General features: G+C 41.1%; 3 long non-coding RNA genes across 10 annotated transcripts in view; 1 reads left to right on the top strand and 2 right to left on the bottom strand.

Annotated features, from left to right (window-relative positions):
• Window positions 1-2,855, bottom strand: part of LOC307210907 — a 125,018-nt gene extending 122,163 nt beyond the window's left edge. For 3 of the 8 annotated variants that reach the window (XR_013836215.1, XR_013836216.1, XR_013836217.1), the window contains exon 1: window positions 2,506-2,794. This is a non-coding gene — a long non-coding RNA (uncharacterized lncRNA). Of the gene's footprint in view, window positions 1-2,505 lie in introns of all 8 variants that reach the window. The other 5 variants (XR_013836211.1, XR_013836212.1, XR_013836213.1 and 2 more) reach the window with 4 other exon arrangements.
• A 37,651-nt stretch (window positions 2,856-40,506) lies between these two features.
• LOC307211058 lies at window positions 40,507-57,524 on the bottom strand. The gene is made up of 3 exons (XR_013836268.1): window positions 57,367-57,524; window positions 47,094-47,207; window positions 40,507-40,774 (listed from the first exon to the last, which is right to left on the bottom strand). It is a non-coding gene; the product is annotated as an uncharacterized lncRNA (long non-coding RNA).
• On the top strand, window positions 57,363-125,630 carry LOC307211045. Its single transcript, XR_013836264.1, has 3 exons — window positions 57,363-57,423; window positions 74,014-74,105; window positions 125,184-125,630. It is a non-coding gene; the product is annotated as an uncharacterized lncRNA (long non-coding RNA).
• The last annotated feature ends 18,549 nt before the right edge of the window (window positions 125,631-144,179 follow it).

Here is a 144,179-nt window from a genome sequence, read left to right as displayed (position 1 = left end):
GGATAACTATTTGGTAACAGCTGTAGTGACAGTGGGAGAAACTGACCGTGCTTTATTCTTGCCAGCAAATTTCAAATAATGGTTGTGGTTCTTATATCAAAAAGTGCAACTTTGAAAAAGTGGCCCTTAAATGGGAGCTGAATCAAATTTATCCACTATCCTTAGTCTCTACACGTACAAACTATTTAAATGCCTTTAAATATCAGAACAGGCACTATTTCAAGAAGTCTTTTAAGTTGCGCTCTTCCCCAGTCTGCATCTGCAATAGAATTGTTTTTAATGTTTTAATAAAGTTTTATCAGAAATTGCTTACCGTCCCTGGCTCTTTTGGGCTGAAGGGCAGGATATAAATTAAATAAAATTGCAGAGGTTCTTAATCTTTTTACTTTCAAGGCCTGCTTGAGAGGTGGCCTAAACAATACTTAGGCCCACCAGTCACAAAATGGTGGAGCAAAGACAGCTGGTCACAAAATGGTGGCAGTCATCAGCATTTTAATGGGTATCAGAAGAAAGTGGTGTCAGTTAATCTTTGGAAATGGCTAAATTCTTTACTACAGCCTATTTCTTGTAGCAAGGAGTTCTGCATCTCAGCTCTCCTCACACTAAGTACAGTGGTAGTGAAGGGACAGGATACCCAAATCCTGTCTGAAATCACCCCAGGCCTCAAAACTGTCCAAAACTCCTTTTGTCTTCTAAAAATCCAAAACAGCTTTTCTCTGCTCTATCACAAGATGCTGTGCATAGGCAAAATGTTACTTTTTATCAGTACAAGAATGCTTCAAAAAGCTAATGAATAGACTCTGTCAGAGCAGGCCTGAGACTGACTTTTATCTCACTCTAGTTGCAACATCTTTGGACATGCTGAACTACTCTCATTCCCCCTTTCCTGGGAAGGGTGCCAAGAGTCCACAATAGTCCCAAGACAGCTTTCTGTACATGCTCAGGAACCTCAACATGGGGCAGGACTCTGGAAAAGGAGGAGGGATCTGGAAGGGGAATATATGCTTGTGCACATGATTGTGAACTCGTGCATGCTTTTTGTGACTTATCACACTTGCTCCTTCTACCAGTTCATGGATGGTAGAAATAAAACCTTTTTCTCCGAAACTATTCCTTGAGTGTCTGTTGACTCCCACTTCCCTTTCCCAGGCGCAATATTTTTTCCCACCCGAGGGCAAAGCCTCATAAGGCTACAGTAGTACTTAATTCGTTCCGGAGGTCCGTTCTTAACCTGAAACTGTTCTTAACCTGAAGCACCACTTTAGCTAATGGGGCCTCCTGCTGCCACCACACCGCCACCACACGATTTCTGTTCTCACCCTGAAGCAAAGTTCTTAACCTGAAGCACTGTTTCTGGGTTAGCGGAGTCTGTAACCTGAAGCGTATGTAACCTGAGGTACCACTGTACAGGCATTTGCTCTGGAGGTATTGTGATTCAGCCTCCCCATTTTAGGCAGAATTTGCTGATCTAGAGGCTCTAATAGGAAAATACTTTTTCTTTTAATATTTTTCACTTCCCACCCCCACATGCCCTTCAAAGTATTTTTACCCATGTCCTGTAATTTCTGATCCCATTCTCCTGTCACACTCATATTGTAATTTATTCCCCACTGACCAGCCCGCCCCCCCCCAAAAAAAATTTCAGGTTCTCTTTTCATTCCTCCTTTCCGGTCCTTTTACAACCACTTCTTCCTATTTTAAGAACTTTTCTCTCTTACCCCCTTCCTTACCATTACCAGTTTATTAAGCAAGTTAGTAAATACTGACCTTTTCTTGCTTGTTCCAATTTCCTTCAGTGCATCCTCTGGTCCTTTCTCTTCAGAGGAAGGAGACATTCTCTTCCCCCGCCCCTTTTACTCAGCTCACAAACCCTTGCAGGTGCTTCTGTTGATCCAGCCAAAAGCCTATGTCATAGCTAGGAGGTGGGGCACTGAGGAGGCAATGGTCAGGGTATGGCCCCCAGATCCCCCTAAAAGTGCCCCATGATCCAAGGGCCACCGATTGAGAAGCATTGCACCCAGTGCCGGATTTACGTATAAGCTAAACAAGCTATAGTTTAGGGCCCCACTATCTTGCCCCCCCCCCAATAAAGAAAAAACCCCTGGGTGTACATTTCCAAAATATAAGATAAAAAAAACCACCTACATACAGCAACCGTGTTTTGTGTGGTGTAGGCTCCTATGGTGTAAGTAATGGGCCCCGCCTGCTAGCCTGCTCCCTAAAATATCACTGGTTAGATACCTATTAGGTCCATAAATTACCATATAGCATATATTCAACACAAAAAACAGCAACAATTTGTTGCTGACAAAGGACAGCTGGACATATAAAGGGCCCCATTACCTTCAGTAGCTTAGGGCCTCATCAAACCTAAATACGGCCCTGACTGCTCTGTTGCATACACAAATCCTTGCTAGAAATATTGAATACCCTCCTGTTAACACACACTCTTTCTGCACAATAAACTCTGCAGATTCAATTCCCAACCCCTTTGTAAAATCATACCTCAACAGGATAGCACTGTTGTTCCCTTGGGGGGCTCCAAAAGACTGCTTGCTCAAAAAAGTGGGGAAGGATCAGTGCAGAACAGGCCTTCCAGTAACAGGCATCTGATTGGCTCCGATGAAAATGCATGCACCTGATGGTCAGACAGGCAGATAATTCAGAAGGGCAGCCAAAATCCTAAATTACTTAATTGGCTCATAAGGAGGACTCCTATTGGCTAGTGGTACTGATCAGAGTCAGATAACCGAAGGACAAAAGAATCCCCCAGCCTTGCTTAACCCTTTCCTATCAATATGTGAGAGTTGTTACTTTCACCTAGGTGAGAGGGAAGGAAACGGCTATCTGTAGTGAGATTTTGTGATTAGCTGTGATGTGAAGACAGCAGAGTGGCCACCACAGGAGACGGGCAGAAACAACTCCAGGAAGTTAGACATCTTAGTAAGTGGAAATTTAAGGATATGAGTTTAGGGTGACAGGATAGAGGCTGAGCTATGGTTTGGGATGCTGGTTTTTATTGGGGTGGGGGCAGATTACGAATCTGCTGATCAGACAAAGTATCTGCATGAAGTCTGAGCTCAAAGGGCTGGAGCAGGCAAGCAAATTTGTAAGTAGTGCATGAGTGTTACTATATCTGAAAAAACTGCTAGTGAGAAAAATAGGGTAAAATGATAAAGGCGAGAGCCATTGTTTGTAACCACCTGGTTCTGTTCTGTGTTATGAATAGAGTGCTTGGAAAATAATATGAACTGCACATGCAGGTGTAGGTGTTATTCAGCAGACGAGACTGCCATAGCCAGTTGCTACTTACTTGCATAAGGGACTAAGTAAGAGGGTTAGGACAGCAGTCAGGAAGAGAAACTTAACGACACAGAGGGAAGTCACACGTTAAGGGAACAGCTACCAGGAAGTGATTCCACACAGAAAGTACAGAGGAAGAGTACGAGGGAGTTAGAAGTTATAGAAAGCTTGTTTAAATAAAGTATTTTGTTTTATAGTACTCCTACCTGATCCTTAGTGATAATTGACACCACTTGAAACATGCACAGGGTTATTTAATATGAACTCCAAGCTGTTGTGAACTACAAGACCAAAACATGTAACCTTCTCGATTTGGTAAATTTTCTCTCTTGTTTCTTGCAAATGTTTAATGTAGTTATCTCCTTTCCAGATCTAATATACTTTGTTACTGGGTGTGCATGCTTTGGGCTGAGTACACACATTTTATTTTAGCACCAACAGTCTGAGTATTTCTACTTTCTATGTACTCCAGATGCACTTCAAATCTGCACCTAGTAAGAACTGGTTTCATTCTGCAGAATTTGTTCGAGTGCAAGCTAGAATCTCTTCTTCGGCAAGTCCATATATGTCCTAGATCAGGCATGGCCAAAGTTCATTTTGGGGGCCTAATCAGGCCTGCCTGTCGTTTTAATCCGGCCCCTGTGGCAGTTTATTACCTAGGGTAAAATCCTAAAAAAACCTCAACAATTCCAACCCTTAAAAAAGCTCATTAACTTCAATCCTTAAAAAAAGCTGGCCCTCTTTGAAAAAAGTTTGGACACCACTGTCCTAGATGAATGTTTTGGACATATAGGAAATAGTTGATTTCTTTTCTATACTATTTCAGCCAGTCCAGGATATGCAGCTGTCCATTCCTGAACAAGGAGGGGGGCATTATTCCCAGCTGCTGTACTTAAGACAGTTGAGTTACCAAGGCCACCAAGTTAGGTTTCAGTTTGCCTTTTTATTTAGAGTGATTTTAATTCTATTCTGGGGTTGCTGTGGGTTTTGTATGTCTTGGCACTGCAATATGTTCTAGGGGAAATCCTACAAGCCTCGTTAAGAAGCCTGACCACATCATACCCTCTCTTTGGCACAATATACACTACTAGTTTTCTTGGCTCTAGTATGTAAATCTCTTTTGATAGAAGGATTTCCATTTCCACATGTCAGCGAAATGAGCCCATGGACACCCAGATCTTTCGGTATGTTTCTTGTAGCTTATTCAGAACTTGAATGCTGGAAGCTAAACTTATCAGTTGTGCTCTCTCAATACAAATGGAATGACACTCAAAATAAATGTTAAGAAGTTCTCAGAACTGATGGGCTGGTGTTTCCTCATAGTTCCTCATAGTATATTGCTCTTGATAATATCTCTACCTTTCTTCCAGGTACCATCAGCCAAAGCCAGCTTGGCCAGTGGTCAGGGATGATGGCAGCCTAACATCTAGAAGACAGCATGTTGGTTACCTCATTTCTATGACTTAGAAATATGGTGGGCACAATCCAGAAAAAAAGTTAGTAGGGAGTAAGTCCCTTTAAAAAAAAAAGGTATTGACTATTCTCAATTAATGTTGCTGGGTTGTGCCCAGTGCCTCTGATATCCTAGAACTAAGTTGAACTGAAGGGTCTGAGTGTCACAAACATCTTCCCCCACCTTCTTTTGGGTGGTTGAAAAGAGGGGTCACTTTTTTAGAAAAAGGTTTACAGCTGAGGTATCTTGAATGTTTTAAAAAACTCGAGACAGTTATGTGCATTAGTGCACAGCAACAGATCTTTAAGTATTCTAATATGAACTAGCATACGCATTAGTGTACAGCAACAGGCTTAAAGAAAAGAGGCCATTAATGAGCATTAGCGCACAGGGCAGGATTTTAAAAGAGCCTTTTACGTTCTGCAATTGTTTTTAAAGCCAGGCATTAATCAGTACATCAGTGCACAGCAAGGGTGTTTAAAAATTTTCTGCTAATGTGCAGCAGCATGTGCAACAGCACACAACAACAAGGCTGCAATAAAAATGTGGGCCATGTTCTCTTATAGATACTGCTACTACCAAACATAGGCAACAGACGCAAATGCAGTGGCTGCAAACAGGAACAAGTTATGAAAAACCAGAGGATTTTCACAAACCTTTTCAAGTCCTGGAAAAGACTGTTTTCACACTAAGCCATTGTCAAATCTGCCCCCTGTTAATTGACCCATCCACAGTTCTCACAACCTCAGCCTCTGGTTCAATTTTTATTTTTACTAACTTAAGATGGGTACATAACAATGTTAATTGTGGGAAAACATTATTTTTGTTACCCTTTGAACTCAGTGCTTCTTTTTAACCTATTCTCAATTAATACATTTTCTCTCTCATTGCATTCCATAGCACACACTGAATTCAATCTCCACTCTACCACACACCTGTCTGTTACGCTTCTCTCTGCTCCCTATTTGTTTTGTCTTCTGCCAAAAAGCAGATTATAGACTGCTTTTCTGTTTTAATTACGGCGCACTCTAAAACAGTTTGTACTGGATTGGAGCTAAAATTTCTCAGAAGACATTACTCTAAGAAATGTCCATAGGAAAAGAAAGGTTATGTTGCAGAATTTTCTCTTAATAGTCTCTCCCCACCCACCCCAGTTATGGCTGCAATTCCCGCCCCCTGAAATGATGCTGAGTTGAGGGCATTGTGAAGGCTGTAAATTGGCAGCCAGTTGCTGTTCTTGCCATTTTCGGATACAGCAGCTAAGAGGGAATAAGAAAGATCCTTCGCTCCTGCAAATGGTGGTGGCTACTCCCCTCCCCTCTTGAGAAACTGGAGAAATTCTCCTCCCCAGGCTAGGAAAATTAGGTGAAATTCTCTCTTCCCTTCCACTATCCCCAATACCTCTTCCCATAAATAAGGCATAGGATTTTGAGCAGCCATTTGTGCACAGCTCCAGCACGTGTTCCAGGTGATGTTAAGAACCAATCAGGAGCAATATAAAACAAATAACTTTATTCAACTCCAAACTCGCTCTGTCTCTCATGCTCTCTCTCTGTACTCTCACTTCCTGGTAGATGTATGCTTAATCTGTGCCTTTCCCCCCTTTGGGTCACTAGCTTTCTCTCCTAGGTCTGCTCTGGTCAGACCTCACCTGGAGTACTGTGTCCAGTTCTGGGCACCACAGTTCAAGAAGGACACTGACAAACTGGAACGTGTCCAGAGGAGGGCAACCAAAATGGTCAAAGGCCTGGAAACGATGCCTTATGAGGAACGGCTAAGGGAGCTGGGCATGTTTAGCCTGGAGAAGAGGAGGTTAAGGGGTGATATGATAGTCATGTTCAAATATATAAAAGGATGTCACATAGAGGAGGGAGAAAGGTTGTTTTCTGCTGCTCCAGAGAAGCGGACACGGAGCAATGGTTCCAAACTACAAGAAAGAAGATTCCACCTAAACATTAGGAAGAACTTCCTGACAGTAAGAGCCGTTCGACAGTGGAATTTGCTGCCAAGGCGTGTGGTGGAGTCTCCTTCTTTGGAGGTCTTTAAGCAGAGGCTTGACAACCATATGTCAGGAGTGCTCTGATGGTGTTTCCTGCTTGGCAGGGGGTTGGACTCCATGGCCCTTGTGGTCTCTTCCAACTCTATGATTCTATGAGGAGGAACCTGCAACTGGAGCTGCACCGGCCCCAACCATGAGGATGTCTCGTTTGTAGGTAGGTCTCAGGGTGCCCCCTCAGCTCAGCACCCTGTGCGGGGAAACCACCTGTAACTGCCCTAAATCTGGTGCTGAATTAGTTCCACATACAATGGTGCAATATATTCAGGAATGGTTCCATATCAATAAATAATAATGATAACTTACTGCACTTTGTGTTATCTTTGACATATAATGTAAGACCTCTCAGAATATAACTTATTCAATCCTTTCTATATATTTTATAGACGACAACAACAGTATTCCATTCATCATTTTGTCACTAACTTTCGGATATGCGTGTTGTCCATATTTTACAATTGGGTGTTTGAACCCCTGTAGATATAAAAAGAGGAGGGCCAAAGATGTCACATTCTGCCATCCTCTTTCTGCATACACTTATTATTATTACAGCAGATAGTACAGAGGAGGCACCCCCAAATTCGACCCTCCAGATGTTTTGGGACTACAACTCCCATCATCCTTAGCTAACAGGATAGTGGTCAGGGATGATGGGCGTTCTAGTCCCAAAACATATGGAGTTTGGGGATGCCTGGTATAGAGCTATTTAAATTAAGCTATTTTGGATTGAACCAACCATAGAACCCTGATAATTCCCCTCCTTTTCAGAATCTGAAACCATTTTAAGGGTTGTAGTCATAAAACTTCCTGGCGTACAGATCCTGCTGCTCATGAACGTATGGAAAAGATACTGAAAAAACAAGACATCTCTATTCTCTAGTGTTGTGAAGACTTACATGAATACGCGAAGACTTACAATGAATACCAGAACAGGTTTAACTGCCAGGATAAAAGTTCATTATTAAAAGACCCTGCATCCTTTTCACTAGGAACGCGGGTGGCACTGTGGTCTAAACCACAGAGCCTAGGGCTTGCCGATCAGAAGGTCGGTGGTTCGAATCCCTGTGATGGGGTGAGCTCCTGTTGCTCTGTCCCTGCTCCTGCCAACCTAGCAGTTCAAAAGCACATCAAAGTGCAAGTAGATAAATAGGTATCACTCCGGCGGGAAGGTAAACGGCGTTTCCGTGCGCTGCTCTGATTCACCAGAAGCTGCATAGTCATGCTGGCCACATGACCCGGAAGCTGTACACTGGCACCCTCGGCCAGTAAAGCGAGATGAGCGCCGCAACCCCAGAGTCGTTCGCGAATGGTCCTAATGGTCAGGGGTCCCTTTACCTTTTTATCCTTTTCACTATAACGGAATCATTTCATGGAACTATTTGTGATCGACCTGTAAGACTCATTGCAGAATTACTGCCTTGCCTTTTGAAGTCAGATTGCTGTTCGTAGTTAAGGGCAGCTCTACTTGTAAAAATCCATGCTTCCTAGTCTAGGCCCAGTAAGTTACTTAGTGCTATCAATTATTATCACATCCTATATGTATAATTTCTGTGTCTATCAGAATTAATCTCACTTTTCCTCTTAATAGGGAGAGATTTTTTTTCTTTTCCAAATCTCTCTGCGTGTTTTGAATTGTAGGATAAGCGAAGCACTGTGATATAGAAAATAAGTTACCTAACTTGAGACAGCATAGGTTAAAAATTAATACAGCAAACACTCAGCATTACAAGCACCAGATTGCCATAACATATCTCATTTGTGTAGTTCTGGTCTTGGTTCCAGTTATTTTTCAGAATTTTGCAAAATTAATATATAATTCACACCACCATTGATTCCGCAGTCCTAGGCGCATTTAACATAGGGGTAAATTACCTCAAAATCGGAGGGATTTACTCTTGAGTAAACATGCACAGGACTCAGCTATGTTTGACTGTCTTTTGGTTTCAAGCAGTTAAAGAGAAAGAAAAAAGAAACTTACTGCTTCAGGTAAAATATTACTTCCTAAATCAAACCATAGCCAAGTGCACTGTTAAGACATTTAGAAAGTTCCTAAACGATTTCCATGTTCAGAAATATTTTATGTAGTCTATTCAGTTACATTCTTGGAATAGTACATAATTGCTTTCCTGGGCTGATGTTGATGCAAATACTCCACCCCACACAACCCGCTTTTCTACCGGCGAGGTAATTCTGATATTAAGAACAGATACTGCTTTTGAATAGGACATTGTTTTGTGGCCAGATCAGTAGCAGCTACCTCCTGTTTCCTCCTTGCAGTTTCCATTCAAGATTTGAACAACATAACAGGACAAAAGGGAGACAGAATTTTGAGTGCTAGCAGACCTGTGTGGATTGTGTTTTGCTTTACTCTCAGCAATGTTCATTAATTCTTCTACTACCATCAGATGTGTGTGTGTATTTCACAGTAACTAGCAAAGAATTACCATTTGTTGATGTCAGCCTCTGTCCTTTATTTTAATGAGAATGCCAGCTCTAAATCCCCTCTGATCACTTTTATTTCTTACTGGGACTAAATAAGGATATTCCCAGTGGTGTATTAATCTCGGTTGGCACGGTTTTAATCAACTGATCTCAAAGAGGCTATGGACTCACAAGCAGCTTGCCACCCACTTGGGCTCTTTCTACACTAATAGGGTTGACTATGTTACATAGAATGTCTGCTGCTCACACTGTAATTTAAGCCAAGCTGTGTTTTAAAAAAACAAAAATCACGCTCTCTCTGCAGGCACAGAGAAAGTTGTCTTTTTGTTTTGTTTCATAGCATCGAGGCTGAAGAACAGAACCAGCAGTAGCACACCAAGGGCTTTAAAAACACATTTCGTACCAGTTGAAAAATTGCATAGCAATTAAGTCTATCCCCCCACCCCACTTCAATCCTTTCGGAGAGAAAGTCTTTATGTTTTGCCATAGGTTTTCAAATCTTCGTTGAAATTGCCAGGGTGAAGGAGGAAACAATTACAGGATGCTGGCTTTCAAAGTGTCTGGGATTGCCAAATAAGTTTATCTTTTTTTTCTCATCGTGGATAAAAACATGCTAAACCTTAAACCAAATTGTTAAACTGAAACGCATGGGAGTTGCCAACCTCTCCCTCTGCTTTTTTGTTTTATGCTGGGTTTGTTTGGATGGGTTTTCCATAGCCCTCTTTTTGCCAGTGATGACTTTTGAAGATAGTATGTTTTGAATTTGCTGAGAGATCTACTGCTCTGTGCTCAGTTTTCGGGGCTTTTAGAAAGCATTCAGTAATGCCCATTTGGTTATAAGAAAAAATTATGAGCTGACAGGTTAAATATAATTATAGTGGGTATTCCGTACAAGAAGAAAGAGGTGCCTTTTAAAGCCATCTCGGCAATCTGTTTGCACTCGTTTCATTCATAGAAATAGGTTTTCTGAGGGGGTGGGTAGTGGTAGCAAGGGGGCATGTGTTCTAAAAAAAAAAGTTTCTTAAGGCTTAATGCAAATTTGAAAAAGTTGCAGAGATTTTATATGATGAAGGCAATGACATTTGCATTAGTATTTGGTTGTTACAACTTTCACGGTGTATGTGTAACAGCCTGAAATCCAGAAAAGCTGGAAATCCGGAAAAGCCAGATTTTGAGAAGGGATCAGAGGAAGTCATACATAGCCATAGTGGCCTCTGTTCAAACTCTTCCAAGCCCAGGTCTGGTTAAATTTACTTGTGGCTAGATCCCAGTGAAAGGAATGGAGCAAGTTAGCCATGACTGGCTTAGGTGACATTGCTTTCAATGGGATTCACTGCACTATCTTATAATGTGTTTACTTGGGGCTTCCTTGCAGGTAATGTACAGACAAATTTCTCATGTTGCAATGATATTGAGTAAAATGCAGTCCAATTCTATGAATGTTTACTCAGAAGTATGTCCCACGTTGCTCAATGGGATAAATGTGCATATAATTTCCACCAAGAGTCATAGGCTTGTAACAAGTGGTGGTTTTGCACAATTTGTGGAAGGCATTTAAGATTTCTGAGGTGGTGGTTTAGAACTTTGGTTCAGATGCACATTAAGTGGTATAAGGGAGGGAATATGAATCTCTTCTGATTATTTTTAACTGTTCATAGTAATAAAGGGACCCCAGACCATTAAGTCCAATTGTGACCGACTCTGGGGCTGCGGCGCTCATCTCGCTTTATTGGCTGAGGGAGCTGGTGTACAGCTTCTGGGTCATGTGGTCAGCATGACTAAGCCACTTCTGGCGAACCAGATCAGTGCACGGAAACACTGTTTACCTTCCCACCGGAGCAGTACCTATTTATCTACTTGCACTTTGACATGCTATCGAACTGCTAGGTGGGCAGGAGCAGGGACCGAGCAACGGGAGCTCACCCCGTCGCAGGGATTTGAACCTTCTGATTGGCAAGCCCTAGGCTCTGTGGTTTAACCCACAGCGCCACCCGCGTCTCTTGTTCATAGTAATATGTACACACAAAACATATGGAATAGACAGTAATTGGTGTTTTTTTTTTGGGGGGGGGGGAATCCAGTACTTCTGGCATTCCAGAAATGAAATGGAAGGGTTCCACAAGGAAGGCTTACTTTGGCACTGGCCACAGCACCAACCTCACCAGCCATTTACAAGGGGTTGAACTAGTTGACCCTTAGGAATCCCTTCCAATTTTTCGATTTCTCAAAGCCAGGTGGCCTCCCTCTCCCTCTCCTTGTATTACCTGGGGCACTTGCCGCACTGGCTCCAGGGACTTCAGTGCTTCCTGCACCTGCCCTGCCACAACCATCATGAATGCCACAAGTGAGGTGACCAGGGCGCACATAGCCAGCAGCAGAGCGCAGCACTTGGCAGGGAAAGCATGTCACATGCTGTGGCAGCCAGGCTCTGGTGGGGCTTTGCTCATGTCATGGCTCCCCATGAGGTTGAGTGTCTCCGGGGGGGGGGGGGGGAGGTGCTGGTACTGCGTATTGCTGAATACCACCAGAAAAAAAGCACTGGGGATAATCATTGTTGCACACATCAAGGGAATTCCCTTTTTCTTTTAAAATGCTATTTCATGCTTCTTGCCATTGATGAAAATAACTACTACACACAGTCCATTTGTAGGGAACAGACTAATGACCTTATTAATTCCTGGGTGGTAGATAATTTATATATTATGTGTGAAATATATTTTTCATTAAATCGGGCCTAAAGATGCTTATATGGATTTGACTGGAGATTAGTAAGCAGCACATGTTTGGAATGATATAAATGTTTTAACTATTGCTTTAAAAAAACCAACAAAAAACCAATGAAGCAATGTGGAAGACTCTGAAAGTTATACCAGACATCTGAGTTTGTGTTTAATTTTTCTTTTAAAAACAGCTGGAAAAAATCAAAATGTCTCCTGACTTGTACCCCAGGCATATGCCATTATCAAAACTGATATCAGTTCTGCATATGAAAGCTATATGTTAGAGACTACATGAAAACTTTCAGATATCTCTTTTGCCATATGTTGAAGTAGTGCATACAAACTTGGAGCTTAGCTAGTCATTACTCATGAGTATACCTATGTGATCTGCAAGTGGAATATCTGCACGCTGTGTCTTTTAAAAAAATGACTTCCTAGTCAATGAGTCTCGTGAATGGTTGACAAAGAGTTGCTATTTTAATGAAGTCATTAGTCTCTTAAGTAATAGAATTGCATGGAACAGTTCTGGTCTGTTTGCCAAGGTGACAGCTTTCAACTGTATATATAGTTGCAAACTACAAAGCTCATCTTGCAGTACAACATGGAATGAAACTTGTATGCAAAAACATCCATTGCCTCACTGATAATTTCATTTCCAAGAAGGTGGAAGAAGCAAAAGGGGATCATCGATCTTGAACCTGGTCCTCACCAATAGGGAGGAACTGATCGACTAAGTGGAAGTACTTGGAAACTTGGGAGAAAGTGATCATGTTCTCCTGGGTTTCAGGATAACAGAGGCAAGGAAAAACTGAGCGTAGTTGAACTTTTAAGAAGGCCAGTTTCAAAAAGCTGAAGTAGCTACTGGGTGTCATCCCATGGTCAGAAATACTCAAAAAAGATGGGAGTCCAAGAAGGATGGGAGTTTCTAAAAGAAGAAATATTGAAGGCCCAAATGCAGGCAATTCCAACAAGAAAGAAAAGTGGGAGGCATATAAGGAAACCGGTATGGCTGCATAAGGAGCTTACAGATGAGCTGAGAGTTAAGAAGGGCATGTATTAGAAATGGAAGAAAGGGGAAATCGCAAAGGAGGAGTATACACGAGTAGCCAACAGTTGCAGGGGGAAAGTCAGGCTGGCTAAAGCTCAGAATGAGCTCGGGCTTGCAAGAGAGGTGAGAAATAATAAAAAAGGCTTCTTTGGCTATGTCCGAAGTAAGAGGAAGAACAAGGAAGTGGTGGGTCCTCTGTGTGGAGAAGGCGGGGAAATACTATTGGGTGACAGAGAGAAGGCAGAACTATTCAACACCTACTTTGCCTCTGTCTTCACCCAAAAGGAAAGTGATGCCCAACCTGGTGATAACAGAATAATGGATGTAAGGAGGGAGCTGCGGCCCAAGATAGGAAAAGTGGTAGTAAGAGAACACCTAGCTACTTTAAATGAATTCAAATCTCCAGGATCTGATGAGCTGCAGCCAAGGGTATTAAAGGAGCTTCCTGGTGTAATTTGAGAAATCTTGGAGAACAGGTGAGGTCTCTACAGACTGGAGGCAGGCAAATGTCCCCATCTTCAAAAAGGAGACAATGGAAGACCCAAGTTATTATCGACTGGTGAGCTTGACATTGATACCAGGGAAGGTCCTAGAATAGATAATTCAACAGGCTGTCTGTGAGCATTTAGAAAAGGATGCTGTGATTACCTAAGACCCAGCATGGGTCTCAAAAAGAAGTCATGTCAGACTGATCTGATTTTTTTTTTTAATGGATTTACAAACTTGGTGGATCAGGGAAATTCTGTGTCCTGGGCCTGTTGTTTGTTCAACATCTTTATAAATGACTTGGATGAAGGAATTAAGGGGATGCTCATCAAATTTGCAGATGACACACCAAACTGGGAGGGGTAGCTGAGGCTGCAGAAGACAGAATCAAAATTCAAAATTACCTTAATAGATTGGAGAAATAGGCGCAAGCTAACAAAATGAATTTCAATAGGGACGCATGTAAGGTTCTGCACTTAGGTAGGAAGAACCAGATCCACAAATATAGGATGGAGGACACCTGACTTACTAGCAGTACATGTGAAAAGGATCTAGGGGTCTTGGTGGACCGCAAGCTTAACATGAGTCAACAGTGTGATGCAGCAGCATAAAAGGTGAATGCCATTCTAGGCTGCATCAGGAGAAGTATAGTGTTCAGATCAAGGGGAGTAATAGTTCCACTCTATTCTGCCTTGGTCAGACCACACCTGAAATACCTTTTCCAGTTTTGGGTGCCACAATTTAAGAAGGATGTTGACAAGCTGGAACGTGTGCAGAGGAGGGCAACCAAGATGATCAAGGATCTTGAAACCAATCCTTATGAGGAACAGTTGAAGGCGCTGGGTATGTTTAACCTGAAAAAGAGGAGACTGAGAGGAGAGATGTTAGCCATCTTCAAATATCAAAAGGGCTGTTGCATGGAAGATAGAGCAAGCTTGGTTTCTCTTGCTCTGGAGGGTAGAACTTGAACCAATGGCTTCAAATTACAAGAAAATAGATTCTGACTGAACATGCAGAAAAACTTTCTGTCAGTAAGAGCTGTTCAGCAGTGGAACAGACTCCCCCGAGAAGTAGTGGACTCTCCTTCCTTGGAGGTTTTTAAGCAGAGGTTGGCTGGCCATCTGTCATGGATGATTTATCTGAGATTCCTGCCTTGCAGGGGGTTGGACTAGATGGCCTTTAGGTACCTTCCAATTCTGTGATTCTAAGTAAAGTGCAATATTAGATACAGGATGTATGGCAGCACAAAGGCAACCCACCAGAATCCAGGAGGGGTTTAACCTGGAAATTAACAGACTGACACAGTGCTAAGTTGATTACACAGCTGCAAACCTCTTTAGGGTTTTGCACCCCTTAAAATGCTATGCAACTAGGTTGTTGTTTACAGAGATCCAGTTTTGGCTATTCAGACCATTGAAATCAATGGGTCATTAGTTAATAATGATGACTAATTTCCATTGATTTACGTATACACAGTGATGTGTTCATTCTTGTTTCAAGACCCATATTTGTAACTCTTTTAAGAAAAATTAATAATAATAGCTTCATTAGAAATACATACTGGCATGCAAAATTCTTTCAAAGAGAGAGAGATTCTCACTGTGTGCGTCTGTCAGTTACACATGCACACCCCTTCCCATGTTTTCTGTGGTCCTGAAATGTGTTCTGGGACTACATTTAAAACATACCTCTTTCCTTAGGTAGTGCTTGCCTACATGAATGCTTAACTATGACTCCCCCACCCCCACCCCACAACTTTAAACAATTTCTGAATAATGTTTCTATGCTAACCCTAATGATAAGACAAAGAAGCATACATTGAATTTAAATGAAAATTGAAAACAGATGTCAGGAAGTATTTTTTCATCTTGAATGTGCAGAATGATCGGCCAGGTACGGCAAGTGCTTTTTCTCATTTAGGAAATAATTAGATGGCCCATCATAGACAAAAATGACTTTCCCAATTTCCCTTTTCTCTAATTTTGGTACATTTTTCTTACATCTCAGTAGCAACTCACTTTTCCCCAACTGGAAGGTTCATCATCTGCACGTGGACTTAAAAGAACAAATGAACTACTAACTGCTAAGTGAATTTCTAGCTTTAGCATGTATTATGTGTCACATCAGCAGCCATTATTTTTAAAGGAGAGAATAAGGTTCCCATTGTTACCTTGATATCCTAGGCTGTGTAACCAAAATCAGACTAAGAAAATGTACACTGGCTAATTTTACTTTGCATTTTGAAAAAGAAACATAACCACTTTTTACTTTCTAAATATATATATTTAAAATCCAGATATGGTTACGTCAAGAAACGAGTTGACAACTGAAAAGTGATTAGAACTTACTCGCGCAGTCTAATCTACAAGTTTGGTAAACCGGTTACTCAGAATTAAGTGGAATAGTGCCCCATTTCTGAACATCACCCTATTGAGATGCCAGTTTATGTCAGCATAAGGCTCATAAGCAGTTGTGCAAGGAAAAGAGTTAATAATATACTTACATTGAAATGTGGATCTAGCCTCCATCTAATGACTGGATGTAATTTCTGTACTGATACCTGTCTCCTCCCCTCTAGTTTCAGAGTCATATTCAGAGTCCATATTCAGAGGCAATACTGTATAGTATTACCCTGAATACTAGGTAATGAGGTGCAAAGTCAGAATTCCATGGGCGGTCAGTTGTGGAGGCTGCAATGTTCCACTGAAGAACTACAGGGGTGGGGAGGGTTTGCTTAAAACTACCCCTCAGGTGTTTGTTGTCTCACTTACCCCTGCTGGGAAAAGCTCTGGGCAAAACTGAATGTGACTTAGTATTGCATGTCACTTGGCCCCTTCACCCAGAGAAGCTGATAACCATCAATTAGGCAGGAATTCTAATTTGGCCTATATGACCAATTTCCCCAAGCCATGCCCACCTGCCCCTTTTCTGATATCACACATGGCAGCTGATCCCTGCTTAAGGAGACATTTGCCGTCACCACTTATCAGCTGACAGGCAGTGACTTCAAACCTCCAGGTACAGTGGTACCTCAGGTTACATATGCTTCAGGTTACATACGCTTCAGGTTACAGACTGCGCTGACCCAGAAATACTACCTTGGGTTAAGAACTTTGCTTCAGGATGAGAACAGAAATCATGCTCCGGCGGCACGGCAGCAGCGGGAGGCCCCATTAGCTAAAGTGGTGCTTCAGGTTAAGAACAGTTTTAGGTTAAGAACGGACCTCCGGAACGAATTAAGTACTGTACTTAACCCAAGGTACCACTGTACCTTTGCAGATGCAGTTTAAATTTGGCCCATGCCTGCAAAGGAACAATTTTCTTTTTCAGTTCAGCTTGGGTTCAAGCTGGACTGGAAATGAAAATTAGGTCACTTAATGTTGAAATGGCTTGCGGAGGATGGGGAAGCTCAGGATTTGACTTGCTGTCTGGATCCTGTTCCCTACATGTGCATTTTGTGTTTTTTGCTTTAAAAAAAAACCCCAAAACAGTTTCCTGGAGTCATTATTCCCTTCCAAGCATATTGTTATCAACAGACAGTAATGCAACTAAGTGCAGCTGGTGAAAAAAGAAAGCATAGTGATTATTGTTTTCTCCCACTATGTAAAGGAAAATTTCAGGTTCACTTATGGAGGTGAAGGAGAAACACAGCTCAGCACTACAAAACTTAGGTAGCCATAAGCATATTCTGTTATACGTATATAGTGAAACCTGAAATATTTTGATTTTAAGGTTTGGGCTTTTTATTTACTCATTCTTAATTGCAAGGAGCCCTAATTAAGTAGTGACCTTGGCATGCATGTTTCTCAAATCCCTAGGCTGCTAGAGGCTGCAAGTGTAATGGAATAATAACTATACAATTAAGCCCTATTAGTACTGTAATTAATGCAATATCCTGCATTAGGAGCACTACCAAAATCAAGAGCCTGTGAAATCAAGCACCATCAAACCCAAAGATGCCAAATGCATTGCCTTTATTTTTGATGAATCTAGTAAAATCTGTAAAGATCTAACAAAGTGCTTGGTACTATCAATACACAGGCTAGTGTGGCTAAAATATGCATCTTTTAAAGGGACACATTGAATTTGGGTTGGGATGGGATGGAATGACAGTCCCTGGTAACTGCTTGCAACCCTATGCATACTTCTCTGGGAGTAAGTTATTGAATTTGATTCTCTCTCTCTTTCCCTCCCTCCCTCCCTCCCTCCCTCCCTCCCTCTCTCCATATAAGACAACTTCCCAATGCCCCCCATGTCTTTACCCCTGCATGAGGATGATTTGCATGCTGAGCACTAAGTGGTTGGCTAAATTGATATTTGGTGTAGACTGCAGTTACCTTGCGGCATGCTGGGAACATGGGTGCTTTGCTGTAGGTTTCCATGCACAATTCACATTTGGTTGGGGTGGTAAACTCAGCTGTGACTAGCACCTAAAATGGAGCCTTCTTTCATCCTGCTTATCAGTAGTAAACTGCAAAAAGAGGGAAAGTTAAGGGGAAAGATACCAACTGAGATGAACAAGACCTCCTACTTTCCCAGTCACCACCTACTTTAGAGCAGCCTTTGCCAACCTGGTGCTCTCCAGATGTTTTGGACTCCCACCAGCCCTGGTCATTATTACTCATCACATAAATGAATAATTTCCATCTGTTTATTTTTGCAACAATAACCCTGTGGATTCCAGTATCTGGTATTCAGAAGCATTGCTGCCTCCAACTGTGGAGGGAGAGGACTCTCCTCCATGAAGTTGTCTAACTTTCTTTTACAGGCATCTAGCCATCACTGCTACCTGTAGGAGCAAGTTCCATAGTTTAACTATGCACTGTGTGCAGAAGTAATTTCTTTTATCTGTTCTGAATCTTCCAACATTCAGCTTCATTCAAGGTCTACGAATTCTAGCATTATGAGAGAGGGGAAATAGCTTTTTTCTAGCCACTTTCTCCATGCCATGCATAATTTTACACACTTCTCTCATGTCACTCCTTATTTGCCTTTTCTCTAAACTAAGATGTCCCAAGCACTGCAACCTTCTTCATAGGAGAGTTGCTCATTTTGTTTGCCCTTTTCTGAACCTCTTCCAACTCAACAATACTCTTTATGAGGTGAGGTTTGGTGAGCAGTTCAGAATATTCCAAATGTGGTCACACTGCAGTACAATGGCATTAAGCTATTGCCACTTTTATATTCAATTCCATTCCTAATGATCCTTAGCAATGAATTTGCTTTTTCCCACAACCACTGCACACTGGATTGACATCTTCATCGAGCTAGCCATAGGACCCCAAGATACCGTTCCTGGTCTGTCACCACCAGTTCAGACCCCATGAGAGTATACGTGAATTAAGATTTTTAATCTCTAAGGTTTCTTTGAAGTTAGCCTTGTGATGAAGGAACAGCTAGGAAATCAGGAAGAGAAATTGGATTAGAATAATCATGTCCCTTCAGCAAATGTTTGCATAGCAGTTGGACAGGAATTTACAATGTGATCAAAATAGAAGCTTTCACATCTGGGATTAATCCAGGTGGGGTTTGAAATACCTGGTGATTAATTCTAATTCAAAGGTGGGTCAGATTTGGAGATGTAGCCTGTTAATGTGGCCATACTACTGCTATCACCTGAAGCAGGTTCTCTCTATAAATTTCATGTTCTCTCTATAAACAAACAGCACAATGCGCTGTTCTTACATATTGTATTTGCCTGTGATCAACAGGTCTGGGAGCACTGCTTAGAGAGAGATGGTAAATATGATAAACTGCTTAGCACGTGCTAGCATTTTCTATCACATGGTTACATGAGCACTGGTATTACTACGCATGGGGAGTTTTGTTTCCTTTCTGCCATGAGAGTCCAAGCATAATGGCTCATTGCCATGTGAAGGATTTTCCCATTTATTTCCATTTGATTGGATGGCTATATTTATTAGCAACCCAGAGCTGGGGACACTGAGAAAATATCATCCCAAACCTCAGAGTAGGCTTTTCAGAAATGGCTGCATTTATGGCATGGCAACAACAGCAATAATAGTGGGATTTGTGTGACTAAGGGGACTTATCAATATATTTGTCCTCCCATGAAAGTAATCCTCAAAGTATATTCACTACTTGACCTTTCCCAAGACAAAATGTTCAAGTACGTTATTGCAGATGGATTTCTCATTAGCACATTTTCTCCTTATCCACACACCAGAATGTTCAGTGGAAATGGCTGACCCACTTGAATCATAAAACATGATCTCTACTTCTGTTTTATGATATTTCCAGCAAATACATATTCACTGGATGCAGGTCCATGGTGGTGAAAAATTATTCTATGTGGATCAGTCTTGCTTTCATTTTTGCAGCTTATGGGTATAGCAATAAAGGCTTTCGGAAACATTCTCCGATGTTGTGAAGTGGGGTAGGGAAAGTGGTGAGGAAAAGCTTCATTCAGTTTGAGATGGCTGAAGAATAACAGACTGAAAATGCTCCTGTTTAATCAATGGCCATATAAAGATTTTAAACATTCTGGCTAAATATGTCTGTGTGAAATGGACTTAAATGGTTAATTGTTACAAGAGAGCCTTTTGCATTAATGCAAACAGGTCAACTTTTAAAAATGACACTGTCATTTAAATGCAGTGTGAAGGTTTCTGCGCAAATCACTTGAAGGTACATTTCTCTTTCTTTTTTTCTTTTTTTAAGAGCAGGCTAATGCAGTATTATGTTTTATGGTGCAATAAAATTATGTGCTAAAATTATGCTCATAAATGTAGGCAAATGTAAACCAAGCTATTAGTTATGTTTTCTCAGATAAAAGTGATTAGCATAGCTATCAAACTCTTCTCCCATTTGAATAACAGAATTATGTCTGAAATCTAACGCTTGTTTGCCAAGGCTGATTCTTTAAAAGAACAAATGTAAATCGGGCCATCAATTCTGAATTTGAAAAAATAAATGCAATGGCCTATCCCCCTTTCTGATAGTATTCCAGTTATTGCTGCTGAAGGAGAAGGGGGATGTGACCAAAATAGTGTCAATAAGAAACATACTTTGAACAATATTTCAGGCATTATTCCTTACACAGCTCATTGCATAAAATCCTTCCTTATCAGACACTTTCTAAAGCGCCTGGAGATGAAAGGTGTGATATGGCACCTTTTGCGAGGAAGAGCTTTTCATGTAACTCCCATTCATTTGGGTGGGGCCTAGGGCGGGAGGCTGCTCTGGTGGATTGGGCCCACGCTTGCTTACTGTGGCATGAGCTTCCATGGGCAGCAGGCTGTCTTGTCAGATCCCTCAATGCTTTTTTTTAAATATAGGGATCGTTGAGCTGCGGTCACATGCAAGGACACCCTATGAATAATTTATGAAGGAGACGGTCATCCTGCTGGCAAATTAATTTGCATTTGACAGCAATTGCTATGGCGGTGTCCTGTCAGGAAGGACCAAGGTATATAATTTAAACCTGAACAGAACAAATTAATGCTGATTACTTTATAAACAATTCCAAAGCTGGACTCGTGTTGCCTGTCTTAGAAGATCAAAACAGATATTTCTGGGATATATATATCTCTTTTCCCCATCCAGTCTAATAGCTATCATAATAAGCAGAGTTCATAGTTACAGCTTCTTCTTTACTGACGTGATACGGTGAAGCACAATAACATCTGTAGGTAGCGTAAGCCCCACTCTCCCTGTTTACGCGTGGTTTTCTTAATTTAATAAGTTTTTCTCAAGAAATTTGCCAGACAGGACATAATTACAATCAGAGAGACAAACCACACCTGAACATGAACCCAGCAACTTGTTCAGAGGGTGGTAAATTCACACACACACCCCAACACACAAGTGAACTGGAACAGAAGCTGAAGCTAAAATCTCTCAGGTACATTAAATCCAAACCAGAATTGGACAAGTAAATTGGTAACTAGTAATGTACAGGGTTTTTCTCTTAAAAACAAACAAATACTGCAAACAAATTCTCCAAATTCCCTCTGTTTTTGTGAGTGCTCCTGTCCTGGTCCCCAAGCCCCACGTAATGCTTTCTTCCTTCCTACTTCAGTGTGAACTGCAGAAATTCTTGGAGGAAAATGATGTAAAGACAGAAGAGAGTATGCCCTTCCTTTTCCTCACATTACCTATCACACTTCCTGGAAACTGAAGGAGAAGGAAGGTTGACGTCCTTCACTTCCTGTTGTGCTTTTGCAAAAGTTGGTGGCAGCAGTGAGAGGCTGAGGGTATTTTCTGCAAAAAGCCTAGGGTACATAGTTAAGAAAACACACTTCATGTGGAGAACTTGGGGGAGAAAGGAAGGGCAGTCTATCTCACGCTGCAGGACTTCTCCAGGAACAGCAACAATGAAGCCCAGCTTGTCCCTTCTGCATAACCCCTGCAGAAGGGCAGTACAGTGGTACCTCAGGTTAAGTACTTAATTCGTTCTGGCGGTCCGTACTTAACCTGAAACTGTTCTTAACCTGAAGCACCACTTTAGCTAATGGGGCCTCCTGCTGCTGCCACGCCGTCGGAGCATGATTTCTGTTCTCACCCTGAAGCAAAGTTCTTAACCTGAAGCACTATTTCTGGGTTAGCGGAGTCTGTAACCTGAAGCGTATGTAACCTGAGGTACCACTGTAGAAACAGTGGAGGCTGGTCCATTAGGGTGAAAGAGCTCCGCACCGTTAACCTCAGTCTGCCTGCCCTTCTTACCAGATTTCTCCTCATTCTTGGTCTTCTTTTTGTACAACTCCTCAGGGTGGAGGGTGGAAGTAAAACTAGAATCAGTTGGCTTTGCATGTTATTTGCTCTGGCTCCACCTACAGTTGGTCTTCCTGCCTTCTGTCCTACCAGTCTCAATGGGCACCAATCACTACTAGGAAACATCACACTTTCCCATCAAGTTCTCTCTATTATCAAAGTCAATATAAAGTCTGTAGATTCCCATAGAGTCCAGCACAGTCACCTCTGACTTTTTAAAAATGCAATTTTAAAAAATGAATGAGGTAAGTTTTTTTTAAAATAAAATAATTTTAAAGAGACAGAGCATTGCCACCATAACTGCACTAGGGCCCCCTGACAGAAGACAGCACCCCCCCCCCAGATGACACTTTGCTCAGGACCCTGCTCAGGACCCCCTCAAACTTGCAGCCAGTGTGTTGTTTTTTGTTTTATGGAACTTAAGAAGAGCCTGCTGGACCAGGCCAATGGACAGCATCCTGTTCTCACAGTGGCCAACCAGGTGCCTGTGGGAAACCTGTAAGCAGGATCTGACCACCAGAACGCTTTCCCATCTTGAGGTCTCCAATCACTGGTATTCAGAAGCATACTTCCTCAATCCTCAAGGCAGATGGTCAAGAGCATGGTAGCCATGGCTAGCAGCCATTGATAGACTTTTCGCCATGAATTTTTCATGGCCATTCAGGTTGGTGGGAGTGAGCTCTGTGTGAGAAGCTAAAAAATGTTGTGAACAACAAATGTATTACTGAGTTTTCATACGACAGGCCTCCGTCATGATTAACCTTCTAGCTCAAGCTGTACCACTTTCTCCCTCTGCTTCTGGCCCACACCCCCTGTTCCTTCCAGCTCAGCTCTTAAAGGAGCTTGGCTGTCACAGTTGGCTTTGCTGACCAGAACACAAGCAAAGTCAGGAGATGAGATTACGGTGTGTGAGGGAAGTTGGGCACCTTCCATTTAATTGATGGAGATTTGGAAGACCCAATTAGTATACAACTGCAAATAATGGCATAGCGGGATGAACGTTTCCCAATTCTCTGGCAATAATGTTGGTGGAAGTTCTTTCGTTTCTTCCTTTTTCCCCACCAATGACCCTAAGGTCTAATCCAGGGTGCTTGTCTTTTTGTATGCACAAGACCCTGGCATTTGTGTTTTCGATAGCAAGCTAATGAATGGCATGAGTAATGGTGTTTGCTTTTCCAACTATATACAGTACTTAGATGTGAAATGTCTCTTCTAAACTGCACTCTGCTGTCAGAGACATCTGAAAAACTTCTGAAGCCCTGAATTCCTCTGATGATTAACAATCATACAACAGTCTAAATGTCTGGAAAGAGAACCGACTTGTTCTCCCCGCACTTTTCTCTCTAATAAAATGGCAGCTAATAGATGGAAAGTCTGAGAACATGCGACTCTTGCCAATATGAGGTTGGGCTCCTGCTGATGGTTAACTTGCTAAACACCATCACAGCAAGTGCTAGGACTATTTCCTCCCTTTTACTACATAATAAAACAGCATCAATTTTTTCTTCCACGAAACACCTTTAAAATACTTAGAATGTTTGTGATCAGTAGCTTGCCTTAGAAGCACATGAGGGCTTTTCAAGCTTGGAGACCATACTGCCAAAACCTGGTTAAAAATAGATCTCTATGGTAATACTACCCTCCATATATGATTTTTAAGTACTTTGGAGAACACTATACTAAGTGTAGGGTCAATACTTTTGGCACTTGCTAAACTAGACTGGTAATTTATTGACTCAGCTTCAGCATGTTACCGTACTTTTGAGTAGCCTCACTTGCAGTTCAAAATGGATTCCACACGATGCCCTCCCTTGCAAAAGGCAGGCTGCTGTCCTAACATCTCTCTTTTTCTAAAAAAGTAAAAATCAGTTGAATTCCCAGTTAAAGGATTCTGAGCAATGAAGCCCCACAATAAACACTTGCATATATGGGAGTTACTTAATGGACTTGCCAGTTAAGGAGCCAGCTCAATAATGGATTGTTGTAAAGATAACTGTTCCCTTGCCCAGTCCCAAATGAAGCCCTTGAGTTCTAAAATTGCTGCAGAAGAAACGCAGTTGCCTACTGGCACAGGTTTGTCAGACTAATGCTACAGTTAGATCCTTAGCAAATTGAAATCATCTGGATGCATTGGCAGAAGTCAAAAAGCTGACTTTATAACTTTTTTTCAACAGAGCAACCAGGCCACAACAGTGGGCTATGTGGGTGGCCTCGCCCAGCACCACATATGACACTGCTGGAAATGGAGGGCTCATGAAATCACCTAATGATGACCTTGACTGTGCTCATTCCAACTATGGCTTCATTGTGAAAAAAAGACAGGCAGCGGCCTGTAAGAGATGTGGGTGGAGAGACGACTGACAGACTGGTTTCTTCTTCTTCTTCTTCTTCTTCTTCTTCTTCTTCTTCTTCTTCTTCTTCAACCATCTTTTTGCAAGCAGAGTTGACAATCCAGTGAGATCATTTTTATTTTTAAATGGGATGGCCAGTTCTTGCATGAACTTGCATGCATTTCGAAACCTGTCCTTCAAGCAACCATATCAAAAGAAGGAAGGCTGCACCCCACATATCTGGGAGTAAGCCCCAGTGAATTCAGTAGGTCTTCATTCTGAGTAAGCATAGTTAGCATTGTGCTGCAAATTCTTAAGCTATATTTAGAAATATCTATTTCTACAATGAGTAAAAGCCTATCTTGACCAGGCACACCATTTTTTTACATTTTGTAAAAAAGCCTTTCACCTGAGATAAGGAACTGGAAAGAAGATGCCAAGCTATGACCTTCTGAAATACTTGACCTAATAAATCCACTGCTACCCTTCAGTTCTAGCCACAGCACCATGTGCCAAGGATGCTACACAAAAAAGGCAATTTGCTCCTTTGCATGTTAGACCACAAGTCTCCCCCAAAGAGCACTTGTATCTCTGAAGGTTATAAGAAAAGAGTTTTTAAAAAACCAATAAACAAAAAACACAGCCATTGCTTTTTAAAAATACAGGGATTTTAATCTAATTTAATTTAATTTTAAATTTATCCAAGAGCAAGCTTTTGAACAATGCTGTGAATTTTGCCACTACTCACAATCTGAAATGATGCCATCAATAGAAATATTTTGTGGGGAGCCATTGCACACAATTATGTGCTTCAGCTACATGGCAAACTTGCGTTGCAATGTAGTATATGCCATTTATTAGACATTAAAGCAAAGTCATGAGATGAGAGGTACTAGCTGGGCAAAGTCTTGATGACTCATCATGCATTCAGTGCCACAGATTGCTGTGCATGGGTGTTACACCGCATAAAACATGAGGGCTGTACTGTGAAGTTCTGTACCCAGTTTCATAACCCTGATAGACATAAAAATCATGAAGGGATTAGAAAAGAAAAGGAAAGAAATTGCACTTCTCTTTAAATTTTGTGCACCTCCACAGGGAGGCCACATTGAGACTCCTGGATATAAGTGAAAAATATGTGTTGCATTTACACTGTATTGTCTGCTGTATTAAGAACAGCGGCAAAAAGGAAATCAATCCTAAATCAGTCATAATGGCTTCTTATAGCTATTAGCATTCATGCAGTTTGGAGCCAGCTTTTTCAATCAGCTGCATTGTTTTACCTTGGCTAACCGCAATCTTGCCATTTGCCTGCCCCGTATCTCATGGCAATATAGTGACACTCATCTCACACATTTTTTTTTATTTGTACTGCCGCTAGCAACATGAAATCATGAAAAAAAGAAAAAGAAAAGAATTCTGAGTGCCAGCAAAAAACACAGCAGTTTACACATGGCCCCAAGTGTACATTGGCTGAGAGGGAAAGCTGGCTAAAAATGAAGTTGTCAGCCCTAGTAGGAGAATGAAATCTAATTTGCCTCGGGAGAGGAATGATTCCTCCTTCTTCAGTAGCAGCCTAAATTCCTGATCAGAGTGCAGCCAAGACATACCCCCAGAAATCTAAAGCGTTTGAGCCTTCCTAATTTTATTTGGATGTTTCAACGGGACTTCATTTCTTTTCTCTGAAAAAAGCTTACACAAACAAGAAGTGCATATGTTCAGCTGAACAATGTTCTTTGGCTCCCTTGCCATATTTGTTTACCCTTTTTAGGCCTTTCTGTGATGCTTTAACTCTCACAAGGCCCACAAAAATGAAACTTCCCTCAAGGTTTCCTGCCATATTTTAGCGTGTTTTTAGTTTTAGGTACTGTCCTCCTTCCAGTGTTTTTACAGAGCCATTATTTCTAGCAAGTCAGCTGCAACACACAGTGGGGTCTACAACATCTTCCCTTGTAGGACATAACCTATAATACCTTCCATCAGCTGGGAATTTAGCAATAATTCCATACAGTCTGTCTACAAATTGCTCTTGTGGCTGTAGCAGGGAACCTGGCTACCTATGGCTGATCTGAGCACAAGCACACATGGGTAGACCCGAATTAATACAACCTGGCCTTTCTGAAGGCCCCTTAAGCAAGGAAATCTGTATTTCTCAGTTCCCCACATATCAAAGAATGCAAACATGCCCAGGAAGCTGATGACTCCCGTGGACTCTTTGAGGAAGGTGAAATCCCCCCATCCCCCCGCTTGACCCACACCTTGAATTCTTTAATCAGCAATAGCAAGTGCTTAATTTCTCAAATGAAAGGTGACAGGGCTCAGATTTGCCTGGCAGCCATGGATTTTGACCCGGAAGACATTTTGCCTCATACCAGATGTGGGGCGACTAAGTGGTTATCCAGTGAGGGAAAGCTCTATGCCATTTTGCATCTACAAATAAGTTCCAAGGCTTTACTTTTTTGATCCCTGGCCAAAGCACTTCAGAGTCTGCCCATTTTGGCTCAAGGTCTGAAGCTGAATCTAGAGCTAAATCCTTTCAAAATGATAGCACACAACAGGCCAAGGAGACCTTGAGAGAAATACCTCTATACAGTGAATAATCAACACCTGGGCAAAGCTTCCAGAGACAGCAAAGGAGGCATAACCATTGGCACTTTAACAAACATTACATAAGCTTGTGAAGGAAAAGGCTTTAGGCAATGCAACTGCAAGAAGTATTCATGCCTAGAACACAATATACATTTGAATGTGACTACGGCTGTGTTACTATATTAAGGAACATTATATGTTCTCTCTCTCTCTCTCTCTCTCTCTCTCTCTGTGTGTGTGTGTGTGTGTGAGAGAGAGAGAGAGAGAGAGAGAGAGAGAGAGAGAGAGAATGTATGCAATTTGTTGATGGCAGACTGAGATATACATTTATTTGTAGGTAGTTTTTTTAAAAAAAACAAAACCCCACATATTCTTAAAGACCAGAGTAGTTATTTTTGTCCTCTTTGTAAATGCATATTTTGGCACCTATACTATACTCTTTATAAAACGAAATACTTGACAATATGTACATTAATATATTCCTTGCTGGATGTTTTCCCCACTAAAGGCATTGCTGAATTTAAAGGAGGTTTTGCGTAATTCAGCACAATTTTCTCTTCTGAGTATGTGTGCATTCAGCACCCTGACCACAATAATTTCTTCATGTCCACATTTCTTTGCACTGATTGCTTCACTTTGTAAAAATATATTGTGTGCATTTTTTCAGCATATACATATTTGTGATGGTGCCCAAACTCTTCTGTTGTTGTATCCTTATGTGGGCAAGTAGGGCACTTGTTTAGTAATGGCATTCGGAACTTGCTTCAGGCAGCATGTAGATGTTGGAAGTCTCTATTGCAATCAAAATACCTATAGAAAAACATGCACAAAACCAAATACATTTTCCTCTGTCCTACTTGGAGTGGGAAAAGGCTTACCTTGGAGAATAGGAGAACCAAAACCAAGGATATCTGGATTTTGCTGATTCTAGTTAATTCCATCAGCTACACAAATGTGCCAGTAAGGAGGACATTTAGGCTATTCATATACTGTAAAACTAATTAGCAGAATGATGATCATTCAGAAACCTCACTATTCAGCCTATGAAACTGCCTCTTAGTATTATTTGGGACCACTGTACATCTTTATCCATATATATTCAATAATCCAAAAGCTTTATTCCCCTTCCTCCTACCTCGCATTTAGGAAAACATAGATTGTATTAAAGTAGTTGTCTTTTCATTATCCTCTTATGATAAAATCAATAGCACCCCTCATTCAACATGTGAAGGCACTGATCCCACAAAGTTGGGCCTGCCAGTCTCCTCAGTGCAGTGCCACTTTCTGGCTCAGTTCTCCAGAAGCATCAATATGGTGGAAGGAGTGGTGGACCACAAACATACTGACACAATCACCTACTTTGGACTTGAGTTTTGGCACAGGGGAGTGTCTTGCTGGTTCAGCTGTATCAACTAGTTTCTGCTGCACTGGGGTTTATGTCGTTTGCTCCCCTGCAATAGCAGGGTACAGCACCAACATACACTGATTTCTATATGTAACTGCAGTGGCCCAGTAGCTCATAGTACCTGCTTAAGGATTTAGATGAAAATATAATAGAAGGCACTCCTGCTGTTTTCACGTGTTGCTTTAAGCTTCAGCGTGGAATAAAAACCTGTCTGTTGAATTGCATGACCTCATGGGCTATATTTCATGGTTCTAATTGAAATGTGGTTAAAATAATTTTGTATTTAAGCAATCCCAAACCTTCAAAAAAAAAAGGGCAAAAATTAACATCGGCTTGAAATAGGGCTTATGTGTATATATATGTGTGTGTGTGTGTGTGTGTGTGTGTGTGTGTGTTTCTTTGGCTGTTTTCCTCAAATACATACACAAAACATTCATCATTAATTAATACTAACACTGTAACTTATATAAAACAATTAGAGCATTTAGAATTCTTAAAGGAGCTATTATTGCTGCCTTGGCCCTTTTAAAAAATATACTCCCCAAAGGACAAAAAGTGATCCATTAATATGTATGTATTATTTCTTTTCTTTTTTTTTTTGTAAGTGTAAGAGTGCTGATGCCTGTGAATATGGAAGCATTTATGGGTTATAGACGATCTGTTAGTTGACTTGCAGTTCTAAGTGCAGTATTTTCTAAAGCCTAAGAAGCAATATTAATTGCCTCTCTGTATACAGTATAGCGAGTGCAATATATATATGTATGTACATTTTCCTTGTCTGGAGATTTCGCATTTCTTGCAATCCTTCACCGGTAACATTTTCAGTTGTTAGGGAATTTAATATAATTGGCAAACTTGGGGCGGGGGAGGGACACCCTGCTTTGCTGTTTATTGCACAAATTAATAAAACAAGTTGCTTCCCATCCATTGAGCCTTTAAGGAGATTTCCCAACCCCCTACCCTTGCTTAAACAACAACACAGCAATTCTGGATGGGGTGATAAATTCCACGCAAAGCAGTAGAGCTCTTGGCTGCATTAAGTAAATGGAACAAACGGTATTAACTACCCAGCACTGCTGTTTCCATACTGTCTATTCATTGCAATAGATCTTGTGAAGGTCTAAATCATACTCAGAGTAGACTCCCTGAAACCACTGGACACTATTAATTGGAAGTCCATCCGTTTTAATAAGTCTACTCCCTGAGTATGACGGAATCGGATACAATCTGTCGCTTATGGAACATTGCTCGTAGGAACAACTGAGCTCACTTCACAATGCGTCTAAAGGAAATGTCTTGCTTTTTGTGTGTGTTTCAGCTTATACTGCTTATTCCGAAAGATCTTCCATCCATCCTTCTGATTTAATGAGGCTGATATAAAAAGACTTGGTGCGCAGGTCTGGAACCACAAGGAAATGACTGGCTCCTTTAGAAATGTATTAAGTGTAGTCAGTTTGCTTTCTATAAATGAAATAAAAGAAGTACTTAAAAAATTTCCATTCTTCTCCATGATCAGTCTATTGTCACATGCATTTGGCATTCATTATATGTTAGCCCCAGGCGCCTCGAGTCTTGTACTCAGGCCAGCAGTAATTTGGTTTATAGAGATCATATGGCAAGGAAACAGACCTTGAAAGACAGAACTCTAAGAAGCATATTTGATGAATTTCCTATGATTTGAGCCTGAGTTTATTCTTTCCTGTTGTGGAGCAGACACTCCGCAGCACACGCGCTGAGGCCCGATGCGCCTGAGTGAGGGCCAATTAAATGACAATGTGTGCACTGTTTTTTCGCACATCTCGGGTTGCATATCCTATCAGGGAAAAGCAGGACGGTGGGGTTGGGGAGAAAAGAAGCCTTGTAAAGGATCCAAATACAGGCAGGAAACCACACAGAGTGAAGGTTGCCTTTGTCATTAACAATTAATGTAACCACGAAAGCTGGAAAAATACACTGCTTGTATGAATGGCAAGCAGTACAGCTGCAGCAGTTTGTCTCCTCTCTTCCTTTGCCTGTGCAGCACTACAGCTCTGGCAGAGGTGGTTCTCTGGCCCCTGCTAATAAGTATTCCAGAAGCCCCTGATCATTTTAACACAGATTTAAGAGTGATGAGTCAAAGCCCAGTCCTGTTATAAACTTTGTTTCTAGTTTTCGGAAAACATAAAGCCTTTTATTACATGTGGCGTTTTGTGAGTCACTTGTAAGTTTCTAGCTCTCATGAGCCACAATCCAAAGAATTGTAGAAGTAATAATACTGCATGCCCTGTGAGGCTTTTGACTTCTGAAAATGCTAGTTTTCCTCCCACACTTCCTGGCGACTCCTTTCTGAAACATGCGGCATTTGAATCTAGCTAAGTTCTCCTCAGAGAAACCTGCTTAAATCAGTAAGCTCAAGTTGTTGTTGTTGCTGTTATTATTCAAGTATGACTAAACTGCACTTTCATAATGAATAAAACAAGGCAATGTACAACATAAAAGTTAATAATGTTCATTAATTTCCGCGTGCCTACTCAGAGTATGACTCAACACCCAATATGGACTGTTGGTGTTTTGTAAGCATTTTGAGTCAGATACAGAATATGGAAGGCTGGCAGCGGGAGGCTGCTATTCAGAGGAAAATGTGGATGTTCTCCTAGGTATGGACAATCCCTTAAGGACTTTTATTTGTTTCAGTTTATGTCATCTAATGTAAAAGAATCTCTAGGCCAAAGACATAGTAAAGCTGACAAAATTAAACCCTGCAACTCAGCTAACCCATAAATTTATAAAAACAACCTAGCAATAGATAATTCCAGCCCTAAAATCCAACATAGACAGACACAATAGAAAACCTAAGCAAACAATTCAACCAAAATCAATCTGGCCACAGAAGCTAAAACCTGGCCAAATTGCCGGCGATCAGCACAGATTAGAATTAAGTAATACCAATAATATTAAAGGATATTTAAAAATGATAAATGACCTGGGAGAAAAAAAATATTTGCTGCAGCTGAGAATACATTAAAGGAGGTGCTAGGCAAGCCTGTCTAGGGAGAGCATTTTACAGACAAGGAGGGCACATGTTTCAAATAACTACCTGGACAATAAAAGGTAAAAGTAAAGGGACCCCTGACTATTAGGTCCAGTCGTGACCGACTCTGGGGTTGCAGCGCTCATCTCGCTTTATTGGCCAAGGGAGCCGGTGTACAGCTTCCGGGTCATGTGGCCAGCATGACTAAGCCGCTTCTGGCGAACCAGAGCAGCGCATGGAAACGCTGTTTACCTTCCCACCGGAGCGGTACCTATTTATCTACTTGCACTTTTGACGTGCTTTCGAACTGCTAAGTTGGCAGGAGCTGGGACTGAGCAAAGGGAGCTCTCCCTGTCATGGGGATTCGAACCACCGGCCTTCTGATCGGCAAGTCCTAGGCTCTGTGGTTTAACCCAGGATGCCAACACTCAGACCTGTCTGTAAAACACCCTCATTACCAGGTGTGTGGCAGCAGGTTGTGTCTACTCAGAGGTGAAGAGAGCACTCTGTGCATGATCAGAAGCACTCACCATTATTCTTTCTTCAAATATTTCAATGTCTTGGCATAAAAAAGTTCCATAATTAAACCTTGGCTCAAATCCAATCTTAATGATAACCCAGATTACATCTGTGACATCCTTTGAAAATGTTTTCAAAACAATGTTTACAAGGTATATATCTATCTACAGTGGTACCTCAGGTTACATATGCTTCATGGTTACAGACGCTTCAGGTAACAGACTCCGCTAACCCAGAAATATTACCTCGGGTTAAGAACTTTGCTTCAGGATGAGAACAGAAATTGTGCTCCGGCGGTGTGGTGGCAGCGGGAAACCCCATTAGCTAAAGTGGTGCTTCAAGTTAAGAACAGTTTCCGGTTAAGAATGGACCTCCAGAAAGAATTAAGTACTTAACCTGAGGTACCACTGTATATGCTCATTGTGCTGTCCCACTCTTGCCTTATTCATTCTTAAAACAAGCTGGTGATGGCTGAGAGATGGTGACTTGCCAAAAGCCCTCCAATGAGTCTTTTAGCTTAGCTGCATTTGAGGTTAGTTTCCCCTATCCGAATCCAATTTTCTATTTGCTGGACCACAGTGGATCTCTTAAACCAACTGAAGAATCAAAGGCATTGTGTGAAATTCTGTATGCTTGGACATCTGAGGGCCGATTGTATTTATACTGGGCTGGCTCCAGAGTTGCCATTCTGCACACCGCAGGTCTTATTCTATTCATAAATGGGACTTGGAGCCAGCAGTGGCATGCTGTTTTTGCCAATTCCACCTTCAGCTGCTAGCATCACCTCCCATGGTATTCCGGACAGACCCCCAACCTTCTGCAGCAGCTTTTTTTGGGATACATTGAGAAGGAAGAATCTGTGAAAATCACCCTTCATTGGTATAGCATGTGGACAGAACTCTGCTGTGTGCAAATTGGGCCAAGTAGTTATTATCTACTGATAATGCCGAGACCATATAACACCAGTCCGTTTCCGAGCACAATTCAAAGTGTTGGTGCTGACCTTTAAAGCCCTAAATAGTCTCGGTCCAGTATACATGAAGAAACATCTCCATACCCATCATTCAGCCCGGACACTGAGGTCCAACGCTGAGGGCCTTCTGGCGGTTCCCTCCCTGCAAGAAGTGAGGTTACAGGGAACTAGGTAGAGGGCCTTCTTGGCAGTGGTGCCCGCCCCGTGGAACGCCCTCCCATCAGATGTCAAGGAAATAATATGACTTTTAGAAGACATCTTAAGGCAGCCCTGTTTATGGAAGTTTTTAATGTTTGATGTTTTATCACATTTTTAATATTCTGTTGGGAGCTGCCCAGAGTGGCTGGGGAAACCCAGCCATATGGGCGGGGTATAAATATATTATTATTATTATTATTATTATTATTATTATTATTATTATTATTATTATGTTTCCAAGACTGCTTACACTTTCTTGAACCAGACAGTCATTCTAAATAAACGACATCTTGAAATAGAGATCTGTCCTTTGTAATGTATGGTTACCCAACAGCTTTTTAAAGGGCTGGACCTAAGAGGGGAGGGGGCACCATTTGGGCTCCACTTTCAGCAGCACAATAAGTAGTAGACGACTAAGTTAACTCAGAGTAGACCCATTGAAATTAATGAACCTACATTAAAGGACCTTATTTAATGTGTCAGTTCTGCTTAGGGCTTACACTGGATGCCAGCAGCCATCAGGGTCAGCACTGATTTAACTTTGACAAGACTGTAGCATCCCACCCACTTCTGCATACATCCCAATCACCCAGGGGGGAAAACACACAATTGTAACATTGTTCTCCACTGCCTGTGTGTGAGAACCAATGACCCCTAGCACCTCTATTTCGGAAACAGAACTCCTGAGCCAGTAATGACTCAGTAAATGCTATCTGATTAATCAGTGTACATTTTACAAGACATCAAAAATGTTGCACGTTATTAAAATGTAAGAAAATGGAGCAAAACTACAGTTTAACTATGTTGACAAAATATAATGCATAATTAAATAGTGATTGACAGTTATCACAGATGGAAGATACTATTATTTACAGACTTTTGATAAATTTGTTAGTCTACAAATTGAAAAAGGTGTCAGGGGGGTTTTCTGCTGAAGAAAAGCAGATTTCTGCACAGTCAGATACAATATTTCCTCTAAAATGTGTTAGATGTTCCTTGGTTGTTTCATTCAGTTGTTATAAGTGAAGAACATATGTAATACAAATACATACAATTCCAAAAAGAGATTGTTTGGATCTCTGTTAATTTTTGACAGTTGTAGGGCAGATATATGATTAGACTGAAGGCAAAGAAGCCACAAAATTGAGAAAAAGTATTTTAATACAATTCTATGATTCTATAAGTTTCTCACATTATATTTAAATATTGTACAAGGGAAGATAAACATGTATCAGGGGCATCTTCCCAGCGTCAAGTAGGCTTGCTCTAGGTATGTTCCAGATCAAATTGCAAGAAAACTGCAACAGTGTACTTTAAAAACTACATTTACTCTGGTTACTGTTCATGCTTCAAAAAACTAGAGATACAGTTTCGAACTGCAAACTGTTACTCACATAGCTACACCCTTAAGTGCAGCCCCCCCCCCCCCCAAATAGTTAATGCTCAAACCCATATCTGGATTGGAACTTAAAAATTGTAACTCGTTGCCACCTTCAGCTGCAATTCAACTTGAATTACTTAAAAAGGCAAATGGGATTGTTTAAGAGCATTGCAAAATGCAGACACACTCACCTCTTGCCCCAAGCCAGGCCAACAGCAGGGAGAAAATGGCTTAAAAAAAATAAAATCCTCTAGCAGGACACACTCATCAGGGTTCCCATCTGGATTCCCTGGTCCTGCCTCACTGCTGGCAATTTGTATTTATTATTATTATTATTGCTCAAAAAATGCACCCTGCACTTAAGGATACAGCTCTGTGACCAGCATCATAGTCACAGAAGATAAAGGATAACATATTGCATGAAATTACCCTCCTACTCCCTGTTGCCCTTCCTAAAATCTACCATGACCTAACTCTTATCTTAATAATAATAATAATAATAATAATAATAATAATAATAATAATAATATTTTTTTATTTGTACCCCACCCATCTGGCTGGGTTTCCCCAGCCACTCTGGGCGGCTTCCATAGAAACCAAAAAACACTAAAATATCACACATTAAAAACTTCCCTGAACAGGGCTGCCTTAAGATGTCTTCTGAATGTCAGGTAGTTGTTTATCACTTTGACATCTGATGGGAGGGCGTTCCACAGGGCGGGTGCCACTACCGAGAAGGCCCTCTGCCTGGTTCCCTGTAGCTTTGCTTCTCGCAATGAGGGAACCGCCAGAAGGCCCTCAGTGCTGGACCTCAGCGTCCGGGCAGAACGATGGGGGTGGAGATGCTCCTTCAGGTATACTGGGCCGAGGCCGTTTAGGGCTTTAAAGGTCAACACCAGCACTTTGAATTGTGCTCGGAAACGTACTGAGAGCCAATGTAGGTCTTTCAAGACCAGTGTTATGTGGTCTCGGTGGCCGCCCCCAGTCACCAGTCTAGCTGCCGCATTCTGGATTAGTTGTAGTTTCCGAGTCACCTTCAAAGGAAGCCCCACGTAGAGCGCATTGCAGTAGTCCAAGCGGGAGATAACTAGAGCATGCACCACTCTGGCGAGACAATCTGTGGGCAGGTAGGGTCTCAGCCTGCGTACCAGGTGGAGTTGGTAGACAGCTGCCCTGGATACAGAATTGACCTGTGCCTCCATGGACAGCTGTGAGTCCAAAATGACTCTCAGACTGTGCATCTGGTCCTTCAGGGGCACAGTTACCCTATTCAGGACCAGGGAGTCCCCCACACCTGCCTGCCCCCTGTCCCCTCAAAACAGTACTTCTGTCTTGTCAGGATTCAACTTCAATCCATTAGCCGCCATCCCCATAATGGGGTATATATCTCGGGAACAAATGTCTAAAGTCTCACAGCTCTTTGAGCCATACTATCGAGAAAGTTGTGTTACTCGACATGGGAGAAGGGGCCTGTGATGGAAAAGTTTGTTTTGCTGGACAGGTTGGGTCAACAAGTGTTTTCTTTTTCTTTTTTCCTCCCAGCAAACAGTTAATGAATGGCAGCCTCTGAATGGCCAGGGTTCCAGAAGGGGGAGTTGAAAAGGAGAGGATTTGGAGGGACAGTGGAGGAGTAGGCTGGATTGAGGTTGAGAGAATAGGTTGGAAGATAGGGAATGGGAGGAGAGAGAGTTGGTTCTGGGTAGAAACATCCACTCTGAGGAATATATCACAAGGTAGAGAAAGGAGTGATTGAGCTTAGTGTGAAGGGCAGTGTGTGGTGTCCTGTGAGAGTAATAGGCCAGGAATTAACTGGGAGGCTGAGCCTGAGCCAGGAGAAGTAGAAGCAGTGAGAATACAGTCTACTTAGGACTCATTCCAGTCAGGAGAGGAGATATTCTTCTACAAAAAGAGAAGACTCCCAAACCAGTGATCCCTTGGGCCTGTTACTTGGAGTATCTCAGGAGTAGGGTTGTCTAAGGGCTGTGCAACTGACAGGAAGTACCACCTTGTTTAAGAACCAAAATATTAAGCGGCAACAGCTGTGCAACAACTGAGAAAGAACTGAAGTGAAATAACATTATAATCTGAAGTATCCTATGTTTTATCCACTTGTATCATAAACTTCCTTTGTTAAATAAAATCTTTATTGTTTATTTGATCAAATCCTGCCTGAGACTCCAAATTATTAAATTTGCCCCCACACAAGTCCCCCACAAGATAATCTGGGGTAGTTTGTGGGAATTCGTGGAAGTGGTGTTCTGTGAGGTGGGTGCATTATATTTAAGTGAGGGCGGGCCCAAGGGTGCTAGGGGGAAAAGTGCCGCCACGCTGTCACAGGGCCTGCCATGAAGCCTTGTCTCTTAACCTTTGCACAAACAGTATCTATTTGGAAGTAGCCATGAAGGCTTCCACGTGGCCTGGAGCAAGGCGTGATCCACATGTTGGGCCATGTAGAGACCTTCGTGTGTTCAGCTTAACATGTCAAAGTTGCCTCAGTGGAAACAGTTGTGCTCTTTGTGTGAAAGCTAGCAGACAGGGCTGCTCAGCCTGTCCCCATACCCACGCTGGAGTATTAATGCCAGAAGGACACTGGTGTTGACTGAGGGAAGCAAGCTCAGGCAACACAAAGGAAAGCACATTTCCCCTCACTTCTAGTCACCTCAGCAGCAAAAGGGATCCAAGTCTTCCCCTTCCCTCTAAACAACCACAGGGGTGGGGTATACCCAGTGGCGCCACACTGCAACAATAATGTGTGACTCAGGCTTAGTAATAATAAAAATAATAAAAATAATTAATAAAAATAATTAATAAAAAAAATAAAAAAAATTATTTATATCCCGTCCTCCCCAGCCGAAGCCGGGCTCAGGGCGGCTAACAACACTAAAACAGTGCAACATAGTTATGTGGCGAAGGGAGTTCATTTACAATTGTGGCAAAAGTCTTCCTTTCATACAAAGCTCTTTAAGTCACGTGTGTATGGGTTGGAGACATGCTATGAAGACAATCAGAATTATCCCAATGTTATGCAAAACAGAAAAAAATCAAGTCCTTGGGGTATGGCGTGTCTGCTTGTAGCCTAAATATGCTGCTTAGAATGTCCTTTTCAGTTGGCTTCTATGCTACAAATTAAAAGTGCCTCCTGGAGAGTAAAAAAAAATCAAATCATAAAAATGTGATTACTAATGAATGAGTCAGATGGCCTGGTGGCGAATCTGCATAGCCATGTGATGAAAAAAATGTGATTGTAAAGGTAACTTGGCATCATGCAAGAGAAAGAGCTTGCTTTTTTCCCGTTTCTCCAACTGACTCATTTCTCTTTTTTAAATTTTATTTCTGCTTCACACTTTTCCTGGGGCCTGTGGGCTCCTGTCCAGGCCAAGATATTCTGTGATTGACTTTGATTTTCTAAGGTAAGTGATCTGTCGCTCTTAGACCAGTGAAAGGAGCAAGGAAGGAAGCAGCTCACTGCAGCCCAGCTTTGACTCCTGCCTGCCTGACATTGTACACGCTAATGCAATGTGAAGTAGCACGTCTAAATAGCCTGTCAAACTTTTTTGATGTCAGGGAACCCACAGATGGGATTCATTTCCACACTGTTCAAAAAACGTAAACGATACAAGGACATTAAAGAGCATTAAACTACTTGATGACATTCTGGTCACATTAATGAAAAGTGGCATTTATAAACTACTAGAGAGAGGAACAAAATAAGGAGCGATTAAAGGAGGGAACACAAGTGTGTGATAATATGCATAAGACATACACACACATGCATAAGACATACATACATACACATACACACACACACACACACAGAGAGAGAGAGAGAGAGAGAGAGAGAGAGAGAGAATTCAAATAAGTGAAATAATAAAGATGAGTCCAGCAGTCCTGGGACATTGTCTGTAGAAATTAATGCCTTAGGAATTGCACATTAAAACACACACGGAATAAGAAAATGTGGAAAAGGACGTACTTGTTTGTTGGTGTCCAACCCCCTGATTTAAGGCTTGATATGACTCCCAGTGAAGTCAAAGGAGGGGGCTGTAGCTCATGGTAGAATTCATGCTTTGTATGTACAGCATCCCAAGATTCAATCCCCTGCATTGCTAGTTAAAATGATCTCAGGGTAGCAGAACTAGAAGAGATCAAGACCTGACCGGGGTGCCAATCTGAATAAAATATTGGGTAGCCCCAGGTAGGCCCTGCATAATCGATCACAAGACAAGCGCACACACACCATTTGAATGGCAATGCTCATGAAGTGTGTGTGTGTGGGGGGGGGAGGGCTCATATATTTTAAGAGTTGATTCCTATGCCTGAGACTATGGAAAACCATTGCCAATCAGAGCAGACAAACCAGTGATCAGACCAATGATAACTCAGCATCAATTGGACAAATCCCCAACTACCAAAAGCAAGAGTTTCCTGACCTGAAGGCAAAGAGCTGCCTTCCCACCCACCCCCTCTCATCCTCTATCCAAAGCATTGCTTAAAAAAAAAAAAAGCTCTGTATGCCTAGTATAATTGGGTTTACCCATTTAGTGCTGACACATTACTGGATCTTTTCTGTGATGGTTCCCTGGTTATGGAATACTCTTCCATGTGAGGTGTATCAGTCTCCATCACTATTAGCTTTCAGGACAACTTGGAAAGCATTCCTGTTCACCCAGGCGTTTGGTGGTAGAAGAATACTGTTCCTGGCAATCCCATGATCATTAGAGGGAAGTATGTTTTTAATTCTAATTGCTTTTAGAATGTTTTTAATTGTAACTGCTTTTAGATGTTTTTCATTATAATCGTTTTCAGAATGTTTTATCTGTTTCTGCTTTGCTTTTGTTTTTTTAAATTGTGTGTCTGTTTACCTCCCTGGGCTCCTAGGGAATAGAAAGAGCAATAAAAATTAGATAAACAATATAAAGCCTTCAGGAGTGTGCAGTCGGTCTTAGGAGGTAGCTACAGAGGCAGCTTCCTATAAATGGGGCATACCTCCCATCCTTTCAGTTCAGAGCAGTGTTATACAGCTAGAAGAAATACAGGGTATCTCTTAGGAAACAGCATGTACCACAGGACAACAGTGTCCCCACTGTTGGAAGCCAGCCATGCAAATTGCATAGCTCACACCAGCCTGTCGTCTACAATGCAGAATGAAGTTAGGTGGTATGCTGGAAACCTGCACATCTGAACTGTAGAGGTTTGAAGTGCTGAATATAGTGCATAGTTAAACTGGATACTTAATGCTTCAAACGAGAGCAGCCAGGACGTGCTGGTATGAAATCAAGTACATGGTTTCACTCCTGTTTTTCAAAACCAGTTGCCCAGGGCAACTCTGTGGTTAGTGGGAAGGTGGACACATAACAAACATAAAGATGGCTGGAGTTAACCCACTCACTGAAAGAGATACTTTGAAAAATCTGGTGTCTGAAGGTGTCTTAAGGGGAATTTATGTTGACATTGAAAGATAGCTTTAAAATCTTTTTAAACACAGGAGCCTTTTTGAATTATATATGCTAATAAAGCTGTCAACATTTTGGCTACTTGGCTCAGCTAGATTTTAAGAATCCCCGGGAACCAATTAGGAGTTAATATTGGGCTGAAACTTCTCTCTTCCAGTTCCTGCAGGGCTGCTACAAAATGAATCACAACAGTGGAATCTCCCATTCCTATTTGGACTTGTCATGGTTTTTTAAATTTTTATTTTTTTTACCTGGATAGGTTATAATCCTTTCCTGTAAAATAGTGCATAAACTGACTTGATTTACTCAGGTTTTTTCACCAAGTTCCATGGTTGGTTTTAAATTTCCTTTCTAAATACTGAGTGCGGTTGTAAAAGCTTCTATCGTATAAATCAATTCCTGTAAACAGAAACATTTGGGACAGTGGAGAAGTGAAAAACATCCAAAAATACATCGTGGAATTAAATTGCATTTATAATTGAAGCTAGGTTGTATAACTGTATCATTATTGTCACTTTCGTGACTAAGAGTGGGGTCCATCTTCTTTTGTTGTCAATGGCAAAGTGTTTCAATATCCATACTGATGACTGGCAAAAATTACCTCTCCTGTGGCATCAGCTGGATCAAAAACACTTCTGTGAGTGCGGGGGCATCAACTGAATTCTCTCCCTTCACCTGCAAAAAAATATTCAAGTATCTTAGTAAAATTAATGGCATATTCACCGCTCCTTAGCCACGACAAAACCAGTATCTATTGGAACAAGTCCAAAGTAGTCTGATGCCAATGAGAAGTACTGTATTTGCCCAAATCTAATGCTCACCTTTTTTGGCCAAATTACATTGTCAAAATTAAGATCCGCATTAGATTTGCTGGCACATTAGATTCAAGTAAATACGGTAATTCCAAATAGGTAATTGTATTAGCGTCTTGCAGCAAGTACAGCAATAAATAGTCCTGCAAATATGCCAATTTCGGTTTTGCTCGGTGTTGCATTTTTCCAGTTTTAAGTTCAATTCACATTTCCACATCAGTTTGTGATTACTACTGTTAATTTGAAAAAGGTATCATAAAAACTAATAATAATTTTAGCAGTCATTTCTCTAATTATACACATACAGTGGTACCTCTGGTTAAGAACTTAATTCATTCCGGAGGTCTGTACTTAACCTGAAACTGTTCTTAACCTGAAGCACCACTTTAGCTGATGGGGCCTCCTGCTGCTGCTGCGCCACTGCTGTGCAATTTCTGTTCTCATCTTGAAGCAAAGTTCTTAACCCGAGGTACTATTTCTGGGTTAGCGGAGTCTGTAACCTGAAGCGTCTGTAACTCGAGGTACCACTGTATATGTATGCGATTTTGCCTAATATACATGTTTGTAAGGCAATTTTACCTAATGCATTTTGTATGTTATTATGACCGATGCATGCACTTTACCCTAATGTACACATTTTTCTACATATTACTTAGCTGATGAAATGCATTACAAAATTCAGATTTTGAAGGATGGTTGTGTTTCAATTTGCACATTGTTTTGGGAAGTTTGAATTAGGTAGGCTCACCTTTAAATGTGAACTTAATCAAAATGCTACTTGTTGCTTCTTAAAATACTTTATTATCATTATCATTATCATTATTATTATTTCACCAGATGCACAGGAAAGTAGTGATGACTGGAGAAAGCAAGGGAGGTTACTGGTCAACCAACTCAGTGAAGGAAGGACAGAGCTGCAATGGAGGTAAGAAAATGAAATGACAAATAAGGTCCAGATAGGTCACATGACTTGGCTCTAAGCTATTGCCTTTTTTTCAGATACAGGAGTTGTTACTGCATCTGCCTAGTGCATGAGTTGACAACCTATGGGTAAATTTTACCAATAAATGCATTAATTTCTACACCCACTGGATGAATTTCATGAGAATGAATCAGACAATATGCAGGCAATTCAGTCACTGATTCTTCCTATATGCAGTTAAGCGAACATCAACTGAATAGTTAGGAAGTTATTACCAAGTACTAATATTTGAGGTAGATGACCCTTACAGCCCCTTCCAAGACTACAATTCTGCGATGATTATATGATTTTATGATGTTGAGGAAAAATTACTCAATCATCTGATCATTTGTTTTTAGATCCACTCTTGTAGAATGTGATTTGCTTGCAGCAATAGGTTTGGATTAACTTACCTTCAGGAATTCCACTCACAGAAGGTGTCCTGGCCCAATTTTGTGTGATCCCACTTTCCCCTAATTCTCCTAAACCACAGCCCACCCTATTCAGGAGGGTCCTTCATTCCTATGTGTCTCATTTCAGTCTAGTAGGCTCTGTTGTTCCTGAAAAGCTGAAGTTTTCAGCTCTCACAGTCATTTACCAATAATTTTGTTTAAAAATAATGGCAGTTGCCTAATCTATTCCACAAGACACAATTTCTAGCTCACAAAACAGCAGTGTTAATGCCATTTTTTTTAATGTACCCAAACTATGTTTGCATCTCAATTAACTGCTCAGAAAATGTTGGAATACATTTGGCATGGTGTTTTTTCCCCTTAAAAGATCATAATGTGAGCACTATTACAGTACCCGTTTATTTAAAGACAAACCCTGTACTGTAGGCCTTTGGTACTTGAAAGGTAAATTACATTCATGCAAAGCCAAACTGATGAACTACTGAAAGCCATAGCTGCTGAAAGAAATACCTGTGTTCTAAAGTTATAAGAACTATTGCCCATGAACACCACAGTACATTTACTCAAAGATTTAATTTCCAAATAACTTTCCTTCACTCAAGCAATGGCAACATTGGGCAGGTTTTCTATCCGTGATGTGAGGAAAAAAATGCATAATTTTGTTGGTGTTGGAAAATACTGACACTCTGCAAAGCTGCACATTAAGCGTTGTGAAGGAATTAGGCATTCTGACTTTTCTACTTATTTCTCTTACAAATCATTCGAGTGCACTTTTGATTACAGGAACTGTGGAGTGTTTGGGTCACACAACTTAACACTGAGTTTGATGGGACATGCAATGTCTCTTAAAATCAGCTCCTACAGACTCACCTGAAGAAGCATGAATTACAATATTAATGTCATAGGTCCCAATCTAGCAGTTTCTTCGTGTGGAAGGGGCTATGTCATGAGGTTCAGCTCCCTTGCACACCCAAGCTACAAACATGTTCCAGAGACCCACTATCCATGCATATTATAGGCTTGCAACTGTGCCCAGCTGAGCTGACCTGTACATGCAGATGTTGATCAGCTTGTATGGAATGTAAAGTGGCTGATATTTTCTCCAACACCTGGCATACTGCAGATGGAAGGTACACATTCTCATTCAGAAAGATTATCTGTTTTTAATAATGACACATATATAGGCTGGGTTACGATCCTAAGGTGACAAGTGAGGACCTGCAACAAAATGTTGCAGTAGGTAGTGCTGTCGTTCAGGATTCCAATCTCTCCTTTCCATTCCCTTCCTTCCTGTTTGCTACTCCTCCCTAGCCAGTCAGCATTCTACATCTGACCTCATTTTTCTTAATATTATTTTGGTTCACCTACAATCTTTGGGGTTTTCTCAAGACTGCTAATACTTTTATGATTAGGGAGGTGTGGGGAATAGTGAAATTTTGTTCCCAAAGTACTCACAATATGATTGACCGCCTGCACAAAGGAATGGAGCACAGGCTTAAGAGTCCTGGGGAAAGGCCTAACCTCTCATCCGTCACTCTTAATCTTCCACTCACATGACCTAATTCCACTCACAGACTAGATTGGCCTTTGGTCTGATCCAGCACAGCAATCCTTATATTTTTATGACTCCATCTATTCTGTATCATCGTAACTCACAATGACAATTCTCAGTGGCCGAGAGATTATTTTCCAGGTAGATTTCACGGTGTAGACAGGAGAGGTTATTTTCCCAACCTAATCTAGAGAATTGATAAGAAATATAGTAAAGGAAAGATCTATTGAAAATTCAGTAGGAAATCCTATTTAAAAGGTACTTGATTCACTTCTCAGATCACGATAGATTGATTCACCCTCATATAATAATACCCAGTGACAAGGATTAGGTGGATATTTGAAGAAGGGGAGACTTTCCAGTTCACTAACTAGTAATGTCTTCAAATATTGTTGTTATCAAAATGTAAGAATGGGAGAGTCCACAACAACCAGGCTGCTCAACATTGCCCCAGACTAAATGCAGCTTATACCGGTAAGTACTGCCAGGACGACAAGTAACACAGATATATTGTTGCTTCTGTTTGTGTTTGGATCCCCATAAACCATAAAATGGTTTTGGAAAGGTTTTGATTTTGACACCCACAAAAACAAATGTCTACTGAGCCCTGAAGGAGCATACACTGTTGGTAAGTGAGCACAGTCATGTGCCAAACCTACAAAAACATGGAGGGTGGGTTGGTTTTTTTTAAAGATTACTTTTAAACTTTAATGGCAAATCGTTGCTTTCTTCACATAAAAAATAAGAGCTGTGCTGAGTCCCATTAGAGAACTGCTTTAGAATCTGATTCTCTGAGCAACTTAAAATAGTTTAAATTTTAATTTGTAGCTTCTTTTTAAAAAATCTAAACACATTTCTTCTAAATAATGAAATTCTTTACCTTCTTTAGTTTCTCTGTTTTTGTATTCAATTTTTAAATATTTTTTAACTTTTATCTATTCTTGCTTACTTTTGCCTAATCTCTCTCTAACTGCTTTGCCTTCTTACTGCATGGAACAGGGGAATGGGCCACACAGTTTATAGGACTCTCTCCAACTCTGATTCTATGGTCCCAAGCCATGCCTATTAATATAACTAATATTTCCTGTAGCAACCCCAGTTTGTTTGTTGCAACCCCATCCTTTCCTCTATGGAGCCCCAGGTAGCAAACATGGATGTATCCCATTTCTCTCTCACAATGACTCTTAGACTGAAATTGATGCAAAGTACCCTGTGATTTTTTTAACCCATTTCCCAGTCCAAGTCTGATATACACTGACTTTTGCTAATGAGCAGTGGTCTCCAATATGGCATCCACATGTTGTTGGACTACAATTCTCATAACCCCCAAACAATAGGCAGTAGTCAGGAACAATGGAAGCTGTAGTCCAGCAACAACTGGAGGGAACCGCATTGGCTCAAGTATTACATTTTGGCTGATGAAATATATAAAAAAAATAAAAAATTGCCCAGTATCAGCTTAGAGACCAACTAAGTTTGTTCTTGGTATAAGCTTTCGTGTGCATGCACACTTCTTCAGATACTGCGTCAGACCAACACGACTACCTACCTGAACCTAGACGTTTGGCTGATGTTAGATATATTTGACCACTAAATGCAATATGAACATACTCATGAGAGTTATCATGAACACTATGCCACTTTATATTTCTTAAATTGCTATAGCTTGACTAAAGGTAAAGGGACCCTTGACCATTAGGTCCAGTCGTGACCGACTCTGGGGTTGCGGTGCTCATCTCACTTTATTGGCCGAGGGAGCCAGCGTACAGCTTCTGGGTCATGTGGCCAGCATGACTAAGCCGCTTCTGGTGAACCAGAGCAGCACACGGAAACGCCATTTACCTTCCCACCGGAGCGGTACCTATTTATCTACTTGCACTTTGACGTGCTTTCGAACTGCTAGGCTAGGTTGGCAGGAGCAGGGACCGAGCAACGGGAGCTCACCCCATTGCGGGGATTCGAACTGCCGACCTTCTGATCGGCAAGTCCTAGGCTCTGTGGTTTAACCCACAGCTCCACCTGCATCCCTGATAGCCTGACTATCCTTAGGCAATATATGGGACATACTTTCCATCTCCTGGTTATGTCAGTTGAAATTTTGCCTGGAAAAGAATGGTAGGATCACTAAAGGAAAACTAGGTCTTATGGTTTTTGAATGTGATTATCACATTGGTGACATGCTGCGATTTTCACATCCATCATCACATTGTGCTACTGAATACAACTCACACTCTGTGACATCTTATCACTTCACATGCATAATGGGGCATAGTGAAATTAACAAAGTGTATTATTTTGAGATTACTTTCTCTAAATCTTCTTGTCTCTGATGTAAAGAAGAAAGCTGCCATTTTAATACCAGGAAACATGGGACATGTATTTTTAAGGCAAAATTAGCACAGGACTTGTCAACATGCCATTATGTACTAATGCACAGAATACCATCATAGTGAATAATATTAGCCTATGAAGATGGTGGTACTTTAGATACAGATTCTTCCATTAGTTTGGGAGATTTAATCCAGCGTCTGGAAAGCACCACACTGGCTAAATGATATCAATAGATAAAACTCTACCTTATTCTTTCAATACAAGATAAGGTGGTGAACTGTTTCCCCAGAAATCCTATCACAATCACACCCTTATGTGAAAACAGCAAATAGTTTTGTGGCACCTTAAAGACTATGCAGTTTATTACAGCATATTAATTCTTTGTGCGTTAGTGTCCATTTCATCAGAAAGTCCTTTAGATATTTTCAAAAGGCACGTATGCTTTATGTAGGTAGGAGTGGGTGGGATCCTGCCCACTCTCTACACATCTGACCTGCTTGTGTTGATCCAGAATTAGAACAGAGTCTATGGAATATATCATGTAAATGCTTAGGCTCTCTTCACATGACTGAAGACCCTGCATTTGGCAGGGTGGAGCCCTGCTTTCTAGGAGAGACTCCATGTCCATTTCAAACAATAAGCTGGAAGCCTTCCCACCTGCTGATTTTCTCCAGAAGTGGGCAATCGCCTTTGATACAATTGGATCATCTCAGTTGGTTTAATCGTCAAGTGAAACACTGCAGAAAAGTTTCCTACAATAACATTTGAACTTGGAGCACCAGCCACCAGGATCTGACATGAACTACACCAGGTATTTCCAAATCTCAGGGAATGTTTTGGCAGCAGTAATAATAATAGCAATAGTAACCACAACAAGAAGCAGTACTTAGGCAATGATTTAGAGTATACAGACTGCTTCACATACTGTCAAGTCCTGGCAAGGATGAGCCCACAGTAGTCTGAATGAAGTGGGCAAGGCAGTAGTCCAGAACAGGAAGTCAGGGAAGGGACTGACAGCTAGGGATAGTTACTCAAAAGTCTGAAAATTAGAAAGCAAGGGTAATCAGAACATTAATCCTTCAGAACCCTGGACAGGTCCCAGGGAAGGAATGACCTTTCCCAACAAGTGCTGGGTGCTAACTAAACCCTAATGTCTCTCAGACTAAGTACCTCTCCTAGGCACTGGCTCCTTGCTAGAGAATGGAATTGTTAAAGAGGCACGCCTTTGCCTGGAACGGGTCCTCACTCACCTCTCCAGCATCTCTTCCTAGGCACACTCCTGGCAGCAGTGGCAGTTGGTGACCTTTGGGACTGGTAGGGTGGAAGACAGACATAGGTACCGGTAATTAATTCTAGTTTTGTCTTCCTTCTCTTGCTCATCTCTACAAGGGCAAACCTGAGGTTAAGCACTCATCCACACTGCTGCTTATTCCATGCTTTCTAAGCACAGGTCTGAGAGGTTTTTCATTTGCCCCACTGCTTTCCCTGGGAAAACTGCTGAATCGGAGCAAATGTCAATCTGCAGAAAGACTCAACTGTATGGACCAGACTTAAGAAGGAAGAAGCCAACAACATGGGACATCCTCAGAGCTCGTTCTAAGTAAGGAAGCAGAGAGGTGACTGATGACAGACATGAAGTGGGAGGCAGTTTCCCATTCACTCTAATGGTGCAAACGGGAGCATTTTTCTAAGTCAAATTGCCACACCAGTGGATTTTATTTTTCAAGTTCACAGCAGGGGATGGTAGGGTTAAACTCCTGCTCCCCAGGACAGACAAAATATACTCCACACAGAAAGTTACAAGATATAAACCACTCTGGCAAATTAACAGATATGGAACAGTTAAATACGAACGAAAGTCATTACATCAGTGGCTGTTAAGATAAAGGATTAACATCGGAACTGTATTATTTGGATTAAGTAAGAATGGAAGCAGGAAAAGGAATAACAACAGCACTCCCAAAATCAGAACATGGGAAGTCACCCAAAAATGTTTAATTTGGAATGGAATAATTGGCTTTTTATATTGTATTATGATTTGGTATTGTATCAATGTGGCTCATATTGGTTTATTATTGTGCTGGTCCCGGGGGAAAGGTACCATGAACGTAGTCAGAGTTCACGAGATGAGAGGCGAGGTCCGAAACAGGGAGCCGGGCGGGGAACAGGAACACTGGAAGATCAGAAGCAGGAGGCCGGGCAGGGAACAGGAACGCTGGAAGGTCAGGAACAGGAGGCCGAGCAGGGAACAGGAACACTGGAAGGTCTGAAGCCAACAACGACGTTGCTCCCACAACCTGGGACCGGGCTGACTGACCTTTATCTTCTTCTAAGGCCAGGGGCGGTCCCGGCCCCCAGGAGCCCCGCCTCCTCTGGCCTTAAGGCGAGCACTCCTCCTGGGAGCAACCAGTTCCCTTCGCCTCTCTGCCCTAAGCCTCTGTAGTTCAGGAGAGGCCGAAGGGTTACTGGGCCCCGGAGGAGGCTCACCTGTAGCCACTGAGTCCTCAAGCACCTCTGGGGCCAGAAGGGTTTCACCTGGTGCCTGCTCTTGAGGATCTGACACAGGTGCAGGCTCCTCAGAATCTAGGCCTTGCCCCAGTTCAGCCGGCCCTGGAGGCGGGGACTCCTGTGCAGGCTGGGATTCCTCTGGTTCAGCCTCTGAATCGGAATCCCAGGCCATCACAATTATTAATGAAAAATTAATAAAAAATATTATTAGAAGAGACCATGGAAACAAAACTCCCACTCCCCATGCATTGTGGTCCTGATGAAAATTGCCCCCATATCTGGAATGAAATTTTAAATCCTCTGGTTGCTAACCATGTGATTAATAAAATGTCTAGGCTAGCTCTAAGGTTGCTTGGTGAGTTTGTGGCTGAGGTGAGATTTGAATGAGAGACTTCCTGATCTGTTGTTCACAAAAAAACCCCCAGGATGTATTATAGCAATTTCCCCCCCTCAGAAAATGATGGTCCCACAGTTGGAACAGCAGCCCCACCAAAACTTGTAACGAAAGATAAATTCTGATTAAATTATTGTGCCAAGATGCAGTATCCACTTTTATTTTGTGTGACAAATATCTTTAAAGAAGGGACTAGATTCCTGCCTGCTTCTGTCCACCTTATGCACCTTTACACATATTTTTCATGGGGGAGAAGAAACGGAACCAGACCATAGCAGATCCAGCCAACATCCTATGAACCCTTCATCACTATGATCACTGGATTTACACCAAATGTACATCTGGCCTAAAGTGTGTGGGGGTTTCTTTTTCTTTCTTTCTTTGTTACATTCTAGATGTGCTTTGCATGAAGTGTTTTCAGACTGTCATTAACTTTGCTGCTCATTTCCTAAGTCTAAACCACAGTGCTGAAATAAAGCACAGCAGCTCATGTAAATATGGAGTGTTCGAAGAGGGAGGGGAGATGGGGGGGGGGGATCAAAATCTGAATAAAGTAAATGCCAGAACAAAGGAAGACAGTAAGGCTGCAGAACTGCTTGGCTCATCCTGTAAGTAGCATGACGTATATGTTGATTCAGAATAATAGCCTCGTGGCTACCTGGAAGTCCAGCAGCCTAAGCAGTAGGTTACTGTTATAAAATAATACAACTGCCAAGAAATTAGATAGCCACATCTCCCTCAGACAAAAAGGTTTGAATAAAAAGGGAAAGGGTATGCTTCATTTTGGTTAACAATTAGCATGGAGTATATTTTTTCAGCCGTGTTCGGTAGACAAAGCCCTGTTGTCATAATATCTTTACTCCATTACACTTAAGAGATTGTCAGGTTTTCCATTATAAACCTCAGTGTTTTGAGCTTAGCAGCTTGGCTGAAAAACCAGACTTCTGCCTTAAACTTGCCAGGAAAAAGTTTGATCTTTGTGCAGACTATGTATATATCTTTATTTTCATCCCAAATTACATTGTTACATGCTCCCCACTTGGGCAAGTGGTGAGGATTTTCTAGGGCAGCGTTGCCAACCACTGGCTTCTTTTGTGAAGGGACTTACAAAACTTAGATATTTTTTTAAAAAATCCAATACAAGAAGTACACAAATGGAGGCAAACAGCACTCATTCCTTGTGGTAGGCAGTATGCTTCTCCATACCAGTTTCTGGAAGCCACAGGAGAGCAGAGTGCTCTTGTCTTGCACTCAGGTTCTGCTTACAGACTTCTCATTGGGATATCTGGTTGGCGACTGTGAGGCAGGGCTGTTCTTATGTTCTTAATAACAGAATGCGGCAGCAATTGGTACCCATTTACCAGGGAGTAGGCTTCATGGAGCTATGTGGAGCTGACTTCTGAACAGACATATATAGAGACGCATTAAGTTCAAGACAATTTAATGGCTTCAGCAAGTACCAGAATGGGGGGGGGGGGGAGGGCGGCGGCTTCTAATACTCTCTCTCTCTCTATATATATAGTAGATGGTCCAGCATATGTAATGGAAAAAGAAAAGTACAAAGTTGTCCTATGTAGAGAGATTATAAAGAAAGTTAAGCCTTGCTTTTTCCCCACTGTGAAATTAACTTCATGAGCAATATTTTTCCTGGTGTTAAACCAATAGTTTCAATTAATGAAGACACCTCCGGGCTTGAGCACATTCTTGAAATCACAGTATAAAAAATTTAATATATGTATATAATATATGCATGATTTTCACAGAAATTTGAAAAATAAACCTATGGAATAGAAGTGAATATATTATATGTGATTATTAAAAAAAAAAAGAAAAATTGTGGCTAGCCAGTTCAAAAAGGCAAGCACGCTTGCACTTGCTTGGAAAAGGAAATTCTTGAAAATTGATTCAAGGCTTTCATTTGTAGCTGCTTCTCTCTTCTGTTCAACTATGACCAGAATCAGACTTGCCAATGAAACATTTGTTTAAAGTTCTTCCCTTCAGTAGCCAATAAAACAGATAAAATAGATACATTCCCAGTTTGCTGTTTGCTAACATCTAACTTTCTGTTGTTTTGTGCTAGGTGCAATTCTATTGCATTTCATCAAGGGCTTTTGTGTCTCCCTAGTCTCAACTGATAACAGTTTATCAGATTCTGGAATCTCTCCTTAGATTTGCATCTAGGATGCATGGTAGATTTCTACTGTGGTTTGACAACAGTAATTCCTAAAGATTATATATCCTTGCTATGGATATTCAGAATCAGTTCCAGAACCCCTCTGTATTCTGTTCCAAGTGGACATCTCTAAATAATACTGGAGAAATAGGTATTTGCAACTGGATTTTGCTTTCTTAAGATTCTGTTTGGTGAATGATAAGATAAACTAGGTAACACTTCGGAAGTTCACGCTTGTGCCAAAAATATCTTGGATTTTATTTTCAGATAATGTGACAGGTGTTTTAGGCAAAAAGTAGAACTCAATTACATACACCTTCTTCTCTCCTGCCTGTGTGTGCACTCACATAGTTAATGTTTTCTGATGCTGTTGCATATAATTCAGTATTGGTATTTGTAGTCTAAAGATTCTTTAATGGAAATTATTATTTTAAGAGAGATGTCATAACAAGTAACTAGTGCACGTGTTTCAAGACCTGAAGATGTGAGGTTATAATCAACCATATTTCTTTATACAGTGAGTAAAAAAAAGTAATATTTTAGCATATAATATAGTAGATATTAGTTGAACTGTTGCTAGGAAATACTAGACAGATACGCTCAAAAAAACTTGGGCTGAGATTGTTTAATGCCTGGAAACCAGTGAAAGACTTTTCATTTGAATCTGAACCTTAACAATTCTCAGACTACACAACAGGAATATTTTACAGTGGCAAAGGGCATTTCAGCTGGGTTGGCCTTAGCCTTTCACTACTTGAGAAATCATCAAAAATAAACAAGAAGTTATGGTATGCAGGTCTTCAGTATAGACTTTAAAAGTGTTGGGCACAATGGGGAGAAGTCTGGGAACAGTGGAAACAAAGCAGTACATAAAATAATCAGACCAAGGTAACAGTAGAAAAGGAAAATGGAGCACAATGAGCAAAGATGAATGGGATGTTAACTAAAAAGTAGCATAGGCAAGAAGAAGAATGTATTTCTTTGTACCAAAATCTATGCAAGTTATTTTGAAGCAGCAATGATGAGTATGCATGGCTAAGATCCCATCTGCACTGTGCATTTAAAGCAGTAGCATACCATTTTAAACAGTCCTGTCTCCCCCCAAAGAATCTTGGGAACTGTAGTTTGTTAAGGATGTTGAGCATTATTAAGAGACTCCTATTCTCCATATGGGATGCAGGTGGCGATGTGGTCTAAACCACTGAGCCTAGGGCTTGCTGATCAGAAGGTTGGTGGTTCGAATCCCTGCAACGGGGTGAGCTCCCATTGCTCAGTCCCAGCTCCTGCCAACCTAGCAGTTCGAAAGCACGTCAAAGTGCAAGTAGATAAATAGGTACCGCTCCGGCGGGAAGGTAAACGGTGTTTCCGTGCGCTGCTCTGGTTCGCCGGAAGTGGCTTAGTCATGCTGGCCACATGACCCGGAAGCTGTATGCCGGCTCCCTTGGCCAGTAAAGCGAGATGAGCACCGCAACCCCAGAATCGGCCACGACTGGAACTAATGGTCAAGGGACCCTTTACCTTTACTTTATTCTCCATACAGAGCTACAGATCCCCAAGGCCTCCTGGAAAGGGGGACTGATTGTTAAACCGCCCTGGGAATTCCACCTCTCTGAGGCATCTGGCTTGGCCACCATGCTGGAGTAGATGGACCTTGGAATCATAGAATGGTAGAATTGGAAGGGTCATCTAGTTCAACTCCCTGCAAGGCAGGAATCTCAACTGAAGCATGCATGACAGATGGTTATCCAACTTCTGCTTAAAAACCTCCAGTGAATGAGAGGGGGACCGTTCCATTGTAAAACAGAACAGCTCTTACTGTCAGAAAAGTTTTGCTGATGTTTCATAGGAATCTCCTTTCTTTGGTTTGATCCCAAGGGTTCTGCTTGTATTCTTATGTGAGTTGGACTCGGGGGGCTACGGATTCCACATCTCTGTTCTACGTGCAGAGATGTATGCACATTACTGATGTGTGATAGAACTCACATAGCATGAGGGCAGGGCAGGGCAGTTACTTCTTTGTGGGTTTAGAGCGCCTTTAAATGTCTAAAAAAAAAGAGGTTTGGGGCACTGTACAGAACCAGAGAAGGTTTGGAAAGATTTCATAAGTCTGTTACCTGCTGAACATTTTGTGTGCACAGAAACAGAGGATAAATGGAACATTTGTCTTGCTGAGGATCATATATGGTGCTGGTAGCAGACCTGTTTTGTTTGTTTTTGACCCCACAACTTCCAAGCCCCAACTCCATTCCTCAGCTTACTAGACTTTCTCCCTGTCATTAAGCAAAGGAATTATGTGGCAGGGCTTCCGGAGCTTCACATGTCTCAAATTAGAATTATTCCAACAGGAAGATGCTTATTAGGTTCATAATGAGATTCTTGCATCACTATTTATGTTTCTCTCAGTACATGTTCTCTACTAATATAGCCTGCATATGTAGCTAACAATGGTGATAGTTGTGGCTGGGACTCAAGGGGGGGGGGCATGGAAATAACGCTGCAGATTCCAGTGGTAGGAATGATATCTATAGCCCTTTAATCTAATTTTTGCCTCACATTTCCAAATCTGTTCATAATTAGAGCCTACAATATGACTCTGATTTATATTCACCACGGTATCTTATGCCTTCATTTGCTCCATAGTTTCATTTTTACTGGTAATAAACAAAAGAGCCTGGTGTTAGATCAGCTAAAGCTTAGCAACTGCTACTATGTATTATAGAAGAAGAAAACTTTCCCCACAGTTTATATTATGTAAAGCTAGATTGTTTGAATAGAGAGTTACATTATAAAGAACGAAACCTGGGGTTGGTAGAGGATCCCCCCCTGTCTGCGGAACACTTTGCAGTAAATTCAGAACAGAAGGGCACTTTTCTGGAATAAAAAAAAATGTACGCTTTGTTGGCTACCAGAGTACATTTGCTGCTTCCCAATTTCAGAATGAGATGATGGATATTTAGTAGATATTGGACAGCCTGAAGTAAAACCTCATAATTTAAAACATTCCACTTTAGTGCATTCCAAGAAAAACATGGAACAGTGAACAAAAGGAGCCGTATTGTAATAAGAAAACAACTAGGTACATTTCCCTATTTTTTTTTTAAAAAAAACCTGGGAATCTAAATGTGAGCTACTAGCCAAAAATGCCATTGTATGTTTTAGGTTTTTTTTTTAAGAACAACCAAACCTAGGTTTGTTTAAATATAAAGTTTCCATTTGCAGACCAGGGCTTAAATGCAATTGTGTATCAATTTTCACTCGTAAGTACATCCTATTGAGCTCAATGGAGCTTACTCCCAGGTAAATGTGGTTATAGGATGGCAGCCTTTATCTCAGCTGCCTGGTGACACCCTGTTCCAGAGGAACTAATATTTATGCATACTTTCCACACATGAATTGATTCTACCTTTCTGCAAATGGTTGTAGTGATGGAAAGAACTCAACCTCAGCATCCTTGACTGTACAAGCAATGCTCTTGTACTATCACATAAATGCCACAGAACATTTCTGATTATCTGTAGGGCAGGAGAAATGTCTCCCAGACTCTGGCTCCTTGCAGCTAAGCTGAACAGATGAAGAACAGTGACAGTTTGGAGAGTATTGAACACATATTGGAACGGGGTCTCTAAATGCAGACATAGCAGCAGATTGGAGTGGTTGTGTTTATAAAAATCATGGTGGCTTTCAAAATGACATATAGTTGCCCCATGGTCAATAACAACTGCCTACAACTGCCACATACTGTGTGATGAATTGAATCTCTGTACTTAGTTTTACTTAATTTGTTTTTCATTGTCTTAAGATGTGGTTTACTTTTGTAGACTGCTTTGGATATTTGGAGCAAATATTTGGAACAAATAAATGAAATAAACAGCAACTTAAAATAGTTAAAATAACGTGTATTTTATTTTTAAGAGCTTAATGTTAAAGCTGTTGCCAATTGCTTAGGAGAAAAGGGTTACTTTTAAAAACCAACAGCACAAATTTGAAGAATAATACACCAGTCCACAGAGATTTGCACTAAAATTCAAACTTGTGTCAAAATTCCACAGGCAGAAAGGGGTTAAGAGCATCTTCCTATGTTTTGGGAGAGGCTCCTAGCAGACTTCAGCTCTCAACTTGCAGGAAACAGAGCAGGATAGAAACTAAATTTCCATTCCTCTTCCCATGTTTTGTGGAGCCATAAAAGAGATCAGGAGCTTGGATCTGTAGGTCTATGCCACTATTCTCCAATTTTGATGTTTGCCTTGAAGAAAGTAAATCTGATACAGCCAAGCAATTATGGAGCATAGTTATGTGATCAAATCCTCCTTGTGGGTTTCCTGCAGGCATCTGGTTGGCCACTGTGAGAACAGGATGCTGGACTAGATAGGTCTGATCCAACAGGCTGCTTCTTATGAAAATACACTCTTATTCTGAAAATACACTCACTGAATCAGTTTAGTACAGTCTGGTGCCCTTTTGCCCCTAATGGCGCTGCTTCTCAGCACTATCCTCCTCCACCTCTTGCTTATCTACACTGCTGTTTAATCCAATTAGCTGTGGTATCCCCACAGGACTTTGCTTATGGTTGTCTGTGACATTATTAACATCAGATTTGGTTTCATTACATTATTTACAAAATCACAGGGACTGCCACAGCCGGTAGGATTAGATGGGTATGAGGCCAAAAAGGCATGGAAAAATGGCACCACCTAAGCAATATTAAGAGATGTTCATAGAGGCTTTGATGCTGACAGCGGCTTCTTATTGGCCTTCCATTTCTGCAGTGGCATTGGGACAAACCACATGATAGTGGGGAGCCACTGCTGTTGGACAAACAGACTGCAGAGGGCATTTGGCAAAGAATTTTTAAGTGGCATTTTGTGCTGTGGCACAGTTTGTATTTGCCAAATGGATAGTTTTATTTAATATGTGTACTATTGAAATTTGATCAGAAAGGCACTGTGCAATTCTCTCTCTCTCTCTCTCTCTCTCTCTCTCTCTCACACACACACACACACACACACCAATCTTGGTGGACTTTGGGGGCTAGTTGCAGGGCAGCTTCACATCAGACTAGCAAATAGAACCAAAACATGGTGTGTCAAATGTGTCTCCCTGAGGAAATTCAGTGTGACAACTCCAGTATGTGCCCTGACCTTCATTGCCTGAAGGACATTTGCTTTGTTCCTGTTTTTCAAGCTTGGCATTCTGTTTCCAGGCTACTCAGGAGCTAAGTCCTTTTCTTTGTATTTTACTATTCTGAATTATTTGGAGTCATCTGCAGACTTGACCACTATTTACCACAGTATGCAGCACAAAGTTCAGGCTTCCAGGTGGATCACTGAATGTCATTGCTTTGTTTTGTTTCCCCCAGCTCTTGTGTGTTTAATTGGTCCTAACCTGAACTATGTTTGCTTTAACTGCTTAATTTGTGTTCATAGACACAGTATGTAATTAAAAGCTAAGAAACTCTGTCCCATGTAAGACTGTCCCCTCCTAGTGGCGTTGTGCTGCTTTGCCCTAGCTTTTCTCTTGTTGTGAGACTTTACTTCTCACAATGCCCTGGTATAGCAGTCCCCCTGTTTTGTATAGGTTTCATTGGTGACACAAGGTGAAACCAAGGTGAAACCAATGACACCAATGTTATTGGTGACATAGGAGAAACCAAGCAATTCTTTTGTATTCCCATTTGATTGCAGGGTGTTTAAGGCAGAATTAAACTCAGCCTCTAGAGTCAATCATGCATTATTTTGAGGTTGGTGGCTCTGCCCAATTTGGGGCATTTCCCTAGCACTTCCCTGTGCCCCCATCCCACACTGTTGCGGATCCCCCTTGCCATTCCAAAAAAATATCTTCAAGGGTTCATGGGGCTGGAGGGGGAGTTGGGGGTGGGAACGTTGTAAGTTTGTTGTAGCACTGGGGCCTAATTTGAATAGTAGAGTGCTTGGTATCTGGTGGGCGGAGCTTGTGTGTTTTCCTCCCGAATCAGCCTCTCCCTTCAGTATGTTCAGTTAAGAATGTCTGTTAAGAGGGACCGACTTCCTCTTCTTTTTTCTTGCCTCAGACTTGCCTCACGTTGCATTTAGCTTCTCTCATCATGTTATTTTGTTACAATTTTCTTTATTATTAAAGCTTAGTTACTTTTCTCAAAGAAAAAGAAACTCTGCCGAGGAAAGGTGTGGAATATCCTAAACTTGGGTGAGTTAGGGGATATTCCCAGTTTGCCAGGAGAATTGATTTTGTTAATCGTCCTCCCATCTCCACAACAAAAGGTTCCTTGCATGAGCTTCCTTCTGCTGGCAGTAAGGTAAAGGTAAAGGTACCCCTGCCCGTACGGGCCAGTCTTGACAGACTCTGGGGTTGTGCGCCCATCTCACTTAAGAGGCCAAGGGCCAGCGCTGTCCGGAGACACTTCCGGGTCACGTGGCCAGCGTGACATCTCTGCTCTGGCTAGCCAGAGCCGCACACGGAAACGCCGTTTACCTTCCCGCTGGTAAGCGGTCCCTATTTATCTACTTGCACCCGGAGGTGCTTTCGAACTGCTAGGTTGGCAGGCGCTGGGACCGAGCAGCGGGAGCGCACCCCGCCGCAGGGATTCGAACCGCCGACCTTTCGATCGGCAAGTCCTAGGCGCTGAGGCTTTAACCCACAGCGCCACCTGCGTCCCCTCTGCTGGCAGTACTTTGGATCTAAGTCATAACCCATTGAAAAATTGCTAGATGTTTTATTCTTTTTCTTTTAAAAAATCCACATTTGACTGCAGCAGGTTGCATGTGTTTAAACACTGCAGAAGCAGGCAGGGATGGTTCAAGATGTTTTGCTGCCTGAGGCAAAAGGCAAGATGGCAGCCCCATTCCACATACAGAAGCCAACAGAAGTGGCAGTTGGCTCTCTTCAACACTGGGGATTGGCAGCAACCATCACCACACCTATGGAAAGTGGGCTACCTTGGGGGCATGGGTACACCACATAGCATACACAGCCACCACTTTCTGCCTAATGTAGGGCCAGCCCAATCTACCACCTGAGGTGGCCATCTCTATCTAATGGTAGGGCTGGCTCTAGAAGCTGGAGAGGTATCTGGTTTTTACAACAAAGAGAGTCATATGGATGAGGCTTGCCTTCATGTATGTAGCCTCTGTTCTTAGCTGAGCTCCAATGAAATACTTTTTCTATTAAAACTGGACCAACTTTATGTGGTTTTGATAGATCCATGTTTAAACACACAACCGTTGCTGTCACATCTAGCTTGATGCCAAGTGCTTTAAATAGCTCTTTCCTCCATTTTTTATTTCATATTCATGTTTGATTGGACCTGCTGCAGAGAAAGTGAGTTGCTTATTTAGTTGCACTGAACAGTGTTCTTGTTTTAATTGCTTAGTTCTGCAACAACAGAATTGAAAGAAGCTGAATGAGAACATTGCCTTTATTCTTGAAGTTTATATTTAACTGGTGAATCTGTGGGTTGCATAGATACAAGCACAGACTAATTGTTCTGTACACCAGTCTTTTATCCTCTCTCCCCTCCCCACCCCGTGCCATTTTAAGTGCTTATATTATCATATCTAAAATGACAACTTGGTCCTATTAGGGTGTGAACATCCCAAACTGATTCATCCCAAAATTCAGAACTGATTTATATATAATTATTTTCTACCCTTCATAAAGACTGGGCTCTCTCTCTCTCTCTTTGTGTGTGTGTGTGTGTGTGTGTGTGTGTGTGTGTATCTGTGTATGAGAGAGAGAATATATTTTATGTAAACTGCTTATGGATTTTAGTGTTTAAGCTCCCAGGAAATTTGGGAACAAAGAATAAATGAGCAGAAATAATATGGAGAAGTCACAAGTGTCCCTGTCCCAGAATTAAACTGTTGTTCACATAGGAATTAAAGGTGATCTTGAATGTATAGAGTGGTATTCAGCTAAGTTTTACTCAAAGTAGACTCACTGAAATTAATGGACATAGCTGATCCATGTTCATTTATTTCAATGGGTCTGCCCTAAGTAAAACTTGGTTGAATACCACTCATAGATAGTGTCACTGAGGATGAACTACTGAGCATACAAACAAGTAGAATGGAACTTGTTAAACATTATCTTTCAAAACAAGACATTCATAAGATCTTCTTTCAGATGAAGTCATGAAAACCCAAGGAGATGGTCATTGATTCAAGAGACTAGCAAGTCCCCTTATCACAGATACACAAGCATTCACTTTAGGTACAAAGCATTCAAACCGTTCTGCTGAAATCAGTAGTTTCCAATTTGAGCACATACTTAAATTTCTAAATAATCACCATTTGAGTTCAGTTTCACTTCATTCCTCTGAAGCTGATGACAGTTTCATATGTTTAAACTGGCAATTAAAGGATTCAGAATTATTAATGAGAGGCTTAACAGTGGGATCTACTTTATATGTGATACCATACATTGGTCACATACAAACAAATTCAAACCCACACAACTGCATTATCAGATTGTTAAAAAGATTGATGTGTGTGTAACTGACCCAACTGAAAACCTGACTGAGCCACCTCCTTTTTATACATTGCTGGCTGTACTAATTTCTTTTCCTTAAATCCTAAAACAGGTTAAGGTTGATGGGTCCAAAAAAGGATATTTAAATATATAGCCAGATAATGTTAGAAGTCCCAATGAAATCAGTGGGTCTTAAATGCTTAACTTGTGATTAGGCCCTATTGATTTCAATGAAAACTAAACATGCTGCTTCGCTTCTACTTTATGTATCTGTCAAAATAATAAAGCTGGAGTTTGCATTTTGTAATCTGGGCTCCATGACCAACTTTGAATGCCTATGAAATAGTGCAAATGTTTTCCTCCTAGACATCACTGAAGACAAAACACTGCACTGTCTGCAAGGAATAACTCAAGCAGAGAAAACTGACATCTCTAACTTAGAAAGCACTTTTACAGCATGCCTTACAAAAGGCCCTTGGGCCCTGGTTAAACAACAGCTGCTCAGACCCTATATATTCAGCTCAGCACAACCACAACCCATTTCATTAGCTGACCATTACTCAACCATTAAATCATAACATATAGCTTTCCTCTTAAACTTGAAATGTTTTGTATGTGAGGTGGGCAAGATACTCTCAGGTTAAGATGTAAAGATTTAGGAGAGAAATGAGGTACTGCCTATGCACTCGTGTTCACAAAATGCCATTTCTTTTCATGGGACCACCTCATGGCATACAAGGTCACTGGCAGTCTGGCAATAGCAGCGGTTCTGTTGTTCCTCCTTGCTCTCACCACAATTCCAGGGTGAAAATTGATTCCAAAGGGAGAGCAAAAGGAAGAACAGCACCAGGCACTGCTTGGCCTGTCCACTTGGGTTCAATTCCCACTATGAGAAAAATTTGGACAGGCAAGTATGAAGAGGAAAACACCAGGAGCTCACATTAGCCACTGCTACCCCACTGCATCAGACGCAGAGGAAGAGGGAAGACTGGCCAACTTTCAGGAGTGCTGTTTGTCTTCCATACCAACACTACCTATCCCCAAACCAAAAGCTGCAAGCCTGATGTCAGAGGTCAATGGTGTTTCAACTGCTGGTGTGTGAACAATGTCAGATGCCCAGTGACGCCAACTGCTGATGTTGTGTTGCCTAATGTTGCGTTGCTTTGGGTAGCCCAGCGAGTTCATTGTCAGCTTCCTGCTATCGCTCTCCATTCAGACAATGCTCAGCTTGGGAAGCAGAAGCAGAAATCTGTCCTGGCCGGGTCATGTTCCACACACTGAAATAGCTCCATGTGTTAAGATCTGAAATGGCACAAATCCCTTTTCTTCAAACAAAAGTACATGTCTGTTCAGTGAGGATGACATTCGTGTTATGAAGTACACAAAACAAACTAAATACAAGTGCTCTTAAGATGTACTTTATTTTTATTTAAAAAAATTAAGCTCAAATATACTCAAGGTTGTGCCTTGCTGAATCTTGGCCCCTTCCCTCTGCTGAAACTGTAGAAACGTACAAAAAATCCCAAGATTGGTATGACCCTTACAGGTCTCTGTTCAGTTACTGAGCTGAAGAAATGTCATAACATTCTCCAGTTCACAATTAAACAAATTCCTTTATTTCTCATTCCAACACCCCTTGTATTTTGAATTTGCCTATATGCCTTTGTGGTCCTAATTCTTCTGCTCAGTGTCTTGGTTTAACCAAATCTCTGCCATTCCAAGTCTATCTCACTTTTCCTTCAACACATGTGTTTCTAATTTAACAATCTTGTTATATATTGTCATGAAACAACCCAGCTTCCCCCTCCTGGGTGCTTTGTGGGAATCCTAAGTAGCAGCCGTAGACAGGAACTCTCTTTTCTTTGGGGGGTTTTGTTTTAAAGAACAGTCAAGGCAAACAGATTTAAGTAAACAAATAATCCTAGAGAACCCACAAGAGGTCCCAAGGCCGAGGCTACTGTTTTATGTCTCTCAAGAGAGTTGGGCCTGTTGCCAGCATAAATCTATTCCATATTAAGAAACTTAAACCCCCTCAAATGTATTAGGCATAATACCAATATTCAGCCATTTGGTACTGGAATTTAACTTAATTCTGTTACAGTCGTCCTTATATACTTTCCCAATGAGGAATCAAAATCAAAACCAGAGACTTTTGCTTGACAAACAGTAATGGCTGACTGTTGTTTGCCTGACTACAATATAGTCCTTAATTAAGGCTGACAGAAGAGCAACTCAGAGAATCATTTGGGGTATTCACACATTGCATTCAATGAGCGAACAATCTCTGTACTTGTGTACACAAACAGCTGAACTATATGCTTGTGCAGTTGCTCATGTCTGTGTAACTGTATGCACAATAGTTGAGCTTCACAAATCAATGTGTATAATCATTCACACAACAGCTTGTTCATGGGTAGAAACAGCTTGTACCTGTGTTCAGTGAAACTTCTGAATAAGCCTATAGTGACTTTAATTCAGACACAGTCAAAGTACTGAGTGGGAGCCAGATACTTTTCTGCTACCTGTGATAGTGAAAAAGTCGAACAAGGGGCCCTTTTCTTTTCCAGCACATGTGAAACTTGAGATTTTAAGTCACTTCAGAAAGGCATCCTGGAGACAGGCGAATTTTAGGGAGTTCAACTGATTCAGTCTCTCAAGGCAAATCTAAAACAATGTAGTATAAACACCGACAACTGGGAAACACTGGCCTGTGAGCGCTTCAATTGGAAAATAGCCTTTACCAAAGGTGTCATGGGCTTTGAAGACGCTCAAACTCAGGACGAAAGGGAGAAACATGCTAAGAAGAAGGCATGCTTGGCAAACCCTCACCGTGATCAACTCCCACCTGGAAACCTATGTCCCCACCATGAAAGGACATGTGGATTCAGAATTGGCCTCTACAGTCACTTACAGACTCACTGCTAAAACCATGGGTATGGAAGACAATGTTACGAGTGATCACCAAAGAAGAAGAAGAAGACTAAGCATGTAGCCTTGGGTGTGCCACAGGGGGCGCTGCAACAATGGTGCAGGTGAGAATTTTGGCATCATGCAGGGTGCAACTGAAATTTAAGACCCCAACTTCCACCACTGCTGGAGATACGGAATACCACTAAACAACCAGGGATAAACATCACATTTCCCTCCTCACTTCCTCCACCCAAAACACTGCTTTAAAATAAGCTAAATATTGTTTAATTCCCTAAAAGATCAAGTAAATGCAAAGTAAAGTAAAGATCAAGACAAAGACAAAGAAGACATTTGAGAGAGTAAGTAAGACAGAAGAAGTAGAGACAAGGATTCTAAAGGATTACATTACTGTAATCTGTCTTTCTATGGTACAATGTATATCTCTTAGAATTACTGGGAAATATTCTTGGAGTAGGAATATTGGAGGGCTTAGTTCTGAAAACACTGAAGAAAACAATAGCCTGTTATGTTGTCAATGCTTTTCAAGAATTTTCAGAAAATTCTCCTTATAATTGCTAAGAAACTGGATAACCTCTCCACACTCTTTATATGCGTGAGAGTACTGTTGTTTTAAGAAAATCCATCTTCAAAGTTGTACAGAACTTTGGTTTTTTGGAATCAAAAGCTGCAATGTTTTTTAGATCATTGGAACTTAAAAGCTGTAATGTCAAGCTGCAATGAAATTTGCATAAAGCATATCTAGAAGTCTAAAATATATTCAGCCAAGGGTGAGATATTTCCCAAAACACTTGGAGGTCGTTTACAGCCATAGTAATAGAAGTTCAGGTAAAACGTATGCAACAGATCAAGAAAGGTACCAACAAGTCCAACAGATTCTGGTATGCTTAATTAGCACAATCCAAGACCAGAACCTTTCATTTTTTAAAAAGTAAGTTCTGCAGAAATGGAGAACAAAATGGAGCACAAAACCAGATCAAAACAAATATAAGTCGACATGCAAAAGCATAATTTTGGGAACACATTTCTAAAAACATTAAGGTTAATAGCAAGGCTTGTGTAAATACATTAGAAGCAAGAAACCACCAAGGGGGAGACTAGGCCATCAGACGACATAGTGAAAGACGTGCTAAAGGAAGACAGGGAGATTGGCAGAAGCTATGAATATGCTTTCTGCTTATCTTCGCTCTCTCGTTCTAATGCAACATTGTGCAGATCTATCCAGATATATTTAAAGAACGCAGAACAAAGGAGGTAAACATCAGCACAGATATCTTCCCTGCAGCAAAGCTCTGCAATCTGTTGTGTGCAGATGGATTTTTCACTATTGCCACTGATGAGTGACTTGTGGAGATTCCAGAGTAGCATGGAAAAAAAACTAGAATATGTTTGGGGCATGCTGTGGTGCAGAAATGTCCAATATATTAGATGTGATAATAAATAATTATTATTATTATTATTATTATTATTATTATTATTATTATTATTTACTACTACAATTACCACCTAATAATTTGGCTCCTAAGCACCTTGCTTCACTTATATATATTTAAATATATTGCTCTCTTTATTCCATTAATTAGTAGCTCTCTTGGCAATTTAATATGGTAGCATTGCTGTTGCCATTTCAGTACACACAGAAATGGAATTACTCTTCTGCTAATGCTAAGCTCATATTTAATATCTTCACTGGGTCAAAATCATGTGTTTAGCACCTTGTCATTTCAGACCCTTGATATGCGTCATTATAGGCAACTGCCAGTCATTTCACCTGCTAATGGTCTGATATAAAAGTAGAGATCAAAATTAATGACAGCATAAGAAAGCTCTAGGTTAATTTCTCTGAGCGACAATACTTGATATTTCCTCACATTCAGTATGCTATTAAAAGTTTATTTTTTTATAGAAATCAATTCAATATAAATGAGAGAAAAGGACATTCAGGTCAATATTATTTAAGAATTCATTGGTATGCATTGATTTTTATGACTGCGACTGCTAATTGAACAGAAAACGCTGAACAAAAAACATATTTTGAAGCCCATAAGGTGTTTGCATGAAATATGTCATTTCTTGCAATGTCTGAAAGTTTCTTCCAGGCAGAAACTATAGAAGCTCCAGTATAGCTGAACATCTGTCTTGTCATGTAGGCAGATATTAAGATTAAATTAACTAGAAATGAATAGAATGATACATGACAGGGTGCAGATGTCCCAGCCACAGTGTGATAATTTCATTGCAAAACTGTGTAATGAATTCCATACATTACAGAAATACAAATGTACCACTTTAGGTAATTGTGATGAAAAGGTATAATATGCAGTGCATAAACAGACTGCAGACCCAAGGGCGTTTCTCCCCCCTGTACACTATTTCTCTTCAGTCATTTCAAAATGATTTTATTTAGTTTAATGTAAGCCTATTATTGAATCCTTTCTGGGTATTTTCTCCCCTTCTTTCAACATTTCAGAATCTGGATTTCATAGTGGCATTAGAAAACTTCTTGCATGCCTGCTTTTTCCAATAGATTGGTTTGCTCCCTTTTCCCTCTGTCTATATTGTACCTTACTGTGGCACAATGAAATTCACCGGGACTGGAAATACTTAAAAAGCTTTTGGGCTTTGGGTAGTTTACAAATTGGTGTCTGTTGCCTATGCGCAACTTAGATTAGCAGCAATTGTTCACATACTGTTGCAGATTATTAGCTAATTTTCCTTTATTACTTGCAAATGGACGATTTGTGGACCGTCTAAGTTTAGGCGTGTTTTTTTAAACATAGGTTTGGAAGCATGCAACCGTTTGGTAATCCATAGTGGGCCTCGTTGTGCTTTGGCGTGTGAGAGGAAGGGAGATAACTGGGCTCCAGGGTTGGCACTGCAGGACCTTGGATTGGTTGCCTGGTGGCAGCCAATCAGGCCTCACACCAGGGATAAGGGGTATTGCCCAGGAGCGGACCAGAAAAACTCCTCTCCTCTGGTCTGCTCAGTGGGTATAATAACAGATGAACACATCAGGGCTCTCAAAGACTCCCTCCAATTGGCCGGGAAACCCTCTGCAGTGAGTGTTCCTTCTCAAGTGGTGCTGGGGGAGGTGGTGCCAGCCTGTAATGCCGCTGAACCATCAAGAGTAAGTGGACATGGCAGGTAGACGCCACAGATGGCAACTAAGCTTGGCTTACATTCAAAAGGTGCACTGCTGCCCACTACTGCTAAAATGGCTACCCAGGGCCCTACTAAGGAGGGCAGGCAGTGGCAACTCAGCTAGGTCATGCTGCTGAGAGGCCCTTTTGCGCCCCTGGGAACCAAACTGCCCAACAGCTGGTGCCATCCGGCGTTTGACAGGAGAGAAAAACTCCATGTAGTACACTGATACTGAACGAGCAAGCACATCACAAAGTCTGGATAGCTCTGCTGCCTCTCGTTTTATGTTGAATAAAATGTTCATTTCAAAAGTTGCATGATCTAATAAACAAGTCTAATAAACAAACAAATCTCACTATTTTGCTATCGGGATCTCATTCTCTAAATGCAATAATTTTGAAAACTGGGCATGCATACTTATTTTGTGATTCATTGGTTCCAAACAACAAGCAGAAGGTGGAAAGCAAACGTCCCAGGCAATGAGCAATAGCAATTTGAGTATGCAAGGAATTCAAAGTCACACTCTGTGTGCCCAGCATTGAAATCAACAGCACCTTGTTAAAGCATCGACTCTACTAAGCTAAGCTGATAGTTGTAGGGAGTAAGCAGAAATAGGTCATTTGTGAGACTAATAATCTGCCCTTATAAAAAGAAAGAAAGAAAGAAAGAAAGAAAGAAAGAAAGAAAGAAAGAAAGAAAGACATAGAGTGGCAATTTCTTCACATGGTGATTTTTATATGACTTATTTTTTAAATGGATACAAATTTAAGATTGTTTCTTATGCCAGCTCCACAAAACTCAGTATGCTAGACACTAACATTATTTATTTTGATCTGGTGTATCTTTTCCAAGGTGTGCAATTATGTCTTCTGTGTTTTGGGCCAGAATGGTTTAACAGTCAGCCCCTCTTTCTATGGAACTCTGGGAATTGTAGTTCTGTGAGGGGAGTAGGGTTCTCCTAACAATTATTAGCACCCATAACAAACTACATTTCCCAGGATTCTTTGGTGGAAGCCATTACTGTTTAAAGGGGTGTGATACTGCTTTAAATGTATAGTGCCGATCAGACCCCAGTGTTGATCCAGGACATTGATAGGGCCTGGGGTTGGAAAGGTTCAGAGATGGTGACCATCACAAAATGGTGAATAATAATGAAGAAACAATTGTGATATAGTCTTCTTTTTCTAGTGGCTAAGAAAAAGAAAGACTTCAGAAATTTTCTCAGAAAAAGATATCTGCTGGGAAATGTTGGCTCATTTAGCACAGCGCTGGGTGCTCAGGGTATTACATCTTTTAAGTCAGTTTTTTATTGCATACAAACTTCCCTGTTCATAGAGAAACACAAACATGCACTTTAAGTGGCATATGTTTTAAAATGTGGAGAGAGAACATTTCATTTCCTCCTGGTGAAGGGAGACTTTGGGTAATCAGGGTCCCCCCCCCCAACAGATGCCCAGTTTAACTCACTTAAATGAACTTATTTTCTGACTGGATCAGTTCTTGGATAAGTTAATTGAGCATGGCTAGAATGAAAATGTTATCTTTATGAAGAGGTAAGTAGTATGAAGCTTCTTGGGTTTCAGGGAAGGTGCCTCATTGTTTACTTCTATTCTCCTAACAGAAGGGGTGCACAAATTCAGCCCAGTGGAAATAATTCTAGCTAATCGCACTCCATTACTTTCAGTGAAATTGAGTCTGCTCATTCTACCTAGGTGAGCTGACATAGCACGGAAACAGAAAAATAATCACAGTCATGCTGTCCAAAATAAGCAATTGGCATCAGGCAGGCTGAAAACTGTACATTTTTGTTCCAATTTACACACTGTGCACACCATTACTTTATAAACTCTCAGTGGCTATGCATCATCCCAGGGAATCAATGCTGTTGGAAACATTGTTCATTAGTACCAGGCAAGTGCTCTGCCATCTTGTGCATATCACAGCTGCTTACTGATATTCAGTCCTCGGTTTGGGGGTTGTGCTGCTTTCTTTGACTCTCTTTCTATGGAATTCTTTGGGGGCTTCTGTGTGAATGTGAGCCAGGTACGAAACAGTGGTTCGGTAGGACATATGATGTACCCTACAAATTAAGAAATGGGGCACTTCTAAGAGCTCACTTAGCCCAGGAATTTGTTTTCCAGACCAGAACTATGCTAACTATCCTTTCATACAGAACTTTTCCTAGCTCCCTCCCCCAAGTTTCTTTGTTTCAACAATGTAATTTAAGGGAGGGGGAAGTGCCCATTTTGGTGTTGCTGCTGTTAAACAAGTGGAAGTCAGAATAAGGTCACCAGATTTTTTTCAATGAATCCGGGGACAATTATCAACTTCAATGGATTTTGTATGGGGACTGATTTGTAAATCCAGGGACTGTCCCTGGGAAACGGGGATGTCTGGTAACCTTAAGTCATAATCCCTTGACATGAAGGATGTGGGAGGAATTTGCTTTTCTTTTCTTTGCATTTAAAGGTGTACCTCCATAATTCTCACTTTCTGAAACAATATGCAAGCTGAAGCATACCCCTCCTTTGAAATTCATTATTCCCAGCCAAATAATGACTACAAAAATGCATATGCTGGAGCAGACTGTGGATAAAAATGCATATATTAATGAAAATAAGACACAAAATGCATTGTAGAAGGAAAAAATGTATCTATCAGGCAAAATTGCATACAAATGTGCACATTCAGAGAAAAGGGGCATAGTTCAGTTTCAAGGTATCTGTTTGCATTCAGATGGTCCACAATTCAATCCCTGGCACCTCCAGGTAGGGCTGGGGGAAGAAGACCCTGGCCTGAAATGCTGGGGAGCCAATGGATATAATTCTGAGCTAAATGAACCAATGGGCTGGCTTGGTATAAGGCAGCTGTTTCAGGTGGGCAGAGTATAAATAATAAAATTATTATTATTCAGTTATTTTCAAGAAATGGCCCAAATGACTTGCATATTGTTAATTTCCAATATGTTAGGTTGCATTACCGTGAAATCATTTGCTTCTGAAACTGTTCTATGATTTAATAACTTAGGGCACTTTCGGAGAGGAGCTTAATATCACAAATAGGTCATTCAGATATTGCAAGCAGGTTGTTGACAAGTTTTTTTTTTTAAAAAATAATAATTCCACTTTCCATGGAAATGGTAAATCTAGATTGAATAGGGAGAAAATATGGGCTGCCTATAATGACGTGGGGACACTGTGAAAAGTTGCATGCATAACAGCACAAGTCACACAATAATGTCTATTCTTAAGGTGTTTTATCTTTAAAGAAGTTTTAAAAGTTATCCATTGCAGAAGTAGAACAAAGAAAACCCACAAAATCCTGACTATTTGCATGTGGATAAAGACCAGAAAAAGATTATTAACTTGCATTTTTAAGACTAAAAATTTTACTGAAAGAGCATGAGCTTTCATAGGTGATTATGTAATTCAACAGATACTGCCCTGGAAGTGAAAGCTGAATATCGGGGTGTGGGGTGGGGTCCTTTTCAGTCTTTAAAGGGACAGTTACCCAAGCTGCAAAGTCTACTTTGCAAACATTCAGTTACAAAATCAGCAGTGCTCCTTCCAGCTATTATAATGCAAGAGGAAACCATAGTCCCTGGGTTAGGCTTTGATTGACACAGCCAATTTTTAAAATTAATTCCTATTCTGCCATCTCACGCTCCATATATCTACAGGCATTGATTTTCCCGTGGATAGCTACTCTGGGTTTCTGATGGAGTGTCCAGGGAGGTTAAAATGTTTATTCAAAGGATTCTATTTTGTCTTTGTGTTTTTTTTAATGTAGGATTTGTATCCATCCATTATTTCTCTCAAACATAGCCCTGTCTGCACAATGTAGATTGCCAATGGCTATTGAAAGGCATGAGTTAATATACACAACATGAGTAGGTTGAAGCTTCAGAGATGTGGGTGGTGTCGCCATACCCTCTAACTAAGTTGTAGTGTTAATTCATGGAGAAAGTTGGCCCTTAGGTTGATCGCATGGTCTTGTGGCACATAAGAAGAGTCCTGGTGGATCGGGATCATCTAGTCCAGCATCCTGTCCATACAGTGGCTAACCTGATGTGTATAAAAAAATTCCTTCCAGTAGCACCTTAGAGACCAACTACGTTTGTTATTGGTATGAGCTTTTGTGCACATGCACACTTCTTCAGATGTTTCGACTACGGCAGACCAACCAGTATAGGAAGCTTGCAAGCCACATACTTCCTTCAACATTGAAAGCTGCATGTTCAATGTGATTCTGCTATGGTGTACTTCTTGTGGAAGTGGTCGCACTGAAATTTTCTTTATTTTCCCTCCTATAGGATATGTAATTTGATGGATGTGGGTCATTTCTTGAAAATAACTTATTCTATTCTATTCTATTCTATTCTATTCTAATTACCCTGCCCATCTGAATCAGTCACCTTATACCAAGCCATTGGTTCATTTAGCTCAGTATTATCTTCAGTGCAAGGTTTACATATAAGCTAAACAAGCTATAGCTTAGGGCCCCACTCTCTTGGGGGCCCCCAAAAAATGTAAAGGGGAAAAAAACCCTGGATGTACATTTCCAAGATATAAGATAAAAAACAAATAAAATAAAACCTACATACAGCAACAGTGTTTTGTGTTCTGTAGGCTTCTATGATGTAAGTAATGGGCCTGGCCTGCTAGCCTGCTCCCTAAAATATCACTGGTTTGCTCATTTCAGTATATAGTGTGTATATTCTGCATGTGCAAACGGCTTTAGATACCTATTAGGCCCATAAATTACCATATAGCATACATTCAACACAAAAAACAGCGGCAATTTGTTGTTGACAAAGGACAGCTGGACATATAAGGGGTCCCATGACCTTCAGTAGCTTAGGGCCTCATCAAATCTAAAATTGGCCCTGATTATCTTCATTGGTTGGCAGTGGCTCCCCAGAATTTTAGGCCAGAGTGTCCCTCCCCCAGCCCTACCAGGAGGAGCCACAATCTCAGGCTGCATCAGAACGCCCCCACCAGTTCTACTCGTTTCATTTCTCTACATGTTCTAGGAGACCAGGGTGGAGGGGAGCTGGCTGCAGCAAGAGGGGGAGGCTCCCTGGTTTCAGCTTCTGCTTCTGCCTCAGAGTCTGAACTGTGCTCTGCCGTAGCCTCTTCCTGTTCACCAAACCCTGTCACCGCTTCTGCTTCTGACACCTCCTCCTCCACCTGGCCTGCTCCTTCTCCCTCTGACCATTTTCCTGGCTCTGAGCCTTCTTCCCCTGGGGGTTCCCTAGGGGGTTCCCCAGCTGGTGCCTCTCACCACTCCTCTGCATCCAGCCAGTCCGTAACATCCATTTTATGTGCAGACTGTAACTTCCAAAAGACTTTGCTAATGCTGAAGGTTTGGCAGTTCAACCCACAGGCATGTTTTCCACAAATCAGGTGACTGAGTGTGATTTCCAGTTTCAAAGATTAGATTAAATAGATTTTCCCTGTGACAGGATTGATAACAGGTCAGTTTCAAAACACATGGCCTAGAGTTGCTCATGAGCTGCTACATCTCCAACATTTGTTGTTCTGTAAATTGCCCACATCAAAAGGTTTTTTGGGGAGAGAATTTTATGCTACGTCACCTAGGTGAGCAGATGATGAGTCTTGATTAAGGGCAGTTCTGCAATATTTTGTATAATAGTTTACCCTGAATATAATTAATGCTCAAGGAATGTAAGTCAGGTTTGGGACCATCTGAGACACATTAACATGGCCAAATTTCAGAAATTTAACAAATCATATTGAAAACTGGTCATTTTTTGGTAATGCATGCTCCCTAATACAAATATGCCAAGAAAGAGAATGAAGCTTTTGGCCCACTATTTGAGATAAAGTTAAAATCCCAGACTAAAAAAGAGTGTTTGTAATTGGAGAGCTAATACATTATTAACAAGAGCTTGAGCTCTCCAGACTTCAAGTAGCTTGCATCACACAGGAAAGCTGGAGAGGAATTAAGGAAGCACACACAGACCTCCTATATTCTATAATAATGCTTTCACTGGAGGAGAAAGCAGGGCTCTTATGTGATCATTCTATTTGTGGGTACTGCAGCTATGCTTGGAATAGATTGTTCCATGTTCTTAATTAATTTACACAATTTGTTATTGGATCCAGGTGACTGATAATTTCTGTGCCACTATGTAAAATTATGCGGTTGTTCATTTATTGTCCCGATCAAACACTGAGTTTTCATAATGTTATTGTTTCTTCATCAAGCCTTTAATAAACAGGGATGAGAAACTTTCTTTCTTTTTTAATGTTGGTAGTATAAAAATATCTGTAAATAAATAAATAGTTTGTATGACCATAGTAATATGAACGCATAGCTGGTGAACATATGCAACAGCAGTTTCTGTATTTTTGGATTGCCAATTTAGAACAAAATTGGGACAACTCTTTAAAAATCTTTAAGATGGCCTAAAAGGACTAATGAAAACATAATTAATATTGTACATTATTGTACTTCTTAATTTACTATTTGATCCAGAAACATAGCACACACCTTCACCACTCCCCCCCACCAAGGTATCTCCATATGGGCTAGAAACTTGATTGAACACTAATATTTACATCTGATCTCCATGAAATTGACTTGAATGCTGCTTTATGTATGTGTAGCAAAAATCAGCTACATACATGTTATCAACTGGATTATGTTTTCTAATTATCCATAGTCTGTAGCTCCCAAGTTAAAGTATGCTATGTAATAGAGGTAGGGCGTGAACTAACTTGTATATACACCCTATGCTGTGTGTAATAGTGTTGACTCTCATAATTCATTCAGTATGGCAAATTTTCTTCTCAATTACTGAATTATGTAGCAAATTTGAAATTGTGCTATGCATCTTCTTTGGCATAATGTCAGCTGCTGTGTATGGGTGTTTAAACTTTACTTTTGCCTCTTTGATTTATTTATGCAAGCAAGATTTGTCATGAATTTTAATCCAAGCAAAACGCTGTGACACCCACAATAGCCTGTAAATCTGCTTTGCTGTAGCAGCAGCAGCCCTATGAAAAGAAGTAATGTGGAATAGTTGTAAGCTCTGCCAAGCCAGTTTCTCATCTCAGGCATTGTTGCATAAAATGCATTTTATGTATTGGAAGGAAACATACATCTGGAGTCTTTAGTTATTTTTTAATACAGAACAGTAGAACCTTTGGGAATATTGTGATTTCTAAGTTTTCTGATAGGCATGCTCCCACAGCAGAAGTGCTTTCTTCACAGAGATATACACTGCTACAAGTCTTTATTCATTTATTTATCATGCTGCAATTCCCTAAAAAGAAAAGACTTATTCTATGCAAAAAATAAAAAAAACAACCCCTCACATTGCTCCAATGGATAATCACAGATTCTGTTTAAATAATTGATACATAAAATTACTTTTGCCGACTAGCTCAGTTATAGTCATGTGACAGGGTATATCGTGTTTTAACCAGAGCAATTATTATTCCACAAAAAAAAAAAAAAGTACAGAAAGGAGCAGTGAAAGGAGTTGAGTTCAGTGTGTAGGTTTGCGGAAGGAAGCCAACACATTTGTCAAAGCAGTTACACCAACTGAAAACAGCTAAAACAGATTATAGTCACAGGAATAGGATGGGCCCTTAGGTGTCAAAGGCCAAGGTAAAGAAATGTGGCTGCAGCATCCACCCAAAACAGTATAGTGAAAGTGCCACACACACTTCTATGAGGAGGAAATGCCACAATTTAGGCCAGGCTTCCTCAACCTCGGCCCTCCAGATGTTTTGAGACTACAGTTCCCATCATCCCTGACCACTGGTCCTGCTAGCTAGGGATCATGGGAGTTGTAGGCCAAAAACATCTGGAGAGCTGAGGTTGAGGAAGCCTGATTTAGGCATTGCTACATAGCATGTCCTCTCCCAGGCCACCACTACCTGAACTTCTGAGGGAGGTGCAACTACCAAGACTGCTCCCTCCAGTACTCGTAACAGCCCGAAGGGTCTGTACAGAGGGCAATGATCTCTCTGGAGCATAAGTTGTAATATAAAGGAAAGCAAGAATTTGTCTATTTCTAGTCTTTGTCAGTTTAACATGTGTTCATACCCAAGTCCATCCCATGCCACTTCTGTATTAACCTATCCATTTTTTAAAATCTACATGGAAGTTCATATCTAAACATTTAAATATGCACCCCCCCCACAAATCACACTTATCTAAATATATTTTATCCTAAAATGTGCATTTCCCCCCTGTGTATATTTACAGCAGAGAACTGCATCACAAAATCTGAAGAAATGCGAAATCTGAAGGGTGACTGTGCTCCAGTTGTCACAAGTCCTCCAGGTGGCGCGGATCAGGTCAGTTCTTATTGGAATTTGCAAAGACAGAATTCCTCAAGCATGCCGGGTAATGTAATTCAGGTTACAAACAGATGGATTAGTTCACCTTTTGATTTCAAATCGTTAAGAGGTCCCTGTAAAGAAACTATTATGGAACTTAATGGAAGAGGCATAACGTAGACCTTAGGGGCATGGGCTTTATGGTACATTTTGATAGGAAACGAAGTGCAGCAAATATAATCCATACTGAATGTCAGAAGATGTAAATTTGATTGTGAAGACTTCTGTAACAGTTTTTAGGACCACAGCTCAATGTTTCAGGATGTGTACGCACATGATTCAAAGCCCTACCATTGCCACATCTTTGTTTTTGTTTATATACACAATGGGGTTATCTAGTTATCTTCTAATTGGAAATGCCTCTGTCTGAGATCTTTGAGAGCTGCTGAGTAGGCATAACTGACCTGGATGGAGAAATAGTCCAATGTAGTTTAAGGCAACTACCTATGTCCTTTCAGGTAGAGCCAGTGTGGTGTAGTGGTTAAGAGCGGTAGACTCCTAATCTGGGTAGAAGAAAGAACATGATTATTTATATTATTCACGCTGGCAACAGATTACTATATATTTTTTAAGGGAGGAGGAGAAAGTAGGCTATTTTAATAATAGAGAACACAATATAATATAAACTGATATTTGAACCTATTATTGCACAAGAGAAAGCACCTGCTTAGGTTATAAGTGCTGCAATGTGTGCAGCAGCAGCAGCAGCAGCAGCAGCTTTTGGCCTGCACCATGTCTTCATCTCCTCCTTTCCCCAGTGAGAGTTATGCAAAACCATGTAACTCGCTGGCATGTAAGTCACAGGCTGCCCTCAGGCTAACTTCTGCACTTCGCTTTTTGTACCATGTTCAAGTTTCGTTCTGCGGGATATGCATATCTTGCAAACAAGATCTCTAATGGGGGCTGCTATGCGTTTGGCTGACGGTGCAGTTTTGCTTCTCGAGCAGCAAACACACATGGTTCTGCTTTTGGAAAGGCAGAGCAGATGAACTGCTTGGGAGGGAAGTTCCCAATCAACTTCTTGATTCACACAACCATATGTTTAGTGGTGGGTATTACCATGAGAAGACTTCTGTTGTCATATAGCTCCTTTGTGGGAGGGGGGGGGCACGTGAGTCTTGTGTATGCTCAAATACATGTCAAGATCAAAGGCCTCAGCTCCTGACTCAACCATCATTTTGAAAGTTTTCCCATACAGTTATAAATAACATGTTTAAAAATATCTAAGCTGTGATTATATATTACTATATGGTTGAATGAACTGTCCACTACCATTGTGGTTTTTTTTTGGCTTGGTTCAGAGCTGCAAGGTTTCACGTGTGAAGGTAATTGTTTTCCTGTCTGCTGTACTCCTGCATTGCAGGGGTTTGGACTCGGTGGCCCTTGGGGTCCCTTCTGACTCTACAGATCTATAATTATATGATTCTTTTGTCAAGAGCTGCTGGAATTTCTGTATGGCTGGTGGGGATGAATCAGCGTACAGTGGGGAGGTTCAAAAAGGTATCTACATGGTGCCTAGAGAATAACTTGCACTTAAATATTAGCAAAGGGACGCAGGTGGCGCTGTGGGTTAAAGCCTCAGCGCCTAGGGCTTGCCGATCGAAAGGTCGGCGGTTCGAATCCCTGCGGCGGGGTGCGCTCCCGCTGCTCGGTCCCAGCGCCTGCCAACCTAGCAGTTCGAAAGCACCTCCGGGTGCAAGTAGATAAATAGGGACCGCTTACCAGCGGGAAGGTAAACGGCGTTTCCGTGTGCGGCTCTGGCTCTGGCTCTGGTTCTGGCTCTGGCCAGAGCAGCGATGTCACGCTGGCCACGTGACCCGGAAGTGTCTCCGGACAGCGCTGGCCCCTGGCCTCTTAAGTGAGATGGGCGCACAACCCCAGAGTCTGTCAAGACTGGCCCGTACGGGCAGGGGTACCTTTACCTTTACCTAAATATTAGCAAGACAAAGGAAATGGTGTTGGACTTTCGGAGGAAGAGAGGGGAACTAGCCCCGTTGTATATCGGGGGGTGGGTTGTGTGGAGAGAGTCTCTTCCTTTAAATTCCTGGAGTTTACCTTAGTGAAGACTTCATTTGGAAAAACAATATAATTTAGGTGGTTAGGAAGGCCCAACAGAGACTCCATTTCCTCAGGGTCTTGTGAAAGAACAATGTTAAACAACAACTGATGACCTCCTTCTACCAGTCCACAATAGAAAGTGTCCTCTTCTATTGTATCACAATGTGGTACATTGGCTTGACAGCCACAGACAGAAAGTCTCTACAGAGGGTGGTGAACACAGCACATGATATCATGGGCTGTCCCCTGAGCCCGCTAGATGACATCACAAGGGATCGTTGCCTTAGGAGAGCGAGAAAAATTCTCAGGGACAATTCACACCCCAGCCAGCACCTCTTTAATCTTCTACCCTTGGGCAGGAGATATAGAAGTATAATCAGTCGTACCAACAAGCTAAAAAACAGTTTCTATCCTTAGGCTGTTAGGCTGCTGAACGGAAAATAATATAGTGCAACTGACTTTTGGGGTTGGTGTGTTGTGCGACAAGCACACAGAGTGCAACGAGATTGAGTGTTTGTGGGTGGGGGAGGGAGTCTCAGTTAATTTCATTGTACACAGGTTGTACATTGACAATAAAGGTATAATTATAATTATAATTATTATGGCTGCCTTTTGTGGTGAACTGCTGAAGGTAGCATTCTCTCAATGAAGATCCTTCTGGATTGACTCCACCTACATGGCTTGCCATCAGATCATCTGGGCAGCAAGGAGTATTCACAGCTTTCTTTTCCTTCTGAACCATTTCCACCGAAAGTCTTCCTGAGTTCTGGTGTGTCGCTGTGTTCTTGGTTGGTCTCTGCTCCTGCCTTGATCTTTGGTTCTAATCACTGACCTGTATCATGTTCCCTGGCTCCTGGCTCATCTCTGATTGCTGCCCAGAACACAAGCCCTGGCAGTTGTTTGGCAATTTGCTGTGCTTTTCTATTCATTCATCACGGTCTAGTAACTGCAGGAGGAGAGGCAGCAGACTTGTTGGGAACAACACCTGGCACCTCCTCCTAAAAAGCAGCTGTTGCTGCCTGCACTATTTGAGAGAGAGATAGAACTGTGCTGAAGGGGTGAACACATGGTCCCAATAATTCTTAGCAAGCTGGATTCAGACAGATGGGGGGGGGAGCCTATTCAGACGCACCTCCCCAGCAGAGACTTGAGAAGCCATGCTCACTTGTCCTTTCATGCCAGATGAAGACAGGCTGCAGCTGGTGCAAAATGTGGCTGCTAGATCGGTAAATCAGGTCCTTTCTTAAAGAGGGCACGTATTGCAGTGAGACCTGGACAACCGACACCCTGTGTTGTGGGTGGGTACAATTGGTCAGCCACAAGACCCGATTGGTAGGTCCCTCGTAGCTGGGTGCAATCTGGCCAATGGGACGCAGTCTAAACAGTTCAAGGGACCTATTTATGCCCATGCACATGACCCAGAGCTTCCTCTTTCAGCGCATGCATTCGGAACACCCGCCCACCTCGCCCTACTTTTAGGGCTTTTTGCTTGACCTTGCTATGCCGTCGTGTGTCGTTGTGACAGGGGCATGCAGGGATTTTCCCCACTTGGCTGATTGGCTGTTGCCATTTGGGTTTTGCCTGCCACGTAGCAAATCGTCACAACTTGTAAGGTTGCGGATAGGCTCTATTTAAGATGATATGTATGGGAGAATGCTCTCGCCATCCCTATGTGAAGGGTATTCCGTTAAAGGAATCCAGGGACTCGATGGTTTGGTCAACCCCTGAGAGGGGGTTGTGGCCATGCCTGAGTCCAGGGGGACATTTGGGTGGCAGAGTTAGGCCATTCCCGGCTTTCCACTTATCCAGGTGTTCACCCTTGGCTGACCTATGCTGGAACCCTGGGTCAGCACTACCTGCATGGCAGGGAGCTTGTCAAACCAGACCCTATGCAACCAGTCACTTTCTGTATACATAAAGCCTAAATTCAACAAAAAACCAAACCAAAATTTGAGTCATGTGTGAATTTATTTAGGGGGGAGATTTCTGGGTCTGAAGAAGCAATGGGGCAGCCTGGTGGGACCCAGTGTCTCCAAAGCCATAATGGCTGCCAGTGAGATACCAGGTGCAGTTCAAGGTGTTAGTATTACCATATGGACTGGGATCCAAGTAGTGAAAGAACATCTTGACCAATAGCAACCATCTCGGCCCCTACAATTGGCAGGGGAGGCCCTGTAGGTGATGCCGCTGATGAGTTCTGCCCAGTTGCTTTCATTGGATCACCCTGAGTTCTAGTATTTCTCCATACCATCAGTAATATAATGCAGCTCTATCCTGCCCTTCACCTCTTTACCCTCATTTTTTTCTAAACTAAAAAGCCCCAAATATAACCTTTCCAAATAGGGGAGGTTCTTCACCCCTTTGGTTTTTTGGTTGTTCTTTTCTGATGCTTTTCCAGCTCCTTTTTGGGGACAGGCCATTCTTGTCACCTGTTGCCCTGTTCCAATTAATTATTTATATTTTCTCCCTGTTGGTGGATCATTTTATTAGCTTTCAGGGTCCTTCATTTTGGTGTTTTAGGGAAATCTGTATTTCTTTCATACTCCTTTTCTTCTTCCCTCTCTCCCCAATGTTGTCTTCATTTTACACTCATTTATGTTTGCTTTCTATACTTGGTATTTGTACAGTTCTTACTTTTCATGACCTCTTTGTTTCTGCAGCTGCTGGTGGGTTTATTTTAGGAGGTGAGGGAATGGGCTGCTGGCTTTTACTCTGGCTTATCAACCCAAAAGGCACAAAGGGAGAGTAAAGCAAATCTCTAAAAAGGCAGGAATCCATTCACAGAACCCTGTCCAATTTTTTGCTGTAAATAATTTATTTTTATTATTCTTTAATGAGAAAGAAAGAAAGAGAGAGAGAGAGAGAGAGAGAGAGAGAGAGAGAGCGCCATGCCAGTTTCATTATTCAGAAGTGGTAGTGCCTGAAATGTTAAGGTTGTGTCAGAAATATAATGGAAGATGAAATACATGACCAGTCTTAATAACTTTTTTGTGGGGTACATTTCTGGAGCTTTGCAATGTCCTGAGTGGTTTCAATTTTAAAGTGTATGTAGGGGAGTTTTTGGAAGATAAATAAACAGCAAACAAGAAAGATGTGCTGATATATTTTTTAAATGATTATTTTTAGAATAGTCACAGCTACCCCCAACCAACTTCTGGGATCAATTACAAGTTATATTAGCATTATCTGGGGCTTTTACAGCAGGAAAATGTCTCTGAACATATGCAGAACATATTTCCCACCTTTCTGAGTAACTGAGCAGTCCCCTCTTCAACACATTATAGGGTTCCAGTCTATAAAAGCAAAGGCCAATGTCTAGAACTGGGCTAAAGCATTCATGCTACACTTTTCCAGCAATTTCACGGACAGAGGGAAAAGGTCAAGTGAAGACTAGGATAGTTTCTGTAGGGGCAGGAGAGGTTGCTATTGTAAGATGAGATGACAGAGTTTTGAGCTTATTTCTCTTTCTTTTACTACCTGAAAAATTGCTGAAAATACCCCTCTTTAAGGGGGACTAATGGCTCTGTGTAAATTGACAGAGAGATTTGAGTTAGAAACATAGAAATGTAGAGTTGGAAGTCACCCCCTTACATCCTTGCATTGCAGCTTTGAGATGAATAATCCAGTTTTTTTAATTTTTAACTAGGACTATTTATTTTTTAACTAAACATCTAAATGGCTGTTTAAGTGGTAAATAATACAGCTTTTTTTTAAAATAAAATGGAACAGATAAGGTCAATAGCATTAGTAGAGTGCCTTTATTTCACTGCTTCAGGAATATCAACTGAGCATGCTCAGCCCCCCTCCCCTCTCTTTAGAAGTTAACACAACTTAAGGTACTAGAAAGTAGGAACTTGGGAAGTGTAGGGATGCCAAGAAAGAGGGAACTTAGCTCAGGGGTAAAGTACCTGCTTTGAATGCTGAAGATCCCAACTTCAACCTTCACCATCTCTCCTTCAGAAAGAATCTGGTAGCAAGTGATGGGAAACTTTGCCCGAGACTCTAGAGAGTCTCAGTCAGTCAAAGTAGACAAGACTGGGCTAGACAGATGGAAGATTATGGCCTGGAATAAGGCAGCTTCCCATAGGCTGTCCCAGAGACCTCTGAATCCCCAGGGCAACCTATCCTTTCCAACAGAGGAGCACCTGCTCTTGCACTGCATTAGTCATGTCAACCTTGGAATGCCCAGCTTTCAGTCCAACAGGCGTTGCTCTCTATGTGTAATGAGATGGCACGTAACCCCCAGAGATATACTGTAGAGGCCTCACAGGAAAGATCTCATCTTACCAGTGGACCAGCACCTACAAAACACACACACACACACACACACAAAAAAAAAAAAAACCTCCTGTAGCCTTTTTGAGCATTGGGTAGGGTGGTTGGGGCTGTGGACTGTCTCCAGCCCAGCTGTGTTGACAGAATAGCAGCTTAGTCAGGGAGAATCTGGGCTCTATAGTTTCAAGAATTTGGCTGCTCTTCTGCTAATTCATAGAATATTATTATTTCTTAAATTTGTGTGCCACGCTTCATCCAAAGATCACGGGGTGGTTCACAGAACAGTTTTTGGGATGGTGCATAAAAAAATTGGAAAATATAAACATAGTTAAGCAGTGAACATCTTGGCCAAATTGATCTATACACCTATACACAGCACCAGCACTCCCCATCAACAAAAGAGGATTTGCAGTCATGTGTTTAATCATCATCATCTATGATGCTGCCTTCTACTGAGTCAGGTCCTTGGTTCATCTAGCTCAGCAATGTCAATACTGACTGGTAGTGGCTCTACAGGAGACATTCCCAGGCCTGCCTGGAGATGCCCTGGACTGAAGCTAGGACCTCTTGCATGCAAAGTAGATGACCTAAGACTGAGCTACAGCTCTTGCCTAAACCAAGCTTGCGTGGGTATTTTTTAAATTTAAAGTCTTTACATCCCACTCTGCAAACTTCCTGGGACAGAGGGCTAATTTCCATAAAGCACCAAGCACAATGACGACAGCAAACAAATGCATGTCCTTCTTCCTCTCCCCCCCCCAATTTTTTTTCAATTGCTTTTCCAAAGGAATTTAAGACAAACAAACATACATAAATCCTAATTGTAATTAAACCAATCTTAGTAACATTGCTAAGTGACTTCCTCAAATCTTCCTGGTTGAATTTCATTGTATATCATTTTAACAGTTTTCCAAAATCAATTTCTCAAAGAATTAACTTGATCACTTAACATCTTTCATTCTTTCCAATTTAGCTTTAAACATCTTAAATCCTATCCTTACATATTTAAATCCTAAGCCTATCTAATATTTGCTAGCTTTTCCAATTAAGTTATCTTAACATATTTAGCTAAGTAGGCTTTAAATTTCATCCATTCTTCCTGGTACTCCTCCTCCTTCTGGTCGCGGACTCTTCCAGTCAGGTTGGAAAAGTCCATCATCTTCATCTGCCAATCTTCCACTGTTGGTACTTCTTGTGTTTTCCAATTCTTTGCTAACAAAATTCTTGTTGCAGTTGTGGCATACAAAAACAATTTAACATCTTTCGTGGGCAATTCCAAACCTATTATTCCAAGAAGAAAGGCCTCTGGTTTCTTAATAAATGTATATTTCAACATTTTTTTCAATTCATTGTAAATCTTCTCCCAGAAGTCTTTCACCTTGGGGCAGGTCGACCACATATGATAAAAGGTACCTTCTTTTTCTTTGCATTTCCAACATAAATTATCACTGTTATGATAAATCTTTGCTAACTTTACAGGGGTCAAGTACCATCTATACATCATTTTCATTATATTTTCCTTTAACATTGTACATGCAGTGAACTTAACCCCTTTCCTCCACAACCTTTCCCAATCTTCAAACATTATGTTATGTCCCACATCTTTTGCCCAATCTATCATTACAGATTTAACTTGTTCATCCTTTGTATGCCTCTTCTTAACTGATTGTATGGACATGTATTTTGTATCATTTCCTTGCCACAAAATTTGTTCATTTATGGGATTCCTTACCCGTCCTTCACCAAAAAGCGGGCTATTATAATGCAGGTTACAACAATATAATATTGTAAACAGTTAAGGCAATTTACATCAAAGTATTAAAATCAGTTAAGATTTATAATATGTCTTAAATAAAGTAATCCTAAGACACAGCATCATTCCTTTCAGTGAATCTGGAGTATTCTGCTATTTAAAGAAGCCAACAAATAGTTTCCAATGAATCATTGTGTATTCATGGCATCTGATGCTTCATTAGCACATCTGAATTGTTCTAACTCTCTCTTGATATCCTGGATATAAATGTTTAGGATTGTGTAGGGACTAGGGGAAATAATTAGCCAAGGCACAAATTACAGTTAGGGTACCTTACGACAATTGACATTCAAAGTACTGAGACAGCTATTTGCCATTTGTGATTTGTGGAATCTCAGCTTTGTGTCCATTATAGTTAAACAAAGCCTAATTTTATAGCTGTGTATCCTATAAAATTGGATCAAAATGGATCTGGGTTAATTCTACTCGGCGGAATTTGGTGTTCTCTCACTTAGGATAAATGGTTAGCATTGGAGATATGGATAGCAATATGCCATAAAATCCAGCTTGTGGATAGCCCAAAAAGTGTTCACAAAAAATAAAACCTGGATGAAAGCTCTCAATTAAATTGTTTATAATTACTTGTCTCATCCATATACACAAATATTGTATAGGCTCACATCCTTCCTTGCACTTACATAAGTTTAGCTCTGTTGGTTTAGCTAATCAGAGGCCTCTTGAGAAGCCCACAAGCAGGAGACACCATGACAATATCCTTCTCTCACTATTATTTCCAGCAACTGGCGTTCAGATCCATGCTGTGTCTGATTCTGAAGGGAATATATAGCCATAATGGCTAGCAGCCTGCATGAATTTGTCTTTTTGTCCCTTCAAAGCTATTTAAATAAAGTCACTAGTCCTGAAAGTGCTGCATTTTTATTTATTTATTTGAAAGTATTTAAATATTGTCTGATATTTAAAAAAATCTCTAAGCAGTGTCAGTGAGTTACTGGGTCTAATTCAAGGTGTTAGACTGGAAAGTAGCCAATGTAACACCAATTTTTAAAAAGAGGTCCAGGGGAAATCCTGGAAATCACTGGCTAATTAGCTGAAACTCTGTCCTGGGAAAACTAGTGGAAAGTATTGTTTAAGAGAAAATAACCAAGCATATAGAAGAACAAGTCTTGCTGAAGCAGAGCCAGCACGGCTTCTGGAAGGGCAGGGCCTGCCTCACCAGCCTGTTAGAGTTCTTTGCGAGTACTAACAACTATATAGACAGAAGTGACCTGGTGGACATAGTGTACTTTGACTTTCCAAAAGCTTTTGACTCAAGGCCTTTTTGCACCATTTATAGTTGCATAGTTGCAACTTTTAAAATATGTTTTGGACAGGTTATCACATGAAATCATTCAGCTAGTATGATAATGTTCTCAAAAACCTACTTTTCCCTACACCACTTTGAAAAAGACTTTTGGGAAAGATTCCGGCTGGATCCTCAGTAATTTCTATTGTGTGGAATACATACTGGCACCATCCTGCTTTCTGTGTTGGGGTTGTTGGGGGTGGTTTTGGAGACATCTGTTTCCCTCTCACTGGTGAGCTTAGTTCAGAGGACAAGTTGGGCAGATGGAAGTGTCAAAGTACTGCACATGACAGCAATCATTAGCTGCATATAAAATTTCATGACAAGAACAAGGTTGTTGGTGTTGCCTATTGCTCAGGGAGTCACAAAGTTCCTCGTCTAATCTCCTATACTTCCAACAAGATCAGTATTCTGGAATAAAAAGGTAAAGGTAAAGGTACCCCTGCCCGTACGGGCCAGTCGTGTCCGACTCTGGGGTTGTGCGCCCATCTCACTTAAGAGGCCAGGGGCCAGCGCTGTCCACAGACACTTCCAGGTCACGTGGCCAGCATGACAAGCTGCATCTGGCAAGCCAGCGCAACATACGGAACGCCGTTTACCTTCCCGCTGGTAAACCCTATTTATCTACTTGCACCCGGAGGTGCTTTCGAACTGCTAGGTTGGCAGGCGCTGGGACCGAGCAACGGGAGCGCACCCCGCCGCGGGGATTCGAACCGCCGACCTGAAGATCGGCAAGTCCTAGGCGCTGAGGTTTTACCCACAGCGCCACCCACGTCCCTGATTCTGGAATACTAGGCATTAAAAAGTTTTAAGCCAAAAAGGGGGCATTCCCTTGCACATGTTTATAACTCTGACATTTACTTGCTGGAGAAACATGAAGATACATTAGGAGTGTGACTACAATCGTGGAGCTTTTCTCAGTTCAGGGAAAAGCTACCCTCATTCAAAATAGCGACATGTGAGTAAAGAAAATAAAGAAGAGGAAAAGTTGGTGTCCATCACCACATTTCACACGGCAGTGGGTTCCACAGATGGACAATGTACCGTGTGAAGCTCTCACTTTTGACTGTCCTGAATCTCCCACCATTGTCCTGCCCTCCACTGGTCCCCTCACTACACATAGAAATGAATGGCTGAAACCAGGAAATCTCCTCTATTATTATCTAATATTATTGAAGAGAAGGTTAAAAATAACTGCAGTCTTGAACTCAGAGGCCAACGTGTATACGGGTGCAACCTCACAGGCTGAGCAAATGTATGATTGACAGAAGGTTCATCTGAGTTTGGTGGAGCTTACTCCCAAGTAAGTTTGCATAGGACTGTAGCTCTTTTCTTTTCTCATTCACACAGCGAGATAATTGACTCAGACAAGGATAGTGTGTAGCATAAATGAAAACTGTATGTATACCCAGCCGTCTCGACTGACGTAAGCATAGCTCTTGCCCGGTGAATGGCTAGCATTTTTGTCATAATGAGGTGCCAGCCACTGCACAAGTCACAACTCACAAAACTAAGCTGACTTATTTATTTTATTAAGTTACAATGAGTAGATGATATGAGCCAAGGAAACAGTCCTGGCTAACACATACCAAATAAATTCAAATTAGAAACAGGCTCCTGAAAGCTAACAGTATTTTCTTTGCTTCAGAAAGTTCAACACATGAAAATGATAGGAAAACTCAAGGCCTGCAGTTCAATAAGAAAGCACAAGCTTGGATAACAAGATGTCCTTAGCTGTGCTACAGTGGTAAAACAATGGTCATAAATGTGATGAATTGATCAGAGTTAGATAATAAGGATCTCGCCTTCCTCCATATGATAAACCTTCAGATTTAGAGAAAATGTCAGGAAAGCTTTGTTGGAGTTAGTGTCTTTTGTTCTGAAATTATGAACTTTTGGTCATATTATACTTACACAGTTTTCATTGTAGCTATCTTATTTTTAATTGTGTATATCAGTACAAAGAAGATGCAGTGAGATTTCAAAAGGCCTCATGATTTGATACCAGTAACCAAACTGGGACCTATTTCACACATAGTAGTTTTCCTACATGGAAGTAGGAAAACAAGTATAATCAGATGTCAGTATCAGTTTATCGGTGAGAGTCTGTGAGACTTCAGTCCCAGCTATAGAGTCTTCTACAAATGGAAATCAGCAATCAATATCAAATGTCAGAACAGCATTCAGATGAAGTACTTAGCTGCATAAATGATTTACAGTGGTGCCCCGCAAGACGAATGCCTCGCAAGACGAAAAACTCGCTAGACGAAATGGTTTTCCGTTTTTCGAGGCGCTTCGCAAGACGAATTTCCCTATGGGCTTGCTTCGCAAGACGAAAACGTCTTGCGAGTCTTGTGAGTTTTTTCCCCTTTCCCCCCCCCCTTTTTCTAAGCCGCTAAGCCACTAATAGCCGCTAAGCCGCCAATAGCGCTAAGCCGCTAATAGGGGTGCTTCACAAGACGAAAAAACCGCAAGACGAAGAGACTCGCAGAACGAATTAATTTCGTCTTGCGAGGTACCACTGTATGTCTGTTTCCCAGTGTATGTACAACATTCATTGTCCTTGGTTTTTTAAAAAGTAACAATATGTTTTAGCGAAGGCAAGCAAGATGGTTTGAGCATATACAGTAACGCCAATCCTAGCCTGATGGCACTGGCTGCCAACTAGTTTCAAGGCCCAATTAAACAATCTATTGCCTTTTAAATAGAGTGTGTTTGTGTTTGTTACTTACTATGTTATGTGTTTTGTGTTTTTATATTAGAAATTACCCTGCAATCCTCAGATGAAGGGAGGTATACAAATTCAATAAATAAAATACATTCCTAACTTATGGGGGGGGAACAACCACACTTTTCCAGCTAAGATATCATAACAACAGAATTCAAATAACAAAAAATGCTCCAGGACTAATGAAATAACTAGATTTAACATGCCCACAACCCAAGCAGACATCTAACGCATTGCTTTAACTGTGTGATTATTTAATGCATTATTATTTCTCAGATGGCCCCTACAGTCATGCTGTTTATACAAATGTTCGCTGGCAACTTTGCACTCAGTATATATAATTTTACTGTTTGAACTTAAAAGTCACAAGGCTGAAATAAAAAGGCATGGGTGGCGCCTTGCCATACTGCCCCTGGAGAACAAGAGGCCGACAGCTCATGATTCGGTGCCAACAGGTTGCTGGGAACTCGACTAAACGGAGCAGCAATAAGTCTACACTGTGGAGCTTTGCTGAAAGATGTGATCACACCTCCTAATGTGACTCCATGGCTCTGTTACTTACAGCTAAATTACATTATTATGACTTCATTGTTGAATCCCAATTCTCCTAATTATAGCCTAGAGATCTATTATTTGATTTTGTAACACCAAGTGCTTCTTTTCTAAATCATGTAATCTCTTGTAGCTTATTAATGTCAGGTTTGTGCACACACAGGGACTTGGTTGTTTGCCAGGCAGAATCAAATTTTCAAATTTTCACTGTGTTATGTTGTGAGGATTTGCTTGTTACAATCTAATTATATTGGCACTGAAAGCAAAATTATATTATAAAGCACTTTAACTCTTTCACGGGAACAGATTTGCATATGTTAAGTGTCCTCATTGCCATTGGTTTATTAGCCTTTTCATCAGAAAATATCTCTTGGAATTGTATGCCGAAGATAAGAATTTCTGCGGTGTTACCTCTTTATCTTCACTGGAATGTGGCTTTCAGTTCATTAAAATATTCTCTCAAAATATGGGGTGTGAAACTACCATATAGTAATATGAACAATTAGGAGTCCTGTGGCACCATTAATATTAGTTTTTTTATTGTGGCATAAGCTTTCATGGGCAGAAGCCCACTTTCTCAGAAAAAAGCAGTGTTGTTTGTATCAGTTACCTTGTTCATTCATACTTGTAGGATTCCTAGGCATGGATTTCATGTGAACGGCAGTAGCTGCAGTCCTTAAATCATATAGTCAGGAACACATTGCCATTCATATAAAAGAAACTAATATAGATAGTTGCTTACATCAGACAAAAGTTGGCAATCATTTATTCATGTTAGCTGACACAGCACATATTTCTCTATCCCTGCAGTGAACTTGTTCTAGAGCAAAGAAGCCTATGCAGACTTTGTAGTCCGGAGGATGCTTCTTGAGCTATGGTACCTGACTGATACATTAAGGTACATTAACATGAAAGACACAACCTGCTCTTACAGGTAAAAGAATCAAAAGATGCACTGTGCAGTGCAGTTCTCTGTGAGTCGTGGTGTTGGAGGCAAATAATACACCAACCCTGCAGAAGCTGAGTAGGTCTTGGTTTGGTGTGGGAGACTGCTAGGGAACCCTACAGAATATACATTGGCTGGATGTAGATGTAATGAGTAATGCTTAAGTCAGTACTCAAGACACAATGTCATATTTAACTAACTTGATCACTGATATTGAGAAATTGTTATGGGACTATCAATATTCTTTATTGTCTACATTCTGAAAGTGACTAGAACCACAAATGTCAAGAACCTCATATTTTGCGCTTTACACAAACATATAGTATTTACTTATACAATTTCTTGGTTTTATTATTATGGGACAAATGAAACCACCACCTAAGGCTGTGCCAAATGTTCTTGGACCAGTACTTTTGGTATATAGGGGAATTGGGGGGGGGCTTGCTCTCTCTGCTATAGATGTCCTCTGTGTGGGCATTCTTGTGTCCTCCATGGCAATCATCCCATATTAATTTACATTTAAAATCCTTCATCAGTTCAGACCCCGGAGTGGTTTACAACAGCATTCTGCCCACCTGCAATTCTCAGGAGAGAGAGGGAGAGGGAGAGAGAGAGAGAGAGAGAGAGAGAGAGAGAGAGAGAGAGATCGAAGGTCTCCTCCCATTGATCTTCATGGCTCACTGCAGATTTGAACCTGCCAACGTGTAACCAACCACTATGCCACAATGGCTTCCAAACCATATACTGCACAACTGTATGGGTTTCACTCACAGAGAAGTGTCCATTTTTCATAGGAATGAGCCAAGGTCTGGGGTGATTGCATTATTCAGCCAAGAGCTTGTGGCAGGCCCAAGCCCTTAGGTTTAACTGAAAAGCTGACCTTGTTACCTAATTATAATATATTTCACTTTCCTATTATTAGTCTGCAGTGTCTGAAAACGATGCTGTTTCAGCTGGATTTAATGTTATGCGTGTTCCAGTTATATATACTTTTTTCTGGGAAAATATTTAATACAAAATCAATTACTAATAAAAGGGAATTTGAACCCAAAGGAGACTCCCCCCAGAAAACCAATTTTCAGTGGCAATGTGACCCATTAATGAGCTCTGCTCTGTGCTGCCATTGTGCTGAGTGCCTCCTAATGAAATACAGCAGGTTAATGGTTGTGGTACAGTGGACTTAAATATGAACCACAGCAGGTGTGTATCTTAATGAGGTGTTAATAGTGCGGCAGGTGCATGTAAATAAGGAACACTGAGGGTAGTAATGGGTGAGTCAAGAGGGCCAAGTACCGAAAACATTGAAAGCTGGAACACACATAATGGCTCGTTTACGCTCTGATTGTTTGCAATGCAATGTTTGCTCCCCAGCAAGTGAATCTGGAAAACTATTTTAAATGATCACATTGTCCTCACAGAGTTCTGTTTAGAAGATATTTCAAGGCATTTGTGGCAATGTCTAGTGCATTGAGGCTGGGCAGAAAATTCCAGCTTTTACTCATTCCTTCCTACTGCCACTTTTTTTTTGTTTTGTTTCTTGGGATGGGCAAAAATGCCCATTTCAGTTACTCCGTGTTTTTCATTTTTAAAAATCTTCACTTCTCCACATCTGCTTCCTTGAGGGAAAAAATTCTCATGAAAATTCATCAGCATTTTAGTGTGAATTTTTCCTAATTTACACATTTTTGCATGTAGTTTTTCCTAAAATACACATTTCTGTATCTTCCCCTGATATAATGTATTTTTGCATGTTACTTTCACTAATATATGCATTTTATGCACACTTTAACCTAATAACTGTTGTGCACATTACCTGATTGGAGATTTGTGTTATAAAATTTGGAGAAGTGTAAATTTCAAAAGATATCTGTGTTTTGGGTAATGTTCAGAAAGTATGTAACTGGTAAGTTAGCCTTTGGATGCAACCTGAATTGAATTTCTGCTCCATCCCTGATCACCACTTCAAAAGCTTTCCAGTGATGTTATTCCTAACAAATTAAATGTCCTCTTCTTAGCTCTGTTTCTACTTTACTTGTCTGCGGCTTGTAGCACCAACCTCACTGCTCACAATATCTTTCTACCACCTTGGCAGAAAGGAAAGCATTCCTTACTTCTTCTGTCTTATCTTTCCAATATTTTCTCTTACAAAAATCACGCCACTAGCCCAGAAAAACTCATTCTGCTTGTCCCATTGGGATCAATGGGATACGATATCCTCAGGTAAGATAGGGAAAATTGCTCAGTGGCAGAGCAGCTACTTTCAGTGTGAAAGGTCCCTGGTTCAGTTCCTGGAACCTCAAGGCAAGGCAGAGAACGGCAGAGAGTGGCCGCAGCCTAAAACCCTGGCGAGTCACTGTCTATCATTGTAGATAATACTGGGCTAGACGGTCAGCTTTCTGAGTTTCTATGTTCTTCTTGCTCATATTTCCTGCTGGGAAGATCTCAAACATCTCAGGTTAAATATGATGAAAAGCAGAGCTCCTAATCTCTTCCCCAGCACCACACCCCAGCTCTCTTTCCTTACCGCTAGAAAGGCACCGTTTTAGTGTATTTTAAGAAGTTTACATTTTGTATTTTGTTGCATAGGAGTCAACTCCTAGGGGCTGTGGGGGCTTTGGCAATAATAATAATAATAATAATAATAATAATAATAATAATAATAATAATAATTTATTTATACCCCGCCCATCTGACTGGGTTTCCCCAGCCACTCTGGGCGGCTTCCAACAAAACACTAAAATACAATAACCTATTAAACATTAAAAGCTTCCCTAAACAGGGCTGCCTTCGGATGTCTTCTAAAAGTTTGGTAATTATTTTTCTCTTTGACATCTGGTGGGAGGGTGTTCCACAGGGCGGGTGCTACTACCAAGAAGGCCCTCTGCCTGGTTCCCTGTAACTTGGTTTCTCGCAGCGAGGGAACCGCCAGAAGTCCCTTTGTGCTGGTCCTCAGTGTCCGGGCAGAACGATGGAGGTGGAGACGCTCCTTCAGGTATACTGGACAGAGGCTGTTTAGGGCTTTAAAGGTCAGCACCAACACTTGGAATTGTGCTCGGAAATGTACTGGAAGCCAGTGTAGGTCTTTCAAGACTGGTGTTATATGGTCTCGGCGGCCGCTCCCAGCCACCAGTCTAGCTGCCACATTCTGGATTAGTTGTAGTTTCCGGGTCACCTTCAAAGGTAGCCCCACATAGAGCGCATTGCAGTAGTCCAAGCGAGAGGTAACCAGAGCATGTACCACTCTGGCGAGACAGCCTGCGGGTGCCCCCAAGATGACGGGCATTCCCATTCAAATGGTGTGCGCGCACTGTCATGTGATCAATTATGCAGGGGAAGGGCTTTCCTGGGCCCCCACAATATTTTATTCAAGTTGGCACCCCTGCTCTGTTGTAAAAGAGGATGGAGTACAAAAGAACAGGATTGTAGAAGTATAACAGCTTATTGAGAATGTCAAAAACAAAATATGGAAGCTGCCACCGCCACTGCTAAAGGAAACAATAAAGAAGGGTGGACCTAGCTCCTTCAATAATGATCAGTTGGCGTAGCCCCTATTTGAAGGCCTGAATTTGCTCCTTCTTTACTCTCTCACAACAGTCACCAAAATAATAATGTTATAAGTTTTCATCTCAGTCCTAAGTCTGCCCCTGGCTGGCAGTGGTATGGCTTGGTAGAGCCATGCAGCCACCACTGCAACCACAGACCCATTGCTTGCACAGGCCAGGGAGGAAGGCAGAAAGCAATAAGGATGAGGATGCCCCTTTACTGTGCCAGATCCCAGGCTGACATAGCAACAAGGGCAGTCCAGGCCTCTTTACTATCAGAACCACCCCTCACAATGCCCCATTGTGGGTGAGGGAGGTTTCCTCTGGCTATACCATTGGCAGGGATACTGCTGGCAGTAGCTTCCTACCTGCTGCTTGTGTGGGCACTTTGGGGTGCTCCTTGCTGGTGGGTCTTTCCCACCAATAAGAAAGCTCCTCCACCAGTGAGGGATGATGGAGGGACACATTAACTCCACCTAAATCCCTTCTGTTGAAGAGCATCTGTGGCTTGGATCGCTCTGGAAAACAGTTTCTATTCGAAAGCCTGGTCTGAATCCAGATTAATAGATCTAGATCAGGAGAGGGCAGACTTCAGACTTGTTAAATCTCCTTTGCTTTTGTGTTTTGTGTCTGTGTGCAAGGTTTATTTTTCACTAAAACTTCAGCCAGAGCCAGATGCAAAAGAGAAATAAGGAACATTCAGAGCCTAGGAATTTGTTTTCACTACCAGAGCAGGACACAAACCTTCCATACAGAAAGAAACTCTTGGTGGGTTTTCTTCATTTTAGCAACTGAAATTAGGTGGGGAAAGCAGTTTTGTTTGTTGCTATTGTTAAACAATTGGGTGTCAAAAACATTTACTGATTTACTGCAGATCAGCCCAAGGTCTACCAGTAGTTTCCGGTCTGTCTACCTTCTGCTCACCCCTCAACTAGAATGTTGTTGTTGCTTTAAAGAGTAATTACAGACATTTCACTTCATAAGACTTCAGTATTTATAACTTTTCCACCTATTGAACTGCTCCATTTATATGGAACAAGAGAAATTATAGATCCAAGCCTTGGGTGAAAAGTAGAAAAGAAACCTTGCATTGAGAAGCCAGGGCCGGGGAGAAAACATATGTTAGTCTTGTGAGGTGTTCATTTCTGTTCAATTTGTGAGTGAAGCTGACAGGCACTTTAGACAACTTACCATGACACCGGGTGCCATAAACGTGACGCAGAGATCCATAAATGTGACAGAGTGTTTCTAAAAGAACTACCGACATTTAAAGCATCGTTCTCATTCTCTAAAGATGGAATATTTACTGTAAGTGCAGATTGTTGAGATCTGGTGGCTAATCTGCTACCTGCACTGCTGTAATGTGTTTGTGAATACTCATAACAAGTATGCAAATTATCAGCCTCCATGACTTGACTGTGCTGCAAACCAGAGCTGACAGCACAATAGAATACAATAAAAGGAAGTGTCAGCATTGCACTCTGAATGCTGGAACATAGAGAAACAAACACCATGAGTGCAAACCAAAATAAATATATGTAATTGACAAGTGTACAGTATCACGTATAGCTCCTTGCAGTACCCTGTTTATTATAGGAGCCAGCCAAGTATAGAGGCATGCCCCCAGCACCCAAACAGTTTAAAAAGAAGATGGGAATTGGCAGGTGTGCATCCCCCCCCCATATATTTTAGCAAAACAGAATCGGCAAGCTAAGTTAAATTCTTGCAGAAACAAACAAACAAACAAACAAACAAAATAATGATTGTTATGAGATAATTGGGGCAAAAAAGTTGGATTTCTCAAGGCAGACATCACCCTTACAGGATTAGGACTGCCGTCCATAATCCAATATAATACTTCAAATGATGGAGAGAATAAGAGAAGAGGAGGGAAGAGGGATATTGATCTTCCTTTCCCCTCTTCCTTCAGCTTACAGGATTTTTCCTCTGTACCCCATTATGCCTCAACAATCATGAAAAAGACCCCCTTTTGCTTATTCTGCTGATAAAGCCCTAGAGGCAGAGAGGCAAAAGCAGGAGACCTGTTGCAAGGAGGCCTCTGTGACTGGACCCCTATCTTCACTATGCCCCCTTGGATGGCTTCTGGGATGTGGGCACGGGATTGCTGCCTAAATCATTTCACAGTTTTGAAATATGATTGAGGTTCATTTTGGGGGAAAGCAGAGAAACAGTATAGGAGATTGTGCAGGCCATGAGTGTATGGTGGTTTCATTCTGATTCTAAAATGTTAGGATGTTCACATAAGCATTTGACTATTCATACGTATTTCTTCATAAACTCTATGTGCAACATACAGTTCCTTTTTTCACCTCATTGTCAAGTGCAATATGTGAATGCTGGTAAGTGCTGATTAGTTTAAGATTAGAAATGAATGCATTAAAGGCCACACAAAGCTAGAATTCATGGAGACTGTACGCTGCAGCTTCATGAACTGGAATCAGGAACTGGTGTAAACTAGAGGATGCTACATTTTGTTCACTTCTAAGTCACAGCTTGTTTTTATTTTTCCTTATTTATCTTTTCTTGCCACATAGTTTAAGCTAGTGTGCTTAGTTGGAAAAACATGTTTAATTGCACTTTACAGATATTCTCATTTGAAAAGAAGAAAAATGTTTTTCAAATAAAGTTCTAAAATGTTTAGGGAAACATCTGGACATTTTTTTATAAAAAGAATATGAGAGACATGTAGAACCTCAGATTCTTTAGAAGGCTGCGTGTTACAAATGTATTTGATACCATGGAAGAAAGCCCGCACAATAATCTGTTCTCACTCTTTTAATGTAAAGCAGTCTCTGTTGCTAAACACAAATTTGATACAGGGGAATTCACTTCCGTTACATTCTAAATCTGAAATCAATACGCAAAATAGATTTTTCATTTGGTGTTTCGAATTTATTTTTATTCCTTTATTTTAAAAAAGAAAAGAGAAACTGTTTACAATTGGGCTCAATTTAATTTAATCTGAAGACTCTTTCTCACATGATAACGTGTAGCAGGAACAAATAGTTGTGCAAGTGATGCATAAGTCAACTTTTCAAGGCCTATAGCCTAAACTCAAAATGGGGACTCGCCAGGAGCAGGACATGTATACCATGTTTCACACAATAAGGGATTATTTCTCAGAAACCCCTATAACTAGAGGAACAACACAGTGTTGTGATTTGAGTGTCCCAATTCAGCCATGAAACTCATTGGATGACCTTGAGCCAATAACTGTCTTTCAACTGAACCTACCCCAAACAGTGGTTTTGAGAATAAAAATGGCGGCGGCAGCGTGGGGAGAAAACAATGTATGCCACTTTGAGTGCTGTGGATGAAAGGAAATTTATAAATGTCATAGCGAATCAATAAACAAAAGTATAGTTGTCATGAGATGAACATACAAAGGAACCACAACAAACACTCTTTAAAAAATGGCTTCTTGTCATTTAACATTGGATAGTTTTGAGAACATACTTTTGACTATTGCTGTGAATTTCTTTGTCCTCTGCCTGAAACACACACAGGGGAAGCTGAAATGTTGCTCTTAGGACTTCCAGTTTTCTCTGTGAGAAAAAAGATGCATGAGAGAAAAGGATAAGAGTCCCATGCAATAAGAGTCCCGTGAAAGAGAATATGAGTTCACTTCTTATACAAGACAATAAGCAACAAATGGAGTAAGTATCACTTCCACATGTTTGACTATAGTACATTTCTCAGTAAAACTCTAAAACAGGAAAACAATGCAGCCCACCATGTAGAAACACACACACACACACACACACACACACACAATATTGGCTGTTACAGTATGCAGATCTGATGGGTTGGAGCCAGACTTAGTCATGCTTAGAACTTATGTTCCCTTGATCTAAATGTTCCTACTCTAAGCATGACAGGAAGTCTGGATCCTATCTCCCATAAAGGAATCATGGAGTTAGGGAACCCAAGAGCAATCTGCAGCTTTGATTGGGTAGGAAACCCACTAAATACCATGAGTTACTAAATATCAGGAGAAGGAAAACTCAGATCCTAAACATCCGCTGCCTTATGACTAGACTCATTCGTGAGAAAGGCTTCAGGAGTAAATCCCAAGGAATAATCTGTACCCACTGCTTGTGGGACATCTTGGGGAGAATAAAAGGTTAAGGAGTAAACCCTACATGTATCTAGAATGGAGTCCCTAAGACAGTTGAATGGCATATTGTGTGCTGTCCCTGATAACTCCTGCAGCCTAGCTGGTGCCAAATATATTGCTCTGCTTTCCTTTAGATCACATTAGGGAAGCTGAGAGTGGAGTCCTGTCATCTGGGTAGCCCAGGACCTCCATACACACTGCCCAGGCTTGTACACCAGAGTGGAGGTACACTCCATTGTCTTGTGAGACAGAAAGATGCCAACAACTGGAAGTCCTTCTTCCACATAGGATTCAAATTTCTGTTCGTATGCAACAATGTTTTTAATAGAGAACACACACATTTTCAGATAAAGATGGCACCTTGTAGTCCTATGAATAACATCTACCCTGCTGAACAACTACTGCATTGGGACATTGTTCACAGAAAGTGAAATTCATGTAATTCCCATGTTAATCTGTGCACCTTGAAGTTACATTGTGGCTAATGTTGCTATAAGTATTGCAGTCTCTTCTGGACTGGGCTACCGATGACTTTATGGTCACTCTTTTCTTCTTCTATTAGGACACAGTCTATGCTTATCTGTGTTCTCCCATTCCGGACTGCATAGTTCTGGCTCTAAATTGGAAAACAAATAGCTACTGGCAGCTTGGATTACAGCTATAATTTTAGGAAATGGTGGACTATATCGAGAGAGGGCAGAAAGTAATGTAATACAAGAGTCAGTGGAATGACTTGCTTAAATACATATTAAAGAATAATACGGTAGATAAATTGTTTAGTTTTTAAAAGCATTCACAGTCTGCAACGCTATCCAGGAGAGCCAGAACACTCTTCTCCTCTAATCATTTCTGAAGACTCCAAAACAGCACACACATTTTAGCATACTTGAATTATCATTTGCTGCAATGCTGTTCCGTTTCGGCTGCATATATGAACAATCTAAACTATCTGATTTAATGTAGCTTCTAACAACCTGCTTTTGTGATATGCCACTTCATACCTCCACACACACCTCGTAAATACACAGAAATTTGTGCCCAGAACAATGCCATAATTCTAAAGTGGTTTTGAGAACATGACAAGGTGACTTACATATCCACTTATTTTGAGGGTGCCAGATTTGTATGCACATTAAGACACTGGGGAAGAAAACTTCCCCAATTTTATTTTTTCCTTGTGAGGGTGACTGAATGGCCTTAAACAGTGGTATTGTCCTTCGTGAAACACCTGCCAGGTTGATTTATTTGCTGAGGAATCCCTGCCTTCTGCCATGAGCCTCGTGAGGCATGTTCCATGCAGCCCAAACGCACGAGTCATTGCCCCAGTCTCTTGTAGCATAGCCCAACATTGCTCCAGAGTTAACCAAAGAACATGGGAAGTTTGGAAGCGTAGAAGTTTTTAAAGCCTTTAAATAAAGAAGCAGAGTCTGCACATTGTTAACTGAGCCATGTCCAGTTGTCCTCTGTGCTCACAGCACACACTATGATGGCACATCCCTCGATATTGCTGAGTTCCCAATATCCTTACACAGCCAAGGTAACCTGAAAACCATGCCTCTTAGTTATGGCAGTAGGTCATTAGAGGTTCCTGGGAGGAGGAAGATGGGGGTAAGGAGGGAGAAGATAGAGGGCAGGAGCAGAAGATGCTGAACTACAACTCCCAGCAGTCTTGGTGAACATGATCAATGACTAGGGTTGATGGGAGTTGCAACATCTGGAAGGCCACTGGTTTCCCATACTTGATCTAGAAGGATTCTGAAAAGGGGGATTCAAAGATGATGCAAAGGATGGAATTTGGTACCCTATCTCTCTATCTATCATCTATCTATCTATCTCTCTATCTATCTATCTATCTATCATCTATCTATCTATCTATCTATCATCTATCTATCTATCTATCTATCTATCTATCTATCTATCTATCTATCATCTATCTATCTATCTATCTATCATCTATCTATATCTGTCTATCTATCTATCTATCTATCTATCTATCTATCTATCTATCTATCATCTATCTATCTATCTATCTATCTATCTATCATCTATCTATCTATCATCTATATCTATCTATATCTATCTATCATCTATCTATCTATCATCTATCATCTATATCTATCTATCTATCATCTATCTATCTATCTATCTATCTATCTATCATCTATCTATCTATCTATCTATATCTATCTATCTATCATCTATCTATCATCTATCTATCTATATCTATCTATCTATCTATCTATCTATCTATCTATCTATCATCTATCTATCTATCTATATCTCTATCTATCATATCTATCTATCTATCATCTATCTATCTATCTATCTATCTATCATCTATCTATCTATCTATCATCTATCTATCTATCTATCTATCTCTATCATCTATCTATCTATCTATCTATCTATCTATCTATCTATCTATCATCTATCTATCTATCATCTATCTATCTATCTATCTATCTATCTATCTATCATCTATCTATCTATCTATCTATCTATCTATCTATCTATCATCTATCTATCTATATCTATCTATCATCTATCTATCATCTATCTATCTATCTATCTATTTATCTATCTATCTATCTATCTATCTATCATCTATCTATCACCTATCTATCTATCATCTATATCTATCTATCTATCTATATATCATCTATCTATCATCTATCTATCTATCATCTATCTATCTATCTATCTATCTATCTATCTATATCTATCTATCATCTATCTATCTATCTATCATCTATCATCTATCATCTATCTATCTATCTATCTATCTATCTATCATCTATCATCTATCATCTATCTATCTATCTATCTATCTATCTATCTATCTATCATCTATCTATCTATCTATCTATCAATCATCTATATCTATCTATCTATCTATCTATCTATCTATCTATCTATCTATCTATCTATCTATCTATCTATCTATCTGTCTCTATCTCTATCTCTATCTCTATCTCTATCTATCTCTATCTATCTATCTATCTATCTATCATCTATCTATCTATCTATCATCTATCTATCTATCTTACATTCTTCCATATGAAAAGAACATGAAAACGCTAAACTCTTATGATCAGCCACTGATGTCCTGTTGTGTATCCTCCTCCATCATCTGAAATCAGCCAGGCACAAGAAGTAGGGCCTTTTCTGTGATGCCACTGAGATTCTGGAACACGCTGCCCAAGGGCATTGGCCTGGCCCCACCACTGTTTGCCTTCTGACAGACTAAAATTAACCTTCTCCAGCAAGCATTTTGGGGTGCTGCCCAGCGAACTGGGCTGTGGTGGTGCTCTGCTGATTCTTTTTAAATTGTATTATACTTCTAGGGAGCTGTGTGTGTGCAATATTCCTTGCTTTGTTTTAATTGTAAGCCATCTTGAGTATATTTTTGTTCTACAGAAAGGCAGGTTGAATGTAAAATAAATAAATACTTTTAATCTACAATTTTTAGAACTACTCTGAAATATCAAACTAAGGGGACATTGTATAAATCCAGATCTCCCTTCATATAATTTACACAGCTGTCCAATTAAATGATCATCCCAATTATGAAAGGCTGTTAAAAATACATTTTTGCTCAAGGAGTTAGACACTTTAATTTCATTGGGGACTTTAAAATATTATACAGAAAAGCCAAACATTTCATAACTGTATTGAAAGTAAGATTAACACTCCTCTTACAAAAACTACCTTCTAAAAGTGGGATTGTGGTGATCTGGATTTATTTTCTCTTGACATGTTCCATACATATAGTTCTTACAGAGTTTGCAGTTCAAATGGTTTATTTGTCTAGCTACCTCTAATGCAAATTCAACTGGATACCCAAGCCAGGCCAGACACCTTTCTTCAATTGTTTTCTTTGTGTTCTTTCTTAACAATAAGTACATGCCAGTGAGTCAAGTCTATCTGGAGGCTCTGTCTTCAAATCACAGGTGGGAAGAATGGGTTGTACTAACTCAGAGTTTCTGAATCCTTTTGAGCTCAAATCCAATCTCAGCTCATGCTACTTTGTCTCTAGCACCATAGATGTTCAATATCCATGTACACTATTGCCTCATGCTATATGCAAGGATCTGTGGATTGCAGGCCTGTAGCAACCATGGGATTAAAAGAGGATTTGAACAAAGCCTCTTGGATGCTTCCAAAATTTACGTACAGTCATACATTATGAATATAATCAAAGCTGGACAGGAATTGGGGGAAATGATGCCCAGTTTGGAATACAGGTGCACAATACAAGTGTGCCAAATTCATATTCTGAACCTGTAATTGTGAATTTTGGCCACATCGCACACAGTTTTTCATTTTCCTAGGCTCTGTGCAGGATTTTGACTAGTTAACTCACTCTTCATTTCTCCCCCTAGGTGGCAATATTCTATTGCTGGCAGTTTCCCTCTAAAAAGTTAGATTGCTTGTGAGTATTCCATGTCATTATAGGGTTAGGCAGGTGGGACCTCAGAGCCAGGCAACACTTAATAACACACACACCCCTTATGTGCAAAGATGGATATGCCCATTAGTGTATACTACTGCTGCTGTGACTATCCCTGAACTGGTTCCTACAACACCCCAAGAGCCAAATTTTATAATCAAAGTGAAACAGTCTTATAAACAATGTTGCATCAGAACCATGAACTCAGTGCAAGATCATAGACCCTATTCCATGAAAGGAAAAAATGGAAAGCTTTTAAATTTTCCAGTTCACAAAGAGAAAGAGAAGGCAATCATGGGTGGGTAGGTCCCAAACAATTCATTGTTCACTTGAATACATGGTCTGCACAAGTAGAACCCCCGTCACAACTAGGGACCCTAGTAAAGCAGGCTCCCTGATTGTGTGGAGAAACCTGTTCCTGTTCCAGCAGACGCAAGCACAGTGCAGACCTTCCCCACATCACACAAGGAAGGTTGGTAACTGAGGGGGCAGGAAACATACTAATAATACTAATTCTAATAATTTATTTATACCCTGCCCATCTGGCAGGGTATAAATAATAATCAGCAAACATTAAAAACTTCCCTAAACAGGGCTGCCTTCAGATGTCTTCTAAAAGTCATATCATTGTTTATTTCCTTGACATCTGATGGGAGGGCATTCCACAGGGCGGGCGCCACTACCGAGAAGGCCCTCTGCCTGGTTCCATGTAACCTCACTTCATGCAGTGAGGGAACTGCCAGAAGACCCTCGGAGGTGGACCTCAGTGTTTGGGCTGAATGATGGGGGTGGAGACGCTCTTTCAGGTATACTGGACCGAGGCCATTTAGCACTTCGAATTGTGCTTGAGGACGTACTGGGAGCCAATGTAGGTCTTTCAGGACTGGTGTTATATGGTCTCGGCAGCTTTCATGAATACCCCTTCTCCCATCCACACTTTGAGAGAGGTGTACCAGAAGATTCCATGAGTAGCCCACTCCTGTGAGCAAGTTGTGAGGCTTTTTTTTAAAGTGAATTGCCAACGCATTCTCAGAATGAATTCTGTGACTTATTCTGATCAAGTCATCACTTGAAAAGAAGTTGCCTAATGTCCCATTACACTATTAGTCCATCAAGCATTTTGTTACCCCGACTAGCATTGGATATGCAAGCTCTCAGTTCTTCATGTCACAAGTTGCCTGATTCATCTTCCCCCACCTCATCTTCTTAACTGGCAGTGCCAGGGACTGAATTTGGGACTTTCTGCATACAAACCATGTGCTCTGACACTGAGCCATGGTCCATCCCTTTCATAGTATTTCAATCATTCAGTACTTAGTTACCAGAAAATATAAACACCTAAACTCTTGCATCAGGCTCATCAAGTATAGGGGGATTGTAGATAATGTGTGGGTATTTGTGGTCACTTGCATGATTTCTGATTCAAATCAGATATGTGTAGTTCTATTTGCAAGTTCACATAGAGTTTTTTTAAAAATCCTGGAGTGCTACAAGTGTAAATTCATGGAGATTGAATTGTCCAGTGGGACTAGAATGGCCTCACTAACCCAAACACAGCCATGCCCTTACAATGTTTTCTGTTTGTCACGTCTTCATAACATTGCAAGGGCTCCCATTTGGATTCTCACAGTGTTCCAGCCATTCCCACAACCCACTGCTAATGTATGACAGGAAACATTCTGTAACATATATAAATAGGAAATGACACAGCATCAATTCCAACTGCTGCTAGTTGGCATTAAGGAATTGTAAGGCACACAAAAATGGAGGCGGAGAAGCGGGTCTATGTAAATCATCTGTTTAAATTAATGACAAACAAAATTGAGTTCCCTTTGTGGTTGATTTTCATCTGAGCTGCACCCTACAATAAAATAGTTATCAAAGAAAGCTACCAATTAGTTGTTAATTCAAAACATCTTCAGAAATAAGGCTTCAAATCTCAACTGATATCTTTCCAACAACCTCCTAATTGCAGCAAGTTGGTGGTAAAAAACATTGCTTTAAATAAAAAGATGTATTTCATTTGCTGGAGTATATACTATCCCTTGCATAATTATTCCCAGAATTTCCTCATTATACCGTGAGCTTTCTCAGAAGATTTCTTGTGTATATGTCTATACTGAGATACAAAAGAAAGGACAGATTATTGTTCCCTAAACCTTATACTCTACACAGGTCTCAGGAGCTTTTGTCTGGTGATGGTGGTGGTTATGGGGACCACTTTGGACAAAACACAGTTTTTAACAGAACCGATCAAAATGCAAAGGCATGCAAAGAAAAAGAAAACCTCATTAAGGATAGAAAGATATAATTCCTTGTATCTTTTAAAAAATGAAATGTGATCCTAGATTAGGTGAGAAACAATAGTGAAAAGCATGGGTGGGATTCGACTAATGAGTCCCATCAGTGGAAATTTGTGCAAGGACCTTCTTCCCCCTGAATCCTGACATTGTCTTGGGGGTGTCCAGCAGAACCTCCAGAACAGTGCAGATGAAGGGCAGGACTGTTCTGTCTGGCAAGCTGAAATGTTTGCACTGATGCAACAATTTCATTATCATCAACATCATCATCATCATCATCTTTGTTAATTTGTACACCTGCCCATCTGACTGGGTTGCCCCTGCCACTCTGGGAGACTTCCAACATATATAAAAACATAATAAAACTTTACACATTAAAAGGCTTCCCTATATCACTACCTTCAGATGTCTCCTAAAGGTTGCACAGTTATATAGTTACTCATCTCCTTGACATCTGATGGGAGGGCGTTCCACAACACTGAATTCCTCCCCATGGGTACCAGTGGGTCTTGGCTCTCAAGGATTTGACTAAGGCTGAAAGTATTTCACTCATTCTGTTCCTTCTTGTTCAGTTGGTTCACTCTGCCCTAAGTTCCACTCTTCCTGCTTAGCTAATAACACAGGAAGCCACATTATACCGAGTTGGAGTGTTGGTTCATCTAGCTCACCACTGTCTACACTGACTGACACAAACCCTCCACAACATTCATTTCTCTGAGTTCTTTTGCAGGTGTGCACAGATAAAACTATAAAAAGGAACCTTATTGTGGTTGTCTGTTTAATTTTTTGACTTCTCTGGTCGGATTGAATGCTGTTCCTTGGTAGTCGTTTCATTGTTATAATACCCAGAAAAAACATTTTTTTCCCCTCCCACTCTTTTTTTACAAATGCAAGACATTGTCAGTATATATGCACACTCCATAAATAAACCCTAACTCTGTTATTGTTCTCTATTGTGTCACTGATAATGTGTTCTATCCGTACACATTTTAAAAGGCTCACCACTTCCCTTTTTAAGAAGTTGGAGGTTCTGTCTCCATCTTCCTGGGTGTAATTAAGATGATGACCACAAAAAAGCGCTATTCTTTGGTCTGTGCTTTGTCTCCTCCTGCAATAAAATGAGAAAGATGAACATATTTTAGATCCCTGACAGCAGTAAAACTGTTTTCACTTAGGAGAGGCATCATGAAATCATTTGGCCCCCTTGTCAAAAAGAGCAATGGCTTGTTGTCAGTGTTAATCCTCTTGGTTAGACACAGTGCAAATGGGTCCCACCTATGCCAAAGGTGAATATTAGCAGTAAATATCCTTTCAAGAGATCTGCCACTGGATCATTCAGTAGTGAAAACAGCTGTCCTCACTCATGCAGAACCTTTGGGTGAATAAAAGCCTTTAAAGATTAAAGTGCACCCTTCCTCAAAGAATATATATATATATATATGCTTGACATAGAAGGTCCAACATTTTATTCAGTGACAGCATTTATTTTGAGAGCATTCTATTGCATTTGTTCTACCTAGTAACTGGATGGTAAATCGCTGTTGTGTTGAATTCCTCACCTTTCTCTCAGATGAAGTCACCAACATCTTCAAAAGGAATCTGAATTCCGGATGGGAGAAGTTCGGCTGTGTCTAGCTTATGGATCAGTTAGAGTTGGCATCACTTACAGGTGTAGAAGGGAAGCAGAGGTGGTATGTGTTGGGTAGAGGGTGGCAAACAGGGAACAAACTGCAGGTTGGGTTACTGGCCATTTTGGCCAGTGTCAGCTGGGTAGGAAAAGCTTGAAGAAGAAGAAGAAGAAGAAGAGTTTGGATTTGATATCCCGCCTTTCACTCCCTTTAAGGAGTCTCAAAGCGGCTAACATTCTCCTTTCCCTTCCTCCCCCACAACAAACACTCTGTGAGGTGAGTGGGGCTGAGAGACTTCAAAGAAATGTGACTGGCCCAAGGTCACCCAGCAGCTGCATGTGGAGGAGCGGAGACGCAAACCCGGTTACCCAGATTACGAGACTGCCGCTCTTAACCACTACACCACACTGGCTTGGACAGGACTTGTTGTGGATGTGGTTGTAGATGCTTCCATTTTGGAAGAAAACTGACACACAATCTTTAGTTGGATATTGACAGAAGCAGATGTTCTTTGTTGATCTAATTCAACTTTCAGTGGCTTTTGGATACCATTGGTTATGATGTTTTGGTGATTTATAAGACCTGGCAGAGGAATGTAATAATCCAAGGTTGCAAATATGAAGGTACCTTTCTCAGCATTTGGACCCAGCTTTCCGCCTTAGTTTCATTACTGTAATTTTTATTTCAAAATGTGAAAGAAACCAAAAATAAAATGGAAACATTTCTGTAAACTCTGGCAGATTCCCTTGGTTTGGCCATTCACCATAAGATCATGCATGTTTTGCACAAGCAATTACAATTAGACTAATATTTGAGTTCTTATGTTTAGTATAAACTAAATGCTTATTTGCGACATCTGTTTCTCTGTACAGCTACTGGAATATCGTATTGTGTGAGTTATGTTTAGGTTAGTACGTACATGCCTGGAGTTAAAGTTATCCTTACACAGAGCTGAAGTTATGCTTATAAGATCATCCTGCAGGATGTGCTGCCTTTCTACTTTCATACAGGAAGCAAGGTTCAATACATATAGTCACTCAACTTTCCTGTTTAGAAGGTTTCAGTAGAACTTAGAATAAACTGTGGATTCACTTGGCTCTGATTCCCCATTCACTAATTAACTTTGTCTTTGTCTGGTCTGTAACTCTTTCTCTCTCATTCTCTCCTTTCGTGCTACAGTACTGTCATGTTATATTTGGGTACAGAAAGCTTTTCTATTATTAAAGCTTATTGAGGGTGTTTATAGTTTATATAGTTTGTCACGCTTGCATGCATGTTAAATTGGTGGGATCACTAATGAGTATTTTCTGATTATATTGGACTTTTTTTTGGTAGTGTGTTATCACTGATTCTTAGGAAACATACACATATATTTTGATGGTTTTACTTCCATGGTGTGGATCTCCCACTGAGAATGGTATATCTGTATTGAAAGCAGCATATATTAGGGGTGTGCATTGGCTCTGTGTGTATACTCCAAATTACAAGCCAAATTGGGGTGGTCTGAGGTATTCCCAAATCAGGTTGCTTGCTAATAAGGCTTGTCAAGGGGCAGAACAGGGAGTTTCCAACTTTCGCAGTAGCTCAGTTGTCTCAGGTTTTCAAAAAAGTTAAATATGCAACCTTCCCCCCTTCTTTTCTGAGAAACAAACCAAGCCAACTAGGAAAACTCTCAGAGCTCAAGAGGAGATCAGGTGTGGAAGAGAGACAAGGGGGTATTTTGATGTACAAGGCCAACTTTTAATAATAGTGGGATGTTTTCCAGCGGTAAGCCAATCACAGTGATTTGGAGGAGGGATTCCAAAGAAAATAACCCAAGGTTGTTCCTCACATGGGTCCTCATTCTCCTGTGTGTTTGCGTTGTGAGAACAGAATGTAAGTGGTGGAGTTACACCAGGGTTGAGAAACCTTAGACACACATGTCAAATCTTGGCCTGCCAGGAAGCCCCAATTGGCCTATCAGGCTATTTTCCCAAACCACAGTCACCTACTGTCAGTTGATGGGAAGGAAGATGAGGTTAAATCCTGCACTGGCTGTGCAATTCTACCAAGGCAGTAGGATTTAGCCCTCCTCGTCAGATGAGGAGTGCGGGGAGGGAGAGAGGGAAAAGCCTGCTCAGTTCAGCAGGATTCAATGCTAAGCCCTTCCTGGAATCTCTGCTAAAATGGAGTCTTCCTCCACTGTAGGTGTATAGGACTTCCATGCTATTGAGAACTGATACACGTGGCTGCATTGGAGTCCCTTTCAGCCAAACACAACAGATCCTGAAGGCCATGGGCAGAGGGGCACACTGACCTTAAGACATGATGCTGCAGCCCTAGCCTGTCCTTTCCTGGATTGAGGTCTTAGGGGAGGCTGGGTCAAAGCATGGGCACTTGCTCCTGTGGCAGAGGTGTCCCATCTCAAAGAACACAAACTGGCTAAGTTTAATACAGTGTTACAGTTGGTGCTTCCGAGTGGTTTGGCAACAGCTACATCAATAAGGTTCTGGGCACCTCTCAGAATTAAATCAAAGGCTTGTTGTAATTGCTCTAAAACAAATCATTCATCATATCTAGAACTGTGGTTGTCCCTTTGTCATTATCCAGATATATATCTACTCAGTTGATGTGAGGATAATTGAAGACACACATGATTATGACATTTTCTCTTTTGGCTGCCTCCCAGATGTCCTTCCTGGAACATTTGGAGCCAATTGTTAGTTTTCTGGCATTTTGTTTTCCAGGTTTTTCCAGGGATACGTTTTTATGGCTACTAGTGTAGTTGTTTCTGAGAGCAGCTTATAACCTCCAAAATGCAAATCCTGTCATCACCTTAGTAAAAGCAAAGTGAATGGTGCCTGCACAAAAACAACACATAAATTCCACAGAAGCGAAATTAATTGGTTAGCTGTTAGCCTATGAAAGATGCTCACTCAAGTTCAAAATGGTAAATACGCTAACTTAGTAAAGCTTTATTCTAGGTGTGCCCCAAAGCCGTTAAACTATGGAGTAACATAAGCCTGGGAATGGATGACTAGGCATGGAGAACAGACAAATGATGTGTGCATTGGAGAGTCTGCTGCACATATTGAAGCCCCCATTCCCCATGATTTAGAACCTTGCACAAATGAGGGAGATTCAATGAGGCATTCCTGCACAACAATCCTGCCCTCCAATGCATGGACAGAAAGGGGTGGGGCCACAGGGTGGTTCCCCACCCCTTGTATGTTAGCAGATATCAGTAGATAAATTCATGTGGGCCGATACAACTGAAGTGGTTGGGCAAATACCTCACTCCGCTCACTTGATTTTAATTGTGTGTGGGGACTGAGTGCCCAATTATAGAGCTATTATTTCAAATATCTTATACTGGCCTCCATCAGAGAGGCTGATCCTTCTGAGTGAATAAGGTGAACAAGTGCTCAATCATTTTACATTAAAAATCAGCGTTTGAGTGCAACCAGTAGATTTTAAAGGATGCAGATGGCACTTTATTAATATGTACTGGCTTAATTGAACTAGAAGTATACGATTTAACTTTCTACAGAAAGTCTATCTTTAATGGTTAGTGTTAAAATATGAAGTGTCCTGCATTTCTCAGATTCTAATAGGTAGTGCTCCCTCATTAAACAAAGTCAATATTTTACCATCAGCATGAGTGAATGTGTACATCAAATATGTTTCAGTTAAGACATAGGGCATGGTATGTGGAAAACTCCCCCTGTGAAGTATTGCCCTTACTCATTATAATCATTATGATTATAACTCATCATATCGCCCAGCCTGGCTGGGATTACTTCAAGAGGAAGCCTCTGGTTATTTTTTAAAAGGGTACCAAAGCTGCAGATGAGAAAATGAAACAGCTGTGAACAGGTAAGAGGTAGCACATTGAAAAGGTAAACAAAGGGGATGTAATGTGGAACTTTTTGCAGCTCCCTTTGTTTAGAGGTTTTTTTTGTTGGCAAAAGTCTGGTGTCACCCTAATGTCAAAGACCAATGTAATAACATGCAAAATGTTGATATAATACCTACTCTTGATTTCTTTATAATAAGGGCTAACAAAGCTAAACTGCATCAAGGCATGTGTTTGTCACAAAGGCATGAAGTTCATATGGAAAAACCACAATGCCCGATCAATTCTTGCTGACCCATAATAATTACTAAAATATAAGAATGTGATTGGGGTTAGCATATGAAATGAGAGGTCTCATGTATAATCATACTGGCAGCATTTATGGGCCAATAAAGAAATCACATTATTGTATTTTCCTAACTGGAAAGGTGCCAAAGTAATGAAAAATACAGTAATTTTTGTTGATGTCAAGCAGGGATGCAGACAAAATTGTAGACAACATGGTTTGGGATTTTATTGGGTCATTGGAGCATCAGAACGATTAGGAAAGGGTACAAAATGCCATGTAGATTACAACAAATAATGCCACATCATATTAATTGTGCCTGCTATAACTGCTGCCTAATTTCCTATGCTGAAAACAAAAAGGTATTTTCATTTGTCAATACATGCGGACTTCTTAAAACTTAAATTTAATTGTTTGCAACAGGATATTATACTGAATTTCTGCAATCATTTTCTGAGTGTAATTAAGCTCAGAGTAAAGAAACTACTCACTATTTACCGCAAATGGGGAATGGCAACTTCCTGCTTTGTAGAAATTATGTTATATGTTCAGGATGATCAAGATGAGTCAACAAATGAGCAGTGGCATTTATGGACTACTCTTGATGGCAGCGCTGCATAGAGCATATTACACTAGTCTGAGCTGGACATGAATGATGGTGGTCAGGTGCCTATCTTCCAACACAGGTGGTGAATCAGTCCCATCTGAAAACTCCAGGCCAGGAAGTCTCCATCAGAAAATCTAGCAGCATCCTGAAAGCTGCTCCTTAGGTAAGAATGGAATGTTGTCACAGGTATTTCTCCAACCAGCTAATCCACTGAGTCAGTTCTATTAGCCCACATAATTTATTTACCGATAATCAACTAACATGGGGGGGGGGGTGAGACCCCACCCCGTGGCTCCAACCCTCTTCATCCATGGATTGGGAAGCATACAAAGAGAGGAATCTCCTCTATGAGTTTAGGTTCCCCCGGTTATTTAGAACACTGCATGATTAGGGTTCTACATCACCAAAGGCAGTCTATGTAGTGCAGCTTCCCCTCTTCATACATTTCCTGTCAATTCATGGATGGTGAGGTGTGGGATAGTGTAAACTGTGCAAGTGAATAATGCCCCCAGACGTATAATGGTGGTATAGCAACATGATTCCTGGTTCAAATGGATCACCAACGCAACTGCCTCAGAAAAGAGAAGTATTCACTGAAGGTTATGGTGACAAAAATATATTCCACCCCCACCCCAAAGAGGAAACAATGGGCAGTATCCAGTGAAGTACCTACCTGCCACTACAATGACTTCTGGCTGTGCAATGGAACTTCCCCTCCCTCTCCTCTCCCTGTATCCTCCCACACCTCCAAAATCTCTTCTAGGTTCCCCCCTAACCCCCCAGAGGTGGCATGGGGAGAGGAAGAGGAGGAGAAAGTTCCATTGCACAAGTGGAAATCCTTGCATCACACACAAAGGCGGATCTATTGGAACACAACTGGTTTGGTTGCACCAGCATCTTCAGGTAGTGACCATTTTAGGCACATCTGATTGATGCACAATCAAGCATACACTTGTCGCTGCCAACCTGGAAGTGGCCCAAAAAGGGCGGCATGGGGTGTGTTGTGTTTATGTGTGCTCTGCCGATGCACGTGGGGAACAGAACCTCCGTGCAAAATGGTCTCCACCTGTATGCAAGCACATCTCTGTGTCTTTAAAACAAGTAAAGCAAAGAGGTCAATGGAATAGCATTATGTTGCTTTGGTTAGGCTAACCCTATATATCTCAAACCTACTTATCAGGTTATGTGAAACAGATGAAGGTTGAAATCCTATATCAATTTACCACTTTTTGAAATCAGACTGACTTCTGAGGTGCTATGTATAGGATTGTGCTGTTGGGTTGCATTCCTATACCCACTTACCTGGGAGGAACCCCCATTGAATCCAATGGAACTTACTTCTGAGTAGCAGTGCATATTATTGCACTGTTAGGAAAGTACAAATGCTGTGTGAAGGTCCGTCATTACACGTTTTTCTGCAGATGCCTTAGTTTTGAGCCTGAATATCTGTTAATGACTTGTTCTGTTAAACACTGAAACACACTTTAAGGTTTCTAAGCAGGTCTCTGTGTCACTAATGTTCTCACTTGAGTTATGAAGCAAAATCTCCTCAGACTCCCCTCCCTCCCCACTCATCCCATGAATGGACTTTTTTGTGTTGCTGCTGCTGCTGTTGTTGTGTGTTAACCTCCCCTTCCTCCCCTTCCTACTTCCCAAACAAATTGTGAAAGGCGTATTCATCTGAGAAAGGGAACTCTTTGTATCGAGTATGTCCTGGTCTTTAATAAAGCACCAGACCGGCCGGGGTGGGGGGGCTTCATTCAGATGGGATGCTGTATTACAAATCTGCTTTTGTTTTAGCTTTCTGTCCTTCTAAAGACTTTTACTGGGAAAAGAGTAGCACATTAAGCCCAAGACTTAGCTTATCCTCGTTCTCTGCTGCTTTACTTAATAGGTGAGTTTGGAGAAGTGTTTAATAATACAAAACCACTCATTTCCACTCCTAATGATTGCCCAGTGGTGAGTCTCTAGCAGAAGAATTGCTTAGTGAGTCTGATTCTTAAGGGTTTGGTGTTTTTTTAAGAAAAAAAAGTTCATCACATGGCCCTAAGGTTATTTATTAAATAATTGTGCAATTAATCAAGTAACCATTATGTGAACAATTGTTTAATCAAAGCAAAGGAAACTAGGATTTCCCCTCCTGTTCAATACTGTATTGTTTTGAGATCGCTCATCACATCAAAGTAAACTTTCCAGTAGAAAACACATTTTCAAGTTACACAAATGCACCAAGTATTAGTAACAGCAGTTTAGAAGTTCTCTGCTGAACATGTATTTCCTTTACATCACTATTTTCCTGTCAACAGTCTCCCTTAAGTCTCTGCACTGCCTCCATTTTTACAACTTTCCACATCCTATCCCCCAAGCAAGTTTAAGCATCCTATCCTTAACATGGCGGCCATTGTGTGGACACTGGATTTACACTGTTTCTGTACAGCAGGTCAGATATCTCATATGTAAAGAAAAGCTTTAGTTATACTGTGGAAAATATGCAATCCAAATTGTAAACCATAGCTGCTTGTTGGTTTTTTTGAGGGGAGGGGGGTGGCTTTCAACTCTTCCTTTCTTGTCCTTTCTCCCTCTCTTGCTTCTGTCTTGCTCACTAGATTCAGAACAGCATCTTTCTCTCTCTTCATTGGACCTCCTTCAAGTCTCTCCTCAAGACCCACCTTGGGCCCCTATATCACCCTATTCTCATCTCCCCTGTCACATCCCCACTCCCAATTCTTTAATCATCACATCCCACATCCAGCAGCATCTATTGTAAATGCCGTATTCTGTGGCTAGTGTCTGTGTCTTTCCTGTGTAATGTCGTCTAGTATTTGAAAACCAGGGACAGGTATTTAAACCCAGATGCTTAGAAAGTTGGTGTGAGTTTTAATCTGTTTTAGTCTATTGTTATTTTAACTTTTCAAATTATTGTTGCTGATTTTTCTTACTGATAATTTTACTGTTTTGTGTTTTTTTTTGCAAAATATAAATTTTATGGTACAAAATAAGAATGAAACATTGAAGTGCTTCCTGATGTGCTTCATCCATGAAAGGGGCTCCATGCATACTTGTGGCAGTATTGTGTTCAGAGTTCCAGATCTTGTTCATGCCTATGCACATCTAGCTCTGAACTTGTAAGATATCCACCTTCAATGAGCATCCATGTTCAGATGCTCATACTTGGATGTCCAGCCTCAATGAGTATAATGTTAAAAGGAATGGGGCCAACAACATCACCCCATTTCCTCTTCTAGCTCTTCATCCTCTTCCTGTGAATGAGACACATATTGGCAGGTATAGAATCAAGGGGTGCCCATGCAGTTCCAACTTATCAGCAGCCACCGTCCCATAGTCCCTGCTATGGAAGAGCTTTTGCCTATGGGAGGACAGTTTGCAAGTATATAGCCATAACCAATCTCGGTTCCTGTTTACTATTAATGTGTATTTCCAATAAACTCTGAAAAGTTTCCTAACAAGTACAATGCCAATATGAGCACATTGTGCAATCAAAATGGCACTGGGACTGTGCAAATAATTCCAGCTTTATAAAACTTTCTTGGAAGGTTCATATGAATGCTGTAGAGCAGCCAATTGTATAGTCTTTTGCTGGAATACATTCAGGATTATGGCAAAAACCAGTGTTGTGACTAGTAAATCTGCAATGGAGGCAGGAGGCTCCTACAGTGGTGAACTACCCTTTTATGCTGCTTGGAGCTAAAAAGCCTTTGGGTTGGAAGCCAGAGCAACGTCGCAACAAGAAGCAACTTTTCCTTCTTGGTGCTATGTCTCCTGTCAAACGGTAACATTAAGATACCATTTTCAATTTTATTTTGGAGCAAGGGATACCTCATAATGGAGGGGGTTGGAAGGGTGGCTTCATGAGTTTGTTCCCTGAGCTCATTTGATATTGAGTCCACCCCCTGTCCTTGAAGTTATGTGCTCAGTCTGGTACAAGACCCTCTTCCTAAACTAATCCTTGTGATGCAGGAATGCTGTTGGGAAGCCTTACGGCAGACATCATAAGACATGGGTGACTTTGTTGGGATACTGCCAGGGAGATAAAGCCCATCATGGCCCCCACGTCGCCTCCGGACGATCCATCGATCTCCCGTAGATACAGTATCAGCAATTAGCGACACGAGCTCCAGAAAATAGCTTGCCACATTCCAAAGCTGATGCGCGCTCTATCAGCAGAATTCATACAGTGAAAGATGCACGCAGGAGAGCATTATTTAGAAGTTTATTCAGCGTTGGTCAGAACAAAGGAAAAAACATGACTGCCTGCTTGCATGTTCAGGCACAGAGAGAGAGAAACGAAAGCATAGACACAAGAGAAACATCCTGTGAACAGGAAATACGCAGACTCTGTGACTCACAAAGCCTGCTCCCTTTTAAGGTGGAACGGAAATATCCTAACAGACTTCTGATACGCAGTTTCCAACTTTCCTGGTTTACGGCTTGAGCCGCGTGTCTAATGACAATGGATGATTCTGAGTATGCTTGGAACCCTTCACTGGTGCCAGAAAACTGAAAACTTAAGGACTAGGACTCAGCACCTATCAATTCCCCTTTCCTTCACCCCACAGGATAAGTTTTGGAAGGAGGGAAACTAGCGATTACAGTGACTAACAGTGGCTTGAGCTCTGTCTGAAGTTTTGGAATGACCTCAGGCTTTCACACTGACAATTCTTAGGCAAAATACTGAAAAAAACTGAGAGGAAAGCCAAAAGAGTTTGTGTGTTTATATAAAATGAATGCCATATGCATATGTCCATGGAGGCGCAGGTTAATTCTGTGTCCAGGGCAGCTGTCTCCCAGCTCCACCTGGTACGCAGGCTAGGACCCTACCTGCCCACGGACTGTCTTGCCAGAGTGGTGCATGCTCTAGTTATCTCCCGCTTGGACTACTGCAACGCACTCTACGTGGGGCTACCTTTGAAGGTGACCTGGAAACTGCAATTAATCCAGAATGCGGCAGCTAGACTGGTGTCTAGGAGAGGCTGCCGGGACCACATAACACTGGTTCTGAGAGATCTGCATTGGCTCCCAGTACGTTTCCGAGCACAATTCAAAGTGTTGGTGCTGACATTTAAAGCCCTAAATGGCCTCGGTCCTGTATACCTGAAGAAATGTCTCCACCCCCACTGTTCAGCCCGGACACTGAGATCCAGCGCCGAGGGCCTTCTGGCGGTTCCCTCACTGCGAGAAGTGAGGTTACAGGGAACCAGACAGAGGGCCTTCTCGGTAGTGGCACCCACCCTGTGGAATACCCTCCCTTCGGATGTGAAGGAAATAAGCAGCTATCCTATCTTTAAAAGACATCTGAAGGCAGCCCTGTGCAGGGAAGTTTTTAATATTTAACGCTGTACTGTTTTTAACACTTGATTGGGAGCCACCCAGAGTGGCTGGGGAAACTCAGCCAGATGGGCAGGGTATAAATAAATTATTATTATTATTATTATTATTATTATTATTATTATTATTATTATTATATTATTATTATTATTATTATTATTATTTCAATAAGGAGAATACAGTTTCTGAGGGGGCTTCTGCCGTTCCCTGAGCTCCACAAGATTTTGCTTACAGGAAAATTCAATGTAAATTGGGAGATATATTTGCTGGCCACTGATCCCCCATTTCTGTTGTGGAGACACAGTTCTTTGGAAGTGCTTGGGAAATGAGTGTACATACTCAGGGCAGTACTGACTATTCCAGCAGTTCCACTTTATTTTTTACTCCATAGATTCCTTGCTACTCCACATGCATGAAACAACCTGAACTAAAGTATTCACTGCTGGTCAGTATTAGCCACTAAAGTGGAAAAATGGATAGGAAAGACTGGACTGAACCTGAATCACATATCTAAAATATATGAAACATCGATGAAAGAGACCTTAAAAAAACCTTAGCCATTTGAATTATTAAAAAATCTAGGAAAAGCACTGAACAGATACTTTGAATATGTAATTGAACTTAATGCCCCAAATAAGAAAGAAAAGCACTGGGGCTGTTAACATCAAAGCTCACATTAAAAAATGTAGGCTTTACAACTGATAAGCTCCTTCTCGAAAAAGAAAGGATCAGAAAAATCTCCATATTTCAGTGTCACTTGAGTAAAACTGACTTGATAAAAGCAAATATGTGAAGAAAGAAAAGGCAAGGCAGGAGAAGGGGGTGTCAGGTTCCAGCTCCCAGCAATATCATACCATGTAAAGTCTTTAAGTAGTGAACTTCGTTAAAAAGTAAGCATTTCTCAGGCAGCTAACAAATGAGATTCCCCCCCTGCCCACCCTCCATAGGCTCTGGTAGGGATGCTGGCACCCTCTATATCAAAGCAAAATAAGTAAAAGTTAGCCTGGTAGAAATACTCTTTAGATAAGTTTTGGCTCCAAAGCACAAGCGGTTAATGTCCTTTTCTCTGGTGGATGATTTTATATTATTTCACAAAAGGCATACTCTTAATGATTCACAAAGGGAGCCAGCTTGATATCCAAGTGATACGATGATGAATAAAATATATTTCTTTTCAAAAGTAGCAAAATTAGCTACGAAAAAAAACTGAGCTGGTGGTTGTCCTAATCATTCCTTCAGTCAAAAGTGAGCAACATGGCCCATGGGTTCAACAGAGTTGTGATGTGGCTTGTTGTGTCCCCCGACTTCTTGTTATAATTCTGAGATACTTTAAAAAAAATAAAAACCACACGCATTAAAAGTGTTTCTGTCACTCATGGTTGTGGAGATAAGCTCAAAAATGTGAAGGTAATATAAAGAATGCTGCAGTTGTAAATGGAACTATGAATATGGGGTTGGTTCGGAATAACGTTTATTTCCGGGTTGACAATTCATATGCAGTTGTACTCATAGTAAAGCAGCCTTGTCTCATATGAACTGTGGAGCCCTCACTATTTTTTCAATTCTGTCAACTGTTCATTTCCATCAAAGGACATGAATGTTTTTGCTTATGCATGTATTACACGCATTCACACTGCATCATAGGTTGTTGTAGTCTTAACACTGTGCAAATGTTCATTGTTCTTGCACATGTGCATATTTCTCTCTGTTTTGCCTGGTCTGCCTCCATCCTGGATAAGAATTAGCACCCTCTCTTCAACCATCTTCACAAGTGCAGTGACTGTGGGTTGGAGGCTGCTTTTATGCAAGTCAAATGGGTGCTGTACAGGTTGGGAATCTGTAGCTGTATGGGATTGCACCCTCTGCTACATGGAAACCAAACTGTTCAGGGCAACACTTTGGATAGTGTTTGGAAACAAACTTACTCCTTAGTACAGATCTCCAATACACTAGGGGATCTAAGATAGCTATCATGACTAGTAGTCATTGGAAACCTTATCCTCCATAAATTTCCATGGAGATCTTTAAGAACTAGTGGGATCTAACCGCTGCAGTGCTTTGCTGTCAATATCCAATATCCCAGCTGCTGCATTCTGAACCAGCTGGTGTCCCCATACATTTTTGAGAACTACACAAGGAGGTGCTTTCTACACTGTTCTGCATGTTGTAAAATCTATGCATCTGCAATGCCAAATGCCCACCCACATGGTCACCACCATGCTCGTGAATCAGGCCTCATGAACAAGTAGTTGTTTCCTTGTTTTGTAAAGGCCTGACTGAAAACCTTTAAGATAAAGGAAAGAAGAATACGACATGTGGCTTTGCATTGTAGGTAGAATTTTTTTGTTTTGTTTTCTACAATGAGAAACATAGACGGTAACTCAAACACCGAGAGATCTATTTACGCTTCCGAACAAACAGTTTATAAAGTCTATTATATACAGATGTCTAAATATTTTGAAAATGTTTGCTTATTGGACGTGAAATGAAGCTACCTGTTTTTATTTGAAAAATTTCCCCTTGGAGTTTGCATGTAAAACTAAAATCACTTGTTAGCTGACACAGTGCGGCAAATGAGGCTTATTTACAGAGTATATGAAGTGCCTGGGCTTATGTTTGTATCCTGGAAAGCAATACATTTGAATTTTCATTAGACGATTCCCTTTTTGCAAGAAGGGGGGAAAAGTGATTCATTGTGTAAAAAGAGTAGTAAGTGGCTTACTCTCGGTCTTTGTCAAGAGACAACTGGCAAATTGCGGGCTGCATAATATTTCTGGGACTCGACTTGTATCTGGAAATTGACTGCTTTGCAAGCAGTTTAATCAACAGGGCAAATAATCTGTACAAAACAATCCTCAAAACAGTCCGGAATTTGGCACAGCTAATTGGAATTGTGTGTGTGCTTTTGCTAGACCACAGTCCCAAGATATTTTCCTGCATCTGCTGAAGTGAAGTGTTGTCCATAAAAGTTTATGCCATAATAATTTTATCAGGGTGAAATCCAGTGGTGTCTGCATGTGAATGGAACAGACTTCTGCTCCTATAACTGGGCTTCCTTTCATCCTCCCTGCAGCCCCTGTGCAGCCCAAAATGTGCTTGAGAGAGAGAGAGAAGAGCAGTCCATTAGGACAAATGGGCACTACCTCACCAACCTCAGTCTACCCTCAGCCACCCCCATCTCCCCAGCTTCATACACAACCAGTCTAGGGGGGTCAGCTTGATGTTGGCTGTCAGCTTCCTCCTTCCTATTCTGAGTGTTGTCCTTGCAGAACACAGCAGGGATGAGGATGGGGACAAAACCATAATTAATTGGTTATGCCTGCCATTGGCTGTGGTTTCACCTGTTATTTGCTCTGATCAGACCTACTGTTGGCTTCCTGCCTTAAGCTCTTACAGTCCCAATGGATACCAGCCACCATAGAGATATGGTGGATCCTCAAGACAAGGCTGGTTTGCTTTGTGTCATTAATTATCTCAATAATTTGCTTTTTGCAGGCCCTGCCAATTAAGGACAATATTTGCCTTTAATACATTAATTTAAGGAATTAACAGATTATATTGGCTTCCCCTTAGCTGTAGAGAAAATGAAGGTGCCAGCCACCAATTTGACATGGTGACTGAAACTGGTTGCCTCCCTTAGAGTAAGTTGCTGACCTCCAGAAAGAGACTGGAAAGTTGTTCTAAGGCCAAAGGTGTGACTCTCAGGGAGCTTCAGGAACTAGTGAGGCACTTTACTTCTGCCTGTGAGGTGGTGGCTGCTTGGCATGCCTTTCTTCACAGGCTTTGAGACACAAGATAGTGTGTTACTGCTGATCATCTTCACAGGGTGCAGCTCACATGAGAGCCAACATGCTTATGCGAAGGTGCACTTTACAGTTCAATTGCATTTCTATCTGGAGGAGTACCTTATTGCTCAAGGCTGAACTGCTCACAAATGCTACTGCTGGAATTGGTTTGAGGGGCATTTCCCAAGAGGCATTGGTGGGCAGAACACTAACTCGAAAGTTGGGTTTCTCAAGAGTCAACTCAAAACCTGACTTTTCCCAAACTGCTCCCTATCGTGGTAGCTTTTGGAAAGAGAAGTTTCGCAATGCGTCCATTCAGTTTTGGGATCTTAACCTGTGCATGGTGCACATTACTAGTTACTCGTCTTCACAGTCAGGATATCTGGCAATTAAAGACTTGGATTCTTAATTTCATGATTGTTTGGTCTGAGATGCTGGAATACCATTTTTTATGTAGAACCCACCATCCTAACCATATTGAAATGGCTAGGAGGTGAGTCAACAGGGATGTGTACAATTGTCTGTTGGGCTTATATTTTCCAGTGTGGGAATTGGATATGATGCACTGACCTTCTTGTGCACTTATCTACTGAAGGCTCTGACCTTTATCTGAGAGATCTGTTGCAAAGCTCTTCTTTCAACACAGTGAGTGACCCTCATCCCATTCATGACTTGTATCTTCATTATGATGGGTAATTGTGCATTTCAGAATCATGAGCAATTTCTAATGTATTTTATCTGTCTCTACTACTGCAATACACAAAGTGAATCTCGTGGCTATTAGCTCCACTCCTTCTTCACACATTACAAACAAAACATGAAAAGCAGAAAAGTGAATGAAATGCTTTGATTTTTATCAGAAAGCAATGTATAAGAAAGCAATGCAATAGTTTAAATGGTTGCATGTTCTACCCTTTGGCATGGGAAGAAACAGAGACGGTTGTTTCAGTTTCATCCATCTAGCTTTATTTTAAAATGAAAAGAGAGTTAACCTTCTTTTATAGGGGATCTGGCCTGCTTTATTTGCGTTCCAACATCAAAAGGGGTCTGTTTCTAGGAAAATATGGTAGCTGAACAAATTGTTAATTTTCCATTATGCTTAAGGTTAAGCTGCATCTTTCTTTTGACATTTCTATTAGAAGCCCTAATTAAAGGCAAATTCCTATGTATCCTACTGAGACTTCAACAGGGCTCAGGAATAAGGAGCTCATTGTGATGTTTGAAAATAGCTTGTTTGTCCGAAAGCCATAAAACTGGTTACTAATTGCATTTGGCAAAGTACAGTCAAGAATATGTGGGTGAATGACTGCATATGCTACCTTGATGCCATTACAAAAACTGACCTGGAAGAAAAATGCTGATCAAACTAAGGCTTGGTGCCCATATTATTATTAAACAAAAGGTGATGCTCAAAGATGAAGTGGATGTGAGACTTCACACCTGTGGACACGTTCTTAGAAGTAGATTCTCTTGAACTCTGTGGGGCATACTTCCAAGCAAACAAGCATCAGACTGGGTTGTTCCATTTAAGAAGGAATATGAGTTATGATTCCTGTCTCCAAACTCACCAAATGCCTAGAACTCCATCAATAAATCCAATGTATAAAGAACTTAAACAATAAGTGGCTGTGTGAGAGTTAAAATGGCAAAGAGGTACAGTATTGTGTTCTGCGGCAGTCCACACAGAGTAATATGTTTATTTAGGGCAAGCCTCCTCTCTCTCCACCATGTTGTGTCCTCATTTTCAGGCCAGAAAAGGGTGGTGTCCAGAAACTACTGCTAGTGCAAAATGCAGCAGCTAGGGTCCTGAGTGGAGTGTGCATTAGCTTTGTTGTTGTTTAGTCGTTTAGTCATGTCCAACTCTTCGTGACCCCATGGACCAGAGCACACCAGACACTCCTGTCTTCCACTGCCTCCTGCAGTTTGGTCAAACGCAGTTTGGTAGCTTCAAGAACATTGTCCAACCATCTCGTCCTCTGTCATCCCCTTCTTGTGCCCTCAATCTTTCCCAGCATCAGGGTCTTTTCCAGGGAGTCTTCTCTTTTCATGCATTAGCTACACTGTTCTTAATGGAGCAGCTTGGGTGGGCTGCCAATATGCTACTAGGCCCGGCTGAAGCTTTTAGTTTTGACCTACAGAGCTTTAAGCAACTTGGGACCAGGTTGCATGAAAAAGCACCTTTCATCCTATTGCCCTGCCTGGTTACTCACATTGTTGTTTGATGTTCTGTTGGTCTAAAGGGTGGGCTGTTTTTTTTTGGGGGGGGGGCAATTGCCCACCACTGGGATAAACTCTGGTAGCACCAGTAAATTTCACCTCATACCTTGACAAAGCTCTGCATCTACCTCTGCTGAAAGTTTCTTTTGAGAAGTTTCAGCTCTTCCCTGGTTAAGCTACTCTAATCTTGTCAGTAGTGCAGTACAATTTTTGCCTTATGTATTTTGGTTATTCTATACATTATATAAATAAATAGAGGGACAACTGACCACTGCAGCAGAGTTATTTCTGGAAGGGAAATCATTAGCATCATACCTTTTTTGTATCTTTTATAAAATTTTGATGGGGTACTTTAGTCATGATTGCACATCAAGGCAGAGGAAGCAGAACAGAATAAGCTAGACTTCCCCAAACTGATGTCCTCCAGACTTTCCCATCATACCTGACCACTGGCCATGCTGGCTGGAGCTGATAGGAGTTGAGGTCCAAAATATCAGAAGGGCACTTGGTGGGGGAAAGCTATGACAAACTATTAACTTCTCTTCCTTGGACTTCTCTGATTTGCCCCGTCTCTCCTAGTTGGGGAATAACCTTCCAATGGGACCAGTTACAGATAGGTAGCCATGTTGGTCTGCCATAGTCAAAACAAAATAAAAAAATTCCTTCCAGTAGCACCGTTGGTCTTTAAGGTGCTACTGGAAGGAATTTTTTTATTTTGTTCTTCCAATGGGAGTTTGCACATCTTTCTGTGGGGGCATGTTTGGAAGACTGTCTTAGGCTGTTGCAGCAGCAAAAACAACTAAAGGGTCTAGCAGCACAATTTATGTTAACAAATCAATTATTCATCGTTTCCTTTCTTTTCTGGTCATGTGAAAAAGATTCGAATGTGGTATGAGCACAAAGCTATCAAAGCCATGAACAAACCATCCATCAACACTCCCAGGGAAAGGTGATGCTGGCAAATTATCTGGGTGATTACTGTTTACCAAATAAGTAAGAAAATGCAAAATAATGTACTGTATTTTATAATCCCAGACCCTTCAAGTGTCCCTTTTTTCCAGGGACAGTCCTGGATTTACAGAAGTTGTCCCAGTTTCTGATTTATGCCGGAATATCCCACTTTTTCTTAGGACGTCCCTATTTTCATTGGAGGAATGCTGGAGGGTATGGAGGTATGTGAAGTTCGTTAATGTTTACTGTTCTATTATGTTTTATGTATGTTGAAAGCCGCCCAGAGTGGTTGGGGCAATCCAGTCGGATAGGTGGAGTGTAAAGAGTAAATTATCATCATCATCATCATCATCATCATCATCATCATCAAATAGGACGTCCCTATTTTCACTGGAGAAATGTTGGAGGGTATATAAACTTTTGAAATTGTCTGGTTGTGTTCATTTTTTATTTTATTTTTTATTTTTAACAAGAGAAGATAGGCATGTTTGACACTGAAGAAGTTTGGGAATTTGTCTGGCTTCCTGTTACTAAGAAGGGATCTGGCAATCAGTATCAAACAGCTGCTCAAGCTACTCTGATGCAGAATAAGTATCCAGAGTAGGTTTTTTATTTGGGTCGATGACAGAAAGAGGAAAGATTGGTTTCAGAAGGAATAACAAACATTTCCTCAGACTTCCAGATCTTGCATAATTGAGGAAAAGAGAACCAAAAGGGACTATTTATCTGTGTTTGACATTGTTTGAACATTTGTGTTATATTTATTACGGGGGTGAAATAACCCCCCATTTCTTCTTTCATTGGGCTTCCTTTTTCACTCTGCCCTCAATTCTGGCTTAACCAGGAGATTTTTCCTCTGTTAGATTTCATTTCCTTAGCTTTCATTTCTTTTGCAGACTCTTCCCAGCTCTGCATTACCACTGTGCACGTGTGCATTGATGAAACATTTTAAGAAAGTAGTCTTGACGTGATGGTATTACAAAGGGTGAGGAATTTGGGGAGGAAGGTGTCCACATTCCAGAGCAAACTCACTTGATTTGCAGCTTCTGGATTAATATTTAGATTGGAATGTGGCTTGTTCCAAAATTTATACTCCTGCCAAGTTCTATGAGGTGGCCTGAGGGCTGCATTTAATATTTCTCCCTTTCTCCTTTATATTTATTTATTTGCTTGTTTGTTTTTTTATAAGATTTAGCTGCTTGGTGCAACTAGAAAGCACAGCAGCTACCTCAAGGGTTGAGAAGAAGCCAGAAATGCCCTGGAGAAGGATGACATGGAATGACATGCAAGGAGATTGTATGCAAGTAACAGTGGAGGCAGCCATCTTTTTTCTATACAATGCCTGAGTTCTTGTAAAACATCTTTTAAAGAAGGCAGATCACCTAAGTACCTTGTGTTCTGTCTGGCTCATGTTGGCAGGGCAGAAAAGAAAACAGAGCATCATTCGTTTGCTCCTTCATCTTTTCCTGACCCAGTCCATCCAAGGACATTTCATTCAACAACATCCATCCATGAGAATGATGTGGCAGAAATTCTATATGCCACTTCTAGCAGAGGTAGATTTAGGAGCGCGTGATCAGTTCGGTTGCACTGGGCACGGAGCCTTGGGGGTGTTGTGGGGGCACCACAACTATGATGTAAAATGGAAGGACATATAGGGTTGCCACATTTCAAAAAGTGAGAATCCAGACAGAAAAGTTGCTGAGCTTTTTGCTTTTTTCAGCCAAAGTTGCTGAGCTTTTTTTTTTTTTTTGCCATATGTCTGGATTTTCCAAGACATTTCAGCGATTTCTGCCCAGAGACTGCTTCTGATGGCTGATTGTCAGCTATATCTGGGAAATTTTGGACGTATGGTAACTGTAGAGGTGGGTGGGTATGGCATCATACAGGGTGCACTGAAATTTGAGACCCCAAGATCCGTCACAGCCTCCAGGGTTACTATAGTTGTCTCACTAGGTTGGAGGCCTGAGAAAGCTATGGATTCTTTGGATTCTCCCAGTCAATCTTGTCACATCATAGATACACTCTCAGTGTTAGGAGTTAAAAGGCCAGGTGAAACTGGCTGACATCTCCCTCTCAACCAGACTCACTTTTTGTACCTGTACTACTATATCCTTTTTCTGTTCTAGCAATCGGGCACTTACATTTAAAATACTTCTAAAAGCCTCATACTTAATGGTACGCATCCTGAACCAGAGTATATAATACAGTGGTACCTCTGGTTAAGAACTTAATTCATTCCGAAGGTCCGTTCTTAACCTGAAAGTGTTCTTAACCTGAGGTACCACTTTAGCTAATGGGGTGTCCCTCTGCTGCCACGCCGCCGCCGCGCGATTTCTGTTCTCATCCTAAAGCAAAGTTCTTAACCTGAGGTACTATTTCTGGGTTAGCGGAGTCTGTAACCTGAAGTGTTTGTAACCCGAGGTACCACTGTACAGAGGTTTAATACTTAAAATAGTACCAGAGAAGCCCCTATGATCATTATATATGATTTCCTATGCCTACATAAGCTTGTTGCTAATTTAGCTTATTGCTGAAGCATGTTGGCACAAAATTAAGCCTAACACCAGCACACACCTCTTCCAACGATGTTGATGTTCTGATGTCACTAAGGCAAGGGCTGCAGAGGTTTCTTCAGTTGTGCGGAAAGGCCTTGTGAATCGGATCTCTGAGGTCAAACCACCCTTGGAGGGGGAGATCTGAAACATCCTTTGCCCCCTGGGATGCCCTCCCAGGGACCACAGGATTGAAGGGCTGGTCTCGTTTTTCTCATTCCACACTGTACTACAGTGTATGGCAGTGTATGGCAGAAAACAGCCGTTCTTTGAATGGATGGCATCTAGAAGATCATCCTTGGATTCAATCCAGGCTATTATAAATAAAGACATTTAGGAAAATGCATTTACAACTGATTTCTAGAAAGCAGAAAATGAATAACTAAAACAGGCCACTTGATGCTTAAGGTTATTAGTAGTGCTCATATGTCTCTCAGCCTTTTCTCTGCCATCTGCGGGCAAAGAAGAGCATCTGGGTTTCACTTCTATGTTGTAGAGAAGGCTGGTGAGAGCTCAATTAAGCAGGATTGACTTCTAACCCTAGCCACTCTTGGCAGCCTGAGACTGTGACATCCTGTGGATCCAGCCTCACAGGGTCCCATGTGACCTTGTTGTCACCAGCCAATACTCTCATAACTTAGTTAGTATTGTTTCCTTAAGTCTCACAACCCTTGACTCTGCAACTATAAGTGCAAGAGGAGGCATGCATGATTATAAACAGACAGAGAAAGACAAACCCACTGGAAGCTTTGTCATGAGCCTGTCATGAGCCTGGCCAATTTAATTCTTAACAGTGCTTTCCCTTCATTATGTCAGAAAAAACGAAACTGTCCAGACTCTGGGAAAGAAGAATGGAATGCAAAGGAGTGATGTAGTAGAAGGGATGGCAAAGCACATGAGGCATATGATTCTAAAGCAGAGCTGAAATAATATGACCAATAACGCTACCAGATCCAATGTGCATGTTTCCTTTTTGTAGATAATGGAAGAACTCCAATGGAGGAGGGGCACCACTCTCTATGTAATTGGTTCCATTGCCAAGCTGCTCTTACCATTAAGACATTTCTGCTTATGTTCACCCAAAATCAGCACTCAAGCCTATTAGATCTAGATCAAAAACACACCATACACTTGTACCACTTTAACAGTCATGGCTTCCCCTGAAGCATATTGAGAATTGTAGTTTGTTAAGGGTGCTGGGAACTGTAAGCTCCGTGAGGGGTCTCCAAATAACTCTCGGCGCCTGGGATTGGGAAGATGAGGGCAAAGCAGCCCTCATTCATGAGCTGAGAACCTATTACTCCCAGCTATGTACTCCCAGCTCCCAGTATTGTTGTTATGCAGATCTATAAGACTGAGGTGCTTATTTTCCAGAACATGGAATTTCATTGCTAGCCTATTTAGCAATGAAATTCCATGTTCTGGAGAATAAGCATCTCACTCTTATAGATCTGCATAACAACAATACTCCTCAACGTGAGATTATTGAGCAACAGCAGGAAGTGCTTAGGCCCTGCATTTGTTGCTTCAAAGTTTGAGGCAGGGTCAGGTAGCAGCAACTCTCTAATGCACAATAAAGAGTGTATGATTAAGCAGATAACTGAATCAGTACAGGGAGCAGTTTCCCTTTCTTTCATCCTTGCAGACAGTATTTGTCCCTTTGATCCCTGAACAGATCAAACAAAACCCACTAATCAATTATTTCCCTTTTTGTCTTTCAGATGCTGCCACAGACCTTCAAACACCAACGGCAGATCTCTTCAAGAATTCTTTATTTGTTTGCTTTCCTTACAACGGCATGCCACAAATGGGTATTTTAAAACCCAGTTTATGATTTCTATTCTTCACAATATTACTTTGTAAAGGTGGGCTTTTTTATTTTAAAGTCAGCATTTGCTCTTCTAAAGTCTACCCTGCTAAAGAAAAATGTATCTGATTATATATATATTATCTAATATATCTATATCAATATCATATTAGTAGTATCTTCTTCCTCTGGTTGCTTGCTCTCTTTCATTAGGCATGGGAAAATTCATGCCATCTCAGTTTGGAAATGGGCTCAGGAAAGTAATATTGGCAAATATATTTCAAGAAATGAAACATTTCCTTAAAAAATAAATAAATTGGAAAATATATTATGATTATTTCATTAAATTGTTTAGTCAACCTTCTCACAAAGATTCAAGGTGACTTACAGAAACATACAAATTATGCATCTTTTTAAAAACAATAAAATGACAGTTTTTCCATACAATATTAAAACCACCCAGCCCCATAAAAATTCTCAAAATCAACACAACAAACAGATCAATAAAAAAATCCTAAGGAATAAAAACCTCAAAACGCATGTGAATAAAGTTTTAACCTGGCACTGGTTTTGGTGCCAGATGGCTCTCATGGGAACAATATTCCATACCTGTGATGCCACAACTGAAAGGCGTTTTCTTGTTCTCCAAACCAGTTTCAATACGTGAATCCTGTCACACCTCCATAACATCCTCAGGACCACCATGGGTATTCCATGCCTCCCTTTCCCCCTCAGAAGCGCCCATACTCTTAGGCCTCTCCTAAACAAAAAGCTTTGCTTTCATTGCTGGACTCTGCCATTAACAAATATTGTTATTTTGCTTCAGAGATCTTAATATTTGGGGAACAACTTGCTCACCCAGAAATATATTTTGCCCCTTTCCCCCTGGTATTGCCAAAGCTTTTGCATCTCTTTTTTATTTCTTTATTTATAATTTTCATATATATATATATATATATATATATATATATATATATAACAACAATTATTCAATCATAATTTTAACATTTCAAACTCCGACTCCCTCCCCCCCTTTTCTGTGGTCCTTACATTTCCTTTCATCTTCCTGCATACTCCAAATTATCTCAACATATTATTTTATATATTTATTCCTGTATATATCCCAGATATATTTTGAAACTGCAGATTTTTACATTAATCCTGTCAGTGTCTTAATCTGTTTGCAGTTTGTTTGTAAATACCCAATAAACCATTTATACTCCTTTCTAAAAAAAAAGTTATCTTGATTTCTTATTCTCCCGGTAAGTATCCCCATTTCTGTGTAGTCCATTAACTTCTGTATCCATTCTTCCCTCGTTGGGATCTATTATTCCTTCCATTTTTTTGGCAAATAACATTCTTGCAGCTGTGGTTGCACACATAAATAAATTTCTATAGTGTTTAGATAGTTCTGATCCCATAATTCCCCAAAGAAAAGCTTCTGGTTTTTAAATAAATGTTATCTTAAACATCTTTTTCAGTTCCTTATGTATCATTTCCCAGTAAGATTTAACCTTATTACAAGACTACCACATATGAAAAAGGTACCTTCTTTCTCTTTATATTTCCAGCACATATTCAAATTGGATTTATACATTTTTGCCACTCTACTAGGTGTTAGGTACCATCTATATAACATTTTCATATAGTTTTCTCTTAAAGTATTACATGCTGTGAATTTTATATCCACATTTCATAAATGTTCCCATGCATCCATTTCTATATTATCACCAATATCTATTGCCCAGTGTATCACTGAAGATTTCACTTGTTCGTCCTTTGTCTCCCATTCCAATAACATATACATTTTAGATATTACTTTAACATTACATTTTAACAGGTCTCTTTCTATTTGTGATGTTTGTTCCCCAAACTCCCGCTTCATATCCTTTTCAAACACTTCATACAGATTATGATATTGTAACCATGTTAACATCTTAGATAAATTCTGTCTAAAGGTGACACCTCAGGACTTGACTACTCAAATTTTACTTTATTTTAGTGCACCAGGTATGGAACACGCTTTCTAAAGGGCAAGGGACATGAATAAGGAAAAAATATTCCCATATTCACAATATTCCCATCAACTCCAGTATCTCTAAATCGTCAGTATCTCCCACAAAACTGCCAGAGTTTATTTACTCTGATTTTACTCAGGGACTGTGCGCACATAAAGAACATTTGAAGCACACACACCTTCAAAGAATTCTGGGCACTGTAGTTTGCTTCCAATGTGCTTTGAAGATTTTGAATGTTCACAGCCTTACTCAATCTACATGCATTTCACCCTATTATACCAGGAGTGAAAAACTAACTACAAACTCATTTCAAACATTAACTTGCCCTATTTTCCATCTTGGCTTTAGTATCCCAAACAATAGCTACAAAGAAAGATCAATATTTATCCTGTTTTAATCAATATTACTCCCATTTTACACATGAAGACCTGTAATTCCGTGAAAGGTATTAGATTGGCTTCTTTTTATTTGTTTCTAAACAACAACAACAACAACAACAACACATATATGTAAAAGGAGATGACACATAAATTAACCCAGTGAGAAATCTTGCTCAGGTGTTAATGCCTATACCAAACTGTGAAGAGTTCCTGAGTTTGTCTCCTTTTTGATAGCTATCAGAGGGCATTACAAATGAAATAAAAAAACCCCACAACAACACCTGAGAGTGAATAATTCTGTCAGAATAAAGTAATAATGTTAGGGGGAAATACTGTAACTTTCAAGCCAATAGTGAGAGCTGCTTCCTCCTCAACTTGTGAATTTGCCTGGGGTATTCCTAAATCACATTTTCATGTTTTGCTCTGGGGGATTTGAGGGACATTGTTTGAAACTTCAGCGATCTCCTTCTGATGTTACTATCACAAAAACTTTTGACTATTATGATTCTGTGTCATCTTTGACCTGAAGCAGTAGCAGCAAGAGTGACAATTCATAATCTGAACAGAGGAACTGCCAGTAAACCAAATTTATGAACACAAGGCCCTTTGATCCAGAGAAATGCCCAAGGGTATTGATGGATGCCTTTGATAAAGGGACTAGCCAATCACAGTACTCCCACCTCTGGTTTGATTCATACCAAAGTAGCTTTGATGCACTGTCAGTGTGCCATGCACCTTTGTAAAGAAGGCATTATTTTGTTGAGATGCCAACTCAATGGAATAAGAATGAGGAGAAAGTTCTATTTAATGTAGGCAGTAAAAGCCAAATCACACATGGCATTCACATGGTTTTCCAAATGAGAGATAATCTGCCCCATAGGATGAAAAACACTTGCACATGTATGCTTCTCAACTCACCTTCTCAGAGTAAAATCAACACTTGTGCTGGCCTTCACAAGTAAAAGTTTGCAGCTTTTCTTCTCTTTGTGAACATTAACTCCATGCAGGAAAACCATAATGTGTGAGGTGATAACTATGCTTTAGCAGACCACTGATCTGTTCCATTTGACCAGGTACAATAACTCACATCTGGTAGTCTGCTAGCCAGGAAGCATGGAGACAGGCCTTGAGCTAGTGCTCCTTCCATATCACCCACCCATGCCTCCATAATACACACCAGACCATGAACTAGTATTCAGTAACAGCATGAAGAGGCCTAAGGGAAAGCTGGCAAGGTTACCATAGTTACTTTGTATGGGGGAACAACAGTGGGTGGAGAGAGATGGCAAGACTGCTCTTTCTCCTTACATGGCATGTCTTATCTGCAGAGCTATATCTCCATGTACCATAAGCATGGTCACAGGGCTGCCTCTTTTCCCTACAGATGTAAACAATTCTTATTTCCCAGGCACTTGTTCACAATATAGTAGCTGTTGGCATTGGCCAACCCACTTAAAAACCAGCCAGGCAGAGAGGTTAAGAGCAGAAAGCATAGCTCCAGCACGAACGCCCCCCTTTTCTCTCTCCTTTCCAAATGGAGGGAGTTCAGTCCCTCAGAGGCCTCATGCCCGTGGCAGTTGGGGCCAGAGGCAAAATTGGGCAGGGTAGCAGGTGTGAGCAGGGCTGGATTTAGGTGTGATGAGGCCCTAAGCTACTGAAGGTAATGGGGCCCTTTATATGTCCAGCTGTCCTTTGTCAACAACAAATTGTCGCTGTTTTTTTTGTGTTGAATATATGCTATATGGTAATTTATGGACCTAGGTAAAGGTAAAGGGACCCCTGACCATTAGGTCCAGTCGTGACCGACTCTGGGGTTGCGGCACTCATCTCACTTTATTGGCCGAGGGAGCCAGTGTACAGCTTCCGGGTTATGTGGCCAGCATGACTAAGCCACTTCTGGTGAACCAGAGCAGCACACGGAAACGCCGTTTACCTACCCGCCGGAGTGGTACCTATTTATCTACTTGCACTTTGATGTGCTTTCAAACTGCTAGGTTGGCAGGAGCAGGGACCAAGCAACGGGAGGTCACCCCGTCACGGGGATTCGAACCGCCGACCTTCTGATCGGCAAGTCCTAGGCTCTGTGGTTTAACCCACAGCGCCACCTGCGTCCCATTTATGGACCTAATAGGTATCTAAAGCCATTTGCACATAACAAAATATGTATTTTAGCAAAGTAATTGTTGAAATGAAATAAAATTAAGACGTTTATTAATAGTTAAATTCAATTAAGAAGAAGTATATTAATAGTGAAATAATTATTAAGCTCTAACTGTATGTAGGTTTTATGTTATTTGTTTTTTTATCTTATGTTTTGGAAATGTATCCAGTTTTTCTTCCCTTTAATTTTTTTTGGGACCCCCAACAGAGTGGGGCCCTAAGCTATAGCTCGTTTAGCTTATATGTAAATCTGGCACTGGGTGTGAGACTTACTTTTGTGCAGTAGGCAAAAGTTGGGAAATGCTGTACCCGCCCCACCCCCAGCCAGTTAAGCAAGAAACACTATCATACTTCAAAAAGTCCTTCCAGCAAGGCAAAATAACTAGAGGTGGTCAGAAGCAGGGCCAGTGTGGAATGGAGAAGAGAGTGTGACCTAGGGAGAGTCCTATGGGCCAGATAGAGAGCACTGCAGGACCACATTTTGCCCCTAGGCTTAATATTCCCCACCCCTGCATATATATAGCAGACATCTTGGACTACTAATTAATGTTGAGGCTGAAGGAGCCCAGTAGCTAGCATGGCACACCCCAAGCGGAGAACCCTATCCCCAAAGGCCTTTGCATATCAGAGCTCATCTACATTTTCAGAATAAAGCATGACTGGAGAAGGCTAAGCTAGAAAGCATGCTGGCTCTCCATGGGAGACTGTCAGTCTTGCACTAGGGAGATTCGGCTCTGTTTTCCATTCAGCCATGAAGCGTATCTTGCAGCTGAATCTGTTGTGGGGATAGAAGAGGGGACAATGGTACACCAGTCTGGGCTTCCTTGGAGAAAAATCATTCTTGTATGTGTTCCTTGTTGCCTTCTAATTTTCAGAAAAGAAGAAATGAGTGAAGGGCCCTGGCTCAGTGGTACAGTGGCTGTTTTGCATGTGAAAGGTTCTAGCTTCAGTCTCCAGTATCACCAGGGAGGGCAGGGAATGTTCCCTATCTGAAACCCTGTAGAGCCCCTGCCCCATTAGTGCAGACACTGCTGAACTAGATGGACCAATAGTCTGGCTCTGTATATTCCTACCCAAGGAAAGACCTTGTACCTTGTTGGTGAGGGCAGAGAAATTGTGGGCAAGAGATCCTGAGGCAGAGAAGAGTGAATTAAACTGAAGTCCATTTGAAATAGACATCTAAATCTTTTGCTGATTTAATTTGATAGCAGGCTGAGGTTTAAAATAACAAACATCTCCACAAACAATAGCATGTGTTAGCTATCATACATAGGCACAATGTGCTATTGTTCTCTTTTTCTTCTTCCTCCTTCTCCTTCCTCCCTTTCAACAAATTGGAATACAGTAATTCTATTCTTCCTGTTCAGCGATGCCTTCCTTCCTCCTCCCCCACACCAGAAGTCCATTCCACATATTGTGTGTCCTACTTTGATAGGAAAGATATACTATTGATATATTTTTTATTTCAGTTTGATAAGAAACATGTTTGTTTTTGTTCATAGATTTAAAGCCCAAAATGGACCAGTACTGTAAATAAAACATGCAATCTCATTTTAAAAATTTATTACAAGGAATTTTGTTTATGATTTCATGTTCTCCAGTAATAATTAATTGGAGGTCTTCACTGGTCCCCATAGACCAACTATCATTCAAAATGCACTAAAGGATGATCAACACGCAGCATCTCTTCAACAGTAGAAGTAACCATATGTGTTTTTGCTACCAGTTCTAATATAAATTTAAAGAACAAAAAGGTCTTCTTACAATGTGCTCGCAAATATCAGAAAGCTAAATTTTTCCTGTTTTTTTTGAAATAGTACTTAAGTTGTGTTTTTTATATTGCGAGCAATCATTAATAAATGATTGAGTAATTGTGCTTTTGCACATCTATAGTGCCTCTTATCAAATAACCAGAAGAACTTTGCAAACACTAATTAGTTAAACATATTTATTGTGCTCAGAGCAACTTTTAAGCGTCACCCATATGAATGTTTTGCGTATTCTTTAAAGTAATGCAGCAAAAGGAGAAAAGCCACAGCAAATCTTCCTCTAATTCAATTCACAAATCAGTCCTTCAGGAGAAATTGACTCAAGAACATTTCCAAATATTACCTTTCAAGTCAAGCTCTTCGTGATACAAGGTCTGAGGTAGTGTTTCAATGCCTGGAGCCATGCAGTTGCCATTTATAAGCTTAGCCTTTAAAGGGGTGGGGGGTAGTCCTTTTTCTCAAAACGGGGAGCCTTTTCTACTCATGGAGTCTCCCTCTGGAAAATCAGAGTTCTAAAGGGTATGGAGATTCAGGAACTTGGGGGGGGGGGGGTGCGCAGGGAGCAGAACCAGTGGGCAGAGTGAGTGTTCTTGTCCCTGCTGCCTCCCATGCACATTCACTTAACCTGGAGGAACACCTAAAGAAGGATTTGGTAATGAACACCATGCATTTCCTCAAATCGCAGTCAGCATAAGGCCAGCACCACAAGTGTATTTGCCCTTTGCTGCTGACATGTTCCGTACAGGGTCCACGACCAGCATTTTGTTCGTATCCATAGTTAAACTGTGGCACATACTTACTTTTGGTGTACAACAAATGTTCCTGTCCCCATTTGGCAGAAGGTCAAACTGAGGCACAAGAGCAACCCACAGGAAGCAGGAACAGTGTTTGCAAATGAAAGCTTTTAAGCATTTGATTTTGCAAGGCAGCTTTTTAACAATTAGGTCACATTCCCCGTAGCATGTGGCACATCCTTTTATTATTTATGCAGTTGTGGTTATTGTTTCAATGATAAGTCCATATAAAGTCCCATAGAGACAAATAATCCAGCCATGGTGGCCCCTTCCCATTCCGGACTCCAAATTGATAATTATGCACAGTGTAAAATTACTTTTCCTATTATGTTTTATTTGTTACTTGACTATTCCATTGGTCAGCTCTCTGGTACTTAAGTAGTAAAACAAAGGGAAAACAAGAATGCTAGACTGACTCTCTCTATGCCTTTCATTATTTAACATGCCATTTTATAGCCACATGCCAGTGCCTATAAATCTTACTGGTTTTTGTCCACAGTAGCTCTGTGTATGTGTTGCTGAGCGCTTGGCACTTTGGACCAGGACTTGCATGTCAATACAAACTCCTATTTCTCAGTTTTGATGCCAAGTCTAATTTTTTAAATTTACTTTTACATTTTTATGCCAGCATATCTTGACTTCCTTCTTCCCCTAATAAATGAAAGACTTGGCTGAAGCCTCAAATATCTGAAAGCCTCAAATATGTCCATCACTACAGACCTTCTCGGTTGTTGAGATCTGCAAAGGGAGCTCCCTTCTTACAAGTGTCATCGCCCTCAGGTGTGTGTGGAAAGTGGGGTTGGAGAGGAGTTTATCTGAGGCAGTCCATGAATTGCGAAAGTCCCTCCTTACAGAGGGGCATCTAGTCAGTGGCGGAGCTTCATGCTTCAGCACTGGGGGGGGGGCAGAGAGCAGGCAGGGGAGGGGCTGGCACGCATCCCGGGAGCGTGGCTCTCCGCCTATGGGGGCGTGGTGCCCAGCATGGGCGGGGGGCAGCCGCAATTGCACCCCACCAGGATCGTGCTGCCGGGGGTGGTGTGCTCCCCCCACACTCCTCTTCCTCCGTCAGTGCATCTAGTACCTTCTGCTGTATGCTGGAGACTTATCTCTTGACAGTTGAGGTATTTTGTTTCGTGGGACCCACTCCTTTGGTAGAATCTGTTTTCGTGGGACAGATTTACTTACTTTGCCTGTTCTTATAAATGTATAATTAAATTGTTGTAGCCGGCGCAGAACCTTATGGCAACAGGCGAATAAAAAAACCCTCCCTCAAATAAATAACACCCACACCCACCTCCCGCTTGCCATTCTTGCAATGTTCCTTCAGGCAGGGCTCCATTGCTGGGCAGTAGAAAAGGGCGGTGTTTCTCTCCCAATGTTTCAAAACACATGTGATTTTTACACCCCCACCCAAGGAACACCTTTACCCAGTGGTGTAGTGTGGGTTGCCAGCACCCAGGGCTGCACAGAGGAAGGAGGGAGGTAGGGAAATGGAGTACGCATGCTCATTCAATGTCCTAACAGCGTCCACGGCACCCAGGAGATTGCAGCCACAGAAATAGGAAAAGAAGAGTTGTTCTGTTGTCTGGAGAGGTCATTTCCTGCTTGGCATGGAAGTTTTCAATGGAGCCCAGCGACAGAAGTGCACAGTTGTATTGAGGCTGCACTGCATGTTGAAATTTTGCGTCCCCTAACAATTTTGCACCTGGGGCAACTGCCCTTGTGTCCCCCATGCTACGCCACTGCCTTTACCTCTGGTTCCTGGGAGGTATTTAAAAAATAACCATAAGACATGCTGCCGGAAGAGTCTGCCTCTTGCAATTTAATTTTCAAGCAGGCCTTTGAACCTTATTGTGACCCTTTCGCCTTCTGGAACTCTCTTTACGCACCCCAGCTGAAACCTGCTCACTATCATTGTTGTTCTCAGTGACTGCTGCCTTCTGCAAATTAAGAGACTGCCCATGACGGCCCCCATGGTTGGTCTGGCTCAGGCCTTGTTTCCAATTTGTGAGAGAAGCAAGAGAATCAAAGGCTGTGATGTACAATCATTTATTAAACTGCTGTTTAATATATTTGGGTTGAAACACAGCTTAGTTTTTCTCATCATGAGGTAGACAATAGTTGATTTTGCTCCATTGGTATTTGAAACTATCCTGTAATAATATTCTCAAGCTCTAAGATATTCTTCACAGAGCACAGTAGCGGCCCAGCACAGCAATAGAGTTTGCTCCTTAATGACTAATTACACTCCATTTTCAGAACTCACATAATTTAATTATTTAAGAAGCTTGCAATGCATTTACTACAAAGCAGGGATATTCATAATTCCAATTTCACATTATCTTTGAAGTGTATCCACTTAAAAAAAGAAAAGAGGGGGGGGGAGATTACACACTGAAATAAATGAAAATATGTTATAAGGAAGCCTCTTCTCACTCGCCCCTCTTCCTCAGCACAATTTTAATATTTTTTATTTAACTCTCCAGTGCCTGAAGATAAACAGCCATGAACAGGAGATTTTTAGCACTCCATATATATGTTCCAAATGCTGAAAATAGTGTCTGCACGTGATATTTTGTAATTAAACATGGTGCTTAGCATGAGGACAGTCAATATTCCAGTGATTTCATTTTGTGGTATAATTACAGGTAAGACATCTTGAGTGCATTAATTTGCTTTTTATAACTCTCCATTCTGTTCTCTTACAGCTATTGAAGAGCAATTGCACTTTTTCTTACCTTTTTTAGGGTGTTAACAAAAAACAATCATTACCAGATCTTTCAATATGGCCTTTAGAGGTTTGGATTTGAGCCAATGTGGCCCTCATCTAGTGGATATAGAAAGCTGGATTAGGAAGATTCTTGCTCAGCTATGAAGCTCAGCAGGTGCCGTTCAGCAAATCCCCATCTCTTCAGAAGGGTTGCTGCTGCTGCAAGAGGAGAGGGGGACATGTGCACTGCCTTGAGTAAGCGGTAGGATGAAAATGATATGTGTGTAAAAGGTAAAGGTAAAGGTACCCCTGCCCGTACGGGCCAGTCTTGACAGACTCTGGGGTTGTGCGCCCATCTCACTTAAGAGGCCAGGGGCCAGCGCTGTCCGGAGACACTTCCGGGTCACGTGGCCAGCGTGACATCGCTGCTCTGGCAAGCCAGAGCCGCACATGGAAACACCGTTTACCTTCCCGCTGGTAAGCGGTCCCTATTTATCTACTTGCACCCGGAGGTGCTTTCGAACTGCTAGGTTGGCAGGCGCTGGGACCGAGCAGCAGGAGCGCACCCCGCCGCAGGGATTCGAACCGCCGACCTTTCGATCGGCAAGTCCTAGGCACTGAGGCTTTAACCCACAGCGCCACCTGCGTGTATTTCCTTAATAATTATTGAAATAAGAAACAGCACCAAAACTAGCTTTGTACAGGCCAAGGGCGCTGGTTCCCTCAATGTTCAGAGGGCTGCCTGCGTGACATCAGCCTCTGCTATAGGCACACTTTCCCAAGTTATCACAGATCCTCTTTTGTGTATTTGCCATCTTGGCAAATGGTCGCTAAAGAACTCATGCAAGAAAAGGAGCGTGTCTGCCCAAGCTAAATATGTACTTAGATGTCAAAGAATCACCCAAACATGAAGATTCTCTGCACATCTTTTTTTTAAGATAAAGAAAACCATGGGGTCTGTTGCAGAACTTGGACTTGCCACTTACATCATGAGATTTTAAACCTAGCAATTTCTTTGTGTCCTGTCCTCCCATGTAGGAGCGTGAAGTGACCTGCTTCAGAGGGTGCCAGGCAGGGTACAGAAGAGAGGGACTAGAATCTGAATGGTGGGGGAAATGTGCTTCACTTAAGCCACTCCAGAACAAGATGCCCTTTTTGTTGTCGCTATTAAAATGCAGAAACAACATAAATAGCAAACAAATGAAAAAGAAAAAACCAAACACCATGCAAGTTGATATGCAGCTTTCTTTGCATATCCCAGAATTTATGTAACTAGGCAAGCCTCCTCTCTGAAACATTCCAGAGCTATCCATAAGTCCAAGTCCCTTTTCTTTCCAAAGTTTTATATTAGGCTATATTAGGCTAACTGTCTGTGATAATGAGGATAGAGGATTCAATATTGCACTGGGTGGAACTGGATGTCTGAGGCTTCTTCAAATTGGTTGGAAGAGGTAATCAACTTTCATCAGAGTTTGGTAAGGGAGACAGTTCTACCTTGCCCAAAGTTACTCCTCCTTTGCATACAATTAGGAAGAGAGTCTCAGCTGTTTACCCAGCAATCGGCCCTTTCTGAGAAAAAGATGTGTCAAAAAAGAACAGGATATCGGCGCAACTGCATGTATCACTAATCTACTCCTGATTCAGCAGTGCTTTCATGAGAAAGCTTTAACACTCTGCCCTTATCAGGGCCACAAAGCACACTTTTGAATTTTTGATAGGAAAGGGACATGAAGGTTTATGTGGGGACTAATCTGATACATTATATGCCGTAAAAATTTTGTGCTCACCTTTGACTTCTCAGCAATCCAAATTGAATTCATGCCTATAAAAATTAATTGATTATTAAGCCTTTTTTCGCCCCATTCCTGCCATAGTATATATTACACTTTTCAATAGCTATAATGTAAGTAACTGAACCTGCTAAAGCCTTTATTAAATGCTACTCATCTTGTATCAAATGAACATACTGAAAAATAATGAGACCTATTAAAGATAATGGATAGTTTCAAATACTCTCTTTTTAGGTCATAAGTATATCACTTAAATGCCTTAAAAAGGTTGTTATTATACTGCACACCAATCCAGCATTTCTGCCAATCCCTTTCTATCAAATCCTTTTACAGTTCTTTGTTGTTCGGCCAAATATACTGCCACATTGTCTGTACACACATTACAGCTGGATAAAGCCCCTAGTTCCCTAGACTGAATTTGTACTGTTCTCCAGCCTGGTCTCTCAATGCTATCTCCTTGCAACAGCAGACACTGAAAGCATGCTATTCCCACACCCACCAAACACAGCTCTTGGGATAAGAACTGCGCCATTGATAGAGTGCGTATTCTTTTCCATAGGTTCCCACCAGCATGTCGCTAACAATTTCCTGGGCCTTATCAAATAAAAAAAAAGCCTTTGAAAAGTGGAAACAAAGCATCAGACTACATTGTTGTGCAACTTTCACTGCCCTAATCTGTGTTTTCCATCACTCTACATGAAGAGACTACAAACACCAGCTAATACAGATACCCAGATCAACAGTTTACTGTGGACGGTTATTGTTCGGTATCTGTAATCTTTCATCCTAACATTTCTGGGATTTATTTTAACCCTTTTCATTTCTTTTGAGATGCTTGAAACAAGTTTTTTAACCTCCTTTGCTTCTTACCTGTCAGAACAAGAAACAATAGAGTTACATTTCAAACTTGGCTTCTTTCTTGTAAACAAGGATATGAGTGCCAGAGATTTTTTTTCTGCTGGACCACTAATTGCATGCCTCCCCTCCCTCCTTTTTTTTAAAATAAATAAAATAAAATAAAATAAAATAAAATAAAATAAAATAAAATAAAATAAAATAAAATAAAATAAAATAAATAAAATAAAATAAAATAAAATAAAATAAAATAAAATAAAATAAAATAAAAACAATAAAATAAAATTGTGTGTGTGTGTGTTTAAATCATGCTTACACAGTGACTGAGCACAGTACAAAATGCAACACCAGGGAGACCCAGCCATCTTCCACCTTAATTTGTGTTAGTTTTAATACATTTATAAGCAGCATGATGGCCAATCCACCTCATGCAGTGAAATACCCGTAGGAACCCACTATGACATTTTTACCACTCTGATGGGGGCGGGCATTTAATGAGGAGAGAGTCTCAATAGGATTGTTTCTGAAGGGAATGGTGAGGGAGGCAGTCACATGGACTGTTTGGCCAATCAGCATGGGGGTTGGTATGCGCTATAAAAAGTGGAACCCCCATCCTCACATATCTCTCTTGCTATTTGCAGCATCCAGCTCTTCCACCCGGGAGGTGGGGTGGGGGTGGTTATGAATTTTCAGGGTCCACCTCAATTGGTCTTTGGTGCACCTTTTTCCACACTATCCTTAATTAGATTGCCTTATCATGGACGGGTGTTGTTCCTTTTAATGGCTCTTGGGGGTCTGGTGGGTGCCATCTGCTCTATACTTAACAGTAGGGATTGGGGTTGCCAATATGGTTACATACACCCAATGCTCCTTTTTCAAGGGAGATGGACATTGTGGAGTCCCATCATGCCATTTAGAATGGTGGGACACTCTTGGGGTGGTTTTGGCCTTGGCCTTGGCAGCAGGTCTGCCCATGCTATCTATGCAGATTACAGTTGTCCAGGCATGCCAACTCTACGGGGTCAAAGGCACCTTGGCTCCCTCAATATTTGTTTTAAGGACACCAGGCCCCCTCAATCTTCAGGTGGCCCTGTACATGTTGTGCACTGGTCCAGTGGCCGGCTCCTCCAGAGCACTTGGCCTCCTGTGTCACGCAAACATTGTGTGAAGAAGATATTACAATCTTCAACCTTAAATCTTGAGGGTGGTCCAGCAACACTTCCTTGCATGTATGCTAGCTCCCTTGCTTAGCAGAGTAACACTCACACAGCTTAAGTGTTGAAGGTTCAAGTTGTGCACAGACGATGTCAGTAAAACACTCATGGAAGTAGTAAAGTTCAGTCAAGCATTGTTTACTTGACAGGCATAGACAATCTTGCTGGTAGAAGAATATTTACAACTTTTCTACCACACAGATAGTAAGGCACACTTCAGTCGAACAAGCTGCCTGCCCTCAGCTCAGCTTCTCTCCTCTGTAGGAATCACACAAGTCCACAGCTATTTATAGCTGCTATAGACTAAATAATATTGCACCTCGATGCTTCAAGAATCTCATCACAGTTCCTGGAAACAAATGGCTCTTTCTCAGTTACTCTAACATTGTGTTTGCGTCATCACATGCATATAATGTGTGAGACATCACACACACACACACACACACACACACACATGGCACGTGTTGCATGCGTGATTTTGTATGCACAATGAGTGTCAGGTTCCCCAATCTTCGGGGCAACCTGGTGCCTCTGCAGCTGTCTACACTTGTTAAGCCGAACTATTGGCACAGATCCACATGTTATATTATCAAACGATAAAGTGGTCTCTTTGGGGGGGGGGAGTGTAAAAAAATGAGGTGCTATTGCTCTTTATAAAAGCGTCATGGGCACCAGTCCAAAATGGCTGTCATGAGGAGCAAAAAAGGAGGTGTCAGTACTCCATACCTGTGAGTATAATCACAAAAAAGTGCACTAAATGTATATAACATTGATATCAAATCTCTTCTCTTAAGCCTTCATTTTGGGATTGGGGACACAGTCCAGTTTTCCCCCTCTTTGAATGTCAGCTGAAATTTGCATCTATGCATATAAGTTAGTATATGAAAATTGTATGCAAATTGGTATGATGGGGCTTGAGTCCTTTAAGTAACTAGTGGTGTCCCTGCTTGTAAAAGTGAAAGGCAGAACGTATGTGTTTGCTCTAGAAATCATACTGAAAAAACATTGGGACTATTAAGGTTCTGTTTGTACAGTCAATTAACTTGAGATTACAACCCCTGGCCTGTAGTATACATTCAAGTGATGAATCAAAAGTAGCAGTGAGTTGAAAAAGAGTCAACAACCATGACAGGTCAGGGACTAGAGTCACCTCTCATTCATTCTAGGTTAAGGGATCATGTAAACAGTAGCTGCAGTGACACCCTACACATTTTCATTGAGAAATGCTGTGCATGGGAATGACCAAGATCCAGGTATTGCTGAAGAAGTGCTTGCTGTCTTTGAGAACTCCTGTGCAAAAACTGATCTGATTCTCACCTCCTGAACTAACATATAAATCAGACCTCTCATTTCACCAAATGTTGTGATGCAATTCTGGGCTCAAAGGCATGCCAAAATACATTTAAAAATGCAAATTTTATGATAAAATGCTTTTAGATATGTGTACTCTGAGATAAAATATGTTTATAAATACATTTTAAAATACATATTTAAAGAAACTGTTTGTGGAGATAAAAAATTGCCGATTAATGCAGGGACATGACAGACTTATGAATGAACATGTGGGAAATTGATACAGTCTGGGAAAAGCCTGTTTTATCAATCCTGAGGCATATGTTTCCTAAGCAGTGTCCTTTCTGATTCTTCCACATTGTATTCCACTCCTCTGTAGTAATGACAGAACTGGTAAAATCAATGAGGGGAGGGTCTGCTGCACCTCGGAAGAGCTGCCAGTGTAGCCATGGAAATTCCCTCATAACCTTTATTCCTTGTGATTTTCTCATTTTATAGTTCTCCTTATGAACCCACCAGGCAAATCAGAAGCCCTTCTCTGGGTTTCCACACTCTGAGAGGTTAGCTGCCTGGCTAATGGTGAGATGATATTCTCAGGGATGGCTAACCAAGGTTGAAACCACCTCCCTATGTATCTTCGCCTGGCATCTTCATTGTGGTCCTTTATATGCCTGGTGAAACCCATCCTGTTCTCTCAGATGTTCAATGGCATTTGAGCTTCTTTTTAGAATATTCCACCACCCGGGTTTGGGGCTTATTCTACCTGGATCCTGATTTGTTTTTCTGCAGAGGTGAGGAACTTCAGGCCCAAGCACTGAACATAGCCCTCCTGGCCTCTCTATTTGCCATTCAAAGCTCTCTTCAGGCCACACCCCTCTCTGTCCCTGCTTCTCAGCCCAAAGTGGCATACCTTTGTTACCAAAGCACTTAAGAATGCTGAGGTGACTTGACTCATTCTTCTGTACCTAAGAACCCAAGGCTAGATTATCCATGGTGCAACTGGAACAATTGCATGCTTGCAGGGAGCGGGATGGTTAAAGTCTTAGCTTTACTTTTTAGAAAAGCAAGTCTCTAGCCCTCCCAAGTTATGAATCAAAATGTGTAAGGTACCAACCTGACTGGAAACAAGATATTCCTGAAGTAAGAGACACGGGCTTCATATTGCTTTGCAGAGCAGTTCCAGGAGTCACAATGGCTCGCCCCCTTACAATCTGTTTGACTGTGAAATAATAATCTCCCCTTATTTTTGGAGGGAATTCTGAGTTAGTCAGGAAGGTGGTTGTAGCCAAAGGTAGGCCTGTCTGCCTATTTTGAGGTGTTTGGACTCAAAAGATGGTAATGGGGTGAGGGCTTATATTGTTGCCCAGAAGTGAATTTGAGTAGCGGGAGTGAAGAAAACAATAGCAGGGATCGCTTCATCCCTGTCCTCATTTCCTTCCCACTTACTCACTCACCAGTGTGCTGGTGGTGGCTTGGATATTTGGTGCAGAAAGAAGGACTTTTGAAGGAGGGAGAGAAAGAAGTGTAATTATATGGTGCGTTCCTTCCTATCTCACCTACTTGTTCCTGCCTGCCTATGTATTGCTGGTGTTAGGGACCAGATATGTCCCCAAATCGGGAAGAAATTTAGCCCAGCATCCCATCTTCTTGAAACAAAAAGCAGGAAGATGCAAAACAGATGGAGGAGTGCAAGAGTACTTCTCTACCGTTATCTCTGCCCTGTTGGGGAGAGGCACTTGCCTTTGCTCTGCCCCCCACAAACTTAGGATGACATCATAAATAGTATATGCAACAAAACACAAATAGTACCAATCGTAGCACTGAGTGATTATATGGGTCTCTCTTACTCTGTCCCTAACAAAACAAATGTAACTCATTAACAGTAGGAATCAATATCTTTATTTCTGAATAATCTGGTGCAAATAAATGAAAATAAAATGCCCAGTATTCTGTGTTTTTTTGTGTGATTTGAAAAAGTACTGTCTATTTCTCACATTAATCATTTATATTACTTCAACAGAAATCTTATCAAAGAGAAATAAAAATATTAAATAGAGAGATAAAAGAAGACATTATTATACCTGTAATATAGGGCTAGATTAAAAAAAAAACCCACTGTGCAAAGAAAGGCTTTTTGTGCTTTTAAAACCTGTTTTCAATAATGGAATCTCTTAAACCAGTTAACTGAGGAACAAAGATTGCAAAAAGATTTAAAACCCAAACTCGCTTTAGTTATATTTGTTATCTATTTTACTTTTAATTGTGGGGAAAGCTAGAAGTTGGTTGTTTTGCTTTTCTTAAGAGCACAGAGGATTTAGTCTCTTGCTGAAAAAATAATAATATTACATTCCTACAGTTCTGCAATGTTATTGGAGTATTGCAAAAAGACAAAAGGAAATTGAGAAAATCATGCTGTTGGAAAAGCTTGATCATTTGAGCTTTTAAAGATGCACTTGTGTCATCAAGGGTGAGGACAGTCTAGATTGTTTGAGCAGTAAAGCCACCATGAATTCATACTTGGTAAACATGCGATTGCCTATCCCAGATTGAGGTCACAGGAAACCAGGGTTTTTTAAATGAATTTTCACTGGGAGGAGGAATGAACTCAAAAGGGCACTTCAAAATAATATAAAAGGGCATTTTTAATCTTCATTTTAAATAATTAAACACACATTTATTTAAATAAAGAAACATCATGAAATGTGTATTTTAATAGTAAATGATTGCAATTTAAAGAAATGTGGGATTTAAATTTAGCTAAAAATGTGCAGAACTCCTATCGATCAATCTATCTTACAAAATCCCGCTGGATCTATGTTACGAAATGCCATCTCTGGAACATGCTATCATTGTCTTCTGTTTCTGGTTGAAAGATAGTGGACAACAGTAAGTTGTACCAAACCCATACTGCGCTATGTTTAGCCATGCATTAACAAAGTGTCAGCACTGTAAGTGTCAGCACTGGACACAATTCTTTTAAGTTTGCATTGAGTGTGGTGAGAGACTTGCAGTTGCTACCAGAAGTTATGGACAATGGCTGGTAAGGCTACACAGCTACTGAAGATCCTGTATCACTCCTTAGTGCAAGATTGGGCACCTCAGGAATCACATGTCATTGTCCATATACCTCAACCACACCTATTTTGTATTTCCCTGGGAAGCATCTGGTTCACCGCCCATGTCAGTTTAAAGTATTTTGCAGCAGCTTGTTGAAATTCATTTGGCACTGTGTATTTCATCTGAATGCCAATATCATCATAATATCAGCAACATGCCTGAATTCTTGACCTTACCCCACCCTTTGCACTGCACTGGATTCTACCAGGATCCTGGCATGAACTTGCCCTTCCAATCAGTGGTAGCTGGTGAACTGGTTGAAAGTGATTTCTTCATTTATTATCAGACACAATCTGTACAGTAGATACTAAAGCACAGGTCACTGTCTGGGATTCCCTGTGGGCAAGCATGGTTTCCCCACAGGCAAGCACTGTCCAGTGTCTAACAAGGCTCCAGTCACATGGGTTAGATTCTTAAAAACCTCCGTCAGTTGTTAGCTGGGGATCTTTAGAATTTCAGTTGCCCAGCCATAGTCACCCAGAAACCCATTTTCCTGTCTTACCCATAATTACCACAGGTTTCATTGACAATTTTCATTGCCGATAATACCATAAAATACAACATCACAAAACTTTAAGTGCATTATGATATGGATTTTCAGAAACTTCTAAACTGAGACGTGTTCTGGATCAAGACTGCCAAATCTTCATACCTGAATGATGCTTTCCCAAATCTCTTTTCTTGATTGCAGGTAGCCTGTAGTCATCCAGATCATGAATGCTATATTTCAGATGTGGCTCAGAATGCCACACAAATTACCCACCCTTGCAATGGCTAGATGAACATTCCTCTGCCTTGTGGGTACAAGTT

This window comes from Podarcis cretensis (assembly GCF_951804945.1).
Source record: "Podarcis cretensis genome assembly, chromosome: 1".
Taxonomy (NCBI): Eukaryota; Metazoa; Chordata; class Lepidosauria; order Squamata; family Lacertidae; genus Podarcis; species Podarcis cretensis.
This window is presented reverse-complemented; position numbering and strand designations above follow the sequence as displayed.